The sequence below is a fragment of the Zingiber officinale genome, chromosome 9B, assembly GCF_018446385.1.
Source record: "Zingiber officinale cultivar Zhangliang chromosome 9B, Zo_v1.1, whole genome shotgun sequence".
NCBI classification, from domain to species: Eukaryota; Viridiplantae; Streptophyta; class Magnoliopsida; order Zingiberales; family Zingiberaceae; genus Zingiber; species Zingiber officinale.
The window spans coordinates 96507667-96651845 of NC_056003.1; the positions used below are offsets into that span (position 1 = coordinate 96507667).

Below are 144179 nucleotides of genomic sequence, written 5' to 3' on the forward strand. Positions count from 1 at the left end.
ACTACCAGATTAACACATAGCTCTCGGTCTGAAATTCTGACTGGTACAGACCGAAGCCACTGACTAGATTCCATGACTTCCCCAGAAGGTAGGGTTGTCAGGAACTTGGAATTCATGCTTTCTGTAGGTACCTGTAATTCTTTGGCAAAAGGTATGGATACAAAAGAATGGGTCGCCCCAGTATCAAATAGTGCAGTAGCTATATGCTGAAAAATAACTACTTGAAAAGATGGTTGAACTGATTAAATAATTTGTTATTATTAGTTTGAACAATACGCCTTTATTTAAGCCATCTTTATGCTTAAAGTATTTGATTAGATGTAGCTGTTGACTTATTGGAACAAATCATGTTAATTGTATAGTGAATGCAGTATCTCATTTAATATATCAATGCTTGATATTGCGACGGATTGCAATATAGTTTTGCTGTACAGTCTTGATATGTACCTGTTAGTATAATTATGTTATAAACGCGTGTGATGTCGGCATGGTATTTTGGTACGCTGAACAATAGATATTCTGTCAAATTTTAAGTTTTCTAGAAACATTTAGTGCAGCTTACTATACTGTTATAGCTTGCTAGAATATCCTGTTTAGATATTTCTGGAATGTTTGATATAGCTGCTGTTGTGTTTCGAATTAGTTGTCGGAGTTTACTTTTATTTAGATGGTTCAATTAGAATGTTGGTACCATTATGCTAATTCGTTCCTTTAGAAAGGATTAAATATGTTGGTTGTAAGTGTTAGCAATATTATTCATTTGCCGTAGGATGCTTTGGAAATCCAGCATGTTGAAAAAAAAATTAGAAATGCATGCTTACGGGATGTATGTTTAGTGGGAAAATTTTGCAGAACAGAACCATGCTTCAGCTATTATATGATTTCATGTTTGAATTTTATTCCCTCAATATTTTATGTATTGCTAACATGAAAGAAAGTAACACCAGTTAAGTGAAGTCTATAGTTAGTAGATAGGTAACGTTCACCCTAGAGAGTAGAAATTGGGTGGTCGTTACACCGTCTGTACCAGTTGGTAGTTGAGTCCTGTTTTGACGATCATCCAAGTGTCGAACTGGATCTTTAGATAAATTTCCATTCGCCCCTTCCAATATCCAAAGTCTTCTCCGGAAAATAATGGGGGACGAACGGTGCTAAATCCTTTTTGTTGGGCCATTTAGATCTACAAAAAAAACAGAAACAACAAGATCTATTCCAAGACTAAGTCTTGGATTAGTAGTGCGGGAGGAAGGAAAAAATAACAGGCTCAAGTGGTATTGACCAGCTTTGAGCAGAAAATCGATTCGTAAAAAGAAGTTAGAATATAGCTATGAGGCTAAATTCTAACCGACTCCGAACAAAACCACGAAAAAAATTGTCTCGAATAGTGGTTGCACTGATTCAAGACGACCCCGCTCTGATACCAATTGTTGGATCGAGAAGCGCTAGAGGGGGGGTGAATAGCGCTCGTGGCTATTTCGTTCGATTATCGAAAAACTATCGGAGTTAAAACGTGCAGCGGAATAAGAGGAAATAAAATAAAGAGACAACACAAAGAGACAGGTCGATTTTACTTCGTTCGGAGCCTAAGTCGACTCCTACTCGAAGGTCCGCGATCCTTGATCGCTTCCGGTGGGCAACAACTATAAGCTCGTTAAAAGATTACAATTATGAGTACAAATAAAAGCTATAAAAAATTATACCGACAACAAGAAATGCTAATTCTGAAGCTTCGGGTCGTCGGGTACTTGTAGTAGCACTTCGGAGCGTCTTTTGGAGCAGCGTGTTGATGAAAGATCACTTAGAATTCGTTGTTCTTTGAAGCTGCACCTCAACCCTCCTTTTATATGCGGTTCCGGGCGCCTGGATCCCTTCCGGGCGCCTGGAGTGTGACGTGGCCAACCAACCAGGATGCTCCACGTGGTGAAGTCGCGCAGGGGATAGAATTTGATCCCGGGCGCCCAGACAGCCTTTTTCCAGCAGGTTCCTCACCTGCAAACAAAGGTTAGTCCGAGCAAAATACCCTGCAAGACAATGTTAGAATCTGATAAAAAACAAAAAGTAATAATTGACAGTCTTCAGACTGTCCGAGTCTGACTTTGGATTTTCATCCGGAAACCCTAGGTCGACCCGACGCCTACTGTTCCCTTTGCGGGGAACGACCTACTCCACTCAGGAGATTTACCTGTTGCTAGTCGATCCTCCAGATCGACTGGACTTTTGCTCAGCACTCGATGCTTCCGGACTTTCTGCTGGACATCCGCTTCCCCGGCTAGTCCAGTCTTTCACCTGGTCCGCGACACCAGGACTTTTCACCTAGGGTTACCACCCCCTAGGACTTTTTCCTGAAGCCATCGACCTGCCAAGACTTTCCGCATAGGGTTACCACCCCCTATGACCTAGGGTTACCACCCCCTAGGGTTTTCCCTTTGCCTAACCGCAGCTAGGACTTTCCTGAAATCCTCAAGTAGACTTGTTAGACTAAAAAACATCTTAACTTTGAATTCTTTGCCGTTATCAAAACACGAGTTCGATCGTCGGATGCTTCCCGCACCAACACTTTGTTTCTATAAAACTTGTGCTGGTTAAGTAAGGCAATCAACAGGAGACTACTGTAAGACTTGAAGATAGTCGAGGTAAGAAACCAAAGGACTACTAAACCATTATAGAGGCTCTCTACTAGGTGAGGCTTATTGGTGAGATTGACAAAAAAGAAACAAAAACTTGAGGATTAAAGCATACTACCCAGATCCATAAAAACCCCAACACTCAAACTAAACCAAGAGAAAAAAAAAACTTTCAAAATTAAACTTGAACTCAAAAATAAAATTAAACTTGAACTTGAACTCAAATACAAAACTAAACTCAAACATGTATTGGCTTCAGTGGAGATCTCACAGAGTGAGAAGGACCAGTAAAAACTTCAATTTTTGTAAGACTCATTGGGTTGCTTATAAGTTAAATATTTTAAAGTTATTGGTGGATTTTTGGGAAGTGATTTTCCTAAGGATTACTTAAATGTCTATTAATTTTAGAAAATGCTTATTTCAAATCACTAGAATAAAACCCTTCGGAAGTATGTTGTTCTAATTGAAGAAGTTTTGTTTTGATTCAAGTTAAGCGATAATGAAGTGTAGTAATAAGAGCTATAATAGTGTTATTTTATTGTACTTGGATTTGATCCCCCTTTCCAGTAAATTCAAGATGACAATATTCGTCATCTTTTGTAATAGAAAATTGTTTTGTATATTCTATAGCATCATAATAATGAGAATTTTATATTTTAATTTGTTCATTTATATTTAAGTTCCTCCAATAAGTGTTTTAGAGTATCTAGTTTTTCATACAATTGAGTTTATATATATATATATATATATATATATATATATATATATATATATATATATATATATATATATATAAATTTATTTTAAAATAAAATATCACATATTTTTATTATTTTTTTATTTTTTGTAATTTAAAATGAAATTTTCATTATAAATATTTTAGGGGTATTTTTGTCCCAAAGTATAAATATCAAAGGATATTTTTTGCCAAATAAGTCATGAATTATTTAAGAAATTAATTAATGATAAGGTGAAGATTAGAATGGAAGGAAAAAGTCTGCAGTCTCCCTAATAAAAAGGTAGCCCTTTCCAACATCCAAGGTACATACGTACATCAAAACTAATACTCATATTCTTCTTCATTCTCTGACTTGAGTGTCGGAGTGGCTGCGCCGGGGAATCCTCTAGCCATCATTCTAATCCTCTTCTTCTTGTTTGCCTTTGTTCAGGCTCTTAGATCCACATTATCATCCTCATTATCATCCAACGATTGACGATTAAGTTGGTAACAAAGTCAATCCATCAGTGATTCACTCGTCGACGTTTATAGACAAGATCAAATTGGTGTCATATGTGGGAACACTAAGTTGAAGAACTAAACCAGAACGTAAAGATGGATGATGCTGGAAGACCTAACGTCATCACTATGGCAACAACGAATTTTGACAAGTTGGTGACAATGACAAGAGGTATTGAAGGGGCAGTCCTCGCATCCTCCAACGATGAATCCTTCAACTGAACCTCCATCCCTATTGGTTGAAGTGACACCGACACACCAAAAGGTACGTTAGCCTATGGGTATACCACAAGCTACTTCTTCTATATCGATTAATGTGTGCATAATATATCTATTTTTATGCATTCTTTAACGCATAATCACTTTCTTTTCATGCTCACGTCCGATGCACTTTCACCCTTATTTATTATATTTTCAGCATAATTACACTCATTGTCGAAGATCTGCTATTGTTTGATTTTCTATTAACAGGATGCATTTTTGGAGCGAAAATGATGCGAAACAGGCTTTGGAGAGACAACAGAAGAAGAGTAGAGTTTTGGCTGTGCGAATCCACACTGCTGTATCCTTTCTCCCGTGAGCAAGCAATAGACGACCGTGCCAAAAGGCATGACTATGCCATTCATCCAGAGAAGAGGAAGACTCTGGCCATGCCACCGATTTAGAGCTTAATCAAGCCATGGTCGTACCAAAAGGCACGACCATGCCAAGTAAGTAGAGCCAAGTAAAGACACGGTCATGCCAAAAGGCACGCCCATGCCTCCCAAACATAATGGCTTCAAGGTCTGGTCGTGCCCTGACCCGTGCCTTGCTCTATTTAAGGAGAGTTCTTCCCCTTCTTCAAGGGAAGAAGGTTATCCCCTTTGGGAGACCAACTTGATTCAGATCTACACCCTCTTCACACTTCATTCGATGATCCGAAGCTATTTTCACCATCCTCCTTGACTCTAGAAGCAAAGGATTGGATCCAAAGATTACTTGACGCATTGGATAAGCTTATTCTCCCTTCTTCTCTTAGATTGAATTTTGATGCTTTTAATTTCATTGTCTTTGGATTCTTTCCTACTTGTTATCGAGTAGATCTATTTGTTCTAGGATTAAGAGAGTAATTATAATGTGACATTGGTGCATACTCTTGGATTTGTCAATTTCCTTTCCATATGAAATTGCTTATGTCTTGTACTCATTCAATTAAATATGTGTGTAGTGTATTTGTACTTAATTTTCATGTTTGATTAAATGATTGTATGGTTTGGTTCATCCCGTAGAGGAGATGCTCTAGATTATATGATCGGGGGCCCTAGTGACAAGGGTAAACCTTTAATGGGGCATCTAGAGCATCACCTTGAAAGGGGAAGTAATTCACTACAATGAGGTGTAAAATTAGGTTTATTGGGTCATTTCTATGTTCATTCTATCAAGTGTTTGGTGTATTCTTGTGGATGTATGACTGGGGGGGGGGCCTAGTGACAGGGATATCCTTTAAACCGGACTTTATAGGAATCACTTCCATTAGATAGCATAGGATGTCAATCGAAATGGCAATCCGCCATGACCACAGCAAGGAAGTGTCAGTAACGGAATGAACTTCCTACATGTGCATAGGAATAGAGGATGGATAATTGGTGATCCTTAGTTCATTGATTAGTATCATAATAAAATCAAAACCCTAAAACATTCCTCTCAACCAAGTTTCTCAACCAACTCTCAACTTTCTCTCTCAATCTCTCTCTCTATTCCTCTTTTTCTCAATCTACTTCTTTAGTGCAAGATTCTCAACCAACATTCATTTAACTAATTTGCTATGATTGATCTCTAGTGCTTGTATCTAGTCCTCGTGGGATCAATATCTTTTATTACTTAACGACAACCGTGCACTTGCAGATTGTACATATCAAGTTTTTGGTGTCGTTGTCGGAGATTGCGCATATAACATTAGTTGATAATCACTTGAGTTAGACTAGATATTGTTTTCTATTTTTGTAAATATTTCTGCACTTTTATTTTTCATATATCTTGTATTTTCTTACTTTTATTTCTTTATTTCTTTATATTTTAATTTTTCATTTTGATTGTTACTTAATTTGAGCACTCTATTTTCCTACAATTCAATTTCTGTAATTTTTGAATCTCAGGAAAATTAATTCCAAGTATCTTGTTCTTGTATGCGAAGATCTAATCCTACAGGAAATTTATTGCCACTTAACCCTGAAATAGATAGAGCATTTTGAAGAAGAAGAAACCTACAGAGACAATAAGAAGAACAAAAAATTTCTCAAATGACAAACAAACCTCTTAAGAATTACCCGATGCCCTATGCACGTGGGTTATGGTCTAGCATTATAGACCAACTATTGAAGCCAATAATTTTGAGATAAAGCCTACGATAATCACAATGGTACAACAATATCAATTTGGGGGTGGACCATATGAAGATCCAAACCAACACTTGAAAGTCTTTTATGAAATATGCAGTACCATGAAAATTAATGGAGTCCTAGCAGAGGCAGTGAGATTAATGCTATTTGGAGTTTCTCTAAGGGACAAAGCCAAGTTGTGGCTCACTTCTTTGCTAGCTAACAATATTACTTCATGGGATCAATGTGAGCAGTTATTCCTTGATCAATTCTATCCACCAAGTAAAACAACGTATATGCGGAATCTTAGTGTTAGCTTCAAGCAAGTTGACTCAGAATCTTTGTGTGAAGCTTGGGATAGATTTAAGAACATGCTCAGAATGTGTCCTCACCATGGTCTGAAAAAATGGTTAGTGATTCACATATTTTATAATGACATCAACTATTATACTAAGGCGCCTCTAGACCCTGCAGTTGGAGGGGTACTAATGAACAAAGGTTTAGATGAAACTGAAGAAATTATTGAAAGTGTAGCACTTAACCACCACTAGTGGGCATTTAAGTGAAGTGGAAGCTCCTTCCCTAGAAACCCGCTAAAGGCGCTAGGCAAGTTTGATGTTGATACATTCACACTAATGTCCATAAAAGTGAATGCCTTAACAAAGAAGCTCAAATCAATGGGGACCGGTATGGTGAATGTCATAGTAGGAATTTGTGATTCTTGTGGTAGTACAGAACATGAACAAGAAGCTTGCCCACTTGGGGTTATCTCTTCTCAGATTAAACAATTTAAGCAATGTGACGCTATAGCAAGCTGCCCACTTACAGTAATCTCTTCTCATTATCGGAGATCTATTGTTGTTTGGGTTGGAATGAAAACGGTGTGAAATGTGCTTCAGAGAGAAGAAAGAAGAAGAGCAGAGTTTTGACCGTGTGGATCCACATGGTCGTGTCCCTTCTCTCATGAGCAAGTAGCACACGACCATGCAAAAAGGCATGATCGTGTCATTCGTCTAGAGAAGAGGAAGACTATGGTTGTGTGTTTTCACACGACCGTGCCTCCCATTTAGAGTTCAATGAAGCCCTAGTCGTGCCAAGCAAGTAGAACTGAGTAAAGACACGATCGTGCTAAAAGGTATGACCGTGCCTCCCAAACATAACAACTTCAAGTTCTGGCCGCGAGTGCCCTGGCCCGTTCCCTACTCTATTTCTGGAGAGGTCTTCCCCTTCTTTAAGGGAAGAAGGTTCTCCCCTTTGGGAGACCAACTTGGTTCAGATCTATGCCCTCTCCACACTCTGTTGGATGATCCAAAGTCATTTTCATCCTCCTCCTTGACTCCAGAAGAAAAGGATTAGATTCGAAGATTACTTGACGCATTTGATAAGCTTCTTCTCCCTTCTTCTCTTAGATTTGGTTTTGATGCTTTTAATTTCATTGTCTTTGAATTCTTTCCTCCTTGTTATGGAGCATATATATTTATTTTAAGATTAAGGGAGTAATTATGATGTGAAATTGATGTATACTCTTAGATTTTCCAATTTCCTTTCCATATGACATTGCTTATGCCTTGTACTCATTTGATTAAATATGCGTGCAGTGTTATGCGTTTGTGCTTAATTATTATGTTTGGTTGAATGATTGTATAGTTTTATTCATCTCGTAAATGGAATGCTCTAGATTATATGACCAAGGGGCTCTAGTGACAAGGGTAACCCTTTAACTGGACATCTAGAGCGTTGCCTCGAAAGGGGAAGCAATTCTCTACAAGGAGGTATAGAATTAAGCTTATTGGGTCATTTCTATGTTCATGCTATCAAGTGTTTGGTGCATTCTTGTGGATGTATGACCTAGGGGCCCTAGGGACAGGGGTATCCCTTTAACCGGACTTTATAGAAATCACTTCCATTAGATAGCATAGGATGTCAATAGAAATGACAATCTGACAAGACCACCACGGGGAAGTGTTGGTAACGGAATGAACTTCCTACATGCGCATAGGAATAGAGGATGGATAATTGGTAATCCTTAGTTCATTGATTAGCATCACAATGAAACCGAACCCTAAGAACGTTCCTCCCAACCAAGTTCCTCAACCAACTCTCAATTTCTCTCTCAATCTCTCTCTGTATTCCTCTCTCTCAATCTACTTCTTTAGTGCAAGATTCTCAACCAATGTTCATTTAGCTAATTCGCTATGATTGATCTCTAGTACTTATATCTAGTCCTCATGGGATAGATATATTTTATTACTTGATGACATCCATACACTTGTGGATGATACATATCAAGTTTTTGGTACTGTTGTCGGGGACTGCGCATATAACATTAGTTGATAATCACTAGACTTAGACTAGACATTGTTTTATATTTTTGTAAGTATTTATGAACTTTTGTTTTTCATATATCTTGCATTGTCTTACTTTTATTTCTTCAATTTTCTTTTTTCATTTTAATTCTGCAATTTGATTGTTGCTTTTAATTTGAGCACTCTATTTTTCTACAATTCAATTTCTGTAATTTTTGAATCTCATGAAATTTGATTCCAAGTATCTTGTTCTTGTATGCGAAGATCTAATCCTATTGGAAATTTATTGCCACTTGACCCTGAAATAGATAGAACATTCTAAAAAGAAAAAACTTGCAGAGACAACAAGAAGAACAAGAAATTTGTCAAATGGCGAACAAACCTCTTAAGAATTATGCGGTGCCCTATGCATGTGGGCTTCAGTCTAACATCACATACCAACTATTAAAGCCAATAATTTTGAGATAAAGCTTGCAGTAATCACGATGGTACAACAACATCAATTTGGGGTAGACCACATGAAGATCCAAACCAATACTTGGAAGTCTTTTATGAAATATGCGGTACTATGAAAATGAATGGATTCCCAGCAGAGGCAGTGAGATTAATGCTATTTGGGTTTTCTCTAAGGGATAGAACCATGTTATGGTTTACTTCTTTGCCAACCAACAGTATTACTTCATGGGAGCAATGTAAGCAGTTATTCCTTGATAAATTCTATCCACAAAGAAAAACAGCGTATATGCATAATTTTATTGCTAGATTCAAGTAAGTTGACTCAAAATCTTTGTATGAATCTTGGGATAGATTTAAGAACATGCTCAAAATGTGTCCTCACCATGTTTTGGAAAAATGATTCGTGGTCCACACATTTTATAATGACATCAACTATCATACTAAGGTGTCTCTAGATTCTGCAGTTGGAGGGACACTAATGAACAAAGCTTTAGATGAAGTTGAAGAAATTACTGAAAATGTGGTACTTAACCACCACTAGTGGGCATCTGAGTGAAGTGGGAGCTCTTTCCCTAGAAACCTGGTAAAGGCACTAGACAAGTTTGATGTTGATGCATTTACACTAATGTCAGCAAAAGTGGATGACTTAACAAAGAAGCTCGAATCAATGGGGACCAGTATGGTGAATGCCATAGTAAAAATTTATGATTCTTATGGTAGTACATAACATACACAAGAAGCTTGCCCACTTGGGGTTATCTCTTCTCAGATTGAACAATTTGAGAAATGTGACGCTATAGCAAGCTTTAACTCAAGGCAAAATAACCCGTACTCCAACACATACAATCCGGATTGGAGGAACCATCTAATTTTTTCCTACAAAAATAATCAAGACCAGGGGCATCCTCTGGGTCAAAGGCAGGGCTACCAACTTAGACAACAACATAGCTATCAACTAGAACAACCATAACAATAAGGCTATCAACAATCCTGATTAGAAAAACTACTTGAAGAAGTCCATACATCACAAATAGAGAAGAAAAATGAAATCAAGCAGCTCACTCAAAGGATGAAATTTTTTGAAAAATACCAGAAGATTCAAGATAGCCAAATTGTATAGATAGCCTCATCTTCCTCAAGAATACTAGGAGTTTTTCTAGGTAAGCCCGATGTGAACCCAGTTGAACACTACAATAGAATTGAGCTTCAGAGCGGACGAACCTTAGGAGATCCCCAAGTGACCGCTCTCGATAAGGGAATTGATATTCATCGAGCTCTCCTTCTTTATCACAACTGAGTGGTACACAAGATGAGGAGGAGAGTACTGAGAAGGTTGAAGAGCTTTCTCCACTAGAAATTCAAAGTCGAATAATTCCTTTCTCCCAAAGATTAGTCATCACTAAAAAAGATGAAGAATTTGGCAAATTCTTAGAGTGTCAAAGAGCTTTGCATTGAAGTACCATTGATTGATATACTTCATCAAATGCCAAAGTTTTCCAAATTTATGAGAGAGATTATGTCTAATTGAAGGAAGAAAGAAGAGTTTGAGACCATGGCGCTAACGAAGGAGTATAGTGCTCTAGTTCTGAACATCGTTCCCCTAAAGCTTCTGTTGGATCGTGAGCACATTTTTTAAATTTTAAAAACTTAAAATAAAATTGCAGTGGAAATATTGAAAGAATACACAAGAAAAATTCAATCAGTTTTACTTGATTCGGAGCCTTCAGTGACTCGTACTCCAAGATCCAGGCCGTGCGGACCTATCGATGGGTAATCTACTAAATGTCTCTTCCGGAACCACCGAAAGTGGTAATCGAATACAAAGGATGGGGATAGTGTAACAGCCTGCACTTCTCTTTTAAAATAGTAGTATGAAGAATGCAACACTAATAAAATGTTACCAACAAGTTAGAGCTCTTGATGTGTTGTGTCAGTCTACCAGAGATGATCGGATCACTTGAAAGATTAGCTTGGTGGCAGAACGACTTCTTTAAAGTAGCAACAGTAAGCTGGAGTGATTAGAACTTCAAACGGATGCGTGGTAGATCGTAGAAGTGACGTCTTTGAAGCTTTGGTCGAGCATCTGTTTTATAGAGTATGGAAGGCACCTTCCATAGCCCTGAAGGTGCCTTCCATAAGAAAAATTTTATCCCAAAAAATACTACTCCTTATCATCTACAAAGTCTCTGATTTTATCCGATGGAAGGCACCTTCCAAGCCTTCGAAGGTGTCTTCCATGAACAACACTCAAGGCTCCTTCGAAGCTCCTGAAGGTGCCTTGGGTACTGTTCACTCAAGGTGCTTTGTGCTCTATTTATGCTACAAAATGTGTTAGTTCAATACTAAAATATTTAACCTACAAAATTAAGTTAGCATAAATAATAATAAGCAGTAATAATTAGTTTCTTTCCTTTTAGGACCAGGAACTAGTCAAGATCTCAGTTTAGGAATTCAAAATGGACCTAAATTGGACCAACACCTTCCGTCCCTTCAATCAAGACGTATCTTCACAGAGTCACTCTCCTCTAGTGACTTACCTTCACTTACCAACTTGTAGTCTATTGACTAGCCTCTCTGCTAGTTGCCAGGTCTGCAGACTCAACTAGACTTTGACCAACTGTCAGGCCTAGCGGACTCAGCTGGACTTCCCGCCAGATATCAGGTTGGCCCTTTGACCTATTTGGACTCCACACCAACTATTGAGTCCTTATACCTAGTTAGATTTCATCCTGATATCAGGTCCCCTAGATCCGTCAATTTCAGCACGCTTGGTAAATACATTAGATCATAATAACACCTAACTTAACTCACTTATCGTTTATCAAAACCTAAGTTAGATCGTTAATACAAATTGCACCAACAATCTCCCCATTTTTGATACAATGACAACTTGGGTTAAAGTTAGGAAAAGATATGCAAAAATAAAAGAGTAATAACATGATTCAAGAGAAACAACTTAAGTAAGATCAATTGTTGTTTTATTCTCTTAATCATTTTAGGGTTAAGATTTTCAAGATTTAGTTTATCTTTTTCTTACTTAACCCTTACCTTCTCCCTTTAGCATTCATCAAAAAATTCAAATAAATGTAGTAAAGTATAAAATTTTCAAAGTAATTACAAAAATCTTCAAGTTTTAGTGGAGGGAGGAGTTAAAAAAAATTCCAAGTATTTTGAAAGAAATTTTCAAAGGTTTTAACACTTGTAGAGCAAAATAAGGTTGAAAACATCTTCAAATAACATTAAAGAAAAAAATAAGTTTGGAATAAGTTTGCCAACAAATTTTTTCAATATCTTTTTTAAAATAGTTGCCAAAAACAATTTGTAAAGTGTGATTTTGCAAAAAAAAAAATGTTTGAAAATAGTTTTAAAATATTTTCAAAGTAATTTGGAAATAAAATTATTTTTCCAAATATTTTAGAAATGATTTTCAAAGTACTTTTTAAAATAATTTTCAAAGGGATAAAATACTTTTTCAAATTAATTTTGCAACACATTTTCTCAATTTTCAAATCAGACATTTTGAGAAAGTGTAAGAATTATCTTTTGCAAAGCAAGTTTTGCAAGGTAGGTTGAAAGTAAATTTTTCAAACCAATCTCTTTTGCAAAGTATTTTTAACTATTTTTCAAACAAAGTTTACAAAGGGGTTTTCAAAGTAAATTAACCAAAATATTTTTTAAAAAATGAGTAAGTTTCAAAATCCTTTGTAGTTTGCAAAAAATGGGTAATAAAGGAATTAAATTACTTTGAAAGTAGTTTTTAAATATCCTCCCCCGAACCTTATATATATTATTTTTTTTAAAAAAAATTAATCATCTAGAAATTATCCTTAAATGTCTAACTGTTAGTTACTAACCGACTATCAAAAGATAGAAGTGTTCACTTGGTTAGTCAAATTAAGTAAATGTATCTAATTAGTGTTTGACTAGAATGGATTACCTAACTTGATCACTGTAATCTTGGTATTTTTTACCTAGACTTATATTGATACACTGATACACTTGGTCATGTCATTCTAAATTTTTGAATACACAAACAAGGTAGGCCTAGTGTCTTTGTGAGATGCTCGTTACCTATATCTATAGGATTATATTTTTTATGGGTGTGATCTAGACTATCGCCAAAATTACTTTTGAAATGCTAGGGAAATAGGAATTTTAGAAATTATAAATAATGAGTTTCCTTAGAATTTGCAAATCACTTGAAAAACATATCCTACTCTAATAAGGAATTTCCTAGATTATCCAAATAAAGTGGTCAAGGAGAAATAGTTGAATACATAGATCAAGTCAAACAAATATACAATATATATAGCAATGTACTGAACACAATCAAGTGTGATCATCATCAGCCAGTGGAAGTGGGGGATGATCAGACACTTGTAAAGCTTAAAGTATCAACTGCATCTATATGTTTAGCTATCAAAATCTAGTGGTCATCTCCCCTCAGAGATAGGTGAACCCCTCTAAGACAAACTGTCGGATCTGTGTAGAAGAGTCCTCAAGTCTAGCAAGTCAGCCCTCGATGGATAGCAAAGCCAAAGGATGGATTAAGGTTGAGGGTTGGGTCAAGGTCAGAAGAGATCCTACGAGCTCCTCTATTGTAAATATTGGTCTCTCCTCCCCCTTGGTCTGAATGATAGGTGGTATATCCTTCTCTACCTCGTTTGGAATGTCTAGCTAAGGGTCCACTCTCCAAACTAGTCCCTCCTGAGATGTGACATCTATATGCACTAATGCAAGTTGACGCTGTCACGCCCCAGAGGAGTCTCTGTCCGAAGAAATTTCGGCAGCATCTCCCCTGTACGGCGGACAATATGAAACTTTCTACATATCACATATACATCAGCCACAGGCGGCTGGAATGATAACAAAAATAAAAACAAACACCACGCAGTTTATAAAGATATTCAGCCTCTGGCTGTCACAACCACGCAGTTAATAATAGTAATCAATAACAATAGGACTCTGACTCGAAATCCACCCTACTCCACTACACTCGTAAAGCTCAAATCCAACGAACTCACCTCTTCTGCCGTCCAGGCAGGCACATAGTAGAATGGAATTTAATATCATATCAAAAATCCATCAAAAGGTATCACTCCATACAATATCCACAGGAAAAAAATCCAAAGACAATACTAAACCAAAGTCTGATATAGAAAAAGGTCAAAATAAAACAAATAACGAACTAATAGAGAACTAACTCTACGTGCAGATGGGGGGTCAGCGCCTGGAACTGCTCCGGACAACCTCAACCTGAAAATATCAACAATGGAGGCGGGGTGAGTCCAACACTCAGCAGGTACAACTGATATGCATAATAAAACAAATAACAGACAACACTAATCATGCGTACAGTCTCCTGAATACGAGAAGGAATAAATGCAACTGAAACGAAATCAGGAGATAACTGTACTAACCGGGATCAAGGTACAAAGGTAACAGGTCGTCAGACCGAAGAAATCATAATCCTATATGCATGTCAATCAAATGCATCCATACAAATGCAGCATATAAGTGCAGCAATCACAACAATAAAATGCAATAAATGCATATGGTGACCGTGCACTCGGACATCACTGCTCCTGACAGTGACTGAGTGGACGGAATGCTGTCGGAGTACTCCTGTCCTCTGGCCCCAAATCATAAATGGGGGAGCTCAATGCTCTCATCTCCCGGTACACAACGACGGGGAGGAAATCTCTGCCGGCTACCACGCTGAGTCTCCTGACCAACGGAGCCAAACAGAGTCCACCATCTGCCGGCTACCACGCTGCTACCCTAAATGCCAACGGAGCCAAACAGAGCGGAACTGACTGCCGGCTACCACGCTGAGTCACCTGACCAACGGAGCCAAACAGCAGAACCGCCACACTCCAGCCAGATATACAACTAATCCATGGGTGGTGTGTGCAGTACATGTAACTGGCAATGGGCTCAACCAAAGTGGAGCCGACAATCGCACAGCATGCAATCATGATGCATGACAATAAAAACATGGCAATCTCATGAATAGCATAGCAAGATCCATACATAAATACAAGGTGTACCACAAGTCAATGTATCAAATGGAAGGTACACAAACAGATAGGGTATCATATAAAACCCTAGGTCCTGAACATGATGTATCACAAGGTTGGGTCACTACCGGAAGCATGTAAGGTCAGATAAATAACAACATGCAGTGTATAATAAATAAACAAACAACATGTAACAGATCATGTAGTGACCAACCGAATAAAATGGAAAACACAATTCTTGCTATATGTTAAACACTTTATTATGCATATCAAAAGACATAAGTCAAAGTACCCGCCTCCAATAAGAAAAATCGTATCCGAATAAATCCTCGTCGAGACACCGTCTCGAATCAAAGTCCTGTAACACATGGTATCCAAATTTAGCTAAATACATATAAATAAATTAGCTAAATCAAATCCTCAAGAAGCTAATATAAACTCAGATCCAATTATAAACCCTAATTGAATCATTTAACTCCTCAATCGTTTCTAATCCATTCGAATTAGGACTTGTAATAAACATGGTTAATCATAGCATCTTACCCGATTTAGTCCTAATTCGACACATATATCAACTAATCAAATAATCCAAATTCATTTTGATCTACATCCAAAACCAATTACATACTCCTTACCTCAATTCACAATCAAGTGACCGCTGGTGGGATACGGCCCGAGGGCGTCACCGCCGAAGCAGGATCATCGGAACTGTGGATCACTAAAAATCAATGTTGTCCGAAGCTAAAATGATCAAACTAGCATGATATATGATACGAACAGTACATACCCAAATCTGCCGTACCTACAATAGTGCCAATCGTTTTCCCTCAGCCGCTGATAACTGATCCCTAAATCAAAATACCCAAAAATCAGCACTTGCCGTAATCCAAGAGGTTCAAGTGCTACTGATTGAATCTGTAACCCAACCTCAACTCGGAAGAGTACTACAATCAGTGATCTAATACATAGGAACAACAAAGATAAGCTGCTCACCTCACCGCTGTCTGCCTTGAATCCGGCAGAACAAGAAAATCTAGGGCACAGCACAGAGGAACAACACGGTGACCGGCAACAAGGCTGAGGAGTGCAAAGCAGTGGCCGGAAGATGAAGGGAAATCGGCTGTCGGCAAGGGATCTGCATCCCTTGTGCTCGCACGGCCGGAGGAGGAAGGAAATCTTCGGCCGGCGCCCAGGAACCAGACCTAGGGTTCAGATGCTCGATTTCCGACGGCCCCTGGTGTCCGCAAAGAGATGGAAGCAGGCTCGGTCGGCGGTCGCTCGATGAAGAATGGCTCGAGTTGGCGTCGGGCAGAGGAGAGGAAATCGATCGGCCTCGGGAAGAAGAGGAATAGGTGGTCGGCGCCGAGAGGAAGGAGAAGAGAAGGAAACCGCAGCAGAGCTTTTCGACGTCGGGGTCGGGAATGAGGGAGAAGAGAGGCGGTTAGGGCTCGGGTTCGCGAGGGGAAAGGAGTGAACGGCGACACAAAGAAATGAAAAGAAAAATAAATAAAGAAAAAGGAAATTTAGAAATTCAACGTTTCCTCATTTAAATAGGGTAGCCTAAACAGGCTTTTCCCGGCCCCGTTTCCATCCCCGTTAACTCGTTCGTACGAGCTCCGAAAAATTCCCGAAAAATTTCCAAAAATTCCGGAAAAATCCCTTATTAATATTCCCCTATTTTCCGGTATTTTACATTCTCCCCCACTAATAAAAATTTGGTCCCCAAATTTCGTTATCTACCATCAGCAAACACTAACAATAGGTATAGAGTATAAATGCTGAACGGTAAATAAATCACATACCTCAAGTGAAAAGGTGGGGATATCGAACTCGGATCGTATCCTCGAGCTCCCAAGTATCCTCCTCATCCGAATGATGCTGCCATCTGACTTAACCAGCCGGATAGTCTTGTTCCGCAACTGACACTCTTTCCGGTCGAGAATCCGTACCGGAATCTCCTCATAAGTGACGTCAGGATGAATAGGAACTGAGACATCTATCAGCACATGTGTCGGGTCCGGTACGTATCTCCTCAGCGTAGTTACGTGGAATACGGCGTGAACGCCTGCCAAGGACGGCAATAGTGCCAACCGATAAGCTACTGCTCCAATTCTTTCCGAGATCTGAAAAGGTCCAATGTATCACGGAGCTAGCTTACCTCTGAGACCAATCTCTTCACCCCTTTCGTGGGTGAAACTCGTAGAAATACCTGGTCGCAAATGGAGAACTCTAAGGGTCTCCGACTCTGGTCAGCATAACACTTCTAGCAGTCTTATGCCTCTGACATCCTCTATCTGATAATATGGACCACTTTGCCTCACGTTGAGCTCTATGAGGTCTCAACAACTGGGTGTCTCGGATTCTCGTCCTGATCGACGATTGAGCAACTATGGTAACAAGAATACCCTGCTCTGTCTGTCCCTGCTCCTCAATGTCTAACTCAGAGAAATCCTGAATCAAATCTGTGACCACAACTCGGTGGCAAGCTAAAGTCCCTCTGGACCTCTAGCTAAGTGCATCGGTAACCACATTAGCTTTTCCCAGGTGATAGCTAATGGTACAATCATAATACTTCAGGAACTCCATCTATCTCCTCGGTCGAAGATTAAGTTCCTTCTAAGTGAACAGATATTTGAGACTCCGATGGTCAGTGAAAATCTCAATGTAATATCATACAGGTACTGCCGCCAAATCTTCAGGGCAAAAATAACAGCGGCCAACTCCAGATCATGAACTGAGTATTTTCTTCTCAGGCTCCCTCAACTATCGAGAAGCATATAAGAATACTCTACCGTGCTGCACCAGAACAGCACCCATACCCTGTAGAAACGCGTCGGTGTAGAGAACAAATTCGTCCTCTTCCGAAGGTAAAAACCAAAAATCAAAGCCGACACTAGTCTCCGCTTCAGCTCCTAGAAGCTGATCTTGAAATCCTCAGTCTAAATAAACTTCACGTCTTTCATGGTCAGGCGTGTAAGTGGCATAGCAATCCGTGAGAAACCCTCAACGTATCTCCGGAAATATCGGCCAAACAAAGGAGGTTGCAAGCCTCTTCTATTGACTCCGTCTACTCCCGACGGTAACAATCTCGATCTCATGTGGAACCACGGTATACTTCTATTGGTGACCGTGTGGCTCAAACATCTCACATAAAACAATCCAAACCAGCACTACTGATAATCACATATAGATGTTCTCGTCGAATCATCTCTAGATCTATGCAAAGGTAGTGTACGTGACTCACCTCGGATCCGTAATAGATCACAACATCGTCCACAAAGATAATGGACACCTATCCAAACATCCTCGACATACCAGGATCATCGAATCCCTGAAAACATCTAAGGCACTGTAAGCCTATATGGCAAAAACCAATACACATAATGTCCGTATCACAGACATTCCTATCCATAAGATCTCCAATAATAAATCGAAAAAATCTTATCATCAATAACATAAATCACCAAAGAATAAATCCTCCAGGGTGAGAGCAACGCTCCATCACAGGAAACACCACATATGTGGGAGCAACGCTCTACCACAAGAAATCCTCAACATGTGGGAGCAACACTCCACCACAAATAATCTGAAATATGTATCTGCAATAAATATAGGAGCAATGCTCCGCTACCAGCAATCCGTGATATGTGGGAGCAATGCTCCACCACAAAACAATACCCAAGTACCCCAAGGCACCTAACTATCCAGCTAGAGACTGTACAAGATCTCTCTACCACAATTCGCTGTGGTTAGCCTAGGATATAACAACCTAGTAACTAATCAAATCCATCATCAACTCTATCAGCATCCTAGTGGGTCATCCACTGATAGGAAAATTAGTTGATGAGTTAATTCAACAAATGACATAATACAGTCACTCCACATTCTGCATTCAGTATAAGTAGAATCATCATACTGCTACCAATGTATACACCTAGCACACATGCTCACACAACATATGTATGATCAACAAAATCCTCCAATTATTATACACCAAACATACTCACACCTCAGGTATATTCAGTATGATACCTCCAACAATACATACCGAACACGTGTGCAAAATCAATGTAGGTAAAATCAATAATACACCTCAAACAACACCCACATGACATACCTTCACCTATGCCAAGAGTATAACCAACATATACTTCCAATAAAGCATACTAAACTCAGGTGCACTCACAAATCAAACATAATCAAAAAGTTACCTCAGATACCACACCAAACACATATGTACATATCACAACTCAGATTAAATCGACAAAATGCCTCCATCAAAACACCACCGATGTACTTATACTACATCTCGGATTTAATCAACAAGCTATCTTCAATAATACCTCCAGATACATACACCGAACTACATATCTATGATCCACAAGGAACCTTCAAATCATATCAGAACATGGATACATATACTACTTGTAAATGGACAGTCTACCACAGGACTCCTACAACCCAAAACAATCATGATATATATGCAAAATCAGCATACCAGCTCAATCAAAGAGACCAACCTTATGCTACCAACACTCATGGGTTACCGGTATATCTAAACAAAATTCATGCATATGTATCAAGCATGAATACATCAATCAAAAGCAACCCAAAATAAAGCAGTCTAATCATCCAGTAACAACCCTGCTCTAGGTTCAAAAGAACTGGTATCGGACAAGAAAGATATACACACCGTGGTATAACATTGCAGTCAATGTCATACACTACCAAGACTATATCCAATGGGAAAAATTTTATCCTCATAAATCCAAAATGTACTCTCCCAGTATACACTAGTAACGATTGTATCCCATAAGTGTTAAGCAATTAGCTCTACACTTCCTTACATCAGCGGGGTCGCATATTCCAATGCACCCTCTAAATTATCCCACCAGGTATATACAGTCTACGGTCAAAGTCTTCATGGAATAGGATACATCGATCCTTTATAATCTATCCAAGCCGACAATGATATATGGTTAAATCAGTCCTTTCCACGCCAGTACAAAACATGTACTCAAATGTGCTTTAGATATATAACTAAGCACAAATAACCTAAAGGTTCGAACCTCTAAAAAAATATAGTATGGCGATCCTCTACTGATCAACCAACAAAACTAAATCATACATCTACTAACTAATCAAGAATACCTTAATCCTCCACAAGCAACTAAGGTATATCAAACCACGACTACCCAACTCGACAAACGTAAATCAGTCTTCTACTGACCGATCTAACAAGAGTAAATCAATATTTACTGATGAAAATTAACTCAGATCAAATAGTATACTACATTATCAAATAACTAAATCAGTTCATGGTCAATTTAACACTAATACATCAACTCAAACTAGAGAATGTCAACCCACATAATATCATATGTATACATGTGTACAACCCAAAAGAAAAAGTCAGAATTCAAGAACATCAAGACACTTTCATTTTTTTTTTTATCCTCAAAAATATCAGCCCACATAATATCAGATGAATCAGTCTCTACTCCCCATGAGGGCAAATTAGTATTTAAAACATCAAATCATTATTTATCCACATAGTCCAATATCAGATGAAACAAATATCAATTTTTTTTTTTTAATATCATCCTGTTAACTATCCATAACCAACCAGGTTTATTTAAATCTCATAGGCCCATTCAACCGTAAAACTCTCCAGCACCCAATTTATAATCTGATCACCAACCATAATCATCAAACCTGTGAATATCATGAATGACACTCACTATGTCACCATCAATGACAACCCAAATATAAATCATCAAAATAGTTATCCACTAATAGATCATCTAAACAAATATCTAGTAATTGATCATCAGACAACCACATAACATTTACTCTCATAAATCATTAGAAATCAACATATCATAATATCTTATATCACAATATCCCTCAACCTCAAACCATTCTCAACAATGATCAAACATGGTAACCCCCAATGATCAATTTCCATCGTACCTGGTACCCTAATATCCAAAAGATATGAGTATAAAACTCTCCTGGCTAAGTCAACAGGAATATGTAGGTATCATCCACTACCCAGCTAACAATAGCAGAGGCTGGTATGTGCCTCCATTTCCTACGAGTAGTAACAGAAGCTAACACTACTGATGGCATGAAAAGAAAAATCACCAGAGATTATAATCCTTTATCTCTATTAAGTCAACCATCCTCAATGGCTAACTCATCACAAGTAATATGTGCTACAGCAACCAGACAGGTACTAAATAAAGAATGCTAATACCTGTCATAAACTATAAAATTAAACATCATACCTATATGCCGTCTGGAGATGTTCCGTCGCTGTCCAGTCCCCAACTTGACCTCAAAATTTCCGATCATAAAAATCACCGGAAATCCATATAAATCCGAAACGAAAATCCAAACACAATCGTAATGGAAAAATCCATGTCACTCAAACAACTACCCAGTTTGACTCGCAAACTTGGGTTAATCCAAAAATCCAGAATACCTAAAGCAGGTGTCATAACCCACTCTGATACCAATATATTGGTATCAGATAAATCTTGAAAATCCAAAATACAAAAATCCAACAAGTATCGCCAAACTTTGGCGCTCTGATACCATATCAATTGGTATCAGGTTATACCAACTATGCAAAATACGAAAACAAAGATCGTAAAAATCCAGAACACACAGCAAGTATCGTATACCTGCTCTGATACCACTAAATTGTCACGCCCCAGAGGAGTCTCTGTCCGAAGAAATTTCGGCAGCATCTCCCCTGTACGGCGGACAATATGAAACTTTCTACATATCACATATACATCAGCCACAGGCGGCTGGAATGAAAACAAAAATAAAAACAAACACCACGCAGTTTATAAAGATATTCAGCCTCTGGCTGTCACAACCACGCAGTTAATAATAGTAATCAATAATAATAGGACTCTGACTCGAAATCCACCCTACTCCACTACACTAGTAAAGCTCAAATCCAACGAACTCACCTCTTCTGCCGTCCAGGCAGGCACGTAGTAGAATGGAATTTAATATCATATCAAAAATCCATCAAAAGGTATCACTCCATACAATATCCACAGGAAAAAAATTCGAAGACAATACTAAACCAAAGTCTGATATAGAAAAAGGTCAAAATAAAACAAATAACGAACTAATAGAGAACTAACTCTACGTGCAGATGGGGGGTCAGCGACTGGAACTGCTCCGGACAACCTCAACCTGAAAATATCAACAATGGAGGCGGGGTGAGTCCAACACTCAGCAGGTACAACTGATATGCATAATAAAACAAATAACAGACAACACTAATCATGCGTACAGTCTCCTGAATACGAGAAGGAATAAATGCAACTGAAACGAAATCAGGAGATAACTGTACTAACCGGGATCAAGGTACAAAGGTAACAGGTCGTCAGACCGAAGAAATCATAATCCTGTATGCATGTCAATCAAATGCATCCATACAAATGCAGCATATAAGTGCAGCAATCACAACAATAAAATGCAATAAATGCATATGGTGACCGTGCACTCGGACATCACTGCTCCTGACAGTGACTGAGTGGACGGAATCTTGTCGGCTCTCCTCTGGCCCCAAATCATAAATGGGGAGCTCAATGCTCTCATCTCCCGACACACGACGGAGGAAAAATCTCTGCCGGCTACCGAGTCTCCGACCAACTGAGCCAAACAGAGTCCACCATCTGCCGACTACCACGCTACCCTAAATGCCAACGAGCCAAACAGGAATCGATCACGGCCACCACTACCGAGTCACACGACCAACGGAGCCAAACAGCAGAACCGCCACACTCCAGCCAGATATACAACTAATCCATAGGTGGTGTGTGCAGTACATGTAACTGGCAATGGGCTCAACCAAAGTGGAGCCGACAATCGCACAGCATGCAATCATGATGCATGACACTAAAAACATGGCAATCTCATGAATAGCATAGCAAGATCCATACATAAATACAAGGTGTACCACAAGTCAATGTATCAAATGGAAGGTACACAAACAGATAGGGTATCATATAAAACCCTAGGTCCTGAACATGATGTATCACAAGGTTGGGTCACTACCGGAAGCATGTAAGGTCAGATAAATAACAACATGCAGTGTATAATAAATAAACAAACAACATGTAACAGATCATGTAGTGACCAACCGAATAAAATGGAAAACACAATTCTTGCTATATGTTAAACACTTTATTATGCATATCAAAAGACATAAGTCAAAGTACCCGCCTCCAATAAGAAAAATCGTATCCGAATAAATCCTCGTCGAGACACCGTCTCGAATCAAAGTCCTGTAACACATGGTATCCAAATTTAGCTAAATACATATAAATAAATTAGCTAAATCAAATCCTCAAGAAGCTAATATAAACTCAGATCCAATTATAAACCCTAATTGAATCATTTAACTCCTCAATCGTTTCTAATCCATTCGAATTAGGACTTGTAATAAACATGGTTAATCATAGCATCTTACCCGATTTAGTCCTAATTCGACACATATATCATTTAATCAAATAATCCCAATTCATTTTGATTTACATCCAAAACCAATTACATACTCCTTACCTCAATTCACAATCAAGTGACCGCTGGTGGGATACGGCCCGAGGGCGTCACCGCCGAAGCAGGATCTTCGGAACTGTGGATCACTAAAAATCAATGTTGTCCGAAGCTAAAATGATCAAACTAGCATGATATATGATACGAACAATACATACCCAAATCTGCCGTACCTACAATAGTGCCAATCGTTTTCCCTCAGCCGCTGATAACTGATCCCTAAATCAAAATACCCAAAAATCAGCACTTGCCGTAATCCAAGAGGTTCAAGTGCTACTGATTGAATCTGTAACCCAACCTCAACTCAGAAGAGTACTACAATCAGTGATCTAATACATAGGAACAACAAAGATAAGCTGCTCACCTCACCGCTGTCTGTCTTGAATCCGGCAGAACAAGAAAATCTAGGGCACAGCACAGAGGAACAACACGGTGACCGGCACTAGGGCTGAGGAGTGCAAAGCAGTGGCCGGAAGATAAAGGGAAATCGGCTGTCGGCAAGGGATTTGCATCCCTTGTGCTCGCACGACTGGAGGAGGAAGGAAATCTTCGGCCGGCGCCCAGGAACCAGACCTAGGGTTCAGATGCTCGATTTCCGGCGGCCCCTGGTGTCCGCAAAGAGATGGAAGCAGGCTCGGTCGGCGGTCGCTCGATGAAGAATGGCTCGAGTTGGCGTTGGGCAGAGGAGAGGAAATCGATCAGCCTCGGGAAGAAGAGGAATAGGTGGTCGGCGCCGAGAGGAAGGAGAAGAGAAGGAAACCGCAGCAGAGCTTTTCGGCGTCGGGGTCGGGAATGAGGGAGAAGAGAGGCGGTTAGGGCTCGGGTTCGCGAGGGGAAAGGAGTGAACGGCGACACAAAGAAATGAAAAAAAAAATAAATAAAGAAAAAGGAAATTTAGAAATTCAACTTTTCCTCATTTAAATAGGGTAGCCTAAACAGGCTTTTCCCGGCCCCGTTTCCATCCCCGTTAACTCGTTCGTACGAGCTCCGAAAAATTCCCGAAAAATTTCCAAAAATTCCGAAAAAATCCCTTATCAAGGTCAGAAGAGATCCTACGAGCTCCTCTATTGTAAATATTGGTCTCTCCTCCCCCTTGGTCTGAATGATAGGTGGTATATCCTCCTCTACCTCGTTTGGAATGTCTAGCTGAGGGTCCACTCTCCAAACTAGTCCCTCCTGAGATGTGACATCTATATGCACTAATGCAAGTTGACGTTGACTAATCTCATCATATGAGCTAAGGGAGTGGATGCACCCTGGGTCATATCGACTCCTATGGTCGAAAATATGGAAGTCAAAATGTGATAGTAAGGAATATGAACCTATCGCCTAGTGATGAGACTGGATGCATGGATGACATCCTGACACATGTGTAATGCAATGTCGATATCTAAGCACTGGCATAGTGCATACAGGAAAAAGGAGTGGGAAGGATGCATCATCGCAACATTGTGAGATGTAATGGGAAAAATGTAGGTGGTCAGGACTCGATACAGGACATAGTCTTGAACCTTGAGAGAGAGAGAGAGAGACCTGAAGTTAGTTACTGTGGGTACTCTCTCCTCCCCAAAGAAATATATATAGATAGTATCAATGTAAATGGGAGTAGGGTTCGCCAAATGGCAAATCCCTTATAAGGTAATAGAAAAAAGGGCAAGCAAACCTCCTAAATCCTAAGCTATCATACAATAGAGTGAGGGAGAACCTAAAGTCCTTCCCACCTGTTGGGTTCTTCGGGCCGCGAAAACCGCTTTTTCCCGTCGCGGAAACCCCGAGTCACCCAAAGCCGTAGATCCGTGCAAAGATTCGTAAACAAAACTTTTCGAAAAACCTTTTCTTGTACGAGTTTGTAAAACCTTTAGATCTACACTAGATAAGGGTTATACCTTCGAAGCGTGCCTTTCGCTTATCCCGCTCGTCCAAGGAGTTTCCGGATCTCTAGACCGTCAAGCGCTGGTCCTCTAGAAGTATCCACACGGACACGTAGGTGGAGAAAAACCTCACACAAAGGTGTGCTAGCACCTTGGTGAGATTCGGCCAAGCAAGGAGGAGAGGGAGAGGGAGAGCTTGAGAGGAAGAAGGAGGAAGATTCACCACACTTGAATAAAATGAATGAAAATCAATCCTAATTCAAAAGTGGCCGGCCACTTCTCATCAAGTGTAACTCCCCATTAAATGCAATTAATGTGAAGTTAATAAGAAAATGGCTTTGTAACTTCCATGAGGTGGCACACCATGATGATGTGGAACATCATCATTGGTCCACCTAATGTCAACTCACCAATGAGGTGGCAAAAGGTCAAGTCAAAATTGACCTTTGGTCTTCCTTCTCTAGTCAAGTCCAACTTGACCCAATCTCTACCATGGTTGATCTAATCCAACCATTTGATTCGAGCCAACTTAATATAATGAATCTAATTCATTAAATTAAATTGATTTAATAAGTCATAATCTAAATTTGACTCATTAAATACATGAATCAACTTGAGTCGAACTCAAGTTAGCCCAATTAGGATTACTCTTAATCCAATTTGATTCATCAAATGAATCTAATCCTCTTGGTTCATCATATGAACCTAATCTCCATCTAATTATCCTAAGTGTGTGACCCTATAGGTTCTTGTAATGTTGGCAATGCCCTAAACCCATTTAGGAGCATAAGTAATGAGCGGTATCTAGCAACACATCATTACTACCCAAGTTACAAGAATGTCGAGATCCGACATCACCTTGTGACTACTAATTGTGACTCCTCACAATATGTGACATTGTCCTTCTATCCTAGACATCTAGATTGATCAATGTGAGGCATAGACCGTGTCATCCTCTAATCAATTTAAATCTTGAACTCCAAGTAGACTCACTCGATCAAATGAGCTCAACATTTAATGTTGACTCATTTGGGCATGGCCATGCACTTAGTGGTCTCACTCTATCAAGAATAGCGATGTCGCTCCCGTCATATGGGAGGGATAGATCCCATCTACATCACTCACATCCCTCTGTATAATTCGTTACATACCCAGTAATCGCCTTTATAGTCCACCCAGTTACGGGTGACGTTTGACGAAACTAAAGTACATAACTCCTTATGTAGGGATCCATGGTGACTTCAGGTCTAAGGACTAATAGTCATACTAATAGCCACATGAGAAAGTATATGACACTCATATAACGATCCATGATACTTTCTCATGGAGGGTCATTCAGTATACATTCTCTAATGCATACCCATGTGTCAGCTTGATATCTCTATATCCATGACTTGTGAGATCAAGTCATCGAGCTGACCTATATGCTAGTCTTATTGTATTAACATTGTCCCTGAATGCTAATACTCGACTAGGAATGATTTAGAGTAGTGTTCCCTATATCATCTCACTATCGATTCAACTAATCGATTGATATAGGTATGAACTTTCTACTCAAGGACGCTATTATACTTAGTCTATTTGGCACTAATATAAATAAGTATAATAACCAAACAAATGCCTTTATAAATATACAAGAATATGATATACATGAGTCCATACAATCATCAAATGATTGGCTCTAGGGCTCTAACTAACAATCGCCCACTAGCACTAGTGCCAATCAGTATAGGCTCTAAGGCCTAAAGACCTAGTGTGACCATCATGCTTCCTCTGTGCCAAAGCCTTGGTCAAGGGATCTGCGATGTTAGCCTCTGTAGGTACTCTGCAAATCTTCACATCTCCTCTATCGATAATCTCGAATGAGATGGAAGCGCCGTAGTATACTTTGGTCCATTGGTGTGAGCGAGGTTCCTTCATATAGCTCTATTGTTGTCACAATAGAGCTCAACTGGTCGATGCTAGGAACCACCCAAGTTCAAGAATGAACTTACGGATCCAAGCGCCTCCTTTCGCCTCGATGCAGCAATATACTTTGTAGAATCGCCATCGTATCTCGCTCGAACTCTTCCATCGAAGACCACCATTAATGCAAAATACGAACCTCGATCTGCGATCGGTAATCATCACGATCGGTCTGAAGCTGGCATCACCGTAACCCTTTACGCTTAGCTCATCATTGCCTCCATATATCAAGAAATATTCTTTAGTCCTTCGTAAGTACTTAAGAATATTCTTGACCGCTATCCAATGACTTTCACCGATCTAGTATCTGCTCGTCATGCTCAAAGCATACGAGAGATCAGGACGAGTACATAGCATGGCGTACATGATAGATCCTGTGGCTGAGGCATAAGGGATCTGATCCATGCGGTCTCTCTCCTCTCTAGAAGAGGGACCTTGAGTCTTCGAAAGATTCACGCCATGTGACATCGGCAGAAATCCCTTCTTGGAGTTCTGCATGGCAAACCGAAGGAGTACCTTGTCAATATATGTACTCTGACTTAGGCCAAGCAATCTCTTAGATCTATCTCTATAGATCTGTATCCCTAGAATGTGGGATGCCTCACCTAAGTCCTTCATTGAGAAGCAACTCCCTAGCCAGGTCTTGACAGACTGAAGCATAGGGATGTCCTTTCCAATGAGTAGTATGTCATCCACATATAATATGAGGAAGACAACTATGTCCCCTACAACCTTCTTGTAGACACAAGGCTCATCTTCGTTCTTGATGAAACCAAACTGTTTGATCGCATCATCAAATCAAAGATTCCAGCTCCGAGAAGCTTGCTTTAGTCCATAAATGGACCTATGCAGCTTGCATACTCTGCTAGTATGCTGTGGATCTACAAAACCCTCAGGTTGTGTCATGTACACATCCTCGAGTAGGTTTCCATTCAGAAACGCGGTTTTGACATCCATCTGCCATATCTCATAGTCATGGTAGGCTGCAATAGCAAGCATGATCCGAATGGACTTAAACATCGCCACTGGAGAAAAGGTTTCATCATAGTCAATACCATGAATCTGCTTGAAACCTTTAGCTACCAAGCGACCCTTATAGATAAGTCCATCCATGTCAGTCTTTCTCTTAAAGACCCACTTGCACCCAATGAGTTTTACCCCTTCAGGTGGATCAACCAAAGTCCATACTTGGTCGGTGTACATGGATTCTATCTCGGATCTCATGGCTTCTAGCCATTTCTCAGAATCTGGTCTCATCACAGCTTCTTGATAGGTGGTAGGCTCATCCTCTATGAGCACAATGTCATCATGGTCAGACAAGAGAAATGAATATCTCTCAGGCTGATGACGTACCCTATTAGACCTGCGAAGAGGTATGTCTACTTGAACTGGTTGTTGTTCCTCAATTCTTTGTGGAACATCATCCACAACACTTTGTGGTTCCAGTTCAATTTCCATCGAGGCATCAATGCTATTGTTCGCATCTTGAACCTCTTCAAGATCGAACGCGCTCCCAATAGTCTTTCTAGAAACAAAGTCCCTTTCTAGAAAGACCCCAGTCTTTGCCACAACTACCTTGTGCTGACTGGGAATGTAGAAGTAATATCCCTTAGTTTCCTTGGGATATCCAATGAAACAGCACTTGTCGGATTTGGGTCCTAATTTGTCTGAGACTTGACATCTTACATAAGCCTCACAGCCCCAAATCCTCATGAAAGACACCTGGGCATCTCTCCCAGTCCATATCCTATATGGTTTCTTTATCACGGCCTTTGATGGAACTCGGTTGAGTATGAAAGCTGCCGTGTCTAGAGCATATCCCCATAGATATGTCGGAAGATCTGTGTGACTCATCATAGATCGTACCATATCTAATAAGGTACGATTCCTCCTTTCGGATACACCATTCCACTGTGGTGTTCCAGGAGGAGTGAGTTGAGATAAAATCCCACACTCAGCTAAGTAGTCACGAAACTCATGGCTTAAGTATTCACCACCTCGATCTGATCGAAGTACCTTAATACTCTTGCCAAGCTGGTTCTATACTTCATTCTTGAATTCTTTGAACTTTTCAAAGGATTCAGACTTATGTGTCATCAAGTACACATAACCATATCTACTGAAATCATCAGTAAATGTGATGAAGTACCTATAACCGCCTCTAGCAGCAACATTGAAAGGGCCACATACATCACTATGTATGAGTCCTAACAAATCAGTTGCTCTCTCGCTGTGCCCACTAAAGGGAGTCTTGGTCATCTTGCCTCGTAGGCATGACTCGCATATCTCATATGATTCAAAATCAAATGAGTCCAACAAACCATCCTTATGGAGCTGGGATAAGCGCTTGTCATTTATATGACCTAAGCGACAGTGCCAGAGGTAGGTTTGGTTCATGTCATTTGACTTGAACCTCTTGGTACTAATGTTATAGATAGGGCTCTCAAGGTCTAGAATATAGAGTCCGTTTATTAGAGGTGCACTACAATAGAACATATCTTTTAAATATACAGAACAACATTTGTCTTTTATTATAAAGAGTATCCTTTCTTGTCTAAACAAGAAACTGAAACTATGTTCTTAGTAAGAGCAGGCACATAACAACAATCATCTAAATCTAGTACAAGCCCAGAGGGCAGAGATAGCTGATAAGTTCCTACAGCAACAGCAGCAACCCGTGCTCCATTGCCTACTCGTAGGTCCACCTCGCCCTTTGTCAATGCCCTACTATTTCTCAGCGCCTGCACATCAGTACAAATGTGAGAAGCACATCCAGTATCTAATACCCATGATGTAGAAATAGATAGATTGACTTCTATAACATATATACCTGAAGTGGAAGTCTCACTTCGCTTCTTCTTAAGATCCTCCAAGTATACCTTGCAGTTCCTCTTCCAGTGCCCGGTCTGACCGCAGTGGAAGCAGGTAGCATCCTTGGCGACCCCTCCTTTAGGCTTCAGTGCCTTGCCTTTGCCCTTGGTTTGGGACTTTTCCTTACCTTTGGGCTTGCCCTTGCCCTTGTGCTTCTGGACCATCAGAATGGGCTTAACCTTCTTAAGGTTAATCTCAGCAGTTCGTAACATACTAAGTAGCTCGGGCAGTGGCTTGTCAATCTCGTTCATGTTATAGTTGAGAACGAATTGACTATAGCTATCCGGCAAGGACTGCAAGATCAAGTCAGTGGCCAGCTCTTGGCCAAGTGGGAACCCCAATCTTTGTAGGTTCTCTATGTACCCAATCATCTTGAGTACATAAGGACCTACAGGAGCCCCGTCTGACATCTTGCACTGAAACAGTGCCTTCGAGATCTCAAATCTCTCATGCCTCGCTTGTCCCTGATATAGTTGGCGAAGATGCTCAACTATATCAAAAGCGCCCATCAACTCATGTTGCTTCTGAAGCTCTGAGTTCATGGTCGCGAGCATTAGACAGGACACATCTAATGCGTCGTCTTGATGCTTCTTGTAAGCATCTTTGTCGGCTCACGGGGCATTGGCAGGAGGAGCCTCCGGAATGGGCTGCTCCAGAACGTACAGCTTACGCTCCTGGGTGAGAACTATTCTCAAGTTCTTGTACCAGTCCAGGAAATTCGCTCCGTTGAGCTTGTCCTTCTCAAGGACAGATCGCAGGGAGAAGGAATTCGTGTTCGACGTCATGGTTATCTACAACAGAAAATTTGCAGAAATAAATATCATATTCTTTAAAAATCATTTAATTAGGCCTTTAATTAAATGATGCTCCCACTGAATTCTATAATTCTTGTGGGACAAGATCCACATCATACTAACCCTTGAGTTAGCTTTGGCTAATACGCCCAAGGCTTAGTATGATCGGTAGGTAACGATTACCAATTACATCTCTATGCAACTCTTGTTTATAGAATCAATATCCGCATTTATATTAAAACTCGAGTTAGCTTTGGCTAATACGCCCGAGAGTTAATATAAACGTGATTTTGTCCTACCTTTCCAACTATTGGAAGAATGCCTATAGTTGACTCGATCCAACCGAGTAACTAGGAATATTCAATCTAATTGAGTTTGTATTCACCCATGCGTTGATAGGCGGGACCAAGATTGTCCCTCCGTACCCTACCAAGATAATATGTATTGCTCTGCTTTGGCAGATTCAACAATACATGTGATCGAGGTAGTGATAGGTATCACGGCACGGTTAGGCATTAGAGTTGAGTCGATTGAGATCTAATCTAATCGAAAGGGATGCATCTTGTGCACGACTTAGATCTAATCTAATCGCAAGGGTGTATCATGTGCACGACTTAGATCTAATCTAATCGTAAGGCACTAATTAATTAACTACTTATTAAATATGTATCACATACACAAGCAATTAATTAATCTATTTGTGATTTAGTCATGGCCCTACTACGATCTTCTCAAGCAAATGAGAAGATCGATTGGTCAACCTAGGGTCAACAGCTTCTTCAAGCTCCTCCCTTTAACCACCTTGTGTTGCTCGTGCCCGCCTCGGAACTCCGTCTCGTGTGGACCCTCCACCGCTCCAATTTGTACATTACAATTTGAAACTCGAGTTACATTCGAGTCTAAATCTAATTTACAACAAGAAAATAAGAGAAGGCACGACGCGCAGGTCGCGAATATAATACAACACTCGCAAACACATAACGGCACACAGGCCGTATTATGAATTACAACACAAATCCAATCTTATTGGGTATTTTGGGCCATGACTATCACAAATTAATATATAATTCAAAATTATATATTTTCATAATTTTATATAATTTTAAAATTAATTTTTACAATTTTTATGAATAAAATTTCCCGGCGGTCCCGTTTAGCGGTTTCGGGCGCAATCGCGGGGCCCAGGGGCAGCGCCCCTACCCGCGATCTAACCATCGCGAGGGTTCCTATGTGATCCAACAGCGCCTAAACCCGCTGTCCCAAAACGATTTGGGTCGAGACATTGCCGTTTCGGAAAAATCTTCCCGGCGGGTTCGTTTTTAGCGATTTCGAGTGCAATCGCGAAGCAAATTCCCTTGCGGGGTTAGGGGCTATGCCCCTACCCACGATCTAACCATCGTGAGTTGCTCCTTTGCGATCTAATGGCACCCGACCCCGCTGTCCCAAACGGATTTGGGGCAAAACGAAGCCGTTTAAAAGAAAACTTTCCGATAGCCGAAGCCTACAAGTGCCGAGACACTTGTGCTTCGCTTCTACGGAAAAATTACTCATAAAAACTCTAAAAACTCAATTTTTACAGAAAATTACAGAAGGTTTATTTTTCATAAAAATACAAACGAACTCGTACAAGTCTTCGCACGTGGCTCTGATACCACTATTGGGTTCTTCGGGCAGCGAAAGCCGCTTTTTCGCGTCGCGAAAACCCCGAGTCACCCAAAGCCGTAGATCCGTGCAAAGATTCGTAAACAAAACTTTTCGAAAAACCTTTTCTTGTACGAGCTTGTAAAACCTTTAGATCTACACTAGATAAGGGTTATACCTTCGAAGCGTGCCTTTCGCTTATCCCGCTCGTCCAAGGAGTTGGACCGTCAAGCGCCGGTCCTCTAGAAGTATCCACACGGACACGTAGGTGGAGAAAAACCTCACACAAAGGTGTGCTAGCACCTTGGTGAGATTCGGCCAAGCAAGGAGGAGAGGGAGAGGGAGAGCTTGAGAGGAAGAAGGAGGAAGATTCACCACACTTGAATAAAATGAATGAAAATCAATCCCAATTCAAAAGTGGCCGGCCACTTCTCATCAAGTGTAACTCCCCATTAAATGCAATTAATGTGAAGTTAATAAGAAAATGGCTTTGTAACTTCCATGAGGTGGCACACCATGATGATGTGGAACATCATCATTGGTCCACCTAATGCCAACTCACCAATGAGGTGGCAAAAGGTCAAGTCAAAATTGACCTTTGGTCTTCCTTCTCTAGTCAAGTCCAACTTGACCCAATCTCTACCATGGTTGATCTAATCCAACCATTTGATTCGAGCCAACTTAATATAATGAATCTAATTCATTAAATTAAATTGATTTAATAAGTCATAATCTAAATTTGACTCATTAAATACATGAATCAACTTGAGTCGAACTCAAGTTAGCCCAATTAGGATTACTCTTAATCCAATTTGATTCATCAAATGAATCTAATCCTCTTGGTTCATCATATGAACCTAATCTCCATCTAATTGTCCTAAGTGTGTGACCCTATAGGTTCTTGTAACGTTGGCAATGCCCTAAACCCATTTATGAGCATAAGTAATGAGCGGTATCTAGCAACACATCATTACTACCCAAGTTACAAGAATGTCGAGATCCGACATCACCTTGTGACTACTAATTGTGACTCCTCACAATATGTGACATTGTCCTTCTATCCTAGACATCTAGATTGATCAATGTGAGGCATAGACCGTGTCATCCTCTAATCAATCTAAATCTTGAACTCCAAGTAGACTCACTCGATCAAATGAGCTCAACATCTAATGTTGACTCATTTGGGCATGGCCATGCACTTAGTGGTCTCACTCTATCAAGAATAGCGATGTCGCTCCCGTCATATGGGAGGGATAGATCCCATCTACATCACTCACATCCCTCTGCATAATTCATTACATACCCAGTAATCGCCTTTATAGTCCACCCAGTTACGGGTGACGTTTGACGAAACTAAAGTACATAACTCCTTATGTAGGGATCCATGGTGACTTCAGGTCTAAGCACTAATAGTCATACTGATAGCCACATGAGAAAGTATATGACACTCATATAACTATCCATGATACTTTCTCATGGCGGGTCATTCAGTATACATTCTCTAATGCATACCCATGTGTCAGCTTGATATCTCTATATCCATGACTTGTGAGATCAAGTCATCGAGCTGACCTACATGCTAGTCTTATTGTATTAACATTGTCCCTGAATGCTAATACTTGACTAGGAATGATTTAGAGTAGTGTTCCCTATATCATCTCACTATCGATTCAACTAATCGATTGATATAGGTATGAACCTTCTACTCAAGGACGCTATTATACTTAGTCTATTTGGCACTAATATAAATAAGTATAATAACCAAACAAATGCCTTTATTAATATACAAGAATATGATATACATGAGTCCATACAATCATCAAATGATTGGCTTTAGGGCTCTAACTAACACCACCTACTCTAGTGGAGCATGTCAAGTCATCAATCTTAACTAGATTGTTATAAAACTGGGCACATAAGTCTAAGTTTACTGAATGACTACAGTAAACTAACCTACCTAACTAATAATAGTCTATCACCTCAATAATAGGAGCATAATATCCGGTAAAAAAATGATCTACTTAGAAACCTAGATTTTAATACAATATATGATTCCTCTAAGAAATATAGCCTAAGTCACTCAATAGGAAATCTAACATCGGTAGAGGGGATACTGCTCTAACTAGGCTGGGATGGAATAACATTTTGTCATTTCCTAAAGTAGTTTATACATGAAGATATTCAAGAAAAAAGCATATAAATAAAGAAAATAACTATATAGATCGAGTTAGAGGGTACCTAGGAGGCATTGTTGGAAATCTTAGAAGAAAAAGTGGAGAAAAGGTGGAAAAACCCGATTGGAAGGCACCTTAAAGTGATAAGTTTCGCGAATAGAGAAAAGCTCTGTTCGCTATAAAGATCAGAGTTGAAGACACCTTCATCTTGATCGAAGGCTGATAAGTAGCATTTTTATGTGATATTTTAGCTCTCATACTTAGCATTTTTATTCTCTCATTCATTTAAATCTTGCTTTATATCATGATTCATGAGTTAGGATATATTTGTGAGCTTATTATAATCTCTCCCTAATTTTGTCATTATTTCATGATTTTTGTAGGGAATTAAAGAGGAGCCATAAACATGAGTTGAGTCAAATTAATTTGAACCAAAGCTAGGGTTGACCATGAGTTAATTTGAAGAATTTGGATCATTTCATTCCAAGAGGGAAGAATCCAATTCAACTCTTAAAGCCCAATCTTGAAGCCCAATTTCATATTCCAATTTTCCTTCTCTTATTGGATTCGGATCCATTTCCTTACCGAAACTCGAAACCCATTAAGAAACTTACCCATTTTCACTCACGCGAACGAATAGTGGCGATCTCATCTACTCTGTTTGCGATCCTCTTCCTCGCGCGGCTAGGGCTCGCGATCCTTAGCACCTCCCACACCTTTCTTCTCCGTTCATTCTCCGGCCGATGGCTTCTTCCCTTACCTTCACTGCCGTCGGGTGGCCATCCACAGCCCACTCCTTCTTCTTCTTAATTCCAGCGGCGACTGCAACAACAATCCTTGGCGGAAGTTGCGAGCGATGGCAATGATCTTCACCTCGCCGGAGAGGGTTTCTTCGGCAAGACATCCACCTTTCGATAGTGTCTTCTGAGTAGGGTTCAGGTGGCAGAGGCAAAGGAGCGACTGCGGTTCATTCCATTTCACAGCACCTGCTCACAGCCGCTCAACTTCCATCCGAGGGGGTTCTTCGATGGAAGATTCATTCATCCCATCATCGTTGTTGAAGTATACAGCAACTGACAGTGAACTACTATTCATCGAAGTTTGGGGTTCGATCTTCGGGCCTTCGTGTGACGACGAAGGGTTGTCGTTGGTAATCGAAGTGGATGAATGGACTGTGGTTTGGATAGTTAGAGTTTTCTTGTTTAGTTAACTTAGTTTAATTTTGTTCATTGTTGATGCTTATGATTGAATGCTTGTATCAAACTTGATTCCCCATGTTTAAATTGCACATATTATGCGTAATTAGTTTCATGCACACAACATGTTCGATCAATTGCTTCAACCAATAGTTAGGTTTATTTTGATGCATTTTAGTTTGGTTAATTCTTGCTTTGTCTTGTTCGTTCAATTTCATTAAGTTATAGTTTTGATTAAATGCAATTAGGATAGATTAGTTTAGGTTTTGTTTCATGCTTTAGGTTTCGTTACATGCTTAGTTTCGTTAATGCTTTACTTCATGTTGTTTTTATTTCCTGCAATTGAAGTTAGGATAGACTTAGCTTTTATTACTTGTATTGTCTTTCATTATTAGATTAGGTTTCATTTAATGCTTTGTTACTTCATTCCTAAGTTTAATTGTGTTGATGGTTAATCTATAGCGTAGAGTGACAATGCATTGTGGATTAATTGTTGACATTTAGTTAGATTTCATTCCAGCATTAGATTAGTTTCCTACTTGCTTTTCTTCTAATTTGTTAGGTTTAGAATCAAAATACAAAACCCCCATTTCCATATTAAAACCCCCAAAAATAGAAATAACATACAATCCTAAGTTTATCACTTACCGTTACATTCGTTAGCAGACGACCCAAGTCATTTCTATGCTACATTAGCGTAGGAGGGGTTTGGTACTTCATTATTTGATACCCATTTCATGACAAAATTGAGTTATAATCAAAGGCGCCTTCCAAGTGTTATTGAGGGTGCCTTCAAGCACATTAAAGGCATCTTCAATCAGTTGGGCAGGAGTTTTCCCCCCTTCTGAGGGCACCTCCGATTGTATAGCCTTACCTTCGGTTGTTTTTTTTAATTCAAGTTTAAATATCTAGTTAGATTTTTTATTTTAAGTTTTAATTTTGATTTAAAATTTTAATTAAATTTGAGTTAAGTCTTAATTTTAAGTTTTAGATTAATTTTAAAGTTAATTTTAAGTTTAAGTTTGAAGTTGATTTTAAAGTTAACTTTAAGTTTAAGTTAATTTTAAAGCTAATTTTAATTTTAAGTTTAAAGTTAATTTTAAGTTAAATTTATAGTTAATTTAATTTAACTTATTTTGTTTTATTTTATTTTTTAAAATTTAATTTAGTTTAATTTAATTTATTATTAATTTAATTTATTATTAATTTAATTTAACTTAACTTTATTCATCTTACCCGATTTATATTTTTAATCAGGGAATCCTATAATTTCGTGAGATGAGTTAAGTTGAATTTCATGATTTGGTTTAACTTGTGTTAGATTCAAGTTTAGCTTTGAGTTCAACAAAAATACATTCTTTAAATAAACATCTAAGTTGTGGTGAGTCACCTAGACATCATTAGAGTAACCATACATTCGAAAATTTTTAAATAGTTCTGTCCACTGAACTTAGTACAAAATTTTAGTCTAACCAATTAGGATTAGTAAGAGGTACCTTTAGTTAGTTCAACTAAGCTAAATACACCAAGTCAAAGTCATATCTTCCTAGACATGCATAGACAGAGCTTCCCTAACCTATTATCATCCAAAACTTCTCAGTACCATTTATCAAGTTAAACTTTTATCCCTATATATTCTAGTCCTAATTACCCAGCCGGGTATAATATTGTTTTAGAGGTGTCAACTAATTTAGAGTCTCCCCCTGAATTATTGAAATTTTGGTTTAGGTTTTAGGTTTGTGTCGATTTACTTTATAGTTATAATAGACTTGGTTATAGTTTGAGCTTAGATTAATTTTATATTTATTTAATTTAGTTTTAGTTTTTGATTCATTTATTTTATTTTATTATTTAGGTTTAAATTTAGTTTTGAAGGTTTAATTTTTGAGATTAAGGGTGAGTTATTTGGTTTATTTTGATTTAGGTAGTATATTGTATTTTTAGGTAGATAGTATTGATTGAGTCCTACTTGTATGGTTAGACACGTTTTTGGAACCCAGGCTTTGGTTTGATTTTTATTTTGAGTGACTAGAGATATAAGGGTTTTGTTATTCGAACTAGACTTGTATTTGAGTTTGGACTTATTGTACATAGCTCTTTGTGATCTCAGTATCATATCAAGGTAATTGAATCTAGTTGTGAATTTTACTAGAAGTTGTCTTAGTTCAACTACTTCGCCTCTCAATCTAGAATTCTCCTCCTCAAGTTTTGCAACTTGAGTTGGGATTATGGATGATAATTTCACCCGAACCCGATGGAGGATCCGACATCCGATCGGAATGGAGGAGAGTATGGAGGGACTATCAATACCTGATATTCGACCCAAATACCCGATTAAATAATATATATACATATATTAAAGAAAATTTTATTTTTCTAAAATCAACTTACTATTTTTTGTTGATATTAGTAGGAGATTATATAGATGTTTAATCTATTTTTTAATTATATATATATATTTTAATATAATGTTAATTTTAATATGTTTTTTTGAATGATAATAGTTCGATAGAAAGAAAAAAAATTACATGTATAGAATATATTCGGTCCTTTAATGGGTATGGGTATACCCATCGGATATCCTATACCTGATGGGTATGGGTACGGAGGATATAGAATCCGATCCGAACCCGACCCATTGCCATCCCTAGTTGGGATTTTAGCTTGAATCAACTCAGTCATTGAGATTAATTTTAGTTGTTCATTAAGTATTTTATTTTTTATACTTAGTTCATTTTTTCTGATTTTCAGAACTAGTTAATTTCCTATGTAAATGTGCAATTATTTTAAAAAAAAAACTCGTGGCTCGAATCGGGTTCAAACCCTTCTTCCGATTCACTTTTTGATTCTGGTATGTATGTCATAAACGCAAGGTAGTTGGTGTGCTTTCACTACAAGAAAAATGCTCATAGATAGCGGTTTTCCACTAGTGTTTATGACAAAATTGATCGGTGTCTATGAAAGCACTGCAAAAGGTCTAACATTTTAGACACCAATTTGTAACTAGTGTAGTATCACTTAATGACACTAGTTTCTGAATCGGTTATTAACCGATGTAGTATCGCTGAACGATATCGTTTTCAGCAACGATGTAAGACCGATGCAATATCTATTAATAACATCAGTTTTGGCAATGATTTTTTATCGATGTAATATTAACAACACCAATTCCATCAACGGTGTAAGATCGATGTAATATCAATTAATGGCACCGATTTTGGCAATGATTTTCTACCGGTGTAATATTACTGCACCAGTTTCAACAGCGGTGGAAGACTAATGTAATATCAGATAATGACACCAGTTTGAGCAACGATTAAAAATAGATGTAGTATTGGTTAACGACACCAATTTCAGAAAATTTCAGAAGCGGTGAAAAGTCAGTATTATCACTTAACGACAACATTTCAAAACCAATGTCATTGAAGCTAAAACTGTTGTAATAACACTTATTTTTGTTGGTGCAATCGACCTCCAAGGTTTTAATGTTTGACAAATATGTTCAAGTATGTTTAATGGAGCTTGATCATGGGAAGTCCTAGTTGTAGGATAGGCAAGGGAAATCTTGGTAAATCATGGAAGTCAGGTGGATTCGACAAATATGTTTAAGTATGTTTAATGGAGCTTGATCATGGGAAGTCCTAGTTGCAGGCTAGGCAAGAGAAATATCGGTAGATCGTGGAAGCCAGGTGGATTCGATAGGTTTAGAGGACCTAATCCTTGGGTAGCCGAATACTGAGTAGGCAAGGGAAATCTCGGTAGATCATGAAAGCCAGGTGGATTCGATAGGTCTGGAGGACTTGATCCCTAGGTAGCCAAATACTGAGTCTTGGTGAGTGAAGTAAGGTGGAGAAAACCCTAGGGGGTGGTAACCTTAGGTTCTGGTGAGTAAAGCCAGATGGAGAAAATCTTAGGGGGAGATAACCTTAGGTAACAAGAAATCTTGGAGGAGTCAACTCCAAGCAAGGTTGATCGGATGGTTGCTGGTCGACCGTGCACAGTCAACTGAACCAGTAGATCTCAGTAAATCTAAGTTTAGGTTTACCATAGTATTTTATATTACTATTATTGTTGTTGGCTAATGTAGTATTGTAGGAAAAGTCTTAGTGGATCAGGCGATCAAACACTGAGCAAGCAAAGTCCAAATAGATCTGGTGGACTAATGTTTGGCACGTAAGTTGAGGTATGCAACTGGAGGAGCTACAGTGAGGTCGTGATCCTGAAAGGAACAACCTAAAGTTGCTGATCTAACTGAAGAAACTGAGAAGATTTCTAAGTTGAGATCAAGACAGTTCTACTATCTAATACTACTCATGCATCAAATATAATATTACTGTGCTAACCTCTATTTTATAGGATTATATGTCTAAGACTGTTTTGCAGATCTAGCCTGATCGGTCGACCAAACGCAAGGATCGGTTGATCGAACCAGGTTGACTCAGACCATATCAGAACCGAACAAAACACAACTTCTGATCTAAGCTTGATTGATCGACCGAACCCTCATGACTCAGTACAGATCAGATCGAGCTGAATCAAAGAAGGAAGACTGCTTGATCGATAGACCGAACCAGGAGATCGGTCGATCGAACAACCAAGACATTAATGAAGAATCTCAGTGAACGGGGAAAGCTCACCGTTCAGTCAACCGAACAATGGGATAGATCAATCGAACCATTAAACATCATTAATGCCTGAGGATCATATCTCAGCAAAGAAGGCAGGGAGTGTGTTTGTGTTGGAGTGTATACTAAAAGTCTAGCTTTTGTATAAACATTTACAAGAATCACATTGGTCAAGTGTCTACATTTATATATACCAAATGTAGATGTTCAATTAATTTATATTGTAGATAACATAGTGAGTGGTGTCACACACAGAAGATTGTGTTATCGGTTCTTTATAAATTATAAACAGTAGCTCACGACTAAGATGGAAAGGAACAAACCATTGGAATAGTCGTAGTGTAATTAGGTATTAGTTTATCTTGACTAATAAATTACACTAGTACACTTTAAGTGTATTGAGCAGGACCATTTAAGGTAAGTTCTTTTTATACTGATTTAATAAAAGAACTAGACCTTAGTTATTATGGAAGTGTGTGCTCTTAATCCTAATATAATAACAAGCACATATATTTAATATTTATTTCTTTGACTTATCAAAGGGTGAGATTTAGTTCGATAAATCAAAATGTCTGATAAGTTGGGAAATGATGTTACTTATAGTGTGACTTGTTGATTATAGAAGAAAGCTGTGTCCTAGTAATCTAGGTTGATAATGTCCCCAAGAGGAGCTCATAAAGATTGTCATGTTAAACCCTGCAGGTGGACTTAGTCCGACATGACGATAAGGTTAAGTGGTACTACTCTTGGACTAAGATATTAATTAAATGAGTTATCAGTAACTCACTTAATTAGTGGACATTCGACATCTTAAACACAGGGAGACTAACACACTTATAATAAGAAGGAGCCCAAAAATGTAATTTGGGATTGGTGCGGTAGTTCAATAATAATTCTTTAGTGGTATGAATTATTATTGAAGAAGTTAAGTTGTGTGTTCGGGGAGAACATGGGAAGCTTAATTTCATCGGGAGACCAAAACCAATTTCTCCTCTCGGTCCCTATCGTAGCCTCTTGTATATAGAGATTTATACCCACCACATACTCACCTTCTTACCCATCCTAATGGGGCCGGCCAAGCTAGCTTGGAACCCAAGCTAGGGCCGGCCAAGACTAAGTGGATGAGCCAAGTTGGTGGCCGGCCAAAGCTTGGGTCCCAAGCTTAGGTGGCCGGCCACTAGAAAATTAAAGGGAATTTTTATTGAAATTATTTCTTATGTGGATATCATGGTTTTAAAAGAGAGTTTAAAATTTAAATCGTTCCTTTTATAGCTTTCTACAAAAGATTAAGAAAAGATTTGAAATCTTTCCTTATTTGTAGATTGAAAGGAGATTTTAATTTTGAGAAAACCTTCCTTTTATAACCATGTTTATGATTTACAAGAAAGTTTAAAAATTAAATATTCTCTTTTATTAGTTTCTACAAAAGATTAAGAAACGATTTGATATCTTTCCTTATTTGTAGATTGAAAAGAGATTTTAATTTTTAGAGATAACTTTCTTTTTTGGAAATTATCCACATGATTAAAAGAAAGATTTTAATTTATAAAATTTCCTTTTTACTAACCACCATGAAGGGAAAATTATTGGAGAAATTTTTTATAAATTTCCGGAAACAAATTAGGAAGTTTTAATTCTTGTGTTAATTAAAAACTCTCCTTGTTTTGTTTTTTAAAAAGTAGCCGGCCATTACAAATTGAGAAGAGAAAATTGTTTTTAATTAAATAAATTTTCTTTTTCATGGCAAAAGAATTAAGGAAGGTTTTATTTAAATTTTCTTATTTGCCAAGACCAAGGATTATAAAAGAGGGGGTAGAGGTGCCTTCATTGCGAATGACTATTATTTTTCTTCCTCTCTTTTCTTCCTTGGTGGTGGCCGGCCCTATTATTTTTCCTTCTTCCTTTTCTTTCTTCTTCATTGGCCGGACCTTGTAATCTCATGGAGCTTGAAGATGGCTGGATTTTAGCATGGAGAAGAAGGAGAGAAAGGAAGTATCCCTTGGAGCTTGGTGGTGGTGACCGAATCACATCTATTCATGGAATATTTGTGGTGGCCGAATCATGCTTGGAGAAGAAGGTGGCTTAGGTGGATTCTCATCTCGGTAGATCGTTGCCCACACAACGTCCGGGATAAGAAGAGGAATACGGTAGAAGATCAAGAGGTCATTGCATACAAAGGAAGGTATAATTAGTAATTAATTTCCGCATCATACTAGTTGTATTTCTTTTGTATGAATTCCAAACACTAGAGGCATTAGATTCTAGATTTTCGGATTTGTTTCGAAGATGTGTTTCTTTTTCTTTGTTTTCGAATTTGTGATTCGATTGTTCTTTTTGGTTAACCTAGAGTTATTTAAGGAAATTAAATATTAGCTTTCCTTAAAAGGCATTGTCTAGGCGGTGGTGGTTGCTCCCATATCCAAGAAGGCCATGTGCCTCGCCATGCAGTCCTGGAAGCCAATTTTGAAAAATAATATTTAATGAAATTAATAACATAGATGGATTTGAATCAATAGTGTTAAGTTCCGCTTGCGATTCAAATCTAAACCATTAAGAACAGATAAGTTAAATTTGGAATCAATGATGTTAAGTTCCGTCTGCGATTCCTAATTTAACTTCTAAAGAACACAATAGGTTATTTAAGGAAAGGTTCGACACTTGTACAAAATTTTTGTATAGTGGAGCCGGTACGATTTTCCTAGGACTAACCAACAATTGGTATCAGAGCTAGGGTTTGCCTCTGTGTGTTTAGAATTCAAATAGGTTATGCACATGCCATGCATAATTTAGGCAGGATAATAGTAGGATGTGCTAACTTTTTGGTTGCAGGCTCCAACTATTATGGCTTATTGATGTTGTGTGTGATTGGACCCTTGGACATGTCAAAGGCATTAATGTGTGTGTGCATGATTGTATGTAACTAATACAGCAGGAGCTGTATTAGCCCTAGGATTTTAGAATTTTATTTTCGATCTAGATTACATTTACATTCCCTCTTGGAATATAGGATCGACATATGTAAAATTCTATTTTTGTCACGGATCGGATTCTTGCGAGGCGTGGTACTTTTGGAGCACCAGAGCCGCAACGGAATAAGAAGCAAGATGGATGCGACGACTCGACCCGATGGTGGTTGCTAAAGATGGCAGCAGCTAGGGTTGGAGCACATGGAGGACAGTAATAGAAAAATACCATAATAGTTGGAAAATAATTTCCATATTTATTGCTTTTATTTACTGTGATGTGTGTTTATGCATATGATGTATGCTAGGATAGTTTAAAATTCCTCATTTTAAATAACTAAGTGGGAGAGGAATTTATTTTAATAAATTCCACGGTCTCCATTACTGGTTTGTAAGTGATGAAAACAAACTTGCGCGTTGGCTCTGAGTGCCTTCCTTCATATCGGATGAGTTTGTTTACGGATCACTAGATCAAACTTCCATTTTGGATGACTATAGGAAATTAATTAAGAGCGTGTGATCTTCCCCATCGGAAGGGGCACAATCTTTTTAATGGACTTAGTGTCAAGTAATGGTATACACTTAGGCACGTCTAATAGTATCCTCCCCATCAGAGTCACTGCTATTATTTGTGTGACCAAAGGAAAACCAACTATTAATTTGTCAAAAAGATAAGTTGACAAGATAATAAAATTAAAACCCCCTCTTACAAATGTCGAGTTTTTGTATACGTCCACACTATCGTGGCATACAAAATTCACGGTGTTTGAGGTAATTTTATTTGTCAAAATTTTATTGACAAGATAATTAATGGGTAAAACCCTCCTCTTACAAATGTTCGAATTTGTATACGTCCATACTATCGTGGCATGCAAAATTCCCTGTGTTTGAGGTGTTGGTGAATTTAAATAATATTATTTGAGGAATCAATGTTATTTTAAATTCAAAGTTTTGACCAAAATATTTGATCAAAGATATACCAACTATTAATTTTATTTGTAATGAAGTTAGAATGACGAGATAATAAAATTAATAGACAAAATCTCTTTTTGTATACGTCCACACTATAGTGGCATACAAAATTCACGGGGATTTTAAAGTGTTGGTCTTGACCAAATATTTTTGTGATTCTTAGGATTTTAAATGTTTGTCAATCCCCTAGTTGTTATACTATAGAATAGACTTAGTAGTCCCAATTGTAATGATTGGAAAACTTGGACATTAAGGTAAATTGTCCTCTCAGAACTGAGAATAATAACGGTGTATTTTATTAGTTGTTGAAACATATTTAGTGGTGTTATCTACCGGTACCTGATGTGTAGATACAGGAACCACTGATTATGTTTGTAATTATTACAGGGGTTCCAGAAAATCTGACAACTATATAAATCACCGTCCACATGGACACTACTGTAAAAGTAGCAGCTGTTGCTGTGGAAGATGTTTATCCTTTGATAGAAATAAAATATGGATTTTCAGAAATTATCTTTACGTACTAAGTTTAGAAAGATCCTGATTTCGGTTTCTAAACTATTAAAGAATAGATATTCTATCTATTTTGATAACAACCTTATTATCAAGAAAAATAGGGAAGTTATCTGTTCTGCTACGTTGGTTGATAATTTATAATCCAATAACTCCCACGATGCAATAAATGAAAATTAATAACACATTTTCTAACTTTAATAAGAGAAAGTAACCTTCAGAAATGAACTAATCATATTTTTGGCATCTAAGGCAAGGCTATATTAACTTGAGTAGGATTCAAAGGATAATAACCAATGAACTCTTGGGTTCATTGGTAGTGGAAATCTTTCCAACCTGTGAGTCTTACTTGGAAGGAAAAATAACCAAGAAGCTTTTAAGTTTAAGAGGTATGGATCCAAAGATATATTGGAATTGGTTCATTCTGATTTGTGTAGACCTTTGACTATTCAGGCAAGAGGTTGTTTCGAATATTTCGTCTCTTTTATAGACGACTATTCGAGACAAGGATACATTTACTTGACGCGCCACAAGTCTAAGTGCTTTGATTAGTTCAAAGAGTAACTAGGCTGAAGTGGAGTAACATCAAAGTAAAAGTATCAAGTCACTACGGTGAAATCATAGTAACGAGTACCTCTTAGGAGAATTTAGGAGTCACTTATCAGAAGTAGGGATTCAATCCCAACTAACTGCACTTGGTACACCCCAACAGAATGGTGTAGTAGAAAGAAGGTATAGGACTCTTATGGAAAAGATTAGATCGATGATGAGTTATTACCAAATTCATTTTATGGATATACTCTGGAAACGGAAGTGAACGTAGTACCTTTTAAGTCAGAACTCTCTACTCCCATAGAATTGCAGAATAGGCGTAAGCCTAGTCTAAAGCATATTCAGATTTGGGTGGTCTAGCACATAAGAGACACTGATAAGTTGGACATGAGTTCACTTGTTTATGAGTTATCCTAGAAAAATGAAAAGAGGTTTATAGTCCTTAAAATCGGAAGGTCATTGTTGGTACCAATGCCCGATTTTAGAAAAAGGACTATACTATGAACCACAAGCCCATGAATAAAAATTATTCTTAAGGAAATTAAAGGACACGTCTAATCTAGTACCAACTGTACAAGATGAAATATCACAAGAAACTGCAACACGTATCACAAATGATACACAATTGCAGAAAGTGCCTTATCGTAGTGGAAGGGTTGTTAGGCAACTTAAAAGATTCATGTTTTGGGAGAGTTTTTGGACTTGATCCCTGGTGGACATGAACCTGATCCCTGGATATATGACAAAGCACTCCAAGACAAAGATGCAGCATCTTTGCAAAGAGCAATAAATATAGAATTAGAATATATGTATTCTAATAGAGTCTGGGAGCTTATAGAATCACCAAATGGTGTAAAAGCCATTGGGTGAAAATAAGTCTACAATAGGAAAAGAGGGATAGATAGGAAGGTAGAAACTTTCAAAGCAAGGCTTGTTGAAAAAGAAACTTTTTTACCGGTAGCTATGCTTAAGTTTATCCGGATTCTTTTATCTAAGTAGATGTCAAGACAGCTTTCCTTAATGGAAGACTTGAAGAAAACATCCAAATAAAGCAACCAGAAGGGTTCATTGCAAAGAGGAAAGAGCATCTTGTGTGTAAACTCAATCAGTCTATGGACTGAAGTAAAGCTTCAAGGTCTTGGTACATCCGGTTTAATAAAGTAATCCAGACCTTTGGATTTATTTTATAACCAAATGAGTTTTTTCTATACAAGAAGTATGATGGAAACGTGGTGGTATTTCTTGTACTATACGTAAATAACATTTTTGGTAGTTGGAAACAATATCAAAGTGTTGTTAGAAGTAAGGGTATGGTTGTCCAAATAATTTAATATGAAGGACTTGGAAGAGTGTGCACATATTCTCGGGATCAAAGGGATCACAAGAAAAGAATATTGTGTTTATCTTAAGCTTCATACTATGCTAGCTCGTTTTAGCATGCAAAACTCCAAGAAAGGGTTTCGACCTTTCAGGCATGGAGTAACTTTATCTAAAGAGATGTCTCCAAAGACATCAAAATAGATAGAGGACATGAAGGCAGTTCCTTATGCCTCGGCTGTCGAAAGCCTAATGTATGTAATGCTATATACGAGACAAGATATCTATTTTGTCCAAGGCATAGTTAGCAGATATCGAAGTAACCAGGACCGGGACATTAGACTGTCGTAAAGCATTTGCTAGGCAGATAATTTGATCCCTGTGGGTTACACGAATTTTGATTTCCAATTAGATAAGGGACAATAGTAAGTCAACCTCGGGGGTTTTGTGTTTACTTTAGGAGGTAAAGCCATAACTATGGAGGAGTATTAAGCATAGATGTTTTTCATACTCCACTATGGAAGTTGAGTATGTTGATGGATCGAAAGCGCTAGAGGGGGGGTGAATAGCGCTCGTGGCTATTTCTTTTTTCGAAATATCGGAATCGTAAGATTAAGTAACGCAGCGGAAAAAGTAAAGCAAGCACAGAACGACACAGGGAGTTTACTTCGTTCGGAGCCTGGGACGACTCCTACTCGAAGGCCCGCGATCCTTGATCGCTTTCCGTGGGCAAAAACTATAAGCTCGTAAAATATTACAACTGGAATACAGTAGAAATTGCAATTATGTAAAGCTAAAACTAATACCGACAACAAAAGATCGAAGAGTCTGAGCTTCGGGTTGTCGGCGTCGAGTCGTAGCACTTCAAGGTCGTCTAGATGGCAGCACTTCACAGAAGAAAGCTTAGAATGTCTTGTTATTCTTTGGCTGCACCCCTGACCCTCTTTTTATATGACATTCCGGGCGTCTGGATCCCTTCCGGGCGCCTGGAGTGTGACGTGGCCAACCAACCAGGATGCTCCACGTGGCGAAGTCGTGCAGGGGATAAAACTTGGTCCCGGGCGCCCGGACCTGTTCCGGGCGCCCGGACCGCCTTTTTCCAGCAGGTTCCTCACCTGCAAACAAAGGTTAGTCCGAGCAAAATACCCTGCAAGACAGCGTCAGAATCTGATAAAACATAGTAAAGAATAAACGACAGTCTTCGGACTGTCTGGGTCTGACTTCAGATTTCCTACTGGAAACCCTAGGTCAACCCGACGCCTACTGTTCCCTCTACAGGGAACGCGTCCTCACCTACTCCCTTTAAGAACCAACAATCTGAGTGGTACTACTCTTGGACTAAGATATTAATTAAATGAGTTATCAGTAACTCACTTAATTAGTGGACATTCGACATCTTAAACACAGGGAGACTAACACACTCATAATAAGAAGGAGCCCAAAAATGTAATTTGGAATTTCTCCGGTAGTTCAATAATAATTCTTTAGTGTTATGAATTATTATTGATGAAGTTAAGTTGTGTGTTCGGGGCGAACATGGGAAGCTTAATTTCATCGGGAGACCAAAACCAATTTCTCCTCTCGGTCCCTATCGTAGCCTCTTGTATATAGAGATTTATACCTACCACATACCCACCTTCTTACCCATCCTAATGGGGCCGGCCAAGCTAGCTTGGAACCCAAGCTAGGGCCGGCCAAGACCAAGTGGATGAGCCAAGTTGGTGGCCGGCCAAAGCTTGGGTCCCAAGCTTAGGTGGCCGGCCACTAGAAAATTAAAGGGAATTTTTATTAAAATTATTTCTTATGTGGATATCATGGTTTTAAAAGAGAGTTTAAAATTTAAATCGTTCCTTTTATAGCTTTCTACAAAAGATTAAGAAAAGATTTGAAATCTTTCCTTATTTGTAGATTGAAAAGAGTTTAAAAATTAAATATTCTCTTTTATTAGTTTCTACAAAAGATTAAGAAAAGAATTGATATTTTCCCTTATTTGTAAATTGAAAAGAGATTTTAATTTTTAGAGATAACTTTTTTTTTGGAAATTATCCACATGATTAAAAGAAATATTTTAATTGATAAAATTTCCTTTTTACTAACCACCATGAAGGGAAAATTATTGGAGAAATTTTTTATAAATTTTCGGAAACAAATTAGGAAGTTTTAATTCTTGTGTTAATTAAAAACTCTCCTTGTTTTGTTTTTTAAAAAGTGGCCAACCATTACAAATTGAGAAGAGAAAATTGTTTTTAATTAAATAAATTTTCTTTTTCATGGCAAAAGAATTAAGGAAGTTTTTATTTAAATTTCCTTATTTGCCAAGACCAAGGATTATAAAAGAGAGGGTAGAGGTGCCTTCATTGCGAACGACTCTATTATTTTTCTTCCTCTCTTTTCTTCCTTGGTGGTGGCCGGCCCTATTATTTTTCCTTCTTCCTTTTCTTTCTTCTTCATTGGCCAGACCTTGTAATCTCATGGAGCTTGAAGATGGCCAGATTTTAGCATGGAGAAGAAGGAGAGAAAGGAAGTATCCCTTGGAGCTTGGTGGTGGTGACCGAACCACATCTATTCATGGAATATTTGTGGTGGCCAAATCATGCTTGGAGAAGAAGGTGGCTTAGGTGGATTCTCATCTCGGTAGATCGTTGCCCACACAACGTCCGGGATAAGAAGAGGAATACGGTAGAAGATCAAGAGGTCGTTGCATACAAAGGAAGGTATAATTAGTATCATACTAGTTGTATTTCTTTTGTATGAATTTCAAACACAAGAGGCATTAGATTCTAGATTTTCGGATTTGTTCCGAAGATGTGTTTCTTTTTCTTTGTTTTTGAATTTGTGATTCGATTGTTCTTTTTGGTTAACCTAGAGTTATTTAAGGAAATTAAATATTAGCTTTCCTTAAAAGGCATTTTCTAGGCGGTGGTGGTTGCTCCCATATCCAAGAAGGCCATGTGTCTCGCCATGCAGTCCTGGAAGCCAATTTTGAAAATTAATATTTAATGAAATTAATAACATAGGTGGATTTGAATCAATAGTGTTAAGTTCCGCTTACGATTCAAATCTAAACCATTAAGAACAGATAAGTTAAATTTGGAATCAATGATGTTAAGTTCCGTCTGTGATTCCTAATTTAACTTCTAAAGAATGTTGGTGCAATATCCCTCAGGTCAAGGGTGACCTGGTTAATCAAGCTGAGTCTTGGTTAGGGTTTAGATGTTTGACAATAAGATATTGATCGAAGAAGAGTCATGTAGGTCAAGGTTGACCGGATACTTGACTGGGAAGTCCTAACTGGCAAGTTAGGCAGAAGGAAGTCCTAGTGAGTGAAGCTAGGCAGAAGGAAATCCTGGTGAGTGAAGCCAGGGAGAGTGGATGAAACTAGGTAGTGAGAAAAGTCCTGGTGAGTGAAGCCAGATGAAAATTCTTAGTGAGTAAAGCTAAGTAGTGAGAAAGTCCTGGTGAGTGAAGCTAGGTAGTGAGAAACTCCTGGTGAGTGAAGCCAGACAGTTGAGAAGTCCTAGTGAGTGAAGCTAGCCAGATGGAAATTTTAGTGAGTGAAGCTAGGTGGAAAAGTCCTAGTGAGTGAAGGTAAGTAGTGAGGGAGTCCTGTTAGTGAAGCCAGACAGTTGAAATCTAGGTGAGTAAAGGTTGACCGGACATCTAGTGAGTGGTAAGTCCAAGTGGGTTAAGGTTGATTGGACACTTGGTACGAGGAGAAAAGTCAAAGTGGATCAAGGTTGACAGGACACTTGGCACGGGGAGAAAAGTCCAAGTGGGTCAATGGTTAACTGAACACTTGGCAAGAGGAGAAAGTCCAAGTGGGTCACAGGATTGACTGAACACTTGGTGACGAAAACCTGGCAAGTCAAGGGTGACCAGATGCGAGGCATGATGTAGTCCAGCAGTCAAGGTTGACCGGATGTTGGTTAGGGAGGTTTGGGACTTGGTTTTGGGCAAAACCAGTCTTGGATCGATCCGTGGATCGATCCAGGATGTGGATCGATCGGTGGATCGATCCGACAACTCAGATCGAGCCACGGATCGATCCGTGGATCGATCAGAGGTCCCGATCGATCGCCCGATCGATCGGGGTCTTCGCGCGATAAGCGCCGGATCGATCCGTGGATCGATCCAGCGCTTTCGATAGGCGCTGGATCGATCCGTGGATCGATCCAAGCCTCCCCGATCGAGAACATTTGAATCGATCGGGATCCGACCGCTGGCGCTGGTTTAAAGCCGCGAGCGTGGTCTTCGCATCTCTTCACGAGCTCTTCTCAGATTCATTCCAGCTCCTCCACAGCTCTCTACAAGCACGTGATCGCCAGTTCTTGAAGGTTCTTGGAGGCTTTCCAAGTCAAGAGGCGGATCTATTGCAAGAGGAAGAAGTTAGGGTTAGGGTTTTTACTGCACATCTTGTAAGCTTTTGCTTAACTTGTATTTCCCTTTCTTCTTCTTGTATTGAGAGTGTTGTAGGGCTTCTCCGCCTTTGGTAGTTACCATAAAGGAGTGTTATTCATAGTGGAGGGTGTGTGCGTTGGTGTGGATCCTTGGATTAGTCACCTCTTGTGAGGTGGATACCAAGTAAAATCCTAGTGTTAGCGTTTTGTGTTTGTTTCTGTATTTTCCGCTGCACATCCAAGAAGAAACAAGCAACGCCAAGCAACGAAGCGCACCGAGCGAACGCGCCCCTCTAGCTACTTTTGGTCCTAACAAGTGGTATCAGAGCAAGGCCGCTCTTCACCGGAATCATCGCCGGAAGGGTCAAGCATATCAAGAAAAGCTAGAGGGTGAAGAAGTTGGAGCAAATTCTTCAAGTTCAAGACTTTATCAAGCTCAACTTCAAGATGCAATTCCAAGATGGACTTGGATTTGACACAAGGGTGGCTCCACCATACACCTCCACGAGCTTGATTCTTGGAAATCAAGAATCGAAAACTTTCTTATGATGGAGATAGAGCAATGGTTTGCTCTTACGGAAGGCTTCGAAGCTCCAACAAATTCCAAGGGCAAAGCTCTAAAGAAAAGCAAATGGAGCCCGGAGCTAGTCCAAAGGTGCGAGGCCAATAACAAAGTGACCAAGCTTTTGGTCAATCTATTGCCAAGCACCATCCTTTGCAAAATTGGAGAATTTGAAGATGCAAAGGATTTATGGAGCAAATTGGCCAAGCTTCATGAAGAGATCCCCTCCACTGTACCGAATCAAGAAGTATCTAAAGAGGGTGACTCTTTGGAGCAAGACCAAGAGGAGGACTCCGAGGTTGGGAGATGCTCAACCTCCGAAGAAGAGGAAATCCAAGAAGCTTCATCCTCAAGGGAATGCAACGAAGGGAACAAGGAGGGAGCATACTCCTTGTTTCATATTCAAGATGATGAAGCCTCCACCTCTAGGATTGAGGGGGAGCAATCCTTGGTGACACCGGATCAAGAAGAAGGAGAAGCTTCTACATCCGGGTCAAGAGAAGAAGAGGAGGAAGAAGCTTCTACCTCCACAAGTCAAGAAAGATCAAATGGAGAAGCTTCTACATCCGGAACAAGTGCCATCCCTACACAAAAAGGTATAAATATGTCAATTAATAATAAAAATCATATAATATGTTTTGAGTGTAGGGAAAGTGGGCACTACAAGAGCAAGTGTCCCAAGTTTGCCAAAAAGAAGGGCCAAGTGGCAAAAAAGGGCAAGGTGAAGCCCAAGGAGACCATCCCCGGAACAAAGAAGAGCAAGGAGCACATTGTGTGCTTTTTGTGCCAACAAAAGGGGCATTACCGTAGTCAATGCCCCAAGGGGAAGAAGATGGTCAAGGCTCAAGGAGGCCCTAGTCAAGGGGGAGCCTCCAAGGTAAAGAAGAAGGTATCTTTTATTGAGCCTACTCCTTTACATTATGGTAAAAAGCATGATAGTTCTAACTTTTATCATTTTAATGCAATTTACCATAAGAATAGAAAGCATGAGGGCTTTAAGGAAAAGCATGTGGCCCTACATGCTAAGACTATCACTCCTAGGGTTAGGAATGTAGATAAAAGTCTAGGCAATAACTCTAAGGATTTTAGATACAAGCCTAGAAACCAAAATGCTCATGGACTTACTGAAAAACCAAATTCTAAGGATTTAATGATAGAAAATCAAGTCTTGAGATCAAGACTTGATAAAATGGAAAAGACCCTAAAAAGGATGGAAAACATCCTAAAAGGGCAAAATGAGCAAAACCTAGGGCTAGGAAAGTCAAAGCCATCAAATAGCCATAGAGGTTTGGGATACAAACCAAAGGCTAAGAAGGATGTGCCTAGTTATCATAGGGTTCCATATAGTTATGGAACAAACCCTAGGTTTAGTGGTCAAGTCAAGAATACTAGGGAAGTCATCCCTAAGAGTATTTTTGCAACCAAAGTGACTAAGACTTCTAAGAAGTCTAAGAAAGTCACTAACAAGGTCACAAGGGAGGCTATCTCTAGGGTTGACCTAGAAAATGTGACCAAGGCTTCTAAGAAGCCCAACAAGGTCACTAGGAAGGTATCTAGGAAGTTATCCTAGTGAGTACCTAGAGCATCCAAGGAGCACCAATAGGTGTTGGGTTCCTAGAGCATCTTCTCTACCCCATAAATGGGTTAGAGAGTGTCAACTCAATTAGAAGGGTAGTTAACCCAACTTTGAGGAAATTGACACTCAAGGAGCATTTTCAAGGTTTTGTTAACCTTTGAAAATGAAATGGAACTATTATTTACTCCTTGAAAGAGTAAAATGTGCCTAGTGGTGAAAATTTGATTTTAATCTTAAAAGGCACATATTGGGAAATTCATAAGAGCTACCAAGTTGGGATTTTGGTATGTTCTTAGGAAATTTAAGGCAATCCGGGCCTAAACTTTAAAGTGCTACTCTTGTGGAAAAATGAAATATGCCAACATTTGAGGAATATGCTTAATTTCAATTGGCATAAATTAATCAAGGGAATTAGAAATGTCAATTTAGGTTTTGGCGTTTTCTTGACGCACTTAAGGGCAATCTAGGTTTAAGTTGTAAGTTTAGCTAAGGTTTTAAGGATACTTAGATAGTTAATCTAGGTATATTTTATTTATGCTAAATCTTGCCATGATTGTTTGCCCATCATATGTCATGACATCATGTCTACTTTTGCATTCATGACTTATTATGAAAAAAAAAATACAAAAATACCATGTCATGACATTCATACATCATGTAGTTATAGGATATTTTCTTTTGAAAATTATTTCCTTTTGATGTATGCCATAACATTATCATGCATTAGTTTAATTTCTTATAATTAAGGATAAATGGCATTTAACAACACTTATTAACAAGTGACATCCTTGGTGGATGTCTAATATATATCTAAAATGCCTAGATAGATATGCATGATCCCTAGATTAGGGCAAAACCAAAATCTACATCTCACAAGACCTATAAGATGACTTGTATGTGTTTTAGTGCACATTAGATACAAGTGAGATGTTAGGATGATGAACAAAACTCAAGATGTTGATTTAGTGCATTCTTTTGAGTTTTAGGTTCATCAAAACACATAGTTATGTGTTTTCCCATCATTGGGAAAGCTAATGTACAAGTCATGTGCATTATGCCCAAGGAACATGATGGGATATTGGTTTTGAAAATGTTTTTAAAATGTTTTTGGAAAACCTTGGTGAAGGCTATCTTTTGATAGTAATCACCATTGAATAGTTAGACACAAACTTGAAGAAAACACTAAAGTTTTTGCAAGTTTTCAAGTTTGTGTCAATCTTTGAAAATATGATGTATTTTCATAGAAAACTATTTTTCCTTGATAGTATATGCCCTAAACAATGTCTACACGAAGTTTCATAATTTTTGGATTTTTGTAGAATTTTCTAGGGGTTTCTGAAGTTGACTGAAATGGAATTTCAGCAACTATCAGAGCTCCGATCGATCCATGGATCGATTGGAGTGCCTGAATCGATCCGTGGATCGATTCAGAAGGCAAGTCTCCCGCGAGCAGAAGCTCGCTGGATCGATCAGCCGATCGATCCAGGTAGTCTGAATCGATCAGTGGATCGATTCAGAAAGGTTCAATCGATTGGAACCCAACTCCAATCGATCCAAGTTGCTGATTTTGGCTGGGAAGGCCTGATTTCAGCATCTTTGAACCATGGTTAGTCCTTGTAACCATTCCAAACCCTTAAAAATACACTTGTATACATAAAAGGGTGTTTTCGTGTTGAAAACAAGGATGGAATGGTAAAGGACGACTTCATTGAAGTTTAGGTTGAGGTTTGTTTCAAATTTTGAATATTTGAACCTCAAAAACTTCTAAATTTGGGTTTCCTAAAGTTTTAGGGATTCCAAGTCATTGTTGGTGCAATGACGGAAGTTACCACCATGTCTTTAGGGGAAGGTACTCTTTAAAGACATGAAAAACTATTTTTCATGAACCTTGGAAGGTGGTTAACCTTCTGTTAAGAATATGCTCAAGGTTGAGCATGGGTTGAAAATGGGGAGTGGATATCCTCATTTGTTCAGAGGTTTCAAAGGATAATGCTCAAGGATGGGCATTTACCTACATTGGGGGAGAATGTAGGGGTAAGGATAATGAAGGGTATGGGACCTTCAGTATCGTGTTGATCACAACGAGTGATGTTGTGAAGAACGATGAGTAACTCTTCAGGGGGAGAGTCTTCAACAAATGGAGGTGTTGAAGTGTGCCCAAAATTGGAGCATAGGTTGATGTGTCCAAATATGGGTCGATGTGGTTTATCAATAAGGGATTGATGTGTGCCAATAGGGGGAGAATGAAAGGGTTTGTGAAAGGAAGTAAGTTAGGCTTTCATTACCTAGAGGGAGTTTGCCCTCTTAGGGGGAGAATGAAGAGCTTAACTTATGCTTTCATTACCTAGTGGCATGAAGAATGAGGCTATGGGATTAGCCTAACTTACATGTGGAATTGTAAGTGGGATTGTGGTATTGTCAAACATCAAAAAGGGGGAGATTGTTGGTGCAATATCCCTCAGGTCAAGGGTGACCTGGTTAATCAAGCTGAGTCTTGGTTAGGGTTTAGATGTTTGACAATAAGATATTGATCGAAGAAGAGTCATGTAGGTCAAGGTTGACCGGATACTTAGGGAAGTCCTAAGCGAAGTTAGGCGAATGAAGTCCTAGTGAGTGAAGCTAGGCGAGAGGAAATCTGGTGAGTGAAGCCGGGTGAAAGTCCTAGTGAGTGAAGCTGGACAATGAAGGTGAGTGAAGCCGGTGAAAGTCACGGTGAGTGAAGCCGTGAAGATCCCGGTGAGTGAAGCCGGTGAAAGTCCTAGTGAGTGAAGCTAGGCGAAGAAAATCCTGTGAAGTGAAGCGGTGAAAGTCCTAGTGAGTGAAGCTAGGCGGATGGAAAACCCTAGTGGTGAAGCTAGGTGAAAGTCCCGGTGAGTGAAGCAAGGAAGAAATCCAGATGGATCAAGGATGATCGGACATCGGTGTTGGGAAGTCAAGTAGGTCGAAGGTTGTGGATACTTGGCAGGAAGGAAGTCGAGATGGGTCAAGGTTGACGGACATCAGTGGAAGTCAAAGGTCAATGGGTGACCAGATACTTGGCACGACGAGTGGAAGTCCAAGTAGGTCAATGGGTGACCGGATACTTGGCACGACGAGTAAAAGTCCAAGTGGGTCAAAGGTTGACCGGACACTTGGTGGGGAGTCTGGCAGGTCAAGGGAGTGACACGAGGCATGATGTACCAACAGGTCAAGGTTGACCGGATGTTGGTTAGGGAGGTTTGGGACTTGGTTTTGGGCAAAACCAAGTCTTGGATCGATCCGTGGATCGATCCGAGGATGGATCGATCGGTGGATCGATCCAGTTATTCTTCCGATCGAACCACGGATCGATCCGTGGATCGATCCAGAGGTCCCGATCGATCAGCGATCGATCGGGACGAGTCGCGCGATAAGCTGGATCGATCCGTGGATCGATCGGAGCTCTGAGGAACTGGCTCGGATCGATCCGTGGATCGATCAAGCCCCCGATCGATTCGGAACATTTGAATCGATCGGGATCCGGCCGTTGGCTTTAAAGTCGCGAGCGTGGTCTTCGACATCTCTTCACGAGCTCTTCTCGGATTCATTCCAGCTCCTCCACAGCTCTCTACAAGTGATCGCCAGTTCTTGAAGGTTCTTGGAGGCTTTCCAAGTCAAGAGGCGGATCTATTGCAAGAGGAAGAAGTTAGGGTTAGGGTTTTTACTGCACATCTTGTAAGCTTTTGCTTAACTTGTATTTCCCTTTCTTCTTCTTGTATTGAGAGTGTTGTAGGGCTTCTCCGCCTTTGGTAGTTACCATAAAGGAGTGTTATTCATAGTGGAGGGTGTGTGCGTTGGTGTGGATCCTTGGATTAGTCACCTCTTGTGAGGTGGATACCAAGTAAAATCCTAGTGTTAGCGTTTTGTGTTTGTTTCTGTATTTTCCGCTGCACATCCAAGAAGAAACAAGCAACGCCAAGCAACGAAGCGCACCGAGCGAACGCGACGAGCTATTCACCCCCCCCTCTAGCTACTTTTGGTCCTAACAAAGAACACAATTGGTTATTTAAGGAAAGATTCGACACTTGTACAAAATTTTTGTACAGTGGAGTCGGTACGATTTTCCTAGGACTAACCAACAGTTCGATCGACGAAACCCAAGGATCGGTCGATCGAACATTGACCATTTTTATAAAAAGAGCTGAGGTCCTAGGCTCAGCAATGAATCCATTCACCAGCTCATCTCTGTTCAAAGCTGCTCATACTGCTACTCTGTGCTTCGTCTTCAAGCAAGCTACTACTTCAATCAAGTGCCGGCCAAGCTTCATCTTTCATCTACTGTTGGTATAATTTTATATTGCTTGCATTGTACTAAATTTCAAGTAAGATAGTAGGTTGTTACTATCTTACTCATTTCATTATATGAATTGCTTCTTTCTGGAGGTTTCGGAAAGAAGAGTTTTAGTGGATTACCTAACAGTGCGGTCAAGGATCGCGGGCCTTGGAGTAGGAGTCGACGTAGGCTCCGAACCAAGTAACCAAAATTGTTCTTTACTTTCCGCTGCACTACTTTGATTTAAACATTGAAAAAGAAAAGAGTTTTTAAACGCGGGATTTTCACCCACCCCCCTCTATCGCACTCTTTCTATCCAATAATTTATTCCTGCTGTTTGTAAATTGTGATCGAGCAAGAGTATGAAATTGATCTTATTCTCAATAGTACAAAATTAAGTTAACATTATAAATTCACCAAACAAATCACAATTAAGCACACCAAGTCAATATCCACCGATATAACTATTGGTGCAATTGACCTCTAGGGTTTTGATGTTTGACAATGCACCGAAGTCTGGTCAGTTTGACCAAGGGTTAATCCAAATAGGACTTGATGTTTGGAAGAGAGTAGTCTAGTCAAGACTAAATGGCTAGCAAGAAGAAGTCCTAACTGGAGGTTAGGCAAAGTGGAAGTCCTGGTGAGTGAAGCCAGGGCCTAGTGAGTGAAGTTAGGTAGTGGGTGGAAGTCTTGATGAGTGAAACCAGACCCTAGTAAGTGAAGCTAGGTACTGGAAGTTCTGGTGAGTGAAGCTAGGCCTTAGTGAGTGAAGCTAGGTGGTGGAAGTCCTGGTGAGTGAAGTCAGACCCTAGTGAGTGAAGCTAGGTAGTGGAAGTCCTGGTGAGTGAAGGCAGGCCTTAGTGAGTGAAGCTAGGTGGTGGAAGTCCTGGTGAGTGAAGTCGGGCCCTAGTGAGTGAAGCTAGGTGTAGGAAGTCCTAGTGAATAAAGCCAGGCAATGGAAGTTCTAGTGAGTGAAGCTAGGCAACCCTAGGGGGAGATAACCCTAGGTTATATGTGACCAGCTAGTTTTCGATCGACCGTGCGCGGTCGATCGAACCAGTGAATCTTGAATTCTGTTAACACTGTTTTACCTTACCATTTAATCTATTATGCTAACTAAATGTTGCAGAGAAGTTCAGCTAGGTCGACGGGCCGACCGGATAGCTGGCACGAAGTTCAGATTGGTCGACGGGCTGACCGAATGTCTGGGAAAAGGTAAGTAAAGGTAAGTCACTAGAGGAGAGTGACTGTGAGGACGTGTCCCAGTTGAGGGACAGTATGCGTCGGTCCAGTTTAGGTCCATTTGGGATCCCTACATTGAAACCTTGACTAGTTCCTGGTCCTAGGAGGACAGGAACTAATTACTCTATTTTTTATTGTGATAACACTTGTCTTGCAAGGTATTTTGGACTAACACATTTGTTGCAGGGCAAGAAAGTAAGCAAAGAAGCAAAGCTGCCTTCGGGTGAACAGTACCCGAAGGAGCCTTCCATGGCTATGGAAGGCGCCTCTGTACTGTTCATTGAAGGCGCCTTCCATGGCAATGGAAGATGCCTTCCACAGATAGAATTTGATCGGTTCGAAGATAAGGCGCAGCGATGTCGAGATTGATTTTTGCCTCATTGGAGGCGCCTTCCATACTTATGGAAGGTGTCTTCCAAGCCTTATATAAGGTAGTTTCGAGGAGGCATTGGATCATGAAGTACATTCGAACTACTACACGTACATTTAAGCTTACGATTGCTTCCGGTTCTTGCTCTGACTCTGTTGCGAAGTTGCTGAGCCCAACGACTGCTCCAAGGAGTTTCGATCGTGCCTGGCAGACAGACATCAACACAAAGTGCTTTATTCTTTGATCCCTGAAAGTGTTGGTAATATTTTTTTTATTGTACTTAACTATTATAAAAGGCAAGTGCAGTGTGTTGCACTTGGCTTTATTTCTATTGTACTTGATTCTCTCTTCCAAGAGTACCGGAAGAGATTTTTAGTGGATTGTTCATCAATAGGTCCGCGGGACCTGGGCCTTAGAGTAGGGGTCACCGAAGGCTCTGAACCAAATAAAAACTGCTCGTGTTTTTCTAGTGTTGCTTTCGTATTTATTTTCCACTGCTTACTCGATAATGATTTTCAACGAATGCTATTCGCCCCCTCTAGCATTTTCACGATCCAACAGTAACCAACATATAAATATTCTTCTTGCAACATAAAAAACTAATAGATATTGTAGAGATACACATCAAGTCAATATCCAAAGATTATATTCCATGAAAATGCATGCATCCTCCAAAGTTTTCAAAAATCAAATACCTTTCCTACTCAAATGTAATCTAGCATGCATTCATTTCACTTGAACCACACTTCATCAATTTCAACTATAAAGTATTTGAGATTTATAAACTGTAAAAACACATAAATAATATATTAGTAAAACTAAGTACTAATCACTTTGCAAAGAGAAATTTTTAATGTACCAGTTGACCTTAGTGCTTGAATTACTAAAAGATTATTGATTAAGTACTTTCTTTAATTCGATACTAAAGCATTGTTGGAAAATTCAACAAACTTTCCTTAGGGCATAACTGGTAGGGCAACTAGTATATTAGTAAAACAACAAGATTCAGCTACAAACATACAAATATTAGCTCAAACTCTTTCTCATCACACACATACACAGAGTAACAAAGTAAGAATTGTCCAACTGGATCATGACTAATTGACTACTACCGAAATAGTAACAGTAGGGAAATCCTAAGAAATGCTCAAAGTCCAACAAAATTCAGCAGATACTAATAACTTTACAAAAAGATACTAATGAGTTAGTTTTCAAATCAAATATGCAAAATGGAAGATATTGTATTATTACCATTGATGGAAGTGAATCTTTGTGGCCAACTCCAAAATTTTCAATTATATCTTTCATATATCGCATGATATAAAAATCACATTGCTCCGCATTTGGTTGTCGATGAACCTATGTTAGAAAAGAAATTTTTAAATAACTCCTTCGAGGACAGTGAAATAGTTACTAATCACAAGGATATATCTTAACAACTTCCCATGTTGATTGTTTCCAATCTTGCACTTAAATGATTGTTAGCTTCATAGATCTCAATTTTTTTTCTCTCAGTCTCTTTGATTTAACCCAAAAAATCCAACACTCACCAATGCAGGGTTAATCAAGCCAATATGGTTTTTTCTCTCTTGGTGCATCATTTCAGTGATCTCCCCTCTCCATGTGCATCATTTGCGTGTGTCAGTCTATAGATCCCAAGAGTTGTGCCCTTCTCTCTCTCCGTGCATTATGCAACAAATCTCTCCTCTCTCAAGGTGCATCATTCTATAGAGATTTCAAGCCAATATGATGACATTTCTTCCTTTGATTTAACCCAAAAAATCCAACACTCACTAATGCCCTAATATGGTTATCAAGCCAATATGTTTTTTTTTCTCTCTTTGTAGTTAAAAGATGAATACGTTCGTCCTCAGTGCCTCCGTCAGTTTGTCCCAAGGCTCACACAGAGGAGGTAAATCATGAGCGATTACTAGCCTTTGAAATAATGATTAGTACATAAGGAAGATATTTTTTTTTCTCTCTTGATGCATCATTTCATAGATCTCCCATCTCCATGTGCATCATTTGCACGTGTCATTCTATAGTTCCCAAGTGTTGTGCTCTTCTCTCTCTACCCACATCATGCAACAAATCTCTCCTCTCAAGGTGCAACATTCTATAGAGATTTCAAGACGAATGAGTTCTTTTCTCTCTGTGTCATTCTAGGGATCTTAAGTTAGCTCGATCCTTCTCTCTTCGTCGTGTTTGTCATCCATGAACCTCAAGTCAAATTAGTCCTCGCTCTACATATGCCATTTTACACACATCTCAAAATATATCTATCCCCTTTCTGTGTGTCATTTCGCAAACATATCAATTAAATATCTTTGTAATGAGTATATTGAAATAGCTTCAATGTTAAGGAGTTAGGTTTAAATGTGTAAAGGGTTATTTGTAACATCCCTTATTCATTAGTAATATATAAAGGTAGAGACAGCTACCTAGAGGAATCTTAATTGTCCCCTCAACAAATACTAATGGCATGAAATTATTTCCGTTAACCACATATGGCTATGAAAAATCATAAAATATAATTCCACACTTAATTGATAGAGAAAACAAAAGCATAGTACAATTGAATGAATAGAATGGTCTTTGGATTTCAAATGTGTCATTAATGTTGGATACAAATAATTTATTACCGGATATATATAAGGTATTAATTGAATTTAAACTGCTCTGAATTAAATTTAACTTACAGTCGAGATGACCTGAGCGGATAATCTCAGGCTGTCAGCAAAGGTTGATTTCTGCAACATACCGAACAGCGGCTGATCGGACTCAGTCATCGAGTGGGCAGATCTGCTGAGCAGCAGGTCTATATTTCCGAGCTGAGCAGCCAAGAGATAGGCAGACTGATCGGACAAATCAGCGGTCCAACTAGAGTGACCGAGTAGTACGGTCGGGTGGGCAGAAAGGTCCGGCGAGCTGACAGGCAAACCAGCCAGTCGGGTGAAGCAGTCTGGCCGAGTGCGGACAGACCGGTCGAAGCAGATAGGCCGAGTGGCAGACAGGCCGGTCAAAGACTGGTCGATTGGGTGTAGCGGCACGTCAAGCGCAGACTGGCCGATCGGGCGAAGCAGATAGGTCGGGCACAGATTGGCCGATCGGGCGAAGTAGACAGGTAGATCGGGCGAAGCAGACAAGCCAAGCGCAGACTGGCCGATCGGTCGAAGCAGATAGGCCAATCGGGCGAAGCAGACAGGCCGATCGGGCGAAACAAACAGGTCGGGCGCAGACTGACCGATCGAGCAAAGCAGACAGGCCTATCGGGCGAAGTAGACAGGTCGAGCGCAGACTGGCCGATCGGTCGAAGTAGACAAGTCGGGCGCAGACTGGCAGATCGGGCGAAGCAGATAGGCCGAGCGCAGAGACCGAGCAAGTGGCCGGTCGGGCTTTGACGCCTAGCGGAACCGGAAAAACAGAGCGAGCAACGGACCGAGGCCTATGAGAGTCGCAGTTTCCTTGAAACAGATTCGCCCCACCTCCGACAGTGCTTCGAGGCTTACTCGGGTCATCTATTTCACAGGATACAATGGTTGACCATGAACTTCACCAAGCACTGGTGGTCATGGAGAACTGACGGGCACCCGATTGCTATCACGGGCACTCCGCCGAGCAGGAGTTGCACGACAGAGGAGGGGACACTGGTGGAGAGCTTCTGCTGCTTTTTCTGTGTGTGTTCTCTGCCTGTGATCGCAGTCTCCTTATATAGGAGCTCAGATCAACGGCAGCGTTAATGGTCGATTAATGACCATTACTAGCTGAGCAGTGAAACATCTACTGTTTCACTCATTATTACTCGAGCGCTTAGATTCTGCATTAATCTCAAACTTAATGCATCCGTTATATAGCAACAAAAGGTTTACGTGGCAGAATGTTGGTTGTTCCACTTGGGCGAATTTTACCCTGACATTCGGCGCACGCAGGTCGTGCCCGCACACAAGTCAACATGGTTCAGTGCAATCTGGGCCCTGGATTTGCACTCATTATTACTCAAGCGTTTAGATTCTGCATTAATCTCAAACTTAATGCATCCGTTACACAGTAGCAAAAGGTTTACATGGCAAAACGTTGATTGTTCCACTTGGGCGAATTTTGCCCTGACATTCGGCGCACACAGGTCGTGCCCGCACACAAGTCAACATGGTTCAGTGCAATCTGGGCCCTGGATTTGCACTCGTTATTACTCGAGCGTTTAGATTCTGCATTAATCTCAAACTTAATGGATCCGTTACACAGTAGCAAAAGGTTTACGTGACAAAACATTGATTGTTCCACTTGGGCGAATTTTGCCGCGGCATTCAGCGCAAGTAGGTCGTGGCCGCACACAAGTCAACATGGTTCAGTGCAATCTGGGTCCTGGATTTGCACTCATTATTACTCGAGCGTTTAGATTCTGCATTAATCTCAAACTTAATGCATCCATTACACAGTAGCAAAAGGTTTACATGGCAAAACGTTGATTGTTCCACTTGGGCGAATTTTGCTGCGGCATTCAGCGCACGTAGGTCGTGGCCGCACACAAGTCAACATGGTTCAGTACAATCTCGGTCCTGGATTTGCACTCATTATTACTCGAGCGTTTAGATTCTGCATTAATCTCAAACTTAATGCATCCGTTACACAGTTGCAAAAGGTTTACATGGCAAAACGTTGATTGTTCCACTTGGGTGAATTTTGCCCCGACATTCGGTGCACGCAGGTCGTGCCTGCACACAAGTCAACATGGTTCAGTGCAATCTGGACCCTGGATTTGCACTCATTATTACTCAGTGTTTAGATTCTACATTAATCTCAAACTTTACAGTAGCAAAAGGTTTACGTGACAAAATATTGATTGTTTCACTTGGACGGATTTTGCCTCAACATTCGAGGCACACAGGTCGTGCCCACACACAAGTCAACATGGTTCAATATAATCTAAGCCTTAGATTTGCACCCTCCCTACACACCCACACATGAGAGAGAGTCTCTCCCCATGCATTTGTTGATTCCCTCAATACATGTGAATCAATATAAACCAACCAACAAGCCTTGAAGCTATCAATGTGGGACTAAAGTCTTATTCACAATGGAGCTTCTCTTTTCTTCCACCTTTTCTCCATTCACATATTTAATAATTAATATCTGAATAAATTCAATAAATGTAATAGTTGAGTGTACATTATCACTGAGGAGTCTAAGATGAGAAACCTGAATAAAAAAGTTTAAAAAAAAAAAGAAAAAAAAAAAGAGAGAGATTAACTCACTATCACTGTGACATATATCATAATTATTCAAAATGCCAAATTAGTGGGAGTAGACCGACCTCACCACAACATTGCTCAAAGAAAATTTTGACATCTGTTTGAGTTACCTAAAACAAAATATACAAGTATGATCATGGAAAGAATATTTTGATGGATTTGGATGAAAATACTTTTAAATTATTCGTATAATATTGTAGCAGAAAACCAAAAAAATATGGATACAAAACTAAAGGAAAACACCAATCAACCTTTTTGTCAATATTTGTGCAGTAAACAGTCCTGATAACCATGTCATTTTCATCCTTAGACTGCTTGGTACCAAAAGAGTTAGTAAAATTCAAGAAAAATAAATGGAATAAAATACATATGAAGACTAGTAAAAGTTTAGACAAAAAATAAAAACCAACTCACTTTAGGAAGAAACTTTTGATTCACGGATATGATTGCAGTCTTTGAGGGTAAGACTTTCACCGAAGAGCAACCAATCACAGCCCCATCAAGGTTTAAAGCTTTCATCGCACCATCTAATAGCAAATATCTATTGTTTTCACATCACTCCATGAAAAGGACTAAAATTTAGGGACTCACCCTCATCTGAAAACTCTACAAAGGTAAACCGCAAAATTGAATGGGATCACCACAAATACGACAATCAACTACCTAAAAAATACCAAATTTACAATAGTCAAAGAAAAATGTGGTACAACAATCATTTAAATGGATAGGTCAACAATGTAGGCAAACAAGCAAGCTAAGTGATATAAACTAAAAATTATAGTTTTAACTAATAACTAAATTTACAGAAGACACTCCTTTCCCTTTTTAGCATCAATCAAATCATTCATCTTGCTTATTTCTTCATCTTTGCCTATGCTTTTCACTATCAAAAACTCACAGTCGGATCCCTATCTTCTCTCTTGCTATTTGGAATCAAACCTGTTAAGAAATTCACTCCATTGAACCACAGTCTTCTACTTTTATTATTTCTCCCTATTTGAGTTATATCATCTATCGTATACTACTATCATTTATGCATATATTAGATTGCTTGATACATAAGTTTAAATTTTAAGAACCTAAAACATTTAAGGTTATTGATTGAAATTTTTAGACTTTCAAATCTTTTTTTTTTTTAATTTACAATAACCAAATAGCACCAGATCAGCTTTAACTTGGAGGCTGAATAAATTGCAAGTTACTGATACAAAGAAGAATTAGCAGGCTGAAAACCAATATTAACTGTTTATGATTTAGTATAGAAATGGAAACTAATAAGCTTCAAAGGCTAAGCAGCCTATAGCAAATTATCACATACAATGAATAATTAGTAGGTCAGGTCATCAACAGTTGACTGCTCAACTTAGCTTCTTTTGAATCCCAATGATCAAATAGGCAATTGCTAGATAAATCTCAGTAGTTGGTGTTCTATTGTTTAAATCATGGACAGAGATGAGACAGTGGGAAAGCTTGAAATACTATCTTCCTTTTCCTTAATCTTTAATTATTTTGTTCAGAATACGATTAGAAGGTAAAAATAAACTCAACATTCAAATAAAATTTCACATATCCAAGAATATAATAAGAACTCAACATTTGCCATCCATATTAAGCTACTAATTGTGTTACTAAATCATTACTGGAGAAAATGTATTTGAGAAAATACAACAGCAAATTATACGGCAACCATCCAATGTCAGCTACATGGATCTTTTCTTTGCCATGGAGCTCAATGTGAGGCCATCTTGATAGTGTTATTCAGATCATTTGGATGGTTAAACTTCATTATGTATTTCTCTCTTCAGCAATATTGTCCATAATTGAATTTCCTTAGCTAACTAAATATATTAGACATGAAGGAAGTATAACTGGGTCCCTTGTCTATGTCTAGGCAATTTGTTTCACCTAATTTCTAAGGATATCATTTGAGTGATCTTGAAATGTTTTCTAAAATTATTAGATAGAAATTTTCATCACTCTATAACTTACCGAACAACATTGCTACTATTGGTATACGGTAATGGAGATGTGGAAATATGGGATTTGGAGATTCCAAATTTGGTAAATAACAAAAGAAATAATGCACCATATTGCATCATCAAGAAATGTTTCAGCTAGTTGAAATTTGAGAAATTTACCTGCCTATAGTTAGAAAATATTTCAGCAAGTTCTCCTCAGTCACCTAAATTATATAAGCAAAATTTCACATTTGAGTAATTAACATTAGAATCAGAATTAGAATTGTCCGAAAATTCATTATTGAAAGCTACTAGTGTGTTTTAGCATTTAGGAAATGGTAACAATGCAACTAGAAGGATATGACATCAACCGAAAATAGAATTAACAACAAAATTTTCTCTAAATTTACTCACATTCTGATCAAGATCAGATACATAAATAGTACACCTAATGCTACGCTCGTTCTTAGCTCTTCGAGCTCTATCAGTCATCCTCCTCCGACCCTAAGGATAGCCATTTCTCTACTGGAAAACAAACATAATAGCATTTCCATCACAAAAAATGTCCAAACGTTGTTTTGAAAAAAAGGAACTAATAGAAATGAAAATCCACCAAGAGCAGAGATAATAGGAGATTACGAATACACTTATGAAATTCTATCTAATATATTTTTACATTAATTCTTAAAGGTGAAGTGCTACAGTTGAAAACCCACTAAAAAATTAGTGATTTTTAATAGGTTAAACCTAAAACCATGACAGACAAAATACTCATTCATAGTGTACAAAATAAATAATGAGTTGAACATAAAATCAAGGCAAAGAGGAGGGAAATTACTTGGCGATTAAGCTAATAATTCGACGATCCACCACCGCTTGAGTCCCTACTCTTACCACCATCGCTAATCGGCCCATCTCCATAAGAACCACAGAATGCCACGAAAATGGGTGCATCGGCAGAAAGTTGACTATTGGGTTTCTAAGTGTTGTCGGCGGTGGAAGCGAAGACCGTATAATTCGAATGGAAGAACTCCTCGGCGGCCGGATTTAGATTGGAAATCAAATCAACAAGCTTTCGCACGTCACTATGGTATACCTCCGACGCCTCCATCTGGCAGTGGTAAACCTTCGATGCCTCAAGTTGGAAGTGAATGAACTGATCATCCACCCCAACCACCTTGTCCGCCACCGCAGCCATTAATTTTATTCATAAAAAAAACTAAAACATGAATGAGAAATCGATCGCAAGCCTACACTAATTAGAAGGCGGCAGTGGCGGGGGTCGAAGGTGTCACACGACGATAGATGGTGGAGGTGGGAAAATTTAGTGTGTTTTTGTTATTTAGTTTTATTTTTTTTTTTTGGTTTGGGGGATTGGTAATTATAGGTGGAAGAGTTAAAGTGTTGAAATTTTTTGCCAAGTATAGGTGGGAAAAATTATTTTTTTTGTTATTTAACATCACTTTTAACAACACTTTTTACTATATGGTTTCGTAGATAGGACAAGGAAATGCTCATAGACATCGGATTTTAAAAAATGCTATTAAATTCAGTGTGTATTATCGAAAAAGGGGATTCATATACACTGGTTAAAAAAATTGGTGTATATGAACAAAAATATGTGCTCATAGACATCATTTTTTGAAAAAAATCGGTTTAAAATACTCAAAGACATCGAAAATTGCTTAAAACTGTTGTTGTTCCATAGGTATCTATGAGCATTTTTCTTGTAGTGTTTGGTTCGTTGATGTCCGTTCCGAGGACGATTCATGTAGGTTGTCTTGAGGGCTTTCTTCTTTTTGAGATTAGGGAAGTCGTGCTTGTAGTGTCCCTTCTTATTGCATCCAAAGCATATCACATTTGCCTTGTTGTTGGATGTGGACTTGATCTTCTACAAATCTTTTTTGGTAAAGTCCTTCTTTCTCCTAGTGAACATCTTTCTTACCAGGTTCACAAGATGTTCTTCATCGTCTGAGTTTGGGTTACACTCACCTTCTAGTTTTGGTTTTGTTTTTAGACTTTTCTTTGGATGATCTTACAACAAGAGCAATACCTTTCTCAGTGGATTTGGCATTAGTCTGTTCATGTAGCTCTAATTCACAAAATAATTCGTTTAATTTTAATTTAAATAAATTCTTCAAAATTTTATAGGCATCCACGATGGATTCCCATAGTGTATTTTGAGGAAATGCTTTTAGAGCATACCTTATTAGATCTCGGTTCTTCATTTGGTGGCCGATTATGTGAAGCCCGTTGAGGAAGTCCTTGATCCTCGCGTGCAACTTGTTGGTGCAGCGGGACTGGCAAGAGGGAGGTGAATTGCCTGCAACTCAAAAGTATACCCTCCTCAAGAACTTTCAACTCAAAAATACAACAACAATAATAAACAGTAAATAAAATAAAAGAAAAGCAATAAGACTCAGCGATTAACTTGGTTACAACTAAGAGGGTTGTTAATCCAAGGCGGTGGGAAAAACGCACTAAGAAAGTCTCCTTTACTGTAGGCGGAGAAGCCTTTTTACATTGAGAAAGCTCACAAGCTGCTAGGAATTGATTACAGAGTTGAATGCTTGAATGAATGTTTATTTCCTAGCTCCAGGGGCTTTTAAATATCTCCTGGAAAGTCTATCCTGAGGGTCCAAGGTGCCTCCAACAAGATTCAAGGCGCCTCCAACCAAGTCAAGCGGATAAAGTTCTATCCGCGCACAAACGGTCGAGTTGACTCGGGCTGAGGAACCTCAAACAAGCTTGACGCGCCTCAAAGGTTTGAGGTTCCTCTGATGCTTGATTGTGGCACCTCAAAGGTGGAGGCACCTCCAATCTTGATGAAGGCGCCTTGAGCTGCATTTCCGGGTCGCTTTCTCCTTTGCTTTGACTTTCGAAGCTCTGTTTGCTTTGGTGATTTCGGCCAACCGAAATAGGGCTCACCCGAATCCAATTTCCGGCCTTCTCCTCGATCAATCTTCCGTCCCAACTTTACGCCCCTCGAACGTCGCGCACATTCTTCTCGCCCATCGGTGTACTCTTCCGCAACTCTCTCGTCCTTCGGATGCACCGAGCCCGTCGACTCCCTTCCCGTGCCGTCCTTCTCGCTAGCTGTGTCTTCTGCTCGACTTCCTGTGCTCCTAAGCTCCTGCACACTTAGACACCGGGATCAACAACAAACAGGACCTAACTAACTTGGTTGATCATATCAAAATAATCACGGGGTCCAACAATCTCCCCCTTTTTGATGTGCATCAACCCAAGTTCAAGTTAGGGTAAAAACAAACAAATAGTAATTTTAAGAAAATTACTAAACTAACATTTTAAGCACATAAATTACAATAATAGAATTTGCATAAGTTAGAATAATAATAATAAAAAATTAATTTTCCTAACTCCCTAACTCCCCTTTGATCATAGCAAAAACGGGGAAAAAGTTCCTAAGTAATGTAAAATAATTTTCTGAGAATTTTGAAAGAATTGTCTATGTTAAAACTTAGGCAAGAAAAAGAAATTTCTAATTTAGTTCTAATTTTAGAAGAAATTTTTAACTTAGGTAAAAAAAAATATTATAAAGAATTTTCCCAAGTAAAAAAAATTTTATGCAAGAAATATTTTTGTTGAATTAAAAAGATGTAAAAGAAAAATTTCTAAAGCATTATTTAATTTTAATTTTAATGCTTTACCAAAAAGTTAATTAAACATTTTATTTCAATATTTTGGTTTCCAAGTCGTGGCGAGGCACTAGGCCTTCTTGGTTATTGGAGAAACAATCACTTCCTTAAACAAAACCTCATAAAGAAATTGTAATGTTTAATTTTCTCGCTGTAAGCCCTAACTTAAAAATAATTTAAACTAGCAAAGATTTTGGAACCCAATATAGGTTCCTTCCTACAGGATTGTTTAAGAACTTAGGGGGTATATAATTTCTTGGAATTCGTCTAAGTTGTCCCTGATGCTTTCTTATATACTAGTTCAATTTTCCATAAACTTTAATTTTTTATTTTTGAAAAATATTAGGGTTTAAACATGCATCAGATTTTAAACTTTCAATTTGAAGTTTCAATTTATCATTTTCAGATTTCAAACTATCTAACATTTTATTTAAGTTAGCAATTTCTTTTTCTGATTCAGCTAAGTCTTTAGAAAGAGCTTTAATAAATTGAAATGACTGTTTAGGGTTTAGAGCACGTACCTTACTTACCTTACTTTGTGATTCTCCCCCTTCATCATAGCTTTCCTCTTCTGATGTTCCTCCCCCTTCATCTATGCTCATTTATGAACTTGACTCTTCATCTAGCTGGTGGTTCGCCATCAGTGCTAGTCCTGAGAAGGCTTCGACTTCAGATTCGGAGGACATTGAATCGTCCCATGTGACCTTCAGGATTTTGTGCTTGGAGGTGTTTGACTTGTGTTTTACCTTCTCCTTGTCTTTTGTCTTTTCCTTTATTTTTGGACAGTCATCCTTGATGTGCCCTTCTTCGTTGCTATTGTAGCACCGGACCGTCCTTCTGTTGCACTGATGCTTTCTCGACTGTGACCGAAATTTATTAGTTTTAAGAAATTTATTGAAACGTCTTACCAGTAGCGCTGCTTCAGTTTCGTCAATTGAAGCTTCGGAGTCGGGATCGTCTAACTTGGATTGTAAGGCGATGTCGAGGTTTGACCTCACTATTTCTTTAGGCTCTGCAATTCGAGACTCGTGAAGTTCGAAGGTAGAGAATAAACTTTCTAAACTACTTACCTCAGAGTCCTTAGAGATGTAGTAAACATCTACTAAGGACGCCCACTCTGGAGTCCTTGGGAAGGCATTTAGTACATACCGGATGGAATCTCGGTTTGCTACTGTTTCACCGAGATTTGTCAGTTGCGTTATAAGCTCCTTGATCCTCGCTTGAAGTTGTGCAACCTTCTCGCCGTTGTTCATCCGGAGATTTGTTAGTTGTGTCCGGAGGACGTCGCGCCTTGCTAGCTTCGCTTCTGAGATGCCCTCGTGGAGCTCCAGGAATTTATCCCAGAGCTCTTTAGTGGAGTCGTAGCTTCTGATCTGACTTACCTCCTGGGGCGGCAGAACACTGAGCAGGTGAAATTCCGCCTTTCCGTTGGTCACACAATCGGCCTGCTCCTTCTTAGTCCAGTTGCATTCTTCTTTGTCTTTTGGCGCTGTATATCCATATTTCATTATCAAAAGAATATCGAATTCGGTCTTAAAAAATACCTCCCTTTTACGTTTCCACGTAGCGAAGTCTCCGTCGAACTTCGGGGGATGAATGTTTGCTCTGGCCATCGTCCTAATCTTTGTGCTTCAGTTGGCGGTTAGTCCTTCTGAGACTATTGGACTTTGATACCACTTGTTGGTGCAGCGGGACTGGCAAGAGGGGGTGAATTTCCTACAACTCAAAAGTATACCCTCCTCAAGAACTTTCAACTCAAAAATACAGCAATAATAATTAACAGCAAATAAAATAAAAGAAAAGCAGGAAGACTCAGCGATTAACTTGGTTACAACCAAGAGGGTTGTTAATCCAAGGCAGTGGAAAAAAGCGCACTAAGAAAGTCTCCTTTACTGTAGGCGGAGAAGCCTTTTTACACTGAGAAAGCTCACAAACTGCTAGGAATTGATTACAGAGTTGAATGCTTGAATGAATGTTTATTTCCTAGCTCTAGGGGCCTTTAAATAGCTCCTGGAAAGTCTATCCCGAGGGTTCAAGGCACCTCCAACAAGGTTCAAGGCACCTCCAACCAAGTCAAGCGGATAAAGTTCTATCCGCGCATAAACGGTTGAGTTGACCCGGGCTGAGGCGCCTCAAACATGCTTGAAGGCGCCTCAAAGGTTTGAGGTGCCTCAAAGGTGGAGACGCCTCCAATCTTGATGAAGGCGCCTTGAGCTGCATTTCCAGCTCGCTTTCTCCTTTCCTTTGACTTTCAAAACTTCGTTTGCTTGGGTGATTTCGGCCAATCGAAATATGGCTCACCCGAACCCAATTTCTGGCCTTCTCCTCGAGCAATCTTTCGTCCCGGCTTTACGTCCCTCGAACGTCGTGCACGTTCTTCTCGCCCACAGGTGTACTCTTCCGCAGCTCTCTCGTCCTTCAGTGCACCGAGCCCGTCGGCTCCCTTCCCGTGCCGTCCTTCTCTCTAGCTACGTCTTCTGCTCGACTTCCTGTGCTCCTAAACTCCTACACACTTAGACACAGGGATCAACAACAAACAGGACCTAACTAACTTGGTTGATCACATCAAAACAACCACGGGGTCCAACACAACTAACTTGTAGTCTCTCCTTCCTACATTTTAATGTTAAACAACTTATTTAAAAATAAATCCTTTTTAGTTACCTTTGCGTCACTAGTTCCTTCGTGTAGTTTTATAAGCTTGTCCTATAGCTTATTTGTGTTCTCGTGTGGTCCGATGCGGTTTAGCTCCTCATTCGTCAGACTAAATTGAATTGTGTTTAGAGCCTTGAAGTCGATTTGGGCCTTTTTCTTCATCTCTGGATTCTAATTTTTTGGATCCATTGGATTTTCGATGTTGTGGTCGACTGGCGTCTTATATCCTTTGATGACACTGAACCACTGGTCAAAGTCAGTCTTCAAGTATACTTCCATTCGCCTCTTTCAATAGGGGAAGTCATCTCCTTTGAATAGTGGGGGGGGGGGCAAACTATGCTGGATTATTTAGTTTGAGCCATGAATTTACTAAAAGGGAAAGCTTAAAATGAATACCAAGACTAGGTCTTGATGTAAGTAGCATGAAAAAAATACAGTTATTGCAGTTGTAATTAAGCGACAAAAAAACCTGAAAAATTGAAAGGCAACAATACCCTTGCTTGATTGGTGGTTGCACCAATTTGAGCTAACATGGCTCTAATACCACTTATTAGATTGTCCATGTGAGAGGGGGAGGGTTGTTTCTTTTGAAACTAGAGTAATTTTAAAAACTTAAAATAAAATTATGGTAGAAATATTAAAAGAATACACAGGAAAAACTCAATTGATTTTACTTAGTTCGGAGCCTTTGGTGACTCCTATTCCAAGACCCAGGTCACACGGACTTATCAATCGATAATCCAATAAATGACTCTTCCTGAGCTACTGAAAGAGGTAATCGAATACAAAATATGGGGACAATGTAATAGCCTACACTTCCCTTTTAAAACAATAGTATGAAGAATGCAACACTAATAAAATATTACCAGCAAGTTAGAGCTCTCGATGTGTTGCTGTTGGTTTGATAGAGATGATTGGGTGACTCGATAGAGCAGCTTGGTGGTAGAACGACTTGTTTGAAGTAGCAGCAGTAAGCCAGAGTGATCAGAACTTCAAATGGATGCGTAGTAGATCATAGAAGTGATGTCTTTGAAGCATTGGTCAAGCATCTCTTTTATAGAGTGTGGAAGGCACCTTCCATAGACCTAAAGGCGCCTTCCATAGGCAGAACTTTATCCCGAAAAGCACTGCTCCTTATCATCGACAAAGTCTCTGATTTTATCCAATGGAAGGCGCCTTCCAAGCCTTCAAAGGTGCCTTCCATGAAGAGTGCTCAAGGCACCTTCGAAGCTCCCGAAAGCGCCTTGGGTATTGTTCACCCGAGACACTTTGTGCTCTATTTGCCTTGCAAAATGTGCTAGTTTAATACTAAAATATTTTACCTGCAAAACAAAGTTAGCACAAATAATAATAAACAGTAATAATTAGTTTTTTTCCTTCTAGGACTAGAAACTAGTCAAGGTCTTAGTTCAAGGATCCAAAATAGACCTAGACTTGACCGACACCTACTGTCCCTTCAACCGAGATGTAGTCTGACTTACCTTCATTTACCAACTTACAGTCTATTGACTAGCCTCTCGACCACTAGGTCTTCATGCCAATTGTCAGGTCCGTAGATCTAACTGGACTTTGGCTAGCTGTCAGACTCTGCAGACCCAGCCAGAATTCTCGCTAGATATCAAGTCGATACTTTGACTTATCTAGGCTTCGCACCAACTATTGGGTCCTTAAACCTAGTTGGGTTTCATCCTAGTGTCATGTCCCCTAGACCCATCAATCTTTGCATGCTCTATAAATATATTAGATTACAATAACACCTAACTTAATTCATTTGTAATTCATCAAAACATGAGTTAGACCGTTAGTGCAAATTACACCAACAACTTTAAGATCCAAGAATCTTCTCGATTCCTTGCACCATAGGAATTACATTCATAGATAAAGCTTTTTATGATTTGGGGGTCAGTGATAGCCTTATTTATTACTCAATCTATAATAAATTAGGTCTCAAAAAATTTTAATTTACTACTATGACACTATAGCTAGCTGATCATTTTTGCAGGTACTTTATGTTAGAGTGTATACTAAAAGTCTAGCTTTTGGTATAAACATTTATCTAGAAATAAGAATCACATTGGTCAAATGTCTACATTTGTGATAAATGTAGTTGTTCAATTAATTTATATTGTAGATAACATGGTGTGTGGTGTCACACACAGAAGATCATGTTATCAGTACCTTATAAATTATAAACAGTAGCTCACGACCATGATGGAAAGGAACAAACCATTGGAAGGTCGTAGTGTAATTAGGTGTTAGTTTATCTTAATTATATAATTACACTAGTACACTAAGAGTGTATTGAATAGGACCATTAGAGGTCATTTCTTTTATACTGACTTTATAAAGGGACAAAGACCTCAGTTATTATGAAAGTGTGTGCTCTTAATCCTAATATAATAACAAGCACATATATTTGATATTTATTTCTTTAATTTATCAATGGGTGAGATTTAGTTCGATGAATCAATAAGCCCGATAAGTTGGGAAATGATATCACTTATAGTGTGTGTTGTTGATTATAGAAGGAAACTGTGTCCTAGTAATCTAGGTTGAGAATGCCCCCAAGAGGAGCTTATAAGGATTGTCATGTTAAACCCTGCAGGTGGACTTAGTCCGACATGACGATGAAGTTGAGTGGTACTACTCTTGGAGCTAGATATTAATTAAGTGAGTTGTCAGTAACTTACTTAATTAGTGGACATTTGTTATCTTAAACACAGGGAGACTAACACACTCATAATAAGAAGGAGCCCAAAATGTAATTTGGGATTGGTGCGGTAGTTCAATAATAGTTCTTTAGTGGAATGAATTATTATTGATGAAATTACGTTGTGTGTTCGGGCGAACACGGATGCTTAATTTCATCGGAGACCAAAACCAATTCCTCCTCTCGGTCCCTATCGTAGCCTCTAGTATATAGAGATTTATACCCACCATACCCACCTTCTTACCCATCCAATGGGGCCGGCCAAGCTAGCTTGGAACCCAAGCTAGGGCCGGCCAAGACCAAGTGGATGAGTCATGTAGGTGGCCAAAGCTTGGGTCCCAAGCTTAGGTGGTCGACCACTAGAATATTAAAAGGATTTTATTAAAATGATTTCTTATGTGGATATCATGATTTTAAAAGAGAGTTTAAAATTAAAAATTTCCTTTTATAACTTTCTACAAAAGATTAAGAGAAGAGATTAATCTCTTTCCTTATTTGTAGTTTAAAAGGATGGTTTTAATTTTGGTAAAAACTTTCCTTATTTGTAAATCATCTACATGTTTAAAGAGAGTTTAAAATTTGAAATCTTTCCTTATTTGTTGATTAAAGGAGGATTTTAAATTTTAAGAAAACTTTCCTTTTAACCATGTTCATGATTTAAAAGAAGAGTTTAAAAATTAATAATTCTCTTTTATTAGTTTCTACAAAAGATTGAGAAAAGATTTGATATCTTTCCTTATTTGTAGATTAAAAGAGATTTTAATTTTTAGAGATAACTTTCTTTTTATCCACATGTTTAAAAGAAAGATTTTAATTTATTAAATTTCCTTTTTATAAACCAATCATGAAGGGATTAAATTATTGGAGAAATTTTTTAAATTTCTGGAGACAAATTAGGAAGTTTTAATTAATTAAAACTCTCCTTGTTTGTAGCTATGGTGTGGCCGGCCAAATAAAATTGAGAAAGAAAATTGTTTTTAATTAAATAATTTTTCCTTTTCAATGGAAAAAGAATTAAGGAAATTGTTTATTAAATTTTCCTTATTCGTCAGGATCAAGGATTATAAAAGAGGGGGTAGAGGAGGCTTCAAAGCTAACGACTCTATTCTATTTTTCTCCCTCTTTTTTCCTTGGTGGTGTGGCCGGCCCTATTTCTCTCCTCTCCTCTTGTTGGCCGAAACTTACCTCTTGGTGGAGCTTTTGTTAGTGGCCGAATCAAGGAAGGAGAAGAAGGAGAGAAAGCAAGCCTCGTTTCTAGCATCCCTTGGAGCATGGTGGTGGTGGCCGAACCTCTTCATCCTAGAAGATGTTTTGATAGCCGAAACTTGCAAGGAAGAAGAAGGTGATTGGTGGTTTCTCATCTCGGAAGATCGTTGCCCACACAACGTCCGAGGTTAGAAGAGGAATACGGTAGAAGATCAAGAGGTCTTTCTAGAAGGTATAATAACTAGTAATTTTTCCTTTTCGCATCATGCTAGTTATTTATGGAAATAATACCAAATACAAGAGGCTTACGATTCTAGTATTTCGAATATGTTTTTCGAAGTTGTGTTCTTTTGTTTTATTTTTCCTTGTGATTTGATTGTTCTTTTCGGTTAACCTAAAGTTATTTTAGGAAATTAAATATTAGATTTCTATAAAAGGTTTTGTCTAGTCGGTGGTGGTTGCTCCCAAATCCAAGAAGGCCATGTGGCTCGCCACGTTAGTACTGGGAACCAATTATGGAAATTAATATTTAATGGAATTAATAACTTAAGGTGATTTGGGTCGAACGTGTTAAGTTCCGCAGGAGATCCAAGTCAAAACCTAAAAGAACAAATAGATTAAGTTTTGGATCAAACGTGTTAAGTTCCGCAGGCGATCCAAAATTTAATTTAAAAGAACACATGGTAGCTAGGAAAAGGTTCAGACCTTTGTAAAAAATTTTGTACAGTGGAACCTCTAGGTTTTCCGAGTAGCAACCAACACTTTATGATTATCATTGAGGATGTGCCAGTAGAGGTGGGTGGTTATATCTATCCACTAACTTTGTTGTTATAGAAATGGAGGAGGATCCCAAGATCCTAATTATTTTGGGAAGACCCTTCCTTGCCATCGCCGAAGCTATCATAAATGTTAAAAATCATAAGCTATCTCTGATAATAGATGAGGAGAGGTTGGAATTTTATTTATCTAAATCTTCTAATCATGTCTCTCTTTTTATAAGTGATTATAGCGGGATAGATGCCTACAAAACTGAGAAATGAAACTTCCATCCTAATGGGAGGCTGCTAGATGATGTACATGATCCTGCAAACATTGGGAGAAGGCCCCCAATTAAAAATGAAAAGTATATCTTGTTGGCGCGGGAAGCATCCGACGATCGAACCTGTGTTTTGATAATGTCAAAGAGTTCAAAGTTAAGTTGTTTTGTGATCTAACAGTTTGAATGAGCTTGCAGGAAAGCCCTAAGTTCATAGGTAAAAGTCCTAGCTGCGGTTAGGCAAGTGGAAAACCCTAGGGGATGGTAACCCTAGGTCATAGGGGGTGGTAACCCTATGCGGAAAGTCTTGGCGGGCCGAGGGCTTCAGGCAAAAGCCCTAGGGGGTGGTAACCCTAGGTGGAAAGTCCTGGTGTCGCGAACCAAGTGGAAGACTGGACGGGTCGGGGAGCGGGAGTCCAGCAGAAAATCCGAAAGCATCGAGCGCTATGTAAAAGTCTAGTCGATCTGGAGGATCACACTGTCAACAGGTAACTCTCCTGAGAGGAGTAAGTGAGGACACGTTCCCTGCAGAGGGAACAGTAGGCGTCGGGTCGACCTAGGGTTTCCGGTAGGAAATCCAAAGTCAGACCCGGACAGTCAGGAGATTGTTAATATTTTATTTATGACTATTACGTGCTAACTTTTTTTTGCAGGGTATGTGTTTGGGACTAACACATTTTACAGGAACAAAGGAGCAAGTCACACCTCAGATGAACAGTGTCCGAGGCGCCTCCATGGAGCTTGGAGGCGCCTCAGGTGCAAGGCTGAACCTGGCTACGAAGTGGAGCTGGAGGCGCCTTCATGTGGATTGGAGGTGCCTTGAACCGCTACTTGGAGGCACCTTGGAGTGGCGTTGGAGGCGCCTTCAGGTGGATAACGAGCAGCGAGCAGAGGCTTATCGCAGAGCTGATTTCGGGATATAATTTCGGGTTGGAGGCACCCTGGAGCTTGATGGAGGCGCCTTGAACACCCTATATAAGAGGGTCTTGACCAGCAGCTAGAGATATCACATACAAGCTATTCCTCTGCTACAAGCTGCTAATGAGATTATCCCGAAGTGTTGCAACAACATCCCGACAACCTGGAGCCTTAGTTTTCAGTATTCTATTGTCGGTATAAAGTTTCTTTACTGCTTTTACATTATACTTAGTTTGTAATAACATTTTCCGAGCTTATAGTTGTTGCCCACCGGAAGTGATCAACGATCGCGGGCCTTGGAGTAGGAGTCACCACAGGCTCCGAACCAAGTAACCAACTTGTGTTCACGTTTGTTCTTTTTCCTTTCCGCTACGTTTATCTACTCGATACGTTTTAAATCAAACGAAATAGCCATAGCGCTATTCACCCCCCCCCCCCCTCTAACGCTTCTCGATCCAACAATTGGTATCTGAGCGGGGTCACTTCGATTTGGTGCAACCACCAATCAAACATATTTTTTTGTGGTTATTTGCAGTTTTACGGAGTCAATTAGAATTAGCTTAATAACTACATTTTAATTCTTTTTATGAATCGGTTTTTTTGCTCAAAATTGGTGCAACACCACTCAAGCTCGTTGTTTTAACTTTATTCTCGCACTACTAATCCAAGACCTAGTCTTGGGACATCTCGTTCTATTTTGTACTTGCATATTAACTAAATGGCCCAACAAGAAGGATACAACACCATTCGCCCCCCGCTCTTCACTGGAGAAGATTTTGGGTACTGGAAGGGACGAATGGAAAACTTCCTAAAGATCCAGTTCGAGATGTGGATGATCGTTAAGACTGGATTCCAACCGCCAACCGACGAAAACGGCAAGCCTACACCCTGCGAGAACTGGGAACCAACCCTAATCAAGAAGGTGGAAGCCAATGCCAGAGCGACCTGCACCCTCCAGTGTGGACTGACCAAGGAGGAGCTCAACAGAGTTGGTTCGTTTTCAACCGCAAAAGAGCTATGAGAGAAGCTAATCGAACTACACGAGGGCACCTCCGACACCAAGGTAAGCAAGAGAGATTTATTGTTTAATAAATTATATAATCTCAAAATGCAGGAAGGAGAGACAACAAGTCAACTCCATGCATGTATTCAAGAAATTCTCAACTCCCTCCATGTGATCGGGCAAAAGGTCGAGAACAGAGATATAATAAGGTACACTCTCAACGTGTTTTCGAGGAGTACATTGTGGGCATCAATGGTAGATGCCTACAAAGTCTTCAAGGATCTATCTTCTATAAAATTAGATGAGTTATTCTCTGAGTTTGAATTACATGAGCAGACTAATGCACAACCAACTGAGAAGGGCATAGATTTGGTTGCAAGTACAAGTAGAACACGCGAACCAAGACCAAGGCGTAGAACCGAACCAGGATCGGATGAAGAACTCGACTCAGCCGATGAAGATGACGAGCTAACGGCTGAACTCGTCAACCTTGTAAAGAAGCTCTACAAGAAGAAGAAGGGGTTCAACAAGAATGACCTCAAGAAGGCAGTTTAGCCCAAGGAAGCCCAATCAAGCTCGAAGGTAAAACTTAAAGTGACGTGTTATGGCTGCAACCAAAAGGGACACATCAAGGCCAACTGTCCCAACCAAAAGGAGGTAAAGAAATAAAGAAAGAAAAAGGTCCTAAAGCCAACATTCGAAGAATATTCCTCAGAAGACGACGATGACGAACTCGATCAGACGAGTCTCCTTGCACTGATGGCCCGGACCAGATCAATATGTCCGAGAGCGAGAGTGAATCGGAAGATGAATCGGAAAGAAGCCATGGATCTGTATCCGTTTCCGAAGGGTCTGACCCCATTGTAAGTATTCCACGTTTAAACAATTTGGTTAATTATTTATTACGTAAATTAGCAAAATCCAATATTCGGATCAAGTCACTTCTGAAAGAGGTAACAGCCCTTAAAGAAGTGACCAATCCCAAATCCTTGTCTGAATCCGTTCATACTGGAACCTCGACTCAAGTCCAAAAGCTTGAGGAAGAGAACTCCAACCTGAAAATTCAAGTCAAGGATTTGAAGACCATGTTGGAACGGTTCACTTTGGGTTCCAAGAATCTTGACCTGATTCTTGGAAAACAAAAGGTCGTATACAACAGATCCGGAATTGGATTCAAGCCTAAAAAGAAGTATAGATCGTATTTATCACTTGTACATAAAACAAATAGAAAAGTGGTCCAAGCATGGGTACCCAAGTCCAACTTGGTCAATCAAGTTGGACTTGGTCAATATTGGGTCCCCAAGGATCAAGTACATTATCTTGATAGACCTTATCGAGGCTATGATCTAGGGGGAGTAAAAAGGAAAATTATCTTAATAAATAAATAAATAAAGAAAAATTATCTTAATAAATAAATAAATAAAAATTATCTTAATAAATTAATAAATAAATAAATTTAAAGGAATATAATTCAAAATTTTAAATTAAATAAAAATAAGTTAAAAGGAAAATCAATAACGTAGGAGGAGGCTTTAGAATAGTTGGCACCTCCAAAAATAATCTATCCGACAGGGTAACCAAACACAACCTACCCTGGCAGGGTAATTAGGGTTAGAATAGAAAGAAGGACAACAGTTTAACTTGACCAATGGTACTGGTGAAGTTTTGGATGATAGTACGCTAGGGAAGCTTAGTCTATGCATGTCTAGGAAGATATGACTTCGACCTGGTGCATTTGGCTAAGTGGAACTGACCGAAGCTACCCCTTACGGATCCTAACTAGTTAGACCAAAGTTTTGTACTAATATCAGTGGATAGGACTCTTTGGAAAACCTCGAAGGCATAGTTACTTTAATGATGTCCAAGTGACTCACTATAGCTCAAAAGTTTATCCAAAGAATGCCTATTTGCTGAACCCAAAGCTAAACTTGAATCTAACACAAAGTTAAATCAAACCCTATAATTGAACCTAATTCATCTCACAAAATCATAGGATTCTCTGATTGAAAAATTTAGATCGGGTGAGATGATTAAGAATTAAATTCAATTCAATTAAATTAAAGTAAAATTAAAATTAAATTAAATTAAAATTAATTCAATTAAATTAAAATTAAAATTAAATTAAATTCAATTAAAATTAAATTAAATTAAATTAAATTAAATTAAATTAAATTAAAATCAAAATTTTAAATTAATTAACTTAAAATTTCTCAAAATTAATTACCTTAATTATTTTTCAAAAGGTACTTAACTTAGAACAAACTCAACAATCTCACAATCACCCATAGGAATAACTGAGTGTTAACCTAGATTAGGTGAGATGGAAAATTAGGGAGCTTATTTCAATCAAACTATCTTTTGATCCATCTAAAAGAATCCAATTCAAATACTTTATGTGTAGGAATTGGGTCAATAATGTTGGATAGTGGATGCTCCAGACATATGACTGGAGATAGGTTGAAGTTCACTAAGCTCAAATGCAAAAACCTAGGATCAGTTGCATTCGGCAATGACGGTAAACTTAAGGTAATCGAAAAGGGTAACATCGAACTTAGTTCCGATTTCATTATTCGAAACGTTTTATTAGTTGAAAATTTTAACTTTAATTTACTGAGTATAAGTCAATTGTGTGATAGTGGCTACTTAGTTACTTTTGATAATTCTGGGTGTTTAGTTAAAAATATTCATAACCCTGAAATCATACTTAAGGGGCTTAGGAAAAATAACATCTACACAATTGACCTGCCCATATCCTCAACAAAGTGTCTCTTGACACAACAAGAGGAAACCAACCTATGGCACAGAAGACTGGGCCACACTCATGTCAAACATATTTCGAAAATAAGTCGAAATGGCTTAGTTAGAGGGCTACCCAAATTAAGAAAGTTAGAAAATACAATTTGCCAAGCTTGCCAACAAGGTAAACAAACCAAATCAACTCGCAAGTCAACCAATCTAGATAGAACTGACTCCTTACTTGAGCTCCTACATTTAGATCGATTTGATTCACATGGAGCCAAGTCACTAAGCAAGAACTAGTACTGCTTAATCATAATTGATGATTACTCTAGGTTCACTTGGGTAAAGTTTCTAAAAACAAAAGATGAAACCTTTGATGTTTTTAATAATTTTTGCAAGTTAACAGAAAATGAAAAAGATACCAAAATTAAAAGAATAAGAAGTGATCATGGGGGTGAATTTGAAAATCATAGGTTTACCCAATTTTGTAAAATCAATGGATACAAACATGAATTTTTATGCCCTAGAACCCCCAACAGAACGGTCTAGTGGAACAGAAAAATAGAACTCTACAAAAGGCCACTAGAACCATGTTAAATGAGTACAACTTAAATCATCAATTCTGGGCTGAAGCAATAAATACAGTAAACTACATTCAAAATAAAATTCTGATTAACAAATTACACAATAAAACCCCCTATGAAATATTCTATAATAAAATTCCCAACTTGAACTATTTAAAAGTATTTGGATGTAAAGTTCACATTTTAAACACTAAAGATTACTTAAGAAAATTTACCCCCAAATCAGTCCAAGGAATATTTTTAGGGTACTCCTCAACCAGTAGGGCCTATAGAGTCTATAACCAAAATACCCTAAAAGTTGAAGAAACAACTAATGTAATCTTTGATGAAGAAAATAACCTAACTAATATATGAAAATGTTGACATTATCCCAAGAATTATAGAAGATGATGAAAATCAACCTAACACTAGTAAACCAGAGATGGAATCTATATTTATCAAACTAAATATGCTAAGGAACTGATTAAAAAATTTGGCATGGAAATTTCAAAAATTATAAATACTCCAATGGCAACTAATATCAACATTGATTCTGACCCAGATGGAAAACCAGTAGACCCAAAGTACTATAGAAGTGTAATAAGTAGCTTACTCTACTTAACTACAAGCCGACCCGATATATTATTTGCAGTAGGTATATGCGCATGATACCAATCTTGTGTAAAAGAGTCACACTTAACATATGTTAAAAGAATACTTAGGTACATTAAGGGCATCCTAAATGTAGGACTTTGGTACCCTAGAACTTGCACCTTTGTCTTATATGGCTATTCTGATTCAGACTATGCCGGGTGCAAACTAGACAGAAAAAGCACAAGTGTTAGCTGCCAAATTCTAGGTCAGTGCCCAGTAAGTTGGTCAAGCAGAAAGTAACACTGTGTTGCTTTATCCACTACTGAAGCCAAATACATAGCCCTAGGAGAGTGTGCTTCTCAACTTTTGTGGATGATGCATACACTAAAGGACTATCAAATAGAATATAAAAATATAAAAATTTTAATTGATAATATAAGTTCAATCAACCTAACCAAAAACTCAATCTACCACTCAAGAACTAAACACATAGAGGTAAAACACCACTTTGTAAGGGATCACGTAGCAAGGGGAGATATTGTACTTAACTATGTTGAGTCCAAATCAAACCTAGCCGACATATTCACAAAACCCTTACCTAAACTTGAGTTCAGTGCACTTAGAAGACAAATAGGAATGTGCTTAGTAGAATAGAACTTATTCAGCTTGGTTTTTGTATTTTCCAAAATTCTAAGAAAAATGTTGATTTCAAAATCTCAATTTTATTAGACTTTCAAAATTTGGACTTAGCCTAGGCACTAACCCTAGATATCATGTTCCCCTAGATTTTAGCCAGAGCATCTCACAAGTACACTAGGCTTAACTTACTTGTGTTTGAAATAAACTTAGAACGGCGTGAGATGCATAGGGTTCAGCCTAGACTTCAGTATGCTTATTTTTGTACATCGTAGTAAGTCTAGGCGTTAAATACCAAAAATACTGTAATCAAGTTAAGCAATCCTGTCTTAATCAAATCTAACTGGATCAATTGACTTAACTTGACTAACCTAGTGAAAGCTACTGTCTTCTGACAAATAGCTAGTAGCTAAAGGTTAGACAGTTGGTTAAGGATATTAAAATTTGGTTATCCAACGATTAAGTGTACTCATGCTTGGACTTTAGGGCTCTGATACTTCGCTAAAGGAATTCATGTTTTTCAATAGGCCAGTTATCATAAAAGTCTTTTTAAAATTTTTGTTGGAATCTCAAATTTCACAAAACTTTTTAGCCAATTTTATTTTAACTGTTAAATAAGCTAAGTGTTCTTAAAACTACTATTCTTAAAAATTTGTCTAAGTCTATTTTTAATATGTCTACTCTCAAAAATTAGCTACAATTCTTTATAAAACTGAATTTCCAAACTTAGCTATGTCCCTTTAAAACTTGACTTTTGAACTAGTTAAATCTTTCCAAAATAATAAAATTTTTAAAGATTAACTAAAATCATTATTTTCAAAAAAATTGGCTAAATATTTTCAAAAAACATTCTTTTTAGCTAAAACTTATTCTTTTCAAATAATTTAGCTAAATTTTTTTTCTACTGTTATCAAAATATTAGCTAAAGTCCTTTATCAAACTACTATTTTCATTTTAGCTAAGTTAAACTATTTACTCATCTTTTAAATGATCTAAGTTCTTTTAACTTGGATTTTAAAAATGAAAGCATTCTTTTAAAGCTAGCAAAACTTAAGTTTTGCCTTTTTTTTTAAGCCTATGCTAATTTACGAACGACGAGTTTTTGAAACTTTAAAAGATTAACTTTTCTATCTTACGTTGCTTTATTTCATAACTTAAGTTTTCCATACACTTAATAGTTTTTCGTTTATCTAAAGTTAGTTTCCTATAACCAAGTATCGGAAAACAAAATCATCTTACTCTTTCCCTCCACAAGTTTTTGATATATGGAAAAGGGGAAGAGTAGCATAAAATTCAAAAGAAAGCTCTTATTAAGGGGGAGCCTCACACTTTAAAGTTTTAGCTTAAGCTTTGGTTGCGTCTTGGTTGCTTCTAAAATTGTTTACTTATGCTTGATTATACTAAAACTTTAAAAATTGTTACTTATGCATCTGTTTACTTATGTCTGCTTTTACTCAACTTTGAATTTTGGTTGCCATAATGAAAAAAGGGAAGATTATTGGTGCGGGAAGCATCCGACAATCGAACCCGTATTTTGATAATGTCAAAGGGTTCAAAGTTAAATTGTTTTATGATCTAACAGTTTGAATGAGCTTGCAGGAAAGTCCTAAGTGTACTTAGGCAAAAGTTCTAGCTACGGTTAGGCAGGTGGAAAACCCTAGGGGATGGTAATCCTACGTCATATGGGGTGGTAACCCTATGCGGAAAGTCTTGGCGGGTCGAGGGCTTCAGGCAAAAGTCCTAGGGGGTGGTAACCCTAGGTGCAAAGTCCTGGTGTCGCGAACCAGGTGGAAGACTGGACGGGTCGGGGAGCAGGCGTCCAGCAAAAAGTCCGGAAGCATCGAGCGCTGAGCAAAAGTCCAGTCGATCTGGAGGAGCGCACTGGCAACAAGTAACTCTCCTAAGAGGAGTAGGTGAGGACGTGTTCCCGCAGAGGGAACAATAGGCATCAGGTCGACCTAGGGTTTGCGGTAGGAAATCCGAAGTCAGACCCGGATAGTCAGGAGGCTGTCAATATTTTATTTATGACTATTATGTACTAACTTTGTTTTGCAGGGTATGTGTTTAGGACTAACACATTTTGCAGGAACAAAGGAGTAAGTCACACCTCGGATGAATAGTGTCCGAGACGCCTCCATGGAGCTTGGAGGTGCCTCGGGTGCAAGGTTGAAGCTGGCTGCGAAGTGGAGCTGGAGGCGCCTTCATGTGGATTGGAGGCGCCTTGAACCACTGCTTGGAGGCGCCTTGGAGTGGCGTTGGAGGTGCCTTCAGGTGGATAATGAGCAGCGAGCAGAGGCTTATTGTAGAGCTAATTTCGGGATATAATTTCGGGTTGGAGGCGGCCTGGAGCTTGATGGAGGCGCCTTGAACACCCTATGTAAGAGGGTCTCGACCAGCAGCTAGAGATATCACATACTAAGCTATTCCTCTACTACAAGCTACTAACGAGATGATCCCGAAGTGCTGCAATAACATCCTAACAACCCGGAGCCTTAGTTTTCAGTATTTTGTTGTCGGTATAAAGTTTCTTTACTGCTTTTACATTGTACTTAGTTTGTAATAATATTTTCTGAGCTTATAGTTGTTGCCCACCAGAATAGATCAACGATCACGGGCCTTGGAGTAGGAGTCGCCACATGCTCTGAACCAAGTAACCAACTTGTGTTCGCATTTGTTTTTTTTTCCTTTCCGCTGCGTTTATCTACTCGATACATTTTAAATCAAACGAAATAGCCACGAGCGCTATTCAACCCCCCCCCCCCCCCCCCTCTAGCACTTCTCGATCCAACATATCTACCCTGCAAGAGAAAAAATGAGAAAGAAGAAGGGGGACAAAACTTGGGAGGGGAAACTCATCCCTCCATGGACGAAACTCTAATTTAATTTAAGATAAGGTCGAGCTAAAGACCAAAGACAAGCATTGCTTGGGAGATAACCTAAGGATTTATTTTCTTTCATTTGCTTGCATTTTATTTTCTTTGTTAGTTTATCTAATGCATTTTTAATTTCTTTTCATATTTATTGTGTCCTCCTCAAGCTGACCATGATCCTCCCATAGGTGCGGAGGCATTAGAGAAGATAGAAAGGAGGAAGGCCATGGAAGAACTTGGAGATTCACACACCCGAGTCTAGGCAGAGGAGATTCAAGCTACGACCGTGTCAATTTGGCCAAGGGGATGCAAGGTGAGGTTATGTCACTTGACACGACCATGTGAGATCAGCTAAGAGCAAGCAAGGTGAGGCTGTGTCGAAAGACATGGTCGTGTGGAGTTGGCCGAGAGCATTCAAGCCACGACCGTGTCATCTCTACACGACATGTTTAACATATGCTTCAAAAAAAAAATGAAGCATGGCACAGCCATGTCATCTCATCATGGTCGTGCCAATATAGCCATGTCTATAAGACATGGCCATGGGCGTGGTCATGCCCAACCCCCCCCCCCCCCCCCCTCCTCTTTTTTTCTTCTTCAACTCTTTCCCCCATTTTTCACACCCCAGCTTTCTTCTCTCCTCAAGCCCAAGCAATCTTCTTCTTCACCCTCATCCCAAAATCTCCCCTCTAAGATTCTCATATCTCTTTTCCTCAAGATCTAGATCTAAAAGATCTTTCCTCCTTCTTCTCACTCAAATCTCTCTTCTCCTTCAAGATCTTTCTTCATTTCTTCAAGAACACCCCTTTCTTCTTCAATAATTACACTCCTTCATTTGTCTTTCAATTATATCTCATCTTTTGAAAAGGATTTGATGAGAGAGTGGTGGATTTGGCGGAGGAAATGATCGGTGGAAGGATAAAGGGAAAGAGAAGGCTACTTCCAAAGGTAAAGTCAAACGAATTGCACGCGACAAAGGTAACGACAATGAATATGACATTGTTTTTAGAAACAATGAGCAAAAATCTAGATATGATTCTCTCGTTACCCATAAAATAGTTTGCACTAGATACTTGGACTCTACTACCATGAAAGTTTTGGGAATTAAGGAGGATGTAGATTGGTTGATTAGTGCCTTTGATTGGAATGATATGAATTATTCACAACAACCAACATATCCCCAATTTACTCTTGAATTTTTTTAGCTCATAGAGGTCCACTTCACCTCTGATGAGAGTTATATTGGTAATATCAGTTTTAGGCTGATGAACCAAGAATTTCGGTGGACTCTTAGTGACTTTAATATTTATTTTGGCCTATCTACCGGGGGATCTCGCAAGTTTAATTCTAGAGTTGATAGCAATTCCTTTTGGAGCTCAATTACCAGTTTGAGTGAACCTTACAATCCTTCTAGATCTAAAGCCTCTAACATGCAAAATCCCATTTTCCGATATCTCCACCATGGAATGAGTAAGACTATCTTTGGTAGAGGAGAAAGTGACGAGGTAGTTAGAAAAGTAGAGCTTTATTCTTTTTGGGCTATGCTTCATAAACTCAATTTTGATACCGAGTTCTTCTTTTTGTAAACAATTGTGAGATCTGGGAAGGTAACCTCGAGATGAACTAGTTTTAGTGGTTTGATAACCCAGATAGCTATAAATTTGGATTGTGAACTGAATAGTTTAGAAACTGTTCATAGTAATCATAAAATCAATCTTGATACATGTCTTTCCATGAGAATGATATGTCGGGATGAGAATGACTTTACCTTTCCTAAGAGAGATGGTTTCCCATTACCTCTACTTTGCCCCGAGCATACCACAGTTTGCAACTCCATCAACTGGATAATCATGGACATAGCTATTGGATCGTGATCGTTCGATAGAGGGGGGGTGAATATCGATTACAAAATTCGTCGAGAGTAAGCGTAGCGGAAAAGTAAAACAATGCTAACACAGAACCTTTTTACTTGGTTCAGAGCCTGTGTCGACTCCTACTCCAAGGCCCATACTCGTTGAGTACTTTCTTTGGGAAATCACTATCAATTCGAATAATAATTACAAAAGAGTTAAGTATAAAAATTGATAGAAATAAAATACCGACAATAGAGCAATAAGAAAGAAATCAGAGTTTTATTGGAGTGGCGTCGCAACGTCGTAGGAGCGCAGGAGAGCAGATTGTCAATTCAAAGTTGTTGTTTTGAGCTCTGCCTTTGACCCTCCTTATATAGGAGGCTCGGGGCACCCGGATCCCTTCCAGGCACCCTGGTGTGACATGGCAGGCCCAACCAGCGAGCTCCACGTGTCGACGTCGTGTCTTGGATAACATTTGCCTCCGAGCGCCCGGACCTCCTTTCTCAAGAAACTCCTTCTCCTGCAAGACAAGGTTAGTCTAAGGCAAATATATAATGTGTATCCTGCAAAACAAAGTGTTAGCACATTTTATAAGTTCAACATAAAGAGTATGACTTAGATTCTGTCTTTCCGAGACCAGAATCTAATCACGATCTCGACTTAGATATCTGAAATGGATCTAAGCCGGATCGACGCCTAATGTTCCCTTCGTGGGAACGCGTCCTCATAGTCACTCCCTTCCAGTGACTTACCTTTACTCACCTGCCAGACGTCCGGTCATCCCTTCGACCCGTCTGGACTTCTCGCCAGCTATTCGGTCAGCCCGTCGACCTAGATGGACTTCGTGCCAAGCATCCGGTCAGCCCGTCGACCCGCTTGGACTTCGTGCCAAATGTCTGGTCAGCCCGTCGACCCATTTGTACTTCGTGCCAAGCGTCCGGTCAGCCCGTTGACCCGCTTGGACTTCGTACCAGACATCCGGTCAGCCCGTCGACATGTTTGGACTTCGCCTACACACTCGGTCAGAGTGTTAGATAATGACAAACCTAACTTAACCTAATTTATCATTCATCAAAACCTGAGTTAGACCGTTAGTGCTAACCACACCAATAATAGCTCCCAAGTTTTCCTCCACCCCTATAGAGTACACTGATCCCTCATCATCTGGACATCTACAACTGTCTGGATATTCGGAACCTGCTAGACATTCTTTTACCTATAATTCAGACTCTTCCAGATTTGATTTCTCTGATTTTCGTACCACTTTGAATTCACTTCATAAGAAGTATAGTATCCAACAATAAATATTGGAGGGTCACTACAAATTATTGGATGGCCAATTCCAAGAGGTCTATGATCACTTTCAGTTTACGAGGAACTTTCAAGGCTAGGTGGCTGAATTTATTCAAGGCTACCACACTGAGCAAGGGAGGATGGATGACTATAGGCATTCCATGGACATCACTAAATAGCAAGTGGCTACTCTTTTTCAGTATCATGAGCACATTAGCCAACTTCCCAGAATACCTAGATTTCCTCTTGGACCACGTATTGTTTGGTCTGGAGATCCATCTCCCTATCCCCCCCCCCCCCCCCCCCCCCCCTAATGAGGTCCTCCTTTTCCCACTCCTCCATCGTATTAATTTTATTAGGACGATGAAAAATTTAAGTCTGGGAGGTATTGTACATAGTGTCATTTTCTTTACAGTTCAGTTCAGTTTCATTTTGATTATTTTCATGTTAGTTCTTACTTGGAGTACAATTTTTTAGTTTTTCTTTAGTTATTTTGATTGTCGCTTCAACCATCTTTTTAATTGTTTTGTGGCTTATTGAGAACATCAATCTTCACCTTACTGCTAGCTTGTTCTATAGTAAAATTATTAGCACTTTTATATTTAGATTTATGTTGTTATTCGAGATAGTGCTAGTATGTTTGGTGAATTCCTTTTGTCTATCTCTAGTAGCACAAAGTAAGCATTGCATTGTAATGAGATAGACTTAAGTGTTGGCCTGATATTAAGGATCTTATTTTCACTTACTTAAGCTTGAATAGTATATAACTCTAAAATATTCATAATTTATCTAATTTATTTAGTACTTGGGTTCCCAAGGTGAATTTGTACACTACATCTTGGTTACTGGATGATGCTTGTATCATGTAAGCTTGTTTGGAAAATTTTAAATATCGCAATGGTTATTAGTACTACATTTAAAGCACCAAAAAAAAAGAGAAAAAAATTCAAGTGTTACACAATACAATCACTTTGAAAAAAAAGAGAAGAATAAGAGATATAAAAAATAGTTTCGCAAGTGGAAACTAGAAAGTTACCCCTTTCGAGATCGAGTTAGGTTACTAGGGAAATAAATACTATGTTTCTCTTGATGTCGAGCACGCCTTTGAGACCTTGGGTAGATTAAAAAATATGAACCAAGCGTGTGGCAAGTAAGTGTCTATCGCTGGGAACACGAGGAATTCATTTACATGATAACTTGATTGTGATTAGGGATTGAAACTTGAAGAGCTTAGGTCACTTATTGCACTGTGGATTACAACTTATGGTTAGGCCATTCTTAGATTGTTTTATGATCATGCTCACTAATGAAATTAGTAGATAGATTTGGATTGATTCACTAGAGATTATGATGCATTATGTTAGCACATGGATCAAGATTATAGTAGTTTACTTGAAGACAATCAAAAGTTTAAGTCTGTGGGTATGATGTGCATAGAATATATCTATTTTTATACATGCTTTAACACACATTTACTTACTTTCCTTGCTTATGTTCGATGCACTTTCACCCCTATTTATCGTATTTTCAGCATAATTACACTCTTTGTCAGAGATCCGTTGTTGTTTGATTTTCTGTTAATAGGATGCATTTTTGGAATGAAAACGGTGCGAAACATGCTTCGAAGAGACGAAAGAAGAAGAACAGACTTTTAGCCGTGAGAATCCACATAACCATGCCCCTTCTCTCATGAGCAAGCAACACACAGTCGTGCCATTCGTCCAGAGAAGAGGAAGACTCTGGCCATGTGTTTTCATACGGCCATGCCTCCCATTTAGAGCTCAATCAAGCCCTGGTCGTGCCAAGAAAGCAGAGCAGAGCTGTGTAAAGACATGGTTGTGCTAAAAGGCATGATCATGCCTCCCAAACAAAGCAGCTTCAAGGAATGGTTGTGCCAACGGGGCACGACTATGACATGGGTTGTGCCCTAGCTTGTGCCCTGCTCTATTTAATAGGAGGCCTTCCCCTTCTTCAAGGGAAGAAGGTTCTCCCCTTTGCGAGACCAACTTGATTTAGATCTACACCCTCTTTACACTCCATTCGAAGATCCAAAGCTATTTTCATCATCCTCCTCGACTCCGGAAGCAAAGGATTGGATCCGAAGATTATTTAACGTATTGTATAAGCTTCTTCTTCCTTTTTCTCTTATATTGGGTTTTGATGCTTTTAATTTCATTATCTTTAGATTGTTTGCTCATTATTATAGAGTAGATCTATTTCTTCTAGGATTAAATAAGAAATTATGATGTGAAATTGATGTATACTCTTGGATTTGTCAATTTACTTTCCATATGACATAGCTTATGCCTTGTACTCATTTGATTAAATATGTGTATGATATGTTTGTGCTTAATTCTCATGTTTGGTTGAATGATTGTATAGTTTTATTCATCCTGTAGATGGGATGCTCTGGATTATATGACCCCGGGGGGGGGGGGGGCTAGTGACAAGGGTAACCTTTTAACTGGACATCTAGAGCATCACCTCAAAAAGGGGAGCAATTCTCTACAAGGAGGTGTAGAATTAGGCTTATTGGTTTGTTTCTATGTTCATGCTATCAAGTATTTAGTGCATTCTTGTTGATGTATGACTGGGGGGACCTAGTGATAGGGGTATCCCTTGAACCAGACTTCATAGGAATCACTTCCATTAGATAGCATAGGATGTCAATAGAAATGGCAATATGGCGTGACCACCGTGGGGAAGTGTCGATAACGGAATGAACTTCCTACACTAAAACATTCCTCCCAACCAAGTTCCTTAACCAACTCACAACTTTCTATCTCAATCTCTCTCTATATTCCTCTTTCTCTCAATCTACTTCTTTAGTACAAGATTCTCAACCAACGTTCGTTTAACTAATTTATTGTAATTGATCTCTAGTGCTTGTATCCAGTCCTTGTGAGATTGATATCTTTTATTACTTGATGATAACTATGCACTTGCGGATTGTACACATCACCGATCAGTAAGTTTGTTGAAAGAGAACATTCTATCGAATCTTCCAGTGAAATATCTTATTGGGATTTTCTAAGGGGAAAGGACCCTAAATTTGGCAAAACAAAAACTCCTCGGGGCCCTCCATTTAAGAAGGGCATCCTCCAGGATAAGTTGCCAAGACACTTACGAGTATTGTAGATCGAGGAATATAATACTACTATCGATCTCGAGGACCACATTTACAAATTTGAGAATGATTCATTATTACATCAGTATACAGATGGTGTCAAATGTCGAGTTTTCTTGACCACGTTCTTAGGCTTGGTGCAGAGATGGTTTAGTCAACTCCTTGCTTCTATTCAAACTTTTGAGAAGTTTAAAGATGTCTTCATGCAACACTTTACAACTAGTAGAAGATACCAAAAGACGCCATATAATTTCTTCACCCTCAGACAGAAATTCAAAGAGCCATGAAAGAATATTTACAATAGTTTAATCGGGTAGTCATGGATGCTCTTATGGTTACCCTAGAAGTGCATGTTAGTGCTTTCTCACAAGGTTTGATTGATGGAGATTTTTTTTAGCTCTCTAGTCAAAAAAATCCCCAACCAAAAATCCAACCAATTTTGAAGGATTACAAGTCTGAGCATAGGAATCACTTCCATTAGATAGCATAGGATGTCAATAGAAATGGCAATCTGGCGTGACCACCGTGGGGAAGTGTCGATAACGGAATGAACTTCCTACACTAAAACATTCCTCCCAACCAAGTTCCTTAACCAACTCACAACTTTCTATCTCAATCTCTCTCTATATTCCTCTTTCTCTCAATCTACTTCTTTAGTACAAGATTCTCAACCAACGTTCGTTTAGCTAATTTATTGTAATTGATCTCTAGTGCTTGTATCAAGTCCTTGTGAGATTGATATCTTTTATTACTTGATGATAACTATGCACTTGCGGATTGTACACATCACCGATCAGTAAGTTTGTTGAAAGAGAACATTCTATCGAATCTTCCAGTGAAATATCTTATTGGGATTTTCTAAGGGGAAAGGACCCTAAATTTGGCAAAACAAAAACTCCTCGGGGCCCTCCATTTAAGAAGGACATCCTCCAGGATAAGTTGCCAAGACACTTACGAGTATTGTAGATCGAGGAATATAATACTACTATCGATCTCGAGGACCACATCTACAAATTTGAGAATGATTCATTGTTACATCAGTATACAGATAGTGTCAAATGTCGAGTTTTCTTGACCACGTTCTTAGGCTTGGTGCAGAGATGGTTTAGTCAACTCCTTGCTTCTATTCAAACTTTTGAGAAGTTTAAAGATGTCTTCATGCAACACTTTACAACTAGTAGAAGATACCAAAAGACGCCATATAATTTCTTCACCCTCAGACAGAAATTCAAAGAGCCATGAAAGAATATTTACAATAGTTTAATCGGGTAGTCATGGATGCTCTTATGGTTACCCTAGAAGTGCATGTTAGTGCTTTCTCACAAGGTTTGATTGATGGAGATTTTTTTTAGCTCTCTGGTCAAAAAAATCCCCAACCAAAAATCCAACCAATTTTGAAGGATTACAAGTCTGAGCATTTAAGTATATTCAAGTCAAGGAAGTCTATTCCGCAAAAAAAGAGGAAACTTTGACTCTTGTTTCTGTCTCCACTCATTCAGATTGTAGAGCCCCTCATCCACCTTTATGATATTAGTTCACCAATTGAAGAGGGGAAAAGGTGGTACAGGTGTGAAAGGTAGTCCTGACTCTTTCTCCCAAGTCTGGTTGATGGTCCCCCAAGGTAACTCAATCTTGTGCCTACCATTAATTGAGTATCCATTCCATTTGGAATTGCCAACAATATGGAAAAGAGTTAAAATGAGTAGCTGATCAACTGAATGCCAACCAGAGGTGGCCTAACAAGAGAAAAACCCTTGAACCTTACAAGCATCATCACCGTCATGATGCTGATTGATGTGCGTAGGTTATATACATTACTAGGCATTCTTTGACACATATCTACTTGTATGTTGAGTATAATCTATGTTTATTACACCCTATTTCCTTATATTGTCATACTTCTACTCCTCCTCTTTGGAGATATGCTCCTTGCTTGTTTTAATTGATAGGACATAAATTGGAGTGCAAATAGATCAAATTGGGCGTCGGAGTAAAGATACAAACTAAGTCGTGCCCCCTGGCATGGTCGTGTGCCTCTTCCAGAAAGAACCATGGGAAAGTTGTGCCTCTAAGGCACGACCACTGATAAGCGAATCTGTCACATCCGCTAATCAAATTGTACAAATGTATTTTCCACTGAACCCCTTAATTTTGCAATAACGTTGTAGTAACGAGCCCAGGATCGCTCTCGAGGAATCAACAGTATGATGTAATCTAGGATTGTCTTTTTATTCCTATTTTTGGGGTTCTCGATATAAAAATGGAGTTGGGGTTTTAAAGCTTTGAATATAAATCTACAGAGGAAAACACAACAGTAAAAAAATTCATCTAAAGCATAAGAGTGAAACCTAAACAAATAAAATCTACTTGTGTGCCAACAATCAAACCATAATGCATTGTCACCCTACATTATAATTTAATCATCACCACACTTAAACTATATATGAAATTACAAGACAGAAATAAATCTTATCTAAAGCATGATTTAAACCCTAATTTAAAACTTAACAACTAACTAAGCATTAAACAAGAATTAAACTAAATGTATCAATGAAATTACAACTACCAAACATGAATCAAACTTCAACAAAACAAAGAAATGCTAAATTGCAATGATAAGAACTTAACAAACATAAAAGGAATCTGTTCTAAGCTATAAAAAAATAGTAACAAAGCTAAATAAACCCTAACCGATCCAACTCACAACCAATCTATACAAGTTTCACACTCTTGCCGTCACACAAGAGTGCCAAAGTCGAGACCACCCAACTTTGGACCTCAATGGAACATCTCAATGGCATATCAGCTCAAGGAGTGCTCAACTACACCGACGGACCACCCCCGGCGAGCTAAGAACATCCCAAAACCCCAAGAATGGCCGAAATATGAAAATCTGTCTCTGGATCTGATGGGAAGTTGTGGAACGCGGATGAACGTCTAGTGAAGCTCAGGAACACCGGAAGACCACCTCCAAATGTTGCTGATGGGAATCGGAGCTCAGATTTGGAGGACCATCGCCAAATCTGAGGTGAAACAGGGAGATGCCGCGAGCCAAATTCCACCGAAGAGAACACCCTCCAATGGCTCCAGAAGATCGGGATGATACCGCCGAGAAGCAATCCACCGAGATTGAAGCTCGGGAGATTAATTGGAGAAGAGAAAGGGTCGGAATCCGAAGAAATGCCGCGGAGATGAAGCTGTTGCGCGCTGTGGAGTCGACGAAGAAGCTGGGTACTGTAGCTTCTCATTTAAATCAGATCTGGATCTGGAATGGATGGTTGAGATGATTCCGGGCTAAATCAACGGTGAAAAGTCATCCAAAATCTGATCCGAAGGTACTGATGTTGATCTAGGGTCTGGATCTACCCTCCCGTAGGTCGGATCGATCAGATCATCACTGGATGGCCCAGATCGGCCCAGTCTTCATTGAACGGCCCAGATTAATTCGGCTTGATCAATGGCTAGATGAACTCAGATCTGGATCAAAACTTCTGGATCTTCATCAATGGCTCATATCTGCTCCCCATTAAGTTGAATCCACCAGATCTTCAACGGATGGTCCAGATCTGTCCTATTCTTGATAAACGACCCATAATGCTTCAAAGCTTGATCTTCTTGTTTGAACTCCGATTTGAGCCCAATTTTGGTCCAAATAGATCCAAATTCAAGATCCTTTGATGCCTACAAAATAAGAATCAAATATTAGCATCAAATAATATAAAAATAAAGTAATTTGCAATTAAGTCCAAAAATACACACAATGCACAAAATGTGATGTAACCATGATTTTAACCTATGAAATCAACATCAAATCATGCATATATGAATCAAAATAATGCAGTAAAATCATGGTTATCAAATCCCCCACACTTAGTCTTGAACGTCCCGTGCAAGTAAAGAAAACTAAAAATCATCTCCATAGAAATTTCCCTAGCAATACCTAAAAATGATAAAAAGAATTTAACTAAGACCATCTAAAGATCACCAACAATCATGTATACAATCCAAACAATAATCAGTAGGTATGGTAGTTTCAATTCAATTGAAAAATTAAGCAAGTTGCAATCTCACAAGAATTTACCTATTCTAGCTCTCACACTCAAGCATGTGTATAAAGTGGAGCTCACTCAATGCAACTCACAACATTTCACTACCATAAGCTTGCTTATTTTCTAATTCTCCACCACTATAAACATAGCATACATGAATCAAAAGGATATTATCAAGAAGAATTGAAATGGAATAAAAAAGAACAATAGAAGTGAATAAAATAGACAAAAGAAAAGGCATCAATGAAGAGAATGAGAGTATGGAAGGAATTTACTTGATGAGTTGACCAATTTGATGTAAAAAGAAATGAATACCATTTGTTTTTATCAATTCAAAATGCCAAGCTAACCTCCCCTCCAATTTAATAGCAAACCGAAAATCTTGATACTCTTCCTTCATACTTGATACTCTTGATTTGTCATTCTTTTTCTCACTGTTTTTGCTCATTTTTTTTTTCACTTCAATTCCAGCATTTGAAACTCAAACAATCTCAACTCAATTAATGAATAATAATTCCCTTCCCCCACACTTAAACTTTGGCCGTCTCGGACAATAAAACATAACCATGCTTTCCAATTCTTGACACACTTTAATCACTGTTTTCATTCTTCATTCTGCAGATTCTTTTCTACTTCTATTTCTGTGGTGTATTGCAGGTACAATGCAGCAGAAAACTCTCCATAACTGAACATTTCAGCTCCTATCAGATCTCCAATAATAATGATAAGATTTCATAAGTTTGAACAACGAAATCAGCTTCACAAAATTCTGCCGTGCCATTTCTGAATCAAAACTGAAGTGCAGCTGGAAAATTCCAGATTCTGCATATTTGCATTCTAAACTTTGGACTTAAGTTTCAGGATTCCAGAATTGAATCAATTCCAGCTGGAGTTATGAAAATTTCAGAAATGCTTGGCACACAACACTTGCAAATTATTGCTCCTGCATAATTTCTCATTGCTGCAGCTTCAAGCATTCTTCATTCCTGCATTTTTGCAGATTCTGTATTTTTGAATTCAGATTACTGTTGTTCAGAATCAGTATCAAAAATTTTACGCAATCAAATTCTCAATTCCTATTATTTCATTCTAACAAGAATGTACCAGCAGCTGCATAGAACCTTCTCAAATAGTTCTTGGACGTAGAAATCAGACTCCAGATTCCATCACAAATCTGAAACATGAAGTTTCTGAATTCTGCAATCTGCAGTGTTTTCCAGTGTCAATCCTCCACAGCGCAGAATTCTTCACAGTAGCAGCAAAGATAATTCAAATATTGCATTTTCAAAAATAGTGCTCTCCAACATTCCCTTTATTTAACAAGTTTGGCACACCATATAACTAAACTATGCATCAAATATAATCTCTATCTCAGCACACTTTTGCTGAATTTTAACAACTTCATCTTGTTTCAGCTTCACAACAACAATCAAAAGGTTAAGTGCAATTTCAGAATTCTTGATTTGCAGGAATTCATGGTTTGAACTCATTTCCAAGCCCTTCCTTTGTGTTACACTTTCAGTTCTTTGCTCCTGAACAGAGAAAATTTTGCACCAATGCATTCCTGCATTCAGAATTTAATTCATGATCCTACAGGTTCTGAATTTTAGTTCCCAGCATTATGTATTACTGATCCAGCTCTTCAAGTTCTTTGCAACTTATGAATTCATATCTCAATTAAGATTCATGTTTCGGTCAGAAGTAACATGAACATTTGCTTCAAACAAATTCAGATGCCAAGTTGCAAAAATTTCTGAATTTTTGTCAATTTTTGCTTACTGCTTATGCTCCATATTTCTCCAGAATTCAAATTCAAAGAAACTCAAATTCATTTAGTACTGAAATGATTGGAGCTTCACTTAAAAACAATGCTGAGCAGAACAACATCAACACTTGGAAAAACAATTAAATCCTCTAAATCATTCCCATCAGGTGTAGCACAAGAGATTCAATTGCATCAAGTTGATTTGAACAGTTTCTGCACTTGCAGCTCCTCAACCAATTCAGAATTTAATTTCTTTGCATTCCTCTCTGATTTGTAATTCAGCATCCAGCAAGCATTAGTAGTCCCTTGCATTTTTTTACAATTCCAGAAACAATCTTTCACAGAATTACTGATTCATTTTTCTGAATTCATTGGCAGGATCTCACTTGTAGATTGTTGCAGATTGAAAGCTTACTCCAGTTCCATAATGAATACCACATATCTTCAGTTTCTGGAATTTTCAACTTCTTCCTATAAGCTTAGCTTTTGATGAAATCATCTCTGCTGGACAATTTCAGAGTTCACATCAGGTTGCAGGCTTTAAATCAATGGAGATTTGAAGTGGTAGGTACACCAAGTATCAATGGAAAGTCTGTGTTCGACTTGAATTTCACTGATCAGAAGCTTTGAACACCTAGTATAAATTTGGCACACATTCATCAGAACTTCTTGATCAGTAGCAATTGGGTTTCACATTGGTTTTAAGGCTATTTCTGATTTCCTTCACAAAAAGCTGTAGATTTCTGCAGAAAAACATTTCTTTTTGTCTTCCTTGTACATTCTAAAGCTTATATTATAATCCTTGAAGGAAATATCTCTGAACTCACTTGTCCCATGTCATTCCCTAAGCACTTAAGAATCAATTGAGACTAAATACATTTTAACTCCATTGGACAGCTCTCAGCTGTTGCAATTCTGCACAGATTCTGCATTTCAGACAGCTTTAAAGAATTGTTCCTACTCTTCAGCCACAACTTTTGAAAACTCTGTCTAGTAAACTCATATAAGTCATAGAAACACAAAGGCACCATTTGTTACTGCAAATCCCAAAGCTTCACTTAAACTTCTCAATAGTTTAAATGCTACTTCTGATTTTTGATACATCTTGGCACATAAACAATTCTGATCTTCTCTATTACTGCATTAAGTTTCAATTTCAGGAATTCTGTTCTGTTCAAAGTTGTACCTACTGAGAATTTTCAGTTGGCGCATGAATTTGGAACTAAAGAAATCAGCAATTCAAGTTGTTAGCAGCACCATCTTTTTCTTTCCATTAGAAACTCAAGATCATTATTGAAAATCTGATTTCAGCAATCTGATTTGTTACTCAGCTTTTGGTACTTTCAGCAGTTTTAACATTTCTGATTTTGCCACTTGTTTGGTACACATTTTAAACCACTGTCCTTCCTTATCTGAATTCCCACAAAACACATGCTGCAATATCAGTGACAATAATGCTGATAAGAACAACTCTAACAGTTTGCACAAGAAATACAATCCAATGCAACAACCAACTTTATCAACAGCAGCCATTTCTACATCAATTTCCTATCTATAACTCCATAGCCAACATCCAAATCCTTCCTAATACTTTGCAGCTATCAGCCTTTCGAAAACCAGCAGAATTGAAAATGTATTAATTGCCTATAGAACTTCACAGATTCAACTTGGTTTTATATTGCATTTCAGGTTTCCACCTTCAATTCCTTCCAATCGAAAAGTTCAGAATTCCAACAACAAAATGCAAAAATCAAATTCTCTGCTTTTCTTTTCTTCTTTTCTGTTTTCTTCCTCCCAATGGTTTGATACCCACAATAGATTGTAGAATATTGCAATTCATGAGTTCCCTTACTGCTGAAACTATAGCATTCTTCATTTCAAATTTCATTCCTGTGTTTGTACAGATTTCAGCTTAACAAAGATTCCCATTCAACATAGAATGAATAAGAATTGAATTTCAGTTGTTGATGATCAGAATAATTCAAGTTTTCAGCAGCAAACCTTCAAAACTCCTCACATCTTTAATCATCTACTTGTCTCCTGCAGCAACTTATCACTTCCAGCAACTTGAGATTTCAGAATTTCAGCCTTCTTTCCTCTTAATTAGTCAGACTATAGAATATATCTATAAGCACTTAATGAACAAGTTTGTAGTGGGAAGACTTCAGCTTCATAAAGATTTGCAGAAAAGACAAGACCTTCAAAAGTCAAGTTCAGAACTTAAAACTGATTTCCGGATTCTGATTTTCTTCCTTCTGTTCATCATCAGAGTTTTTCTATAGGACTACACAATCATTTAAGTCCAAGGACAGCTTGATTTCACTCTTGTTTCAGTTTACAAAATCACTTAGAAGGCTCACTGCTCAAGGTACCAATTTTTTTGATCCAATATTGATCCAGTAGCTTCAAGAGCTCATTCTTTCAATTCTATTTTTGAATTTCTTGCTTTTTTTCAATCATTCCTCATTCTGAAATTCTGTATCAAATTTTGTAGATGCCATGGCAGCAAGAATACTTTTTGTTTCAGCACTAAATGGAATTTAACTTGAGTTTCACATAGGTTTTAAGGCTATTCTTGATTTCCGGCACAAAATGCTATGGAGATATGCAAAATCTGCATTTCTCCACATCCTCCAAAAGCTATAGCAAAACTCATATCCAGCAACTCCAAACATAAACCAAGATTTAAGCATTTTCAAAACCTTCTTGCCACAAAGTCTTGAATGGAACAACATAGTATCAAGTCTCTAAATCCCAAGCAATTGTAACTTGCTCTTGACATGATAAAACTCAAGGAATTAATTCATTTAGCATACAATCATTCATAGCAATATTTTCATCATTTTACTTTCTAGAACAGTAGCACTCCAACCTGAAAAACCTTAAGCATTTAACTACATTTCATCTTCCCAAAACTTCATCTTTGGCTCGAATTTGAATCCTGCCCATTAACAAATGAATCCAAGAATTCAAAAGCTCTAAACATCTCCCCCACACTTAATCTTTGTCCATCTTATCAATCCAACTCATCAAGCAATTAAACCAATACTCATAATGGAATGAAGACAAGACAAAGTGATCAAGGGTTAAAATGTTGAATGAAATTGCTTAAAGAAATTTGTGAGGAAAAGGAATTAGAATTTGAAATAGACAAAAGAAAAGAGTTTAATAAAAATCATCCTTCCTTTCCATGCATCCTTTTGCTATTGTGACTTTGAAAAGAAACTAAGCAAGTTCTAGAGTTTCAATTGCTATGAGTGCATGCCACACAAGAAAAAATAATAGTGTATAGGCTTAAAGTGGACCTCACTAGGTATTTTAATGCAACAAGCTCAATCAATCAAATTGGAATCCTCCACCAAATTAACCAATATCATGTGAGAAAAGTATCCAATCATGTCACAATGACCTAAAATTGATGATCAAATTTAAGAGACTTTTACCATCTTACAAATATTACTTAGAAAATTCCCATGGTGCCTTTTATTTAAATGAAATTGCTATGTATGCTAAACAAAATGCAAAGGGTGAAAGTAAACTGCAAAATGCAAAGTATAAAACTAAAGAAACGTATAACAAATTTATTAACAAAGCATGACTAAAAATTCAAAAGCAAGCTAAATCAGAACCAACTCCCCTTTAATTCCCGGTGGTTGAAGAAGGTTTAGAAGTAGTAGCCACCCCGGAAGTGGAGTAATCATGGTTCCACTTAAATTCTTTTTATTAATCCTTTTTCCCTTCAAAGCTTTTTTCGGAGGTCGTAGACGGTTCAGTTTTAATACCCACTCCGGAAGCTTATGTTCTCCTACAACATCAATAAAACAAAACACCTCCCACACACATGTGGGGCAAAAAGAAAATAGGAGAATATCAGTGTGGTTTAAAGATATTTCAAGAAATGAATCACAACTAATAAAATCAACAAATGGTACCTCTATAAAATTCTCTGAAAAATCACACAAAATACTCACCTTGTCATCTTGAGAGGTACCTGGAGTGGTGTTTGTTACCTCTTTCTCCTCAAATAAATGCTCAGACTCCAGTTCTGGCGAATGTTCAACTTCATGTAGTGATTCTTGGGTGCTTGGCTCCATAGCACAAGTCCCTACACTCACATCTTCAATTCTTGGTGATTCTTGAGGTAATGCTTCCAGTAAGCATTCCCCTACACTTAAATTCTCTTCATCATCAAAACCTGCATCTTTAACAACATCTAAAGCAACAACATTAGTAGAATCAGAAATTTGAACAACTACATCATCATCACAAATTAAACTAGAAAATTCTTGTGAAGAAATAGATGCAGTGTCAGGCCTGACAAGAGCTCCACAATCCACCTCTTCACTGGCTCTTTGTGCTTGTATCTGATTAATAGATGATGCAATCTGATCTAACTGACTCTGAATGTTCTGTATCCTTGCAAATTGTTGCTCTTGATATTCTCTCATTTGTTGCATGACCTCATTACATTTCCACATTGATTCTTCAATTTGTTCTTGTGCATCCTCATACCTATTCCGTTGCTCTATAGGTAGGTAGGACTGATAGAACTGAGTCTGAGGCTGATAAAAATAATTCTCCATCTCATCTCCAAAATACTGATGATATGGATCCATGGTCAAATAAATCTCCTGTTCTTACACTGAAACACTAGTAAATAAAATCAGAAGACTCAGGAACAAATAAAATCAAACACATGGATATATAAACATGAAAACAATCAAACAACAATCCTAAAATTACTACAATGCTTATAAAGTCCCCGGCAACAGCGCCAAAATTTGGTAAGCATATTATTTACTGCGTGTCACGATTGGGCTTATCAAATTAACAATGTATTATATTCACTGAACCCCTTAATCAAACAATAATGCTGTAGTAACGAGCTCAGGATCGCTCTCGAGGAACCAACAGTATGATGTAATTTAGGATTGTCTTTTTATTCCTATTTTTGGGGTTTTCGATATAAAAATGGAATGGGGGGATTTAAGCTTGAATTTAAATCTAACAAATGAAAAGCACAGCGAATAAAGAAATTAATCTAATGCACAAATAAAACCTACCTATGTGCCAATGAACACTTGTGTGCCAACAATCAAACCCAAACGCATTGTCACTCTACGTTTTGATTAAATTATTAACACACACTTAAACTAAATATGAAATTACAAGACAGAAATAAATCTTATCTAAAGCATGATTTAAACCCTAATTTAAAACTTAACAACTAACTAAGCATTAAACAAGAATTAAACTAAATGTATCAATGAAATTACAACTACCAAACATGAATCAAACTTCAACAAAACAAAGAAATGCTAAATTGCAATGATAAGAACTTAACAAACATAAAAGGAATCTGTTCTAAGCTATAAAAAAATAGTAACAAAGCTAAATAAACCCGAACCGATCCAACTCACAACCAATCCATACAAGTTTCACACTCTTGCCGTCACACAAGAGTGCCAAAGTCGAGACCACCCAACTTTGGACCTCAATGGAACATCTCAATGGCATATCAGCTCAAGGAGTGCTCAACTACACCGACGGACCACCCCCGGCTAGCTAAGAACATCCCAAAACCCCAAGAATGGCCGAAATATGAAAATCTGTCTCTGGATCTGATGGGAAGCTGTGGAACACGGATGAACGTCGAGTGAAGCTCAGGAACACCGGAAGACCACCTCCAAATGTTGCTGATGGGAATCGGAGCTCAGATTTGGAGGACCACCGCCAAATCTGAGGTGAAACAGGGAGATGCCGCGAGCCAAATTCCACCGGAGAGAACACCCTCCAATGGCTCCAGAAGATCGGGATGATATCGCCGAGAAGCAATCCACCGAGATTGAAGCTCGGGAGATTGATTGGAGAAGAGAAGGGGTCGGAATCCGAAGAAACGCCGCGGAGACGAAGCTGCTGCGCGCTGTGGAGTCGACGAAGAAGCTGGGTACTGTAGCTTCTCATTTAAATCAGATTTGGATCTGGAATGGACGGTTGAGATGATTCCGGGCTATATCAACGGTGAAAAGTCATCCAAAATCTGATCCGAAGGTACTGATGTTGATCTAGGGTCTGGATCTACCCTCCCGTAGGTCGGATCGATCAGATCATCACTGGATGGCCCAGATCAGCCCAGTCTTCATTGAACGGCCCAGATTAATTCGGCTTGATCAATGGCTAGATGAACTCAGATCTGGATCAAAACTTCTGGATCTTCATCAATGGCTCATATCTGCTCCCCATTAAGTTGAATCCCCCAGATCTTCAACGGATGGTCCAGATCTGTCCTATTCTTGATAAACGGCCCATAATGCTTCAAAGCTTGATCTTCTTGTTTGAACTCCGATTTGAGCCTAATTTCGGTCCAAATAGATCCAAATTCAAGATCCTTTGATGCCTACAAAATAAGAATCAAATATTAGCATCAAATAATATAAAAATAAAGTAATTTGTAATTAAGTCCAAAAATACACACAATGCACAAAATGTGATGTAACCATGATTTTAACCTATGAAATCAACATCAAACCATGCATATATGAATCAAAATAATACAGTAAAATCATGGTTATCAACCACACCCTAAGGCATGTCTGTGCCTCTAAGGAATGACCCAACCTGACTGAGCCTCTTTCTCCCAATAACTCCCATGGTTTGGTCATGCCTTGAGGCATGGCTATGCAACTCTTTTTCCTCAGCTGCACACCCCAACTGTGCCTTGAGGCATGACTATGTGGCGGAGAACACGAGGGGGTTGTTCCCCTGCTATAAAAGGGAATTTTCTCCCCTTTTTTCACTTATCTTTCAATTCGGGGTTTCACCCCTCTCCATTGGGAAGGATTTTCACCTCTAGAGGAAACCCTAGAGCCTCCTTCTTTGAGTCGTCAACGACTCGTCCTCCTCTAGAGCAAGGAAACACTCTGAAGACATCAACAATGGAACGCTAAACATCTCTTATCCTCTATTCTCAAACTTTAAGAATACTTTATTTTATGTTTTGGGTTTGTTCTTCCTTTTCTATGGAGTGGATCCTCCAATTCTTAGGATGTAGGGAGTAGTTTTGGTGGGAGCAATCAACCTAGGTTTGATTGGTATGATCATGGCTTTGATGTGTGTGTCAAAGAGTTTAAGTTAGACTTTCATATTGGTTTGATATGTGTATTTAAGTCATGTAGGACTTGGCGAAACACACATGAGGAGCTTGGTGCGGCTAAGCTTGGGAAGCTCATCCTAGGGCTCAGGTCCTTGAGACGGTGAAGGATGATGTGGAAGGCATTTGAGGGACCATCGGATGAGGAGCAACGGAGTGAAGCCGAAGGAAGCGGACTTCAAGGTAATGTGAAGGATGGCACGGAGAGGAGTCGTGGGCTCAGGGGCATCTGAGGGATGAAGGCCAAGGAAGATGGCTTCAAGGGTGACTCGAGAAAGGATGAGTGTGAGTGTATAACCAAGATCAATCGACTGATGGAAGTTGCAGTTGACTGGTCCAGTCGACTATGCAATCGATTGGGAGCAAACAGAAGCATTCTGTTCACTCAGCCAGCAGTGATCAGTAGACTGGTACTTTCACCAGTCGACTAGTAAGTGGTCGTCTGTGACCGTTGGCATTCTGCGATATAGCTGTTGGATACATCCAATCGTTGCACCAATTGACTAATGGAAATGCCAATTGACTGATGCGCAAAAAATGAGCTAATATGTGATCAACTCTTTCCTCTCTATATATTGGAAGCCTGAGGCATTGAAGGATGTTACTGATCTTGTTGATACACTCCTAGTCTTTGCCTACAAGCTTCCAAGTCTTCTCTTCCTCTCCAAATCTAAGTGTCATCTTGTAAAGAGGAAGAGATCATTGTGAGAGGTTTGCTCCACCGAGAAGGAGAAAGCTCTATTTGGAGATTGTCGGGGACTAATTCATCGAAGGATTAAAGGATCATCCACCTCAAGGACATGCCGTGGAGTAGGAGCAAGCAATCTCCGAACCACGTTACATCGAACGTGTTAGCGATTTTATGTTCTTTACTTATTGCTTTCATTGATTTATTTTGTATTTCCTCTTGTGCACTAACCTTGTAGAGAAATAATCGACTTGGGTGTGTCCAAGCTATTCGACCCCTTTCTAGCTGGTCACAAGATTTTCATCAAGTGGTATCAGAGTGAGGGTCACACTTCACCAGACTAATCGCTGAGAAGAGCAACATCATCAAATGGTCGGCTCACACATTCAACCGCCAAAATTTGAAGGAGATTTTTCTTGGTGGAAAAAGAGAATGGAGGTATTTTTCGATGTCGATTTTGATATTATGCTAATTATGGAAAACGGTTTCAAGATACCTAGGGATGAAAAAAAAAATGATAATCAACAAAGCAAGATGGAGCAAGAAGCAAAAGGAAGAGCACTTAGCAAATTAAAAAGCCTTGCATCATCTACTAAACGTTCTTCCTCAATACTAAATAACAAGAATTGGGAACTACACAAGTGCCAAGGATTTGTAGGAAAAGCTCATAGAGCTTCATGAAGGCACATCAGAAGCGAAGTTAGCAAGAAGATATCTTCTCTGAACTTAACTCAACAACATCAAACTTGAAAAAGGAGAAAAGGTAGCTTCACTTCATGCTAAAATTAAAGAAATTGTAAGTACACTAACAAATGTAGGTGAGAAACTCTCCAACCGGGACATTATGATGAAAGCCATCAATGCTTTCCCAAGAACCTCGACATGGATCTCAATTGTAGACTCGTTCTACATTTCAAAGGATCTAGAGAAATCTTCTCTAGATAAATTCTTCTCAACAATGGAGTTCCACGAAACTAGAGTTGAAGGGCTAGATGGAGAATCTCATAGATCAAGAGGAGTAACCCTTGTGGTAAACAAGGGAAAGGGTAAGAAGAAGAAGTCTGCATCTCCATCATCCTCTGACTCTGAAGAATCAAGCACCTTAATGGATGGCGATCAAGAGGCATATATGGTAAGGAAGATGAGAAAAGCATTAAAAACTTTTTCTACTTACAAATCCCATGCTAGGAAAAATTCAAGAAGCAAGAGTAGAACTAGGAAGATCATTTGTTACAATTGCCAAAGAGAAGGAAACATGAGAGATAAATGCCCCCTCTTGAAGAAGAAAGAAGAAAATAAGAAGGAAGAGAAGAAGAAGTCAAAAGAAAAAGGGAAGAAGGTTAAAAACCTAAAAGCAACATGGGATGATCCATCGTCATCAGAGGAAGAAGAACACCATGTGTCCCATTTTTCTCTAGTGGGAATTGATGATGTAGCCTCCACCTCATCCGAAAATGAAGAGGGAAGAAGTTCAAGTGAAGAAGAAGGGAGCTCAAGTGAAGGGGGAGGTCAAACATCGGATTTGGATGTCTCGATAAGTGAGGTATACAATCTTTCTCCTCATATTTTAATTAAATTTATTAAAAGTACAAATGAAGATTTGTTCAAGACTAAAAAGAAAAATAAGTCCTTGAAAAATGATATTATTTACCTTGAAAAAAAATTACAATTTATGACTATTAAGGATAATGATAAGCATGCTTCTTCTAAAAATTCAAATGATTCATGTTTAGAAGAGAAAAATATGAAATTAAGAGAAAATGTAGAATACCTTAGCAAAGCCCTTAAAAATTTTAAAATTGACTCTAAAACCCTAAACATGATTATTGGGAGCTAAAGGGCAAGTTTCAACAAAAAGGGTTAAGGGTATAAGGAATCCAACAATGAAAAATCCTATCATTGTCTAATTACTAAGGGCAATCAAAGACAAAAACCATAAATAGGAAATAGATACCTAAGGAATACTTGGTTAACCCAATTAAGAAGAACCTCTATTGGATACCAAAATCAATCCTCAAGGGTTAGAGGATTTTGGGATAAGTCAACCATAGAAGTCATAATTCCAATATTTTTTTCCTATGTGGTTGACTTGAGCCCTTAAGGGGGAGCACTTAGACTTGAATATAACCTCATGAAGGCTAAGTAGAGGTTACCTTCATTTCATCTCACAATGGCTTGCTTTTTTTGGATCGAAAGCGCTAGAGGGGGGTGAATAGCGCTCGCGGCTTTCACTCTTTTCGGAATGGTAAAACACGAGTAATAATGCAACGGAAATAGTAAAATGCACAAACACATAGTAGACACGAGAGCTTACTTCGTTCGAAGCCTATCTCGACTCCTACTCGAAGGCCCGCGGTCGCTGACCGCTTTTGGTGGGCAACAACTATAGTTCGTAAAAACTATTACACACTAAGTATAATTTAAAGCAGTAAAAATAACAGTTATACCGACAACAAAAGACTAAATCTGAAGCTCCGGGTTGTCGGTGTCTAGTTGAGGCTTTGTCAGAACGTCTCGTTAGCAGCAGGTTGCAGAATGATTGCTTGTGCGAAGTTGCCTTGAGCTGCTGGTCGAGACCCTCTTATAAATGGTGTTCAAGGCGTCTTGAAAGCCATCCAAGGCGCCTCTATGCTGGCCGAGTCACACGCTGAGATAAGGGCTGAACTGGTCGAACCTTATCAGGTTCAAGGCACCTTCTTTGCTCTCCAAGGCGCCTTCATCCACCAATCCAAGGCGCCTTGAGCTTCCTTCAAGGTGCCTCCAAGCCTTTTTCGCAGCCAGCTCATCTTTTGCACCCGAGGCGCCTCCAAGCTCCATGGAGGCACCTCGGACACTGTTTATCCGAGGCTTAACCTTATTCTTTCGTACCTGCAAGACATGTTAGATCCAAAACACAAACATATCCTACAAAATAAAAGTTAGCACATATAATATCATAAATATGAAGTTTGACAGTCATCGGACTGTCCGGGTCTGACTTCGGATTTCCAACCGGAAACCCTAGGTCGACCCGACGCCTACTGTTCCCTCTACGGGGAACGCGTCCTCACCTACTCCACTCAGGAGATTTACCTGATGCCAGTGCGATCCTCCAGATCGACTGGACTTTTGCTCGGTGCTCGATGCTTCCGGACTTTCTGCTGGACTCCCGCTTCCCGGCTGGTCCAGTCTTTCACCTGGTTCAAGACACCAGGACTTTCCACCTAGGGTTACCCCCTAGGACTTTTGCCTGAAGCACTCGACCCACCAAGACTTTCTGCATAGGGTTACCACCCCCTATGACCTAGGGTTACCACCCTCTAGGGTTTTCACCTTGCCTAACCACAGTTAGGGCTTTTACCTAAGTACACTTAGGACTTTCCTGCAATCTCATTCAAACCGTTAGATCACCAACCACCTTAACTTTGAATCTTTTGCCATTATCAAAACTCAGGTTCGATCGTCGGATGCTTCCCGCACCAACAATCTCCCCCTTTTTGATTATGGCAACCGAAATTCAAAGTTAAGTAAAACAAATGCATAAGATACTTAAAAGTGTAAGTGAGCAAGCTTAAGTACATAAGTTCAAATACAAGCATAACTTAAGCTAACACTTAAACTTTATGAAGCTCCCCCTTAATACAGGGCTTTCTTTTTTAATCAGATTTAATTTTGAATTTCCTACTCTCCCCCTTTGCCATTTATCAAAAATAAGCCAGTTTTAAACAATTTTTAATCTTTCTTTTGAAAAGTAGATTAGGCTTTGAAAAATGGGATAAGTGAAAAAAAAATTCACCTAAAATTTTGAAAGCAATGAGTTAAAATTTTGTAAAACTATAATTTTTAATATTTTTAGGGAAGTAAAGAATGAATCTGAAAGGTAACCTAGGAAAATATCTTAGCAAGAATTTATAAAGTTAGTTTTCAAGGTTGGCTAAGTTTGAAAAAGTTTGAAAGTTGCTATATGAATCACTTAGCTAAGCCTTTTGCAAACATTGAATTTTGAAGATGTAGTTTCAGTTTTAAAAAAAATACTTAGCTAAAAAAAATTAATTTTGAGAAAAAAATAGGAGTAAGAATTTGTTAAATTTTAGGACGAAGAGGGAGTAGCTAAAAATTTAATTTAGGTTATTTTTTCAGTTGGTCCTTAAGTCCAAGCATGAGTCAAGTCAAATAGCAATCAAATTATCTAATTGGTTTTGATCATGTATCAGAGCCCTAAAGTACAAGCATGCTTAATCTTAATATTTCCATTTCCTTCACCAACTGTCTAACCTTTAGCTACTTGCTGATTGCCTAGAGGGCAGCAGCTTTCACTTGGTTAGTCAAATTAAGTCATTTAGTCCAGTTAGATTTGACTAAGGCTGGAAGACTTGACTTGATTATTGTTAATAAAGTATTTAACACTCAGACTCATATTGATGCACAGAAATAAGCATTCTTGAGTCCAGGCTATACCCTATGCATCTCACACCATTCTATGTTTTTCAAACACAAGCAAGGTATACCTAGGTGTTTGTGAGATGCTCTGGCTTAAATCTAGGGGAGCAAGATTTCTAGGGTAGAGCCTAAGCTAAGTCTAATTTTTGAAAATTCTAAGAAAAAGGGATTTTAAAATCATTATTTTCCCTATAAATTTCAAAACATTTTTTTTGAAAAGAACAGGATGATTAAGTAAGACAATAAGTTTGAAAATCAACATCTATTCTACCCAGCACATTCCTATTTGTCTTCTAAGTGTACTGAACTCAAGTTCAGGTAAGGGTTTTGTGAAAATGTCAGCTAGGTTTGATTTAGACTCAACATAGTTGAGTGCAAGTTCACCTTTAGCTACATGATCCCTTACAAAGTGGTGTTTTACCTCTATATGTTTAGTCCTAGAGTGGTGAATTGGATTTTTAGTTAGATTAATTGAGCTTATATTATCAATTAAGATTTTTATATTTTTGTATTCTAATTGATAGTCTTTTAAGGTATGCATCATCCACAAAAGTTGAGAGGCACACTCTCCTAGGGCTATGTATTCAGCTTCAGTGGTGGACAGAGAAACACAATGTTGCTTTCTGCTTGACCAACTTACTAGGCACTGACCTAGGATTTGGTAGCTACCACTTGTACTTTTTCTATCTAACTTGCACCCAGCATAGTCTGAGTCAGAATAGGCAAAAAGGTCAAAGGTGCTAGTTCTAGGGTACCAAAGTCCTATATTTAGGGTGCCCTTAATATACCTAAGTATTCTTTTAACATATGTTAGATGTGATTCTTTTGCACAAGATTGGTATCTTACGCACATACCAACTGCAAATATTATATCTGGTCGACTTGCAGTTAGGTAGAGTAGGCTTCCTATTATACTTCTATAGTATTTTGGGTCTACTGTTTTTCCTTCTGGGTCAGAGTCAATGTTGATGTTAGTGGCCATTGGGGTATTTATGATTTTTGAGTTTTCCATGTCAAATTTTTTAATTAGTTCTTTAGCATATTTAGTTTGGTAAATATAGATTCCATCTTTTGTTTGTTTAATTTGTAAACCTAAGAAAAAATTTAGTTCCCCAACCATACTCATTTCAAATTCATTTTCCATTAATTTAACGAATTCTTTTAGAAATTTAGAGTTAGTTGAGCCAAAAATTATATCATCAACATAGATTTGTGCTATGAAGATGTCCTTTTCTATAGTTTTTACAAATAGGGTCGGATCTATGTGACCTTGGTTAAAGCCTTTGGATGTTAAGTAATTGGTTAACCATTCATACCATGCTCTAGGAGCTTGTTTAAGTCCATATAAGGCCTTTTTCAGTTTAAATACATGATTAGGGTAGTCTAGGTCCTCAAATCCTGGGGGTTGGTTTACATAGACCTCTTCCTTAATGAACCCATTTAGGAACGCGGATTTTACATCCATTTGGTATAACTTAAACCCTTTAAGGGCTGCATAGGCTAACAACATCCTAATGGATTAGAGCCTAGCTACTGGTGCATAGGTTTCATCATAGTCTAAACCCTCAACTTGACTAAATCCTTTGGCCACTAGTCTAGCCTTATTTCTAATTATTTCACCCTGATCATCCAACTTGTTTCTAAATACCCATTTGGTATCTATTATTGACTTATCTAAGGGTTTAGGTATAAGTTTCCAGACTTGGTTTCTATCAAACTTGGCTAATTCTTCTTGCATAGCAATGATCCAGTCTGGATCAGGTAGGGCCTCTTCTATAGTCTTAGGTTCAATTTTAGAAATAAGGGCAATCTGACTAAAGTTTCTATAAGAGGATCTAGTCCTGACTCCTAGGTTTGGATCACCCAAAATTTGGTCAGGTGGGTGAGAGGTACTTGTTCTAGTTGGTCTTATGTTTGGGTCAGAAATTGGTTCCTCTGGTTTCTTGGTGTTGGGATGAATTTCATCGTCTTCAGTAATTCTTGGATTAATGTCAACATTTTCATTTAAGTTAGGTAGATTATTTTCTTCATCAAATATTATATTAGTTGTTTCTTCAACTTTTAGGGTATTTTGGTTATAGACTCTATAGGCCCTACTGGTTGTAGAGTATCCTAAAAAGATTCCTTGGTTTGATTTGGGTGTAAATTTTCCTAAGTAATCTTTAGTATTTAAAATATGAACTTCACATCCAAAAACTTTTAAGTAGTTTAAGTTGAGAATTTTATTATAATACATTTCATAAGGAGTTTTATTGTGATATTTGTTAATTAAAATTCTATTTTGAATATAATTTGCTGTATTTATGGCTTTGGCCCAAAATTGATGACTTAAGTTATATTCATTTAGCATGGTTCTAGCGGCTTCTTGTAGGGTTCTATTTTTACGTTCTACTAGACCATTTTGTTGGGGGGTTCTAGGACATGAAAACTCATGTTGGTATCCATTGATTTTACAAAATTGGGTAAACCTATGATTTTCAAATTCCCCCCATGATCACTTCTTATTCTTTTAATTTTAGTATCTTTTTCATTTTCTATTAACTTGCAAAAATTACTAAATTCTTCAAAAGTTTCATCTTTTGTTTTTAGAAATTTTACCCAGGTGAACCTAGAGTAGTCATCAATTATTACTAAGCAATATTGGTTCTTGCTTAGTGACTTGGCTCCATGTGAATCAAATAGGTCAAGGTGAAGGAGATCAAGTAAAGAGTTAGTTCTTTCTAGATTAGTTGATTTGTGGGTTGACTTGGTTTGTTTTCCTTGTTGACAAGCATTACAGATTGAGTTTTCAATAAATTTTAATTTGGGCAAACCTTTAACTAGACCATTTTGACTCATTTTTGAAATGAGTCTAGTGTGAGTGTGACCCAATCTTCTATGCCAAAACTCAGTTTCCTCTTCTTGTGTTAGAAAACACTTTAAGGAGGAAGTGGGTAGATCAATTGAGTACATATTATTTTTCCTAAGCCCCTTAAGTGTGATTTCAGGGTTTTCAATATTTTTAACTAAACAACTAGATCTATCAAAGGTAACTAAATATCCACTATCACATAATTGGCTTATACTTAGAAGATTAAAATTGAAGTTTTCAACTAATAGAACTTTTCGAATAATAAAATCGGAACTAAGTTTGATGTTACCTCTTCCGATTACCTTAAGTTTGTCGTCGTTGCCGAATGCAACAGACCCTAAATTTTTTAGTTTGAGCTTTGTGAACTTTAGTTTATCTCCAGTCATGTGTCTGGAGCATCCACTATCAAACATCCACTGATCCAATTCTTTATGTTCCTACACATAAATTGTTTGAATTGGACTCTATTTGATGAAAAAAAGTGAAGTGATTGAGTTGAAACACAGATCTAACTTTAGGTTAATTTATTTTGAAGTTAATAATTTCAAGTTAATTAATTTGAAAAATAATTTTTGAGTCGATTAATTTGAAAAGTAATTTTTAAGTTGATTTTGAAAAAAACAATTTTAAGTTAATTTGAAATTGATTTTGCAAATAATTTTTAAATAATTTTGAAATTGATTTTGAAAATAATTTTTAAATAATTTTGAAATTGATTTAGAAAATAATTTTGAAATTGATTTTGAAAATAATTTTTAAATAATTTTGAAATTGATTTTAAAATAATTTTGAAATTAAGTTTTAAAAGATTTTTAAGATAATTTTGAAATTGATTTTGAAAATAATTTTTAAATAATTTTGAAATTAAGTTTTAAAAGATTTTTTAAATAATTTTGAAATTAAGTTTGAAAATAATTTTTTTAAAAATAATTTTGAAATTGATTTTTAAATAATTTTAAAATTGATATTTAAAAGGAATTTTAAATAATTTTGAAATTTATTTTTAAATAATTTTGAAATTGATTTTTAAATAATTTTAAAATTTATTTTTAAATAATTTTAAAATTGATTTTGAAAATAATTTTTAAATAATTTTGAAATTGATTTTTAAATAATTTTAAAATTGATTTTGAAAATAATTTTGAAATTGATTTTTAAATAATTTTGAAATTGATTTTTAAATAATTTTAAAATTGATTTTTAAAAGGAATTTTAAATAATTTTGAAATTGAAAAAATAATATTAATTACAAATTTAATTTTCAATTTGAATTTCAAATTTGATTATTCCTTTGTCATCTCACCTGATCTAAATTTTCAATCAGGTAATCCTACGATTTTTGTGAGATGAATTGAGGTTCAATTTAAGGGTTTAGTTTAACTTTGTGTTAGATTCAGGTTTAGCTTTGGGTTCAACAAGTAGGCGTTCTTTGGATAAACTTCTGGGCTATGGTGAGTCACAAGGACATCATTAAAGTAACTATGCCTTCGAGTTTTTCCAAATAGTCCTTCCTATTGAACTTAGTACAAAACCTTTGTCTAGCTGGTTAGGATCCATAAAGGGTAGCTTCGGTTAGTTCCACTTAGCCAAATGCATCAGGTCGAAGCCATATCTTCCTAGACATGCGATGACTAAGCTTCCCCAACGTACTATCATCCAATACTTCACCAGTACCGTGGGTCAAGTTAAGCCTAGCCCTTTTTATTCTAACCCTATTTACCCTACCGGGTAGGTAAAGTTCGGTTACCCTGTCGGGTAGATTAAGTTGGGTTACCCAGTCGGGTAGTTTAGTTGGGGGTGCCAGCTATTCTGGATCCTCCTTCTCTTTTTATTTGATTTTTGAATTTTGAATTAAATTTTTAATTTTTAATTTTTAATTTTTAATTTTTAATTTTTAATTTAATTTCTAATTTTTAATTGAATTTTTAATTTTTAATTTCAAATTTTTAATTTAATTTTAAATTTTTAATTTAATTTTAAATTTTCAATTTAATTTTGAATTTTGAATTTTTTAATTTAATTTTGAAGTTTTAATTTTTAATTTTTAATTTTTAATTATGTTCGTTTTATTAATGTCGTTTGTGTTTTTGCTCCCCCTGGATCATAGCCTCGATATGGTCTATCGAGATAGTGTATTTGATCCTTCGGGATCCAATATTGGCCAAGTCCGACTTGATTAATCAATTTGGACTTGGGGACCCATGCTTGGACTATTTTTCTATTTGCTTTTTGTACAAGAGATAAATAAGATTTATATTTTTTCTTTGGTTTAAATCCTAGACCAGTTCTATTGTAAACGGCTCTTTGTGTCCCAAGAATTAGGTCAAGATTCTTGGAACCTAAAGAAAACCGTTCTAGTGTTTTCTCCAGATCCTTGACTTGAGTTTTCAGGCTGGAATTCTCTTCTTTAAGTTTGTGGACTTGAGTTGAGTTTCCAATCTGAACTGGTTCAATCAAGGATTCGGAGTTAATCACTTCTTTAAGGACTTCTACTTCCTTTAGAAGTGACTTAACTCTAAGGTTTGATTTAGCTAACTTTCGCAATAAATAATTAACTAGATTATTAAGTCTAGAAATACTCACAGCGGGGTCTGGCCCTTCGGAAACGGATACGGATCCGTGGCTTTGCTCAGACTCGGCCTCTGACTCGCTCTCTCTCTCGGACACGTCGATCTCATCCCGGGCCATCAGTGCGAGGAGACTCGTCTGATCGAGTTCGTCGTCGATATCTTCTTCTGAGGATTCGTCTCATGTCGCCTTCAGGGCCTTTTTCTTTCGCTTCTTTGCATCCTTCAGACTTGGGCAGTTGGCCTTGATGTGCCCCTTCTGGTTGCACCCGTAGCAGATAACCTCGAACTTACCCTTCGAACTCGGTTGAACCTCCTTGGATTGTACTGTCTTCTTTAGATCTCTCTTGTTGAAGCCCTTCTTCTTCTTGTAGAGCTTCTTTACGAGGTTCACGAGCTCGGTTGTTAATTCATCATCTTCATCGTCTGAATCGAGTTCTTCTTCCGACTCCGGTTCAGTTCTTGGTCGTGATCTCGGTTTGCATGTTCGACTGGTACCTGTAACTAAAGCAACAGCTATCTCGATCGGGCGTGCATTAGTCTGTTCATGCAACTTTAATTCGGAAAAAAGTTCGTCTAATTTGATTGAAGAGAGGTCCTTAGAAACCTTGTAAGCATCAACCATGGATGCCCACAAGGTGTTCCTTGGAAAAGCGCTAAGTGCGTACCTTATTATGTCGCGGTTTTCTATTCTTTGGTTGATTGCGTGAAGGTCGTTTAGGAGGTCCTGAATGCGCGCGTGAAGCTGGCTTGCCGTCTCATTTTCCTGCATTTTTAAGTTATACAATTTATTGAAAAATAAATCTCGCTTACTTACTTTGGTATCGGAGGTCCCTTCGTGAAGCTCGATCTGCTTCTCCCATAGCTCCTTGGTGCTTGAGAATGGACCGACGCGGTTTAGCTCCTCCTTTGTTAGTCCGCATTGGAGGGTACAAGTTGCTCTAGCATTTGCCTCCACCTTCTTGATTAATGCAGGTTCCCAGTCCTCGCAGGGTGTAGGATTGCCGTCTTTATCCGTTGGCATATCCAAACCAGTCATGACGATCATCCACATCTCGAACTGGATCTTCAGGAAGTTCTCCATTCTGCCCTTCCAGTAACCAAAGTCCTCTCCGGTGAAGAGCGGGGGACGGACAATGTTATAACCCTCTTGTTGGGCCATTGATACCTTGCACAATAAAAACAAAAAAAATCTATTCCAAGACTTGGTCTTGGATTAGTAGTGCGGGAATAATTTAAAAGAAAACGTACTCGAGTGGTGTTGCACCAACTTCGAGCAAAAACCGATTCGAGAAAAGAATTAGAATATAGTTATAAAGCTAAATTCTAATTGACTCCGAAAAATCTGAAAATACCACGAAAATTTGTTTTGAAAGGTGCTTGCACCGATTCAAAACGACCCTGCTCTGATACAAATTGTTGGATCGAAAGCGCTAGAGGGGGGTGAATAGCGCTCACGGTTTTCACTCTTTTCGGAATCATAAAACACGAGTAATAATGCAGCGGAAATAGTAAAATGCACAAACACACTGTAAAATACTGAAAATTAGCGAATAGTGATAAGGAATTTTTCCGGAATTTTTAGAAATTTTTCGGGAATTTTTCGGAGCTCATATGGACGAGTTTACGGGGATTTACGGGGATAAAATAGGGCCCGGAAAAAAAAGCCAGTTTAGGCTACCCATTTAATTGAGGAAATATTTTATTTTCCTTATTTATTTCTTTTCTTTTTCTTTTATTGCTTTTTCTCGTTTCTTTTCCCTATCCTCACCGAACTGTGCCTTTCCTCCCGATTTCCCCCTGCGACGCCGAGCCCTAACCACCTCGCGCCGACGCCTTCCTTCTTCTCCTCTCACGCGACGGTTCCACCTTCTCCTCTTCATCTTCTTCCTCTCCTCATCCATGCCGAGTCGTGCGCCAATCACCGGCCACAGGGAAGCCAGCGCCGTTGCCTCTGCCCTAGCGTCGACGACCCACTCCCGACGCCACAGCCGTCGCGGCCGATCGCTTGCCACCGAGCTCTCGTCTCCGGCCGATTCCCTGTGCGCTAGTTTGGGTTCACAGCACCGACACCGCCCGATTCCGCACTTCTCCCATCTGCTGATCTCCGATTCTTCTCCGATCAACAACGCCGTCTGCTATTGCCGGAGTTGCAGAGTCCCTCTATCGCGGAAGTCATGCCCTAGCCCCTCTGTTGCGATTTGGCAGCACTCCAGCCGAGCCCTAGCTTCTGGTCTGTGGTTTCCAAGGGTGTTCGGTTGCTTCGGCTGCACTTGGGGTCTCCTTCGGCAGATGTGAATCTGGTTTGGGGGTGAAGCTTGCAAGGTATTGGATTTATAGGATTTGACTTCATGATTTGTATTGGAATTGTAAACTATATGATGGATATTTGACCTATTTGACCTATACAGCAGGATTTGGGAATTGTAGTGTTGGATTTGGAGGTTAGCGGTTCCACCTAGCTCCGAGCATTATTCTGGCAGTAACTTCTCCAGTTGTGATTCAACAGAGGAGGACAAATTAGCGGCTGCCCTTATTCCGACAGGAACCACCTGTTGTGGACCAACAGAAGAGACTTTGGTGTTGAGGACTGTGATTCGAGACGGGCGTCTCGACATCGGATTGGTTCGGTTCGATCTATATCGGAGGCGGGTACCTCTTGACTTATCTGTTATGATATCGTCATTTGGATATGCATAGTACTTTATAGCTGCAAACAATGAACATGTTTGTCTTTGGTATGTCACTGTTTGATATCCATAGCATGTTGGGTTTGTCGCTTGTTATGTATCCGTGCTTATATCTCGTGATTTATTACCATGAGTATCTTATTGCCATGAGTACCTTAGTTTCTAGAGTGACATACCATGTTTTACTGAGGTTAGGGCTAGGTTCTGGACTTTTGGTTTCAGTCATGTGTATCGAGACTGTCTGATACTTAGGTTTTATGACATGACTGACTTGTGTACCTCTATTTGTATATCATATATGATTCGTGTACCTAGACCTTGATTCTTGATATGTGCATATTGTTGGTACATATGTTATGGAAGGAGATATGTTTAGGATCTAGGTTGCTATACCATAGAGGACCTGTATGCCCTAGATCCGTGGATTTGACCTACTGATACTGTGGTACCCATATTATGTATATATGGATTTTTCTATGCTGATCAGGATATTCCATACTTATTATGTTCAGGACATAGGTTTTTGATATTCTATCTGACCTGTGTACTATAGATTTTGGTATGTGACCATCGCTTTTACAGTACCCATTTTGTATATATGGATATGGTTATGTTGATCAGTTTTTGTTATGCATAGTGACATGCATCATGATTTCATGCTGTGCGATTGTCGGCTTCACTATGGTTGAGCCCATCGCCAGTTACATGCACACACCCCACTCATGGTTTAGTGGTATATCATGCGGTGTGTGGCGGTTCTGGTTTGGCTCCGTTGGTCATATGACCCAGCGTGGTAGCCGGATCCCGCTCTGCTTGGCTACCGGCATGTAGTGTAGCAGTAGTAGCCAGACGGTGGACTGTTTGGCTCCGTTGGTCGAGACTCAGTAGCCGGCAGAGATATCCTCCTCGTCATCGTGTACCGGGAGATGAGAGCATTGAGCTCCCCCATTTATGATTTGGGGTCACAGGACAGGAGTACTCCGACAGCATCCCGTCCACTCGGTCACTTATCAGGAGTAGTGACGACAGAGTGCACGGTTGTCACAGCCCTTCCCACTCGGTCTCACCATTTGTGTGTGAGATGACTGACTGGCGTCAGGGGTGACCAGGACGCATCATTAGCATCATATGCATTGATGCATTTATATTTTTATGATTGTGTTTGCTGCATTTGGTTGCTGCATTTTGGTTGGATACATACTTTTGACCTGCATACAGGATTATTGACACTTTCGGTTTGACGACTTCTTTTTGTCTGGATAGGAGTTCCTGGTGAGTACAGCTTCCTCAGTTACCTTTCAGTTTTGCATATTCCCTATATATGATTAGGAAGCTGTATTCCATGTTTGTTGTTGTTAGATATATCTTACTACTCATGTCCATTGGTATTCGCTGAGTTGTTGAACTCACCCCCGTTGACACTATCTTTTCAGGTACCAGGTTATTTATGGTGTCGCTTGGAGCATCCTGTCTGCTGGTCCCCACGTCACATCAGAGGACTTATCGATTTCACGTATGTTTTGTTTGTTTATGTATCAGTTTGTTTAGCTCTGTACTCTGGTTTTTATTTTTGGAGTGTTGACGTCGTTATGTGGTGTTTTGTATTTGTTGTTGGTTGTGTAAGCCTAGCCGGCTAGCAGTTTTGTGTTTTGGTTTTTGGTACAGCCGAGTGAGCTGCTTTATTATTAACTGCATGGTGTTTGCTTTCTTTTATTGTATTATTCCAGCCGCATGTGGCTGAGGTATATAGTGCTTGTAGAAAAGTCTCAGATTGTCCGCCGTACAGGGGAGATGCTGCCGAAATTTCTTCGGACAGAGACTCCTCTGGGGCGTGACACACACAGTAGACACGAGAGGTTACTTCGTTCGGAGCGTATCTCGACTCCTACTCGAAAGCCCGCGGTCGCTGACCGCTTTCGGTGGGAAACAACTATAGTTCGTAAAAACTATTACACACTAAGTAGAATTTAAAGCAGTAAAAATAACAGTTATACTGACAACAAAACACTAAATCTGAAGCTCCGGGTTGTCGGCGTCTAGTTGAGGCTTTGTCGGAACGTCTCGTTAGCAGCAGGTTGCAGAATGATTGCTTGTGCGAAGTTGTCTTGAGCTACTGGTCGAGACCCTCTTATAAAGGGTGTTCAAGGCGCCTTGAAAGCCATCCAAGGCGCCTCCATACTGGTCGAGTCACACGCTGAGATAAGGGCTGAACTGGTCGAACCTTATCAGGTTCAAGGCGCATTCTTTGCTCTCCAAAGCGCCTTCATCCACCAGTCCAAGGCGCCTTGAGCTTCCTTCAAGGCGCCTCCAAACCTTCTTCACAGCCAGCTCATCTTTTGCACCCGAAGCGCCTCCAAGCTCCATGGAGGCACCTCGGACACTGTTTATCCGAGGCTTAACCTTGTTCTTTCGTACCTGCAAGACATGTTAGATCCTAAACACAAACATATCCTGCAAAACAAAAGTTAGCACATATAATATCATAAATATGAAGTTTGACAGTCATCGGACTGTCCGGGTCTGACTTCGGATTTCCAACCGGAAACCCTAGGTCGACCCGATGCCTACTGTTCCCTCTACGGGGAACGCGTCCTCACCTACTCCACTCAGGAGATTTACCTGATGCCAGTGCGATCCGCCAAATCGACTGGACTTTTTCTCAGTGCTCGATGCTTCCGGACTTTCTGCTGGACTTCCGCTTCCCGGCTGGTCCAGTTTTTCACCTAGTTCGCGACACCAGGACTTTCCACCTAGAGTTACCCCCCTAGGACTTTTTCCTGAAGCACTCGACCCACCAAGACTTTCCGCATAGGGTTACCACCCCCTATGACCTAGGGTTACCACCCCCTAGGGTTTTCACCTTGCCTAACCACAGTTAGGGCTTTTGCCTAAGTACACTTAGGACTTTCCTGCAATCTCATTCAGACTGTTAGATCAACAACTACCTTAACTTTGAATCTTTTGCCATTATCAAAACTCAGGTTCGATCGTCGGATGCTTCCCGCACCAACAACTTTATCATTTTAAACATACATGTGAAATGCTAGGCTGATACTAATAATTCACTTGTGCTTATGGCATTTTGATAAATTATGAAATGTATCAAAATAATGATCATTGGCCAAGTATGGGGAAAGTAAATGTTTAATTAATGGATATCTTACCCATAGATCATAGTTGGACATTTCAAATGTTTTAAAAATAATTCTATATTTTATTTACAGTGGTATAGTTATTTTGAAACATATGAATTCAAAACAAAGTTTCAAAGTGATACAAATTTGAGTTATTTTCATGGTTTTTGAGTTTTTATCAAAATTTTAAAAATATAATGAATTTTCATGAATACATATTTTTCCTAGTTAAAGGACATTATAAGAAATATATGTTCAAAATTTCATGATTTTTCAAATTTTCTGGAATTTTTTATGTATTTCTGAAGTTGTCTTCAGAAGGTTGAAATTCGGATTGGCTTTGTGTCAGTCGACTGCAACAATTATCAGTCGACTGATAGCTATTTCCCAGCACCTTCAAAAGTTAGTTTTGGGTATTTTGTAGTCAACATTGATACCATAGTGTACTTGGAAGAAAGGTATGATATTTTTGATGGTGTCAAGAGGGAGAAAATAGGAAAGTTTAAGTTAGAAACTTATTTGTGCAAAACATGAAAAGTAAAGGGTAGAGCATATGTGAAAGGGAAGCTTGGGTTTTATGCTTCATGCGTATTCTATGATTGTAATTTTCATATTGTTATTTATGCCTAACTTAAACAGATTGTCACACATTAAAAATGGGGAGATTATTGGTACAATCGACCTATGCTTGATCGGTACGATCATGATTTTGATGTATGTGTCGAAGAGTTTAAGTTAGACTTTCGTATTGGTTTGATATGTGTGTTTGAGTCATGCAGGACTTGGTGAAATACACATGAGGAGCTTGGTGCGGCTAAGCTTGGGAAGCTCATCCTAGGGCTCGGGCCCTTGAGACAGTGAAGGATGATGTGGAAGACATTCGAGGGACCGCCAGACGAGGAGCAACAGAGTGAAGCTGAAGAAAGTGTACTTCAAGGCAATGTGAAGGATGGCACGGAGAGGAGTAGTGGGCTCAAGTGCATCTGAGGGATGAAGGCTGAGGAAGATGGTTTCAAGGGCGACCTCGGAAAGGATGAGTGTGAGTGTGTAATCGGGAACAGTCAGCTGATGGAAGTTACAATCGACTGGTCCAGTCGACTATACAGTCGATTGGGAGTGAATAGAAGCATTTTGTTCGCTCAGCCAGCAGTGACTAGTCGATTGGTACTTTCACTAGTCGACTGATAAGTGGTTGTTTGTGACCATTGGCATTCTGCGATGTAGTTGTTGGCTACATCCAATGATAGCACCAGTCGACTGATAGAAATGTCAGTCAATTGGTGCGCAAGAAACGAGTTGATATGTGATCAACTCTGTAACACCCACAAAAAGAAATTATAAGATAAGTATATGGGTGTTATTTGCCTTAGAACATAAAAGAAGAAGAATTAAAGAAAAGAAGAAATAAGAGAAATAAAAAGAAGAGGTGAAGGTTTGAACCTTGAACCTCCCACCAAGGATAGAAATAAAATTTATGTATGTTAACCACTAGGATAATGAATAATATGTGAAATGGAAACGATGGGAATTGTAGTTGAAAGTAAAGTTAAAATTTAGTGAAGGAACAAAGGGAAAATCAAGTGGCTTTCTTCCCTTGTTTACCTCTTGGTTAAGAAAGAAAAGTAGCAAAAGACAAGTTGTCTTTCTCCCTTTCCTTCTCTATTTTCGTGGGATTTAAGAGGGAAGTAAAGAGATGAATTTAGGGAAATGAATGAAGACATATTCTCATTAAGAAAACACATGCATGAATTAAGAAGGAAGGGAAGCAAAGTTCATTTTGGTAACTTCCACCTACTTAGCATAAAAGGGAAAGGAACTAAAGGATTTCATTTTTTTTTTCCCTTCTCCCTCACCCTTGCCGAGACTAGCATCCTCCTCCCTCATCTCCACAAGCCAAGTTTAGGTTTCTCCCTAAGAGAAAACTAAACTACAAGAAGGAACTTTCAAGGTGTGCCTTTCCAAGCAAGAGAAATCGAAAGGAGTGCTAGAAGAAGAGGCTCCCTACTTCCTCTTCACCAAGGGTACCATTTCTTAAAGATTAACAAGTGATTTCTAGGTAAGCTTCCCCTCACCTGTGGTACAATAGTTTGCATGGTTTTTCATGGAGTTAGATCGCTTAAGAACCTAGGACTTGCCTTAAGAAAATTCGGCCAAAAGAAGAAGAAGAGTTTAAGAAAATTGTAACTAGATATGCTTACTATTTTTCTGGTGGTATGTATTTTATGTAAAAGGTTAATCTAAGGTTTCCATGCTAGAATAAATGATGAAAACTTAGATCCATAAGCTTTAAACTTTCGGCCAAGCATGAACAAGAAGATTTGGTAAGTTTAAGACTCAAACTAAGCATGTTCCTTATTCTTGAATTATGATAATGATGTTGTTAACTTTTTCTCTTACTCGTATATTGTTGAAACTCCATTTTCATGCCCATGACTATTCGGCCATGTAAGAAGAAAAGGCTTAAGAGAGTTTTAAATTTAGGGCTAAGCATGCTAAGATTTTTCCTAAGACAAGGTATGAAGTTTTATGCCATGATTGTATGTTAGTTATAAATCCTACTTCATGCTTATAAGGATTCGGTTATGATGAGATTTGAAGTCTAGGAAAATTTAAACTAAGGCTAGGAAGCTCATGACTTTCTTGATAAAATAATATGAAACTAATGGATGTTTTATGGTTGTTTGTTGCATAGAATTTTGAGTACATGTAACTTTCGGCCACACTAAGTTTTAAAGCTAGTAGGTGTAGATTTTTAACTAAATTTATTCATGTTGCTCCTTGTTATGATGTCATGAAAATTGTGTAAGGTTTTCCATGCTTTTAGGCCATATGAAAAGTAAAAACCTAACTCACATGTTTCGGCCACCTTGGAATTAAAGGACTAGGAAAACTTAGAACCTAACTTATATATGTTCATGATGCTTCTTGTGGTAAGTACTATGATATATAGATATGGTTCCATGCTCTTATGCCACTAGAAATGTAGTACATGTTTATTAGGGTTCGGCCAATAATAGTACAAAGGCCTAGAGAAAAATGTGAAACCAACTTACAAATGTTCATGATGTTTTTTTTGATAAGTACCATGAAATGTAGTTGTGATTCCTATGCTCTTATGTCACTAAAAATCTAGTTCTATGATTTATATGTTTCGGCCACTACAAGCTTAAAAGCCTAGAGAAAACTTAGAACCCAACTTATATATGCTTATGATGCCTTGTGATATATGCTATGAAATATAGTTGTGGTTACCATGCTCTTATGCCATTATAAACCTAATTCCATGAGTTGTAACTTTCGGCCACCTTGAGTTAAGGGGTCTAGGAAGCTTGGAATTTGAAACTAATAGGCTTATGTTGTTTCCCATGAAAAATGTATAAGATATTGGCTTAAGGTTCAACACTTCCATGCTACTTGTAACCTAGAAGGTGACATGTTAGGGTTCGGCCATGATAGGTTTGGGAGCTTAAGGAACTTAGAAACCAAACTAAATGTGCTTAAGTGGTTCCTTATGAAATATGATATGATATGAGTTTAGGGTTTACATGTTTGCATGTTACTTAGAACTTGTTTGCTCTACATGTAAGGTTTCGGCCATGAAGAAATAGAAACCTAGGAGGGCTTAAAAATTTAGGTTAACATGTTTATGACCTTTCATATGCTAGTATGTGAAGATATCATGAGATTTTTATATTTGTATGTTGTTTAGAGATCATGCCTCTATTCATGACTTTCGGCCATATAAGTTTAGTGACCTAGATGTGTTGGGTTTTTCGGGCCGCGAAAACCGCTTTTCGCGTCGCGGAAACCCCGAATCGCCCAAGCCACGGATCTCGTGCAAGGTAAAACCGAACGAAAATACGAGTACGAGTTTGAAAACTTTAATCTACAGTAGATCTACATAAGGATAAACCATTTATACCTTTGATGCGATGCCCTTCGCGTTCCCGCTCGTCCAAATGATGCCGGATCTCAAGACCGTCAAGCGCCGGTCCTCTAGAAGTATCCACACGGACACACTAGATGGAGATGACCAAAAACCAAGGTGTGCTAGCACCTATGTGGTTCGGCCAAGGGAGGAGAGGGAGAGGGAGAGCTTGAGAGGGAGAAGGAGGAAGATGCACACAAGTGAATGAAAAATGAATTTCTTCACCCAAAACAAAGTGGCCGGCCACATTTCAAAATTCACATTAATTGCATTAATTGCAATTAATATGAAACCATAAAATCACATTAATTGCATTAATTGCAATTAATATGAAACCATTAAGAGAGTGGCTTTGTCACTTCCATGAGGTGGCACCCATGATGATGTGGAACATCATTATTGGTCACCTAATGCCAACTCACCAATGAGGTGGCAAAAGGTCAAGTCAAAATTGACCTTTGGTCTTCCTTCTCAAGTCAAGTCAAACTTGACTCAATCTCTACCATGGTGGATCTAATCCAACCATTTGATTCGAGCCAACTTAATATAATGAATCTAATTCAATAAATTAAATTGATTCAATGAGTCAAAATCTAAATTAGACTCATTTAACACATGAATCAACTTGAGTCAAACTCAAGTTAGCCCAATTAGGATTACTCTTAATCCAATTTGATTCATCAAATGAATCTAATCCTCTTGGTTCATCATATGAACCTAATCTCCACCTAATTATCCTAAGTGTGTGACCCTATAGGTTCTTGTAACGTTGGCAATGCCCTAAACCCATTTAGGAGCATAAGTAATGAGCGGTATCTAGCAACACATCATTACTACCCAAGTTACAAGAATGTCGAGATCCGACATCACCTTGTGACTACCAATTGTGACTACTCACAAAATAATGACAAGTGTCCTTCTATCCTAGACATCTAGATTGATCAATATGAGGCATAGACCGTGTCATCCTCTAATCAATCTAAATCTTGAACTCCAAGTAGACTCACTCGATCAAATGAGCTCAACATCTAATGTTGACTCATTTGGGCATGGCCATGCACTTAGTGGTCTCACTCTATCAAGAATACCGATGTCGCTCCCGTCATATGGGAGGGATAGATTCCATCTACATCACTCACATCCCTCCGCATAATTTGTTACATACCCAGTAATCGCCTTTATAGTCCACCCAGTTACGGGTGACGTTTGACGAAACTAAAGTACATAACTCCTTATGTAGGGATCCATGGTGACTTCAGGTCTAAGGACTAATAGTCATACTAATAGCCACATGAGAAAGTATATGACACTCATATAACGATCCATGATACTTTCTCATGGTGGGTCATTCAGTATACATTCTCTAATGCATACCCATGTGTCAGCTTGATATCTCTATATCCATGACTTGTGAGATCAAGTCATCGAGCTGACCTACATGCTAGTCTTATTGTATTAACATTGTCCCTGAATGCTAATACTCGACTAGGAATGATTTAGAGTAGTGTTCCCTATATCATCTCACTATCGATTCAACTAATCGATTGATATAGGTATGAACCTTCTACTCAAGGACGCTATTATACTTAGTCTATTTGGCACTAATATAAATAAGTATAATAACCAAACAAATGTCTTTATTAATATACAAGAATATGATATACATGAGTCCATACAATCATCAAATGATTGACTCTTGGGCTCTAACTAACAATCTCCCACTAGCACTAGTGCCAATCAGTATAGGCTCTAAGGCCTAAAGACCTAGTGTGACCATCATGCTTCCTCTGTGCCAAAGCCTTGGTCAAGGGATCTGCGATGTTAGCCTCTGTAGGTACTCTGCAAATCTTCACATCTCCTCTATCGATAATCTCTCGAATGAGATGGAAGCGCCGTAGTATGTGCTTGGTCCGCTGGTGTGAGCGAGGTTCCTTCGCCTGTGCTATAGCTCCATTGTTGTCACAATAGAGCTCAACCGGGTCAGCGATGCTAGGAACCACCCCAAGTTCAGTAATGAACTTGCGGATCCAAACTGCCTCCTTTGCTGCCTCTGATGCAGCAATATACTCGGCTTCTGTTGTAGAATCAGCTACTGTATCCTGCTTCGAACTCTTCCAGCTGACAGCACCACCATTAATGCAAAATACGAACCCTGACTACGATCGGTAATCATCCTGATCGGTCTGAAAGCTGGCATCACTGTAACCCTTTACAGTTAGCTCATCATTGCCTCCATATATCAAGAAATATTCTTTAGTCCTTCGTAAGTACTTAAGAATATTCTTGACCGCTATCCAGTGACTTTCACCTGGATCTGACTGGTATCTGCTCGTCATGCTCAAAGCATACGAGACATCAGGTCGAGTACACAGCATGGCGTACATGATCGATCCTATGACTGAGGCATAAGGGATCTGATTCATGCGGTCTCTCTCCTCTCTAGAAGAGGGACCTTGAGTCTTCGAAAGACTCACGCCATGTGACATCGGCAGAAATCCCTTCTTAGAGTTCTGCATGGCAAACCGAAGGAGTACCTTGTCAATATATGTACTCTGACTTAGGCCAAGCAATCTCTTAGATCTATCTCTATAGATCTGTATCCCTAGAATGCGGGATGCCTCACCTAAGTCCTTCATTGAGAAGCAACTCCCTAGCCAGGTCTTGACAGACTGAAGCATAGGGATGTCCTTCCCAATGAGTAGTATGTCATCCACATATAATATGAGGAAGACAACTATGTCCCCTACAACCTTCTTGTAGACACAAGGCTCATCTTCGTTCTTGATGAAACCAAACTGTTTGATCGCATCATCGAATCGAAGATTCCAGCTCCGAGAAGCTTGCTTTAGTCTATAAATGGACCTATGCAGTTGTATACTACTAGTATCTTGTGGATCTACAAAACCCTCAGGTTGTGTCATGTACACATCCTCAGTAGGTTTCATTCAGAAACGCGGTTTTGACATCCATCGCCATATCTCATAGTCATGGTAGGTCGCAATAGCAAGCATGATCCGAATGGACTTAAACATCGCCATCGGAGAAAAGGTTTCATCATAGTCAATACCATGAATCGCTTGAAACCTTTAGCTACCAAGCGACCCTTATAGATAAGTCCATCCATGTCAGTCTTTCTCTTAAAGACCCACTTGCACCCAATGGGTTTTACCCCTTCAGGTGGATCAACCAAAGTCCATACTTGGTTGGTGTACATGGATTCTATCTCGGATCTCATGGCTTCTAGCCATTTCTCAGAATCTGGTCTCATCACAGCTTCTTGATAGGTGGTAGGCTCATCCTCTATGAGCACAATGTCATCATGGTCAGACAAGAGAAATGAGTATCTCTCAGGCTGACGACGTACCCTATCAGACCTGCGAAGAGGTATGTCTACTTGAACTGGTTGTTGTTCCTTAACTCCTTGTGGAACAACATCATCCACAACACTTTGTGGTTCCAGTTCAATTTCCATTGAGGCATCAGTGCTATTGTTCGCATCTTGAACTTCTTCAAGATCGAACGTGCTCCCACTAGTCTTTCTAGAAACAAAGTCCCTTTCTAGAAAGACCCCAGTCTTTGCCACAACTACCTTGTGCTGACTGGGAATGTAGAAGTAATATCCCTTAGTTTCCTTGGGATATCCAATGAAATAGCACTTGTCAGATTTGGGTCCTAATTTGTCTGAGACTTGACGTCTAACGTAAGCCTCACAACCCCAAATCCTCATGAAAGACACCTGGGCATCTCTCCCAGTCCATATCCTATATGGTGTCTTTATCACGGCCTTTGATGGAACTCGGTTGAGTATGAAAGCTGCCGTGTCTAGAGCATATCCCCATAGATATGTCGGAAGATCTGTGTGACTCATCATAGATCGTACCATATCTAATAAGGTACGATTCCTCCTTTCGGATACACCATTCCACTGTGGTGTTCCAGGAGGAGTGAGTTGGGATAGAATCCCACACTCAGCTAGGTAGTCACGAAACTCATGGCTAAGGTATTCTCCACCTCGATCTGATCGAAGTATCTTAATACTCTTGCCAAGCTGGTTCTGTACTTCATTCTTGAATTCTTTGAACTTTTCAAAGGATTCAGACTTATGTGTCATCAAGTACACATAACCGTATCTACTGAAATCATTAGTAAATGTGATGAAGTACCTATAACCGCCTCTAGCAGCAACATTGAAAGGGCCACATACATCACTATGTATGAGTCCTAACAAATCAGTTGCTCTCTCGCTATGCCCACTAAAGGGCGTCTTGGTCATCTTGCCTCGTAGGCATGACTCGCATATCTCATATGATTCAAAATCAAATGAGTCCAGCAAACCATCCTTGTGGAGATGGGATAAGCGCTTGTCATTTAAGCTACAGTGCCAGAGGTATGTTTGGTTCATGTCATTTGACTTGAATCTCTTGGTATTTACGTTATAGATAGGGCTCTCTAGATCTAGAATATAGAGTCCGTTTATCAGAGGTGCACTACAATAGAACATATCGTTTAAATAAACGGAACAACATTTGTTCTTTATTATAAACGAAAATCCTTTCTTGTCCAAACAAGAAACAGAAATTATGTTCTTAGTCAAGGCAGGCACATAACAACAATCATCTAATTCTAGTACAAGCCCAGAGGGAAGAGATAGATGATAAGTTCCTACAACAATAGCAGCAACTCGTGCTCCATTGCCTACTCGTAGGTCTATCTCACCCTTCGTCAATGCCCTGCTATTCCTCAGCGCTTGTACATTAGTACAAATGTGTGAAGCACATCCGGTATCTAATACCCACGATGAAGAAATAGAGAGGTTGACTTCTATAACATTTATACCTGAAGTAGAAATCTTATTTCTCTTCTTCTTAAGATCTTCTAGGTATTCTTTGGAGTTCCTCTTCCAGTGCCTTGCTTGTCCTTGATATAGGTGACAAAGATGTTCAACCATATCGTAAGCGTTCATCAACTCATGTTGCTTCTGAAGCTCAGAGTTCATGGTTGCGAGCATAAGACAGGACACATCTAATGCGTCGTCTTGATGCTTCTTGTAAGCATCTTTGTCGGCTCGCGGGGCATTGGCAGGAGGAGCCTCCAGAATGGGCTGCTCCAGAACGTACAGCTTACGCTCCTGGGTGAGAACTATTCTCAAGTTCCTGTACCAGTCCAGAAAATTTGCTCCGTTGAGCTTGTCCTTCTCAAGGACAGATCGCAGGGAGAAGGAATTCGTGTTTGACGTCATGGTTATCTACAACAGAAAATTTGCAGAAATAAATATCATATTCTTAAAAATCATTTAATTAGGCCTTTTAATTAAATGATGCTCCCACTGAATTCTATAATTCTGTGGGACAAGATCCACATCATACTAACCCTTGAGTTAGCTTTGGCTAATACGCCCAAGGCTTAGTATGATCGGTAGGTAACGATTACCAATTACATCTCTATGCAACTCTTGTTTATAGAATCAATATCCGCATTTATATTAAAACTAGAGTTAGCTTTGGCTAATACACCCGAGAGTTAATATAGATGTGATATTGACCTATCTTTCCAACTATTGGAAGAATGCCTATAGTTGACTCGATCCAACCGAGTAACTATGAATACTCAATCTAATTGAGTTTGTATTCACCCATGCGTTGATAGACGGGACCAAGATTGTCCCTCCGTACCCTACCAAGATAATATGTATTGCTCTGCTTTGGCAGATTCAACAATACATGTGATCGAGGTAGTGATAGGTATCACGGCACGGTTAGGCATTTTAGAGTTGGTTCGATCTAGATCTAATCTAATCGAGAAGAATGCATCTTGTGCACGACTTAGATCTAATCTAATCGTTAAGGCACTAATTAATAAACATGCATCAAATACATAATAATTAATTAATTAATCTATTTGTGATTTAGTAATGGCCCTATTACGATCTTCTCAAGCCAATGAGAAGATCGATTGGTCAACCTAGGGTCAACAGCTTCTCCAAGCGCCTCCCTTTGACCACCTTGTGTTGCTCGTGCCCGCCTCGGAACTCCGTCTCGTGTGGACCCTCCACCGCTCCAATTTGTACATTATAATTTGAAACTCGAGTTACATTCGAGTCTAAATCTAATTTACAACAAGAAAATATGAGAAGGCACGACACGCAGGTCGCGAATATAATACAACACTCGCAAACACATAACGGCACGCAGGCCGTATTATGAATTACAACACAACCAATCATATTGGGCTTTGGGCCATGACTATCACAAATTAATATATATAATTCAAAATTATATATTTTCATAATTTTCTATAATTTTAAAATTAATTTTTACAATTTTACGAATAAAATTTCCCGGCGGTCCCGTTTAGCGGTTTCGGGCGCAATCGCGGAACGGATCCCCTTGCGGGGCCCAGGGGCATCGCCCCTACCCGTGATCTAACCATCGCGAGGGTTCCTTTGCGATCCAACAGCGCCTAAACCCGCTGTCCCAAAACGATTTGGGTCGAGACATTGCCGTTTCGGAAAAATCTTCCCGGCGGGTTCGTTTTTAGCGATTTCGAGTGCAATCGCGGAGCAAATCCCCTTGCGGGGTTAGGGGCAGTACCCCTACCCATGATCTAACCATCGTGAGTTGCTCCTTTGCGATCTAATGGCACCCAAGCTCGCTGTCCCAAAAGGATTTGGGGCAAAACGAAGCCGGTTTTGAAAGATCTTTCCGGTAGCCGAAGCCTACAAGTGCCGAGACACTTGTGCTTCGCTTCTACGGAAAAATTACCCATAAAATCATAAAAAACTAATTTTTACAGAAAATCACAGAAGGTTTTATTTTTCATAAAAATAAAAATAAACTCGTACAAGCCTTGCACGTGGCTCTGATACCACTGTTGGGTTTTTCGGGCCGCGAAAACCGCTTTTCGCGTCGCGGAAACCCCGAATCGCCCAAGCCACGGATCTCGTGCAAGGTAAAACCGAACGAAAATACGAGTACGAGTTTGAAAACTTTAATCTACAGTAGATCTACATAAGGATAAACCATTTATACCTTTGATGCGATGCCCTTCGCGTTCCCGCTCGTCCAAATGATGCCGGATCTCAAGACCGTCAAGCGCCGGTCCTCTAGAAGTATCCACACGGACACACTAGATGGAGATGACCAAAACCAAGGTGTGCTAGCACCTATGTGGTTCGGCCAAGGGAGGAGAGGGAGAGGGAGAGCTTGAGAGGGAGAAGGAGGAAGATGCACACAAGTGAATGAAAAATGAATTTCTTCACCCAAAACAAAGTGGCCGGCCACATTTCAAAATTCACATTAATTGCATTAATTGCAATTAATATGAAACCATAAAATCACATTAATTGCATTAATTGCAATTAATATGAAACCATTAAGAGAGTGGCTTTGTCACTTCCATGAGGTGGCACCCATGATGATGTGGAACATCATTATTGGTCACCTAATGCCAACTCACCAATGAGGTGGCAAAAGGTCAAGTCAAAATTGACCTTTGGTCTTCCTTCTCAAGTCAAGTCAAACTTGACTCAATCTCTACCATGGTGGATCTAATCCAACCATTTGATTCGAGCCAACTTAATATAATGAATCTAATTCATTAAATTAAATTGATTCAATGAGTCAAAATCTAAATTAAACTCATTTAACACATGAATCAACTTGAGTCGAACTCAAGTTAGCCCAATTAGGATTACTCTTAATCCAATTTGATTCATCAAATGAATCTAATCCTCTTGGTTCATCATATGAACCTAATCTCCACCTAATTGTCCTAAGTGTGTGACCCTATAGGTTCTTGTAACGTTGGCAATGCCCTAAACCCATTTAGGAGCATAAGTAATGAGCGGTATCTAGCAACACATCATTACTACCCAAGTTACAAGAATGTCGAGATCCGACATCACCTTGTGACTACCAATTGTGACTACTCACAAAATAATGACAAGTGTCCTTCTATCCTAGACATCTAGATTGATTAATATGAGGCATAGACCGTGTCATCCTCTAATCAATCTAAATCTTGAACTCCAAGTAGACTCACTCGACCAAATGAGCTCAACATCTAATGTTGACTCATTTGGGCATGGCCATGCACTTAGTGGTCTCACTCTATCAAGAATACCGATGTCGCTCCCGTCATATGGGAGGGATAGATTCCATCTACATCACTCACATCCCTCTACATAATTCGTTATATACCCAGTAATCGCCTTTATAGTCCACCCAGTTACGGGTGACGTTTGACGAAACTAAAGTACATAACTCCTTATGTAGGGATCCATGGTGACTTCAGGTCTAAGGACTAATAGTCATACTAATAGCCACATGAGAAAGTATATGACACTCATATAACGATCCATGATACTTTCTCGTGGCGGGTCATTCAGTATACATTCTCTAATGCATACCCATGTGTCAGCTTGATATCTCTATATCCATGACTTATGAGATCAAGTCATCGAGCTGACCTACATGCTAGTCTTATTGTATAACATTGTCCCTGAATGCTAATACTCGACTAGGAATGATTTAGAGTAGTGTTCCCTATATCATCTCACTATCGATTCAACTAATCGATTGATATAGGTATGAACCTTCTACTCAAGGACGCTATTATACTTAGTCTATTTGGCACTAATATAAATAAGTATAATAACCAAACAAATGTCTTTATTAATATACAAGAATATGATATACATGAGTCCATACAATCATCAAATGATTGGCTCTAGGGCTCTAACTAACAAGATGTACCTCACATGCTATGAATGAATTATGAGATGGTATTTAACGATTCCATGAATGGTTATGTCTTTTTATGATAAGTGATATGCTCCTTTATGTATGCTTATGACCCATGTATGTGCTATGTGCTCAATCATGCGTACTTTAGTATATGATAAAAATGATATGTTCATTATGCAAGCTTATGTTTCATGCATGTGCTGTGTGCCCAAATATGCATGCTTTATGATATGCTAAGTGATATGTTCATGATGTATGCTATGATTCATGCATGTGCTGTGTGCCCAAAAAAAATGCATGTTTTATGATATGTCAAGAAACATGATATGCATGTAAGAATAAGAACTACGATATGTATGACATGCTACTTTACTTTATGTATGGCTTGTACCAAGGGTGGGCTCCATAAGCGCCCCGGGGTCGATGGACTAAGAAACGGGCCTCGTTAGGGATGGGCTCCTAAGTGCCCCTAGGTCGATGGACTAAGAAACGGGCCTAGTATGTAAGCCTTGTAGGGTTCAAGACTTGCTACCTTGGACCTACATAGGACGCGCGCATTTATGTATGTGGTACAAGCCGGGATCCCAATCATGTTGAGATTATGTTTAAGTATGTATTGTATAAGTTTTCAAAGACATGTTGCATATGTTGCATGATATATGTTTAGGACTTTACCTTGCTTATGCTTTATTATTATGCCATGATACTTTATGTTATGTATGATATGCCATGATATGCTGCTTGATATGTTGAAATTGTCTTTATACCTTATGACTTGTGATCATATATGCTTTACGGTTTTTGTGAGTAGGAAAGGAACTTACTGAGCCATGAGTGCTCATAGCTTACTTTCTTGTACCACAGATAAAGGCAAGGAATGGATGTACTAGGGGAGTAGCAGGAGGGCTTGAAGGATGTGTGCGGTAGTGGACTGACTAAAAGAAATGACCTGCTTCCATTTAATAAGAAATTTGCCATGTTGATGTTTTTACTTTATGACTCCATGACTTTAAGTATGTGTTTGGTATTAAGACCCAAAATTTATGATAAGTATGCTATGTGGACCTTTTATGTCTATTGTGATTTTTTTAAGTAAGAAAAGGGTTTTTAAATTCTCTAAGTAAGACTTCCGCTGTGTTAAGTATGCAAGAGTCGTCAAGTAACCCCTGTCGCCTTAGCAGGAGGGGTGGGGCGTTACAAACTCTTTCCTTTCTATATATTGGAAGCTCGGGGCATTAAGGGAGGTTGCTGATTTTTTTATTACACTCCTATTCTTTGCCTCCAAGCTTCCAAGTCTTCTCTTCCTCTCCAAATCTAAGTGTCATCTTGTAAAGAGGAAGAGATCATTGTGAAAGGTTTGCTCCACCGAGAAGGAGAAAGCTCTAGCCAGAGATTACTGGGGACTAATCCACTGAAGGACTAAGGGATCGCCCACCTCAAGAACAAGCCGTGGAGTAGGAGCAAGCAATCTCAGAGCCACATTACATCGAACATGTTAGCGGTTTTATGTTCTTTACTTATTGCTTTCATTGATTTATTTTGTATTTCCGCTTGCGCACTAACCTTGTAGAGAAGTAATCGACTTGTGGGTATCCAATCTATTCAACCCTCTTTCTAGCCGACCACAAGATTACCAATAGTTTTATGTGATGTTGGTGTATGAACTATATATTTGGATATTTTCTTGGACATTTTCATTGTGTGCAATTAATTAGTGTTTAGTCAACAGTCCTTGTGTGATTGATATTTTAATTACTGATGGCATAGCCATGCACTTGTAGCTTCGTAATAAATTTTTAGTGTCATTGCCAGGGAACACAAGAGAATAACAAAGACTCACCTCCATCACTCCAATTATGATCAATAAGTCACCCGTATCATTCCCTCAATAGTTGGTAGAATCATGTCTAGATAAGAAATTTGAACCTCCACCAAATTTTTAAAAGGGAACTGTGGATAGGAATGAGAAATCCATCCCAATGTCGCAGCAGAAGACTTTTGTACCATTAATCCCTTTTCCACAAAGGCAAGTGACAACTATGACAAAGAAGAATTTAGCAAATTTTGTGATGATAATTTAATTGCATGCAAATTTATTGATTTAATTTAAGATGATAAATTTATTGATGATGATAAATTAGCGACTTACAATTTTGTTGGAATATTTAACGATGAAGAATTTTTTGATGCGGATAATTAATTTAAATTTTTTGATGAAGTTGTTGATCCTCAGTTGATGATATTGTCGTTAGTGAACTCTTCACCACCTATGAAAATGATGTGGTGGATGAAAGTGTAAGAACTTGGGCTATGGAAGCAATGCCCTGAGAATTACTTCTCTTGATTTCACAAGTTTCAATGATTGAAATAGTTGAAAATCAAAGTGTAGGGACTTCTACAAAACAAGATGAAGCCCCAAGAATCACAACATTTTGAAGCATCACCACCAATGCTAGAACTAGAGCCCTTACTTGATCCAGTGGAAATCACATTCACTTCTTTGGAACTTTCAGGTCCCTTTGAGTAGGGGTAGGAAAAATATCAAAAATTTTGCTATACTACACAAACCATACTGATAGATACCGTTTATAATGAAATTTTTAGTATAACAAAAATTTTAGTCTAGTATAATACAATACCAAAATTTTCGATATCGGTACAAAATTTATTATTTTTGGTATTTCAGTATATATCGAAATATTGAATAAATTATTTATTTTTTCAAATGGGTTTTGGGCTTTAATATGTTTTAGTTTGTTTAAATGTTCTCTTTCCCCAATCCCATTCTCCATTGGCCCATAAGTCATAGCGTGTCACGCCCCAGAGGAGTCCCTGTCCGAGAAAATTTCGGCTGCATCTCCCCTGTACGGTGGACAATCTGAAACTTTTCTACATCTCACAAATACCTCAGCCACAGGCGCCTGGAATAATAACAACAAAATAAAACATCACCACGCAGTTATATATAATCAAACAAAGTAGTAATACTCTGACTCAAAAACTACCCTACTCAACTACACTCGTAAAGCTCAAAACCGACGAACTCACCTCTTCTGCCGTCCAGGCAGGCACGTAGTAAAAAAAACACATCGAATAAAAATCCATCATCATCACAAAAATCCATACAACAACCAAGTATCCAAACAAACCAAGTCCACACATAATCAATAAATGCAAAACAAAACTAAACGATATATAAACCATCGAGGTCTGCAGAGATCTAGCACTACGTGCTGTGGGGACTAGCGACTGGAACTCCCTCCTGACAGCATCAACCTGAAAATAACAACAATGGAGGCGGGGTGAGTCCAACACTCAGCAGGTACAATTGATATGCAAAGTAAAGAAACAACACCTAGCACTAATCATGCGTACAGTCTCCTGATAAGAAAGATAAAAATGCATCTGAAGTAAACAGGAGAATACTGTACTAACCAGGTCCTGAGTATAAGGTCAAACAGTCCGAGGGATAGGGAAAATCCTGTATGCATGTCAAACATAGGTATCCAAACAATATGCAGCATATAAATGCAGCAAACACAAACACAATCAATAAATGCATCATGCATATGATGCCAATGATGTGTCCTGGTCACCCTTGACGCCAGTCGATCATCTCACACAATAGTGAGGCCGAGTGGGTAGGGCTGTGACAACCGTGCACTCTGTCGTCACTACTCCTGATGAGTGACCGAGTGGACGGGATGCTGTCGGAGTACACCTATCCTCCTACCCCAAATCATAAATGGGGGAGCGCAATGCTCTCAACTCCCGGTACACATTGACGGGGAGGAATCCCTGCCGGATAACATGTTGTGTCACACTACCCATGAGCGGACCAACGGTGCCTAACAGAGTCCCTGCTGCAACACACTCTGCCTGAATCGACCACTAACCCATGAGTGGTGGTGTGTGCAGATCCATGTAACTGGCGATGTGCTCAACAATAATGGAGCGGACTATCGCACAGCATGCAATCATGCAAATGATGCATGGCAATAACCATATAAACATCCTGACCTAATCCATATATATAGAAAAGTGCACCCTAGGTCAACGAATCATATCAAATCAAAGGTACACAGAAGGTATAAAAACCTAGGTCCTGAACATGGTGAAGCATGGTATATCACTACCCCCTATAAGCATGTATAAACAGGTAAAATATACATGAGATGCAAACCAATCAATCAATCAAGCATGTACCAAGATTTGGGTAGTGATTAACCGAAACAGATAAGAAACACAATTAATGCAACATGTTAATTTCATTACTAAGCATATCAAAGACAAAAAGTCAAAAGTACCCGCCTCCGATAAAATAGAAAGGTCCAGTCCGACTCCGAGATACTCGTCTCGCGTCACAGTCCTGTGTCAAACAATAAATCTTTTTATTTAGCTACACTTCTCATAAATAGCTAAATACAATCTCTAATCCTAAAATTAGAGTAAAACTCTAATCGAATATAACTCTAGTTAACTAGAGTTAACTTCCTTAACCTTAACCATTCTACTATTCAGTTTCAATTGAAACCTACACACGATTCCAAATTAACATATAATGACAACACAACTAGCAAACATCTACAACAAAGTCCAAAACCCTAAATCTTACCTCAAACTCACAGCCAGATAGTTCCTACCGGATAAGGGTTGTTTTGCTGCTGTAAACAAAAATAAGCAAACCTCACAATTGTTACGCAAAGCTTGCAACCTTATAAAATCTTCCACTGACAGCTACCTAGAATCACCAAATCCTTACCTTGTTGCTGCTGGATCAAGACTTGTGGCCGAATTGGGCTGTCCGCCCCTAGAAGGTGACTGCCTGTTGCTTCCTCATTCCCTCTCTGTCGGTGACTGATGGAAGAAGAAGCCGGCAGTGAAGAAATGAACCAGGGCACAGCGTCAAAAATCAACCGATGGGGAAGAAGGCTCGGCAGAACCTGGTGGCCGGAATGCAGAGGTGCGGCGGCGGCTGGGATGCACACACTGTGCCGGCGATAGTGCTAGGGCACAGGGAAGGACTCGGCAGTGACTCTCGTCGTCGACGGCAGAAGCTAGGGCACGGTGGAACCAACAGTGGTACGCGGGTGCCGGAATCGGGGTGGCCGGCGTTTCTCGAGTGGCGGGCGTCGGGTTAGGGCACAAAAAGTAGCAGCCGGCGCTAGGAACTCCACGGCAAGGGCTAGGACTCCGGGTGGTCGACGGTGGCTCTCGACTAGGGCAGAGGTTGGGTCGCTAGCGTCGGCAAAGGAGAAGAGGAAGGAGATGGCATCGGGCTCGTGGGGTTTGTACCGGCCGGGGAAGAGGCAGTTAGGGCAATAATCGGGAGAGAAAAGCTTAAAAAGGAAATGGGTGGTGGCGAGGAAGAAACTGTCGCCGGCGGTTAGGGCAAGGAGAAAGGCTGAGAGGAAATCGGCGTCGGGGAAAGGCTCGGGCTCGCAGGAGAGGAAAAAGAAATGGGAAATAAAAATAAGGAAAAAGAAAAAGATTATATAAATATAAACATTTCCTCACTTAATTGGGGTAACCTAAATAGGCTTTTCCGGACCCCGTTTTTATCCCCGTCAACTCGTCCGTACGAGCTCCGAAAAAATTCCCGAAAAATTTCCAAAAATTCCGGAAAATTCCCTTATCAATATTCGCCTATTTTCCGGTATTTTACATTCTCCCCCACTAATAAAAATTTGGTCCCCAAATTTCGTTATCTACCATCAGCAAGCACTAACAACAGATATAGAGTATAAATGCTGAACTGTAAATAAATCACATACCTCAAGTGAAAAGATGGGGATATCGAGCTCGGATAGTATCCTCGAGCTCCCAAGTAGCCTCCTCGTCTGAATGATGCTGCCATCCGACTTTAACCAGCCGGATAGTCTTGTTCCGCAACTTACGCTCCTTCCGGTCGAGAATCCGTACCGGAACCTCCTCATATGTAATGTCAGGCTGAACTGGAATGGGAATATCAGCCAGCACATGTGTCGGGTCAGGAATGTATCTCCTCAGCATGGATACGTGAAATACATCATGGACGCCTGACAGGGACGGTGGTAGTGCCAGTCGGTAAGCTACTGCTCCGATCCTCTCCAATATCTCGAAAGGACCAATATACCGCGGAGCTAACTTACCTCTGAGGCCAAATCTCTTCACCCCTTTCGTGGGTGAAACACGCAAAAATACATGGTCGCCAACAGAGAACTCTAGTGGTCTGCGTCTCCGATCAGCATAGCTCTTCTGACGGTCCTGCGCCTCTGACATTCTCCGTCTGATAGTACGGATCAACTCTGCATCTTGCTGAGCTCTATGAGGTCCCAACAACTGGGCCTCTCCAACCTCATCCCAGAGGACGGGTGTCCGACAAGGTCTACCATACAACGCCTCAAACGGTGCCATCTGGATAGCCGAATGAAAGCTATTGTTGTAGGCAAACTCTACCAACGGCAGATGGTCCTCCCAACTGCCTCCGAAATCCATAACACATGACCTCAGCAGGTCCTCTAAAGTCTGAATGGTCCGCTCTGACTGTCCATCTGTCTGTGGATGGAAAGCTGTACTGAAACGGAGCTGTGTGCCCAAGGCCTGCTGCAGACTCTGCCAGAAACGAGACGTGAACCGTGGATCTCTATCCGAAATGATACTCAATGGAACACCATGTAGTCTGATAATCTCTCGGCAATACAGATCTGCCAATCGATCCAGGGAATCAGTCCTCCGAATCGCTAAGAAGTGCGCGGATTTGGTTAATCGATCTACGATTACCCAAATCGCGTCATGGCCTCGTCGTGTCTTCGGCAATCCTACCACAAAGTCCATGGTAATGTGATCCCACTTCCACTCAGGAATAGGAATCCGCTGAAGTAATCCTGCAGGTCTTTGATGTTCAGCCTTCACCTGCTGACACACAAGACATCTAGCTACGAAATCCGCGATGTCTTTCTTCATGCCGTTCCACCAGTAGGAACGCCTCAAGTCTCGATACATACGGGTTCCGCCTGGATGTATCGTAAATCGAGAACGATGTGCCTCCTGTAGTAGCTCCTGTAAGACCGGATGAGACTGAGGTACGCATAATCTGCCTCGGAAGTATATAACACCCTCCTCGTCTCGTGTGAACTCGGTCTGCTGCCCAGAAGCTATCTGACTGTTGATGAACTGCAAATGTTGATCACCAGCCTGTGCCTCTCGGATCCTCGTCCTGATTGACGACTGAGCAACCATGGTAACGAGAATACCCTGCTCTGTCGGTCCCTGCTCCTCAAGGTCTAACTCAGAAAAACTCTGAATCAAATCCGTAACCAAAATCCGGTGGCAAGCTAAAGTCCCTCTGGACTTCCTGCTGAGCGCATCGGCAACCACATTAGCTTTCCCCGGGTGGTAGCTAATGGTACAATCGTAGTCCTTCAGGAACTTCATCCATCTCCTCTGTCAGAGATTAAGCTCCTTCTGAGTGAAAATGTATTTGAGACTCTTATGATCAGTGAGAATTTCAAATGTGATACCGTATAAATGATGACGCCAAAGCTTCAGAGCAAAGATGATGGCAGCTAACTCCAAGTCATGAACTGGGTAGTTCTTCTCATGCTCCTTCAGCTGACGAGAAGCATAAGAGACTACTCTGCCGTGCTGCATCAGAACAGCGCCCAAACCCTGTAGAGACGCGTCGGTGTAAAGTACAAATCCATCCTCTCCAGAAGGTAAAACCAAAACTGGAGCCGACACTAATCTCCGCTTCAGCTCCTGAAAGCTGGTCTCACAATCCTCTGTCCACGTAAACTTCACGCCCTTCCTGGTAAGGCGTGTCAGCGGCATAGCAATACGCGAAAAACCCTCGACAAAACGTCGGTAATATCCTGCTAGTCCCAGAAAACTGCGGATCTCCTGCACTGACTTCGGCTGCTCCCAACTGGTGACAGCCTCGATCTTCTGAGGATCAACTGAAATACCTCTGCTAGAAACCACGTGTCCAAGAAAACCAACTGAGGATAACCAGAATGCACACTTGCTGAACTTCGCGTACAGCTGCTGTCGTCTAAGAATCTCCAAGACTATATGAAGATGTTGTGCATGCTCCTCCTTGGAATGCGAGTAGACCAATATGTCATCAATGAAAATGATAACAAACTGATCCAGATACTCAAGAAAAATGCGGTTCATCAAGTCCATAAACACCGCTGGAGCATTGGTAAGCCCAAATGACATTACCAAAAACTCATAATGACCGTATCTGGTACGGAACGCTGTCTTCTGAATATTTGAGTCTCTGACTCTCAGCTGATGATATCCGGATCGCAGATCAATCTTAGAATACACTGATGTACCTCTGAGCTGATCAAACAAATCCTCGATCCGTGGTAATGGATATTTATTTCTGATGGTCACTACATTCAGCTGCCTGTAGTCAATACACAACCTCATAGTACCATCCTTTTTCTTGACAAACAGAACTGGAGAACCCCATGGTGAAACACTAGGGCGAATAAATCCCCTATCTAAAAGCTCCTGGAGTTGAACCTTCAGCTCGTTCAACTCTTTCGGTGTCATACGATACAGAGCTTTCGATGTCGGCGCGATTCCTAGAATCAGCTCAATAGCGAACTCCACTGGCCTTCTGGGAGGCAAACCTGGCAGCTCCTCTGGAAATACA

The 144179-nt window shown here is 39.1% G+C and overlaps 1 pseudogene; it reads right to left on the reverse strand.

Annotated features, from left to right (window-relative positions):
- Positions 1–23593: 23593 nt before the first annotated feature.
- On the reverse strand, positions 23594–67883 carry LOC122023190 (annotated as a pseudogene).
- Between the last annotated feature and the right edge of the window lie 76296 nt (positions 67884–144179).